At 45.9% G+C, this 104308-nt stretch overlaps 3 protein-coding genes across 4 annotated transcripts; 1 reads left to right on the forward strand and 2 right to left on the reverse strand.

Annotated features, from left to right (window-relative positions):
* Positions 1 to 28010: 28010 nt before the first annotated feature.
* Positions 28011 to 56711, forward strand: TGM6 (transglutaminase 6). 2 transcript variants are annotated; one of them, XM_055301279.1, is made up of 13 exons: positions 28011 to 29552; positions 38322 to 38495; positions 39229 to 39471; positions 40198 to 40316; positions 41601 to 41729; positions 43201 to 43378; positions 43618 to 43756; positions 45583 to 45686; positions 45764 to 46006; positions 46697 to 47038; positions 49496 to 49650; positions 49945 to 50078; positions 50920 to 51148. In XM_055301279.1, exons 1-13 carry the CDS (start codon positions 29546 to 29548, stop codon positions 51071 to 51073), a joined length of 2121 nt encoding a protein of 706 aa, XP_055157254.1. In that variant the 5' UTR covers positions 28011 to 29545; the 3' UTR covers positions 51074 to 51148. The 2 variants fall into 2 exon arrangements, with proteins under 2 accessions (XP_055157254.1, XP_055157245.1); XM_055301270.1 differs by lacking the exon at positions 49945 to 50078 and having other exon boundaries at positions 50920 to 56711.
* Positions 56712 to 67849: 11138 nt separating this feature from the next.
* On the reverse strand, positions 67850 to 76957 carry SNRPB (small nuclear ribonucleoprotein polypeptides B and B1). The gene is made up of 7 exons (XM_055307490.1): positions 76840 to 76957; positions 74261 to 74412; positions 72013 to 72124; positions 69937 to 70089; positions 69263 to 69401; positions 68810 to 68935; positions 67850 to 68130 (listed from the first exon to the last, which is right to left on the reverse strand). Exons 1-7 carry the CDS (start codon positions 76840 to 76842, stop codon positions 68120 to 68122), a joined length of 696 nt encoding a protein of 231 aa, XP_055163465.1. The 5' UTR covers positions 76843 to 76957; the 3' UTR covers positions 67850 to 68119.
* Positions 76958 to 85259: 8302 nt separating this feature from the next.
* ZNF343 (zinc finger protein 343) lies at positions 85260 to 90012 on the reverse strand. The gene is made up of 4 exons (XM_055344681.1): positions 89939 to 90012; positions 89760 to 89872; positions 89535 to 89593; positions 85260 to 85421 (listed from the first exon to the last, which is right to left on the reverse strand). The coding sequence occupies exons 1-4, from the start codon at positions 90010 to 90012 to the stop codon at positions 85260 to 85262; spliced, it is 408 nt and encodes a 135-aa protein (XP_055200656.1).
* Positions 90013 to 104308: the final 14296 nt, after the last annotated feature.

Here is a 104308-nt window from a genome sequence, read left to right on the forward strand (position 1 = left end):
GGCCTCCGCACTGCTAGCTCAGCTGGAACCTTCTCTGCCTTCACACATGCTCTGATGATTCCCCAGTCTTTGCCTCTTGAAAGCCCATCACTTTACTGTCACTTGTGCTGACGAATTTTGTTTTGGCAATTGTGCCTCGCTTTCTGAATCTAAGGGACCAGTCCAGGCTAAATGGAAGCTTCAGCCCCACATCCAGCTCAAAGTGTCTGCCGATGCTCAGCTCAGGCCTAACCTACTCTGTCTTCCATCCACCTCCCCGCTCCTACTGCTTGATCCATCAGAGCTGAAGAAAAACCATAAAGGTCTGTCCCTACTGGTTCCAAGCTGACACAGCTTGGCCACTGAGGCTGTGTGGCTGGAGTGTAAAGGCAGCCTTTCTGAGCTACAATCACATCTCCTTGATCCACCAAGCAGGGAGTGAGCTCTCTGGCCCCAGTTGGCCCTCTCCTCCTCCTTCATCTCAAGCTGCTCCAGGCTCAGCTGCCCCCTCTCCCCAATTCCGTGGGGGCAGTCAGCACCAGAACCTGTGCCCACTTGCACTCCCAATGTCAAGGAACCCTCACCAGGCCCCAGCTCTATTGTCTGGTTGCAGCAGATGTCCCCTGCAAAAACAAGGGGCTTGCTTCTCTTCTTGGAAGTTCTGCCACTCTCTTCAAGTGTTCTGGGGGCCTTGCCCGGGGACTCGGCCTGGAGATGGGATGTTCTATTCCTCCTCAAGAGATTCTGCACCAGTCCCCAATGAGGAGGGCTAGGGTGAAATTGACAGACACCAACTTCAGTTTCTGATAGAAAGGAGATCCAAAGGTGTCCATATCTTCTGTCCCTGTGAGGCCTGCCCCAGACCTTAATTCTCTCAAGCATCTCTCATCAGCAAGTATTTCTTGAGTGTATACTTTGTGCCAGGCTCTCTGCCAGGCATAGGATCAAGAGAGATTGAAAATCAGTCATGGTGTGATCCCTGCCCTTGGGTTTCCACCCTTGAGGGGGATCCTAAGGTGTGATGTTAAAAATCCATGTGGAGTTTCTAATCAACCCCAGGCACATGTGTCCTGTAAGGGTTGTATCTAATAGAAGCCCTCCATCCCACTGGGGTTCTAGAGAATTTTAGCAATGAAACAAAGGAAAGCAGGCAGAGGTCACAGCACTACATTTATTTCTGGGAGAACCAGAACAACTCCAGAAAGTTGGAGTTTGTAAGGTATTTTGACATCCAATTGTCCTCCATATACACATTAAGGATCACCTTGTCTTCTTGGAGAATTGACCCCCTTATCATTATGGAACATCCTTCTTTCATTTTTTAAGATTTTTACGTATTTATTTGAGACAGAGAGAGAGTGTGCAAGAGAGCAGGGGTGGGGGAGAAGCAGACTCCCTACTGGGCGGGGAGCCCAATGTGGGACCCAATCCCAAGACCCTGGGACCATGACCTGAGCCAAAGGCAGACATTTAACCAACTGAGCCACCCAGGCACCCTTGGAATGTCCTTCTTTACCTCCCATAACATTCCTTGGCTCTGAAATCTGTGCAGTCTGAAAATAATGTAGCTGCTCTCACTTTCTTTTGATTAGCATAGTATATCTTTCTCCATTCATTTACTTTTAATCTTTATATTTAAAGTTAATTTATTCTATACAAAATATAGTTGAGTCTTTTTTTGATCCATGATCCATTCTGACAATCTGTCTTTTAATTGGTGTATTTAGACGATTAACATCTAAAGTAACTAGACACGGTTGGATTCATATCTACCATATTTGTTACTGGTTTCCATTTCTTCTTCTGATGCTTTGCTCCTATTTTTATATCCTACTATATTTCTGCCTTTCTGTGGTTTTCCTTGATCATAGCTGTCCCTCATTTCACTTATTTATAAGCATACATACATATCTATATCTGTTATATATATATATATAACAGATATATAACAATATATTTATTATTATTTTGAATAAACGGTTATCTTTTAGATCAATTAACAATAGAAAATACAAGTTTTTATTTTACCTTCACTTTATTCCACCTCTAGTGCTTTTCCTTTCTTTATGTAAAGCTGAGTTACTTTCTGAACTATATCGTTTTTCCTCTCTCACATGAGTTTCTTTTAACACTTCTTGCAAGGCAGATCTACTGGCATCAAATTCCCTCAGTTTCTGTTTGCCTGAGAAAGTCACTATTTCTCCTCACTTTTGAAGGGTTTGAGGTTGATGGGGTTTTTAGTCTCAACACTTTAAATATTTCGCTCCATTCTCTTCTCTATTGCATGCTTTCTGAGAAGTCAGGTGTAATTTTTTTATGTTTGCTCCTATATAGAGAAGGTCGGGTTTGTTTCCCCTCTGGCTCCTTGCAGGAGTTTTTCTCTATCTTTGATCTTCTGAAGTTTGAGAATGAAATGTCTAGGTGTAGGGTGTTTGGGGGTTTTTTTGGTTTTGTTTTTTGGTATTTATCCTGCCTAGTCTTCTCTGCACTTCCTGGATCTGTGACTTGGGGGTCTGACATTAATTTGAGGAAATTCTTAGTCATTATTATTTCAAATATTTCTTCTATTCCTTTCTCTCTTTCTCCTCCTTCTAGTGTTCCCATCGCATGTATATGTTACATCATATGGAGTTGTCCCACAGTTCTTGCATACTCTGTTCTGCTTTTTTATTTCTTCCCTAGTCTTTTTTTTTTCCTCTTTGTTTTCAGTTTTGGAGGTTTCTATTAAAATATCTCAAGCTCAATGGTTGTCTCCTCAGCCATGTCCAGTCTACTAATAAGCCCATTAAATACATTAATTTCTGTTACAGTATTTCTGATCTCTTGCATTTCTTTTTTTTTTTCTTTTTCTTAGGCTTTCCATCTCTCTGCTTACATTGCCCATCTGCTCTTTCTTGCGTGTTGTCTACTTTATCCATTAGGGCTCTTAGCATATCAATCACAGTTGTTTTAAATTCTTGGTCTGATAATGCCAGCATCCTTGCTGCATCTGAGTCTGGTTTTGATGCTTTCTCTGTCTCTTCAAACTGTGTTTTTGCCTTGCAATTTTTTTGGGGAGCCAAGCATCAATGATGCACTGGATCAAATGAACTGTTGTGAATAACCTCTAGTAATGTGGTGATCAGGTGTGGGAGGGAGGAAAGCATCTTATAGTCCGATGATTAGGTATGTTTTATTTTTTTAAAGATTTTATTTATTTATTCATGAGAGACACACAGAGAGAGGCAGAGACATAGGGGGACTAGCAGACTCCCCACAGGGAACCTGATGCAGGACTCAACCCCAGGACCCCAGGATCATGACCTGAGCCAAAGGCAGATGCTCAACCGCTGAGCCACCCAGGCGTCCCTGCTTAGGGGTTTATGCTCCTGTTAAATGATGACTCTATATTCGCCTGTTAGTGCCTCCAATTTCAGCTTTGTACCTGTTAGGATAGAGTAGCAACTTTCAAGCTTTGTACTCACCAGACCAGAAGCCCATTCTAAGTATTTTATAGGTATTTGTGGATTTACTCCACCCCATGATCCTTTGAGGAAAAGACTAATATTGCCCTCATTTTACAAATGAGACAACTGATACTCAAACAGTTAATTAGGTCATGGGAGAGTTAGTAAAGGCAGCAGCTGGTCCCCAGGCAGGCCGGCTCCTGTCTAACCCCTGTGTTATGCAGTGCTGCCTACACAGATTCTAAAAAGGTACCCAGTGATAAATTTTACCACAGGTTTACAAAGAGGGAAGTATAGGATGCAGAAACTCAAGGAAGAATGTCTCTGCTGTGGCACCCAGCCCTGGAAAGGCATTCTTGGATGTCTCCTCCCAAACTACTTGCCTGCAACTGCTTAGAAACCGGCTCTGGCATTCCAATACTGAGGAGGTACCATCAGCAGGACACCTGGGAGTCCCTCTTTCCAGAAGCAGCCTCTTCATCTGCCCAGCTTCTGGCTCTCAGTCACTCCTCCTCCTGACCTTGATCATACCTGCCTGAGAAGCCAGCCTTAGGGGCACTTGGGTGGCTCAGTGGATAAGCATATGGCTTTGGCTCAGGTTGTGATCCCAGGGTCCTGGGATTAAGTCCCACATCGGGCTTTCTATGGGATTCCTGCTCCTCCCTCTGCCTAAGAAGCCAGCCTTAAACCACTGGATTCAATCAACATCTCCTGCTCAGGAGGAGGGCTTCTCTATTATGTTGTTTCTCCTCTGGGCAACCTTCAAAGAGGGGACTTTATGTACCTACCCTTGGACCAATGAGGAAGCAACAGTTTAGAGCAAGCTCTCTCCATTCTTGGCTCTCATTCTAGCCTTCATCTGCCTTTATGATCACCTACATATTTACTGCAACCATTTATCTGTCAGTGGTTGCCCATCTACAGCTTGGAAACATAGGCAAACATGCATAAAAATGATTTATTGATATCACATTAGGATATATGATACATTCAGTGACATTGCATGATAAATTAAATGTGTTTGAATTATTGCACAGCATAATTTGTTGTGCTGTGCAAAAGGGCGACAAAATTGGAGTGTTAATGTGGCGATTCCATTAATCCTGCATGCTGCCTGGTATGATCAATGCCTCTGATTTCCACTGAATAAACCCACACTTTTAGCATGCTTGAGGAGATATAATCAAGAGGTTCAATCTGGAACAAAATAAAATAATATTACTTATGTCTTCTGAGTTTATGGCCACTCTGTAGTAAATTAGCTTTCTCTCTTGTAAAATAAAAAATTTAAGACACATTTATTAAAATATTGTATACAAATATATTCACAATACAAAACTTAAATGCAAAAGCATAGGAAAATGAAAAAACAGTTCCTGTTCCCCACTCACTTCCACTTTTCCCCCCAGAAAATAGGCAGGTTTTGAGATTGCCGAGCTCTCCTCCGGAGTTTTCTGAGCCCCTGAGGGATGAGAGTAGGGTGCCTCCTACAGTTCCACTATGGGAATTGCAGGCATCTGATGGCCAGTGCTTCAGACTGAAGGACTAGCCTTTTGTTGAAATTTGAAATGCCTGTTTAAACTTTAAGAGACTGGGAACATAGTTCTACAGAGAGATTTTGATATCTTTGTGTATGACATTGGCAAACTGACTCGCCTGATCCTGGAAGATGTGACCTCCCAGGGTCACCAAGCCATTAAAAAATGCCATGGCCAAGATCTCACTGAATCACAGATGGTTAATGAGCCCCTACTATGACCAGGTTCTAGGGATTCCACACAGATGAACTGTGGTTCCTGGAAGTTTGTCATCATAGGGAGGCAGAGGCACAGGAGTGGTGTGGGGAGATAGGTAATAAAGTAAGTAATCAAATAAACACAAAATACAATGGATGAATAAAATCCAGGATATGGGTATATGTTGGGAAGGGGAGGCCCTCTGATAGGTGATATTTGGGTGGAACCCCAGTGTGGACTATGAGGGAAAGTCATGTGAAGATCTAAAGGAGTGAGTTCCAGGAACAGTAGGGCAAAGCTCTGAGGAGGGAGTATCCTTGGAACACAGAGGAAGCAACGTTCCTGCGGTAAGCAGTGGAGGGTGGGAAAAATCAGGATAAAGACGAGGTGGGGGAGTTAGAGATCCCACTGTAAGGCCCCTGTAAGGATTTTGGTTCCTACTCTGAATGAGATGAGGAGGCCAGAATGGTTTTGAGCAGAGGAATGACAAGACTTGTGTTTTTGAAGAAAGCCTCTGGCTGTTGCAGGACGTCCAGTGAGGAGGCTGTTGTAACCGTCCAGGGCAGAGGTACCGGTGCTCAGAGCAGGGTGGCAGCAATGTAGGGTGAGAAGTGGTGCAGAAGGTTGAACCCACCAGCAGTCCCAGGGGATTGGATGTGGGATATGAAGAAAGTAGGCACGAATGACATTATCTGGTAGCCCAAGCCATTCCATGACTCCAGACTTCTCCAAGCACAACTGGTTTGCTCTTCCTCCACCACGTGTGCCCTGGGAAACTAACGTGGAAGGCTCTTTACCTCCCCCTCCCAGGCTCACTCCTGCCACCATCAGGCCGCCTTTCTTGTCCAAACCCCCGAGCTGCTGTGCTGGGACCCTAGTCTAAGCTTAAGAAGCATCTTCTTCAGCAAAGGTCCCAGATGCTGAGAGCTCCATGCCAATCCTGGAAAGAAGAGCAGGGCTTGGTTAGGCACAGTGGGGGGTGGGGGACAGTCGTGGGGTGGGTGGGAGGGATTTGGCGGGGAGGGAAGAACTCTTGAGGTCCAGCTGGGAGACTGGGGTAATCAGGGAGGACTTCTCAGAGGAGCTAGCCTGGAAGGATGTTAGGACTCCCTCATGTTCAAACAGGGGACCTAGGACCCTGGCAGGGGGAGACAAGAGAAGGAAGTTGTGTTGCTAAATGTGAGAATGAGAAGGACTGGGGAAATCCCAGCCCTGACTGGCCAGAGTCAATTTCAATTTGGGGGGCAGCCCAGGGAAGGGAGCCCTGTGGCAGATTATGTTTTCCATTTTCTGAAAAGGGCCACATACTAATTAAAATTCCATATGCTCTTCCAGACTCGATCAAAAAGTGGAGTCTAATTTCCTCCCTTTCAAAGGGTTGTCCTTTGAGACTGCCTTTATGAACAGAATGCAGAAGTGATGCACTTTGACTTCTAATAAATCATAAAAGACGGCCTGGCTTTGGCCTGGCTCTCTCTTGGGGCGCTTACCTTGGGAGCCCAGCCCCTGTGCTGTGAGGCAGCCCAGGCCTTCTGTAGGTGGCCAGCTGAAAGCCTAGTGAAGTTTCCTGCCACCAGCCAGCATCAACCATCAACCGCGTGAGTAAATGAACCTTCGGGTGGCTTCAGCCCCAGACGTTGAGCTACCCCTTCTCTCTTGACTTCAAGCTGAGGCCCCAGACATCATGAAGCAGAAGTGAGCCATCCCCACCATGTCCTGTCTGAGATCCTTGCTCAGGAGAACAATTAATGGATGTTTTACACCACTGAGTTTGGGGTGTAAGTAGTGGGGTTTGCCACTAACTGGGACAAGCTCTAACACATGTCAGCCTGGCGAATTAATTTCCTAGTGTCATTTATGTCTCCCTATTATTTCCAGGGTGATCAATGTCTAAATAGGCATTATGCCCAGGCATTAAAGCTAATTTTAGCCTTTTATCTAAATATTATTTTATTTTTTTTCCCCATCGTGCTTGGCTGGTGCCCGTTTGTTGGGGAGGCAGGCACCTTCCCCACCCAGGGCAGGAACAGCCCTTGTGATTCTGTTTAAGAGCAGGGATTTCTCTCCATGATGCTCTCTCATAGTCAACGATGTGCCTGGTCCTCACAAAGGAGGAGATATGGGGGGCTGAAGGGATAAGACCCAAGGTAAGGGCTTCTCTACCCATCGGGTGCCTCCCAGGTCAGCCCCATCCCAAACACGCCACACACCAGCCATATCTGCACCTGCTCAGCCCATCACAACCACCCAAACACCCACTAGGTGTCGGGCACTGCGTTGCATACAAGAGAACATGATGGTCCATGGTCTCGTTGAGTTTACATCCTAATATGCAGCCAGACAGAACAAGTAAATGTTCTGTCTGGCTGCACAAATAAAATACTGACCATTTGTGATGAGTATGATGAGGGAGAGACACACATGTTGTCTGGGGAATAGCAGGTTGCCTTCCCCACCCCCCCTACCCCCACCAGAGCCAGGGACACTCTTTCTGAGGAGCTGCCTTTAGGCAAAGACTGGAAAGAGCTAAGCTTGGTAGCCCTGTCTGCAAGCAATGGAAATTGGCTCTGGCTGGATCAAAGAAAGGAGGAAATTGTGAAAGGACCTCAGGAACTCCCAGACCTGGGCGGAGAAGACGGAGAACCAGGCTTAGAAAGCAGCAGAAGCAAAAGGTGGCCACAGAGGCAGCATCACAGACAAAATTGCATCACAAAACCAGTACATTGAGCACATGATTGCTGATCTGATAATAAGGTAGCACTAGAACCTATTTTGGCCACCAAAACTGTCACCATCATCCCCTGGAATGCAGTCCTCATTGTCCCCACTTCTTGTCACCAGCTCTCAATTAAAAATTCCAGGTGAGAACACGTCTTGACTAAGCCTAAGTCATGTGACAGTTCAGTTCAGGATGGTCTAATGGGGGCTGAGTTGGTGACAGAGAGAGACCTGGGCTGAGGCTCAGCTCAGAGCTCTAAGGGTTTGCCTGGAATAGAGCAGAATCCCCATTCTCCAGGGAATCACAGGGATAGACACTGAGAGCCCTGGCCTGGTTATTAAGAGCCCAGGGTGATGAGGTGGGGACAGCCTGCTGCAATCTTAAGGATAACCAACAGAGGGGGCCTTAGACCGGAACCAGCCTCCAAAATTCAGCAACTAGCAAAAGACTCACTCAGGAAACCAGGTGATTTCAATGGACATTAAGACAGAATTAGCACCACAGAGAGTGCATCAAAAGCACCAGGGGAGCTTGTTAGAGTCGCACGTATTCATCCAGTATGGATTTTTAAAGACACCAGCAGAGGGGCACCTGGGTGGCTCAGTTGGTTAAGCATCTGCCTTGGGCTCAGGTCATGATCTCAGGGTCCTGGGATGGAGCCCTACTTCAGGTTCCCTGCTCCTCGGGGAGCCTGCCTCTCCATCTCCCCGCTGGTTATGTGCTCTCTCTCACTCTCTCTCTCTGTCAAATAAATAAATAAAATCTTTTTTTAAAAAGGTAATAGCAGAAAACAATGCCAGACTGCCTAAAATAAAAGAATAAAAGAAAAAATAGAATAGAGGCCATAATAAAAAATAAAGCAAAAAATAAATGAACAGAAAATGTTCGGTAGAAAGGCTGAACAAAGCAAAATATTGGTTTATTGAAAAAAATAATAAAACAAACCTCTAGCAAGCTGATGAAGAAAATTATAAAACTACATTGATATGTTTACAAAGTATAAAAATGTCATGTGTATGACAATAATGACACAAAGCATTGAGGAGAAAAAAGAGCTATCTATCCTGGAGTAAAGTTTCCAGATGCCATTTGCAGTAAGTCGGTATTAATCCAAGCAAGAATGTTTTGTTTTGTTTTGTTTTCAAGCAAGAATGTTTTAAGATACTAATTGTAACCCCCAGGCAATCACTAAGAAAATAAGTTAAAAATTATAGTGAAAGAAACAGCAAGGAAATGGCTTTTCCTGGGTGGGTGACAGCCAGTGACCCCAGGCTCCTTGACCATTGTGGCCTTGCCTTCTTCACTTCCGAGAAGCTGTCTGGAGTCAGGAAAAAGTAGCCAAAAGGAAATGATCAATGCTCTTGACTTCATATAACATTTAAAATGCTTCATGTCAAATGATAGCATGATAAACAGGCCACAGTGCCTGGGAGCAGGAGTTGAGGGCCAGAAGGAGCAGAGGAAAGAGCCCCGGGCTCCTGGCCGAGTTCAGAGGGTGGGAAATGAAGCCTTCACAGCAGATAGAGGGTTGATAAAAAGATTGGTCTTGGACATGTGTCTTTGGTGCCTGAGGGGTATCCTGGTGAAAGCTCCGGTAGACATTGGTTGTCAGTTTCTAGAATTCAGGAGACAGAGATTCAAAAAGACACCAAGCTATAATTGATCCTCAATGTCATGGGCATGGATGAGGTCACTGAAGGTGAATATTTAGAGCAGAAAAGAAGCTTAAGAATCAGTCTTCCAACCTAACTGGAGTGATCTGAAGGGTGAGGTTTTAATGGTAATGAATGAACTGCAATTGGATAGAACTTCCATTCTTTATGAAAGAACTCCTATTTTAACCTTATTTACACCTCTCTTTTACAGCTTATGGAGATAAAATTGATGAGTAAAATTGTAATAAATTGTAATATTTAAAATGTCCGCCCTGATGATTTGATATATGTACACATTCTGATAGGATCCCCTCCCACCTAGTTAATTAACACATCCATTCCCTCACAGATTAATTATTATTATTATTATTATTGGTGAGAACATTTGTATTCCACTCTTAGCAAATTTCAATTATACAATCTAGTATTATCAATTATAATCACCTTGTTGTACATTAGATCCCCAGACCCTATTCCTCTGATAGCTGAAAGTTTGTATGCTTTCACCAACCTCTCCTTGTTTCCCCCACCTGGCCCCCAGCCCCTGACAGCCACCATTTTACTGTCTCTATGAGCTCACTTTTATTTTCTAAATATGCTTCTGATTTATTTTATTTTTATTTTTAAGATTTTATTTATTCATTCCTGAGAGACACACAGAGAGAGACAGAGACACAGGCAGAGGGAGAAGCAGGCTCCCTGTGGGGAGCCCAATGTGGGAAGGCAGTCCAGGTAGGCTCATTCCTTCCCTGGATCGAACAGGAGTCACTCTGACACGACCAAGTGGACCCCGGCTCTGGCAAGAGGGACCCACCCAAATCCCATAGGCAACCAGGGCTTTCCTCCCCACCCAGAGATGCCAGGTGCTGAGTGACATCAGCAAGGGAGATCCTGCCACAATGAACACCAAGAAATTTCCAACTCCAGATGGGTTTCATTGGAGAATTCTATCAAACATTAGAGAAGAATTAACACGAAGCTTGTGTCATCTCTTACAGAAAATAGAAGAAAGAACACTTCTCAATTTTTTTTTTCTGCATGTATCTGGTTTTGGCATCAGGGTGAGATTGACCTCCAGGTTGTTTTGTGTCTTCAATATTTCATTCCTCTTTATTTCTGAGTAGAATTCCATGGTGTGGATGTTCCACTGTCTGTAAATAATTCACCCGCTGTTTAGGTGAAGGCCTGGTTTTCATTCTTGGGATTTTACAAGTATAGCTGCTATGGGTTGGTGTCAAGTTTTTGCGTGAACATAAGTTTTCATTTTTCTGGATAAATGCCAAAGAATACAGTTGTTGGGTCATATGGGAATCACATGTTTTGTTTTATAAGAAATTGCCAAACTGTTTCCAGAGTGACCATACCTTTTTACATTCCCATCAAGAATGGATGAGTCATCAAGGTTCTTCACATCTTCACCAGCATTTGGGACAAACTATTGGTACACACAACTTAGATGAACTTTGCGGGGGAATTATGCCATGTGGAAGAGAAGAAAAGCCAATCCTGGGAGATTACCTACTATGATCCTATTTACATAACATTCTCCAAGCATCAACATTATAGAAATGGAGAACATGGGATGCCTGGGTGGCTCAGTGGTTGAGCATCTACCTTGACTCAGGTCGTGATCCTGGGGTACTGGGATGGAGTCCCACAAAAGGCTCCTTTCAGAGAGCCTGCTTATTCCTCTACCTATGTCTCTGCCTCTCTCTCTGTGTCTCTTATGAATAAACAAATACAATCTTTTTTAAAAAAAGAAAAGAGAAAGAAAGAAGAAAGAAGAAAGAAAGGAAGGAAGGAAGGAAGGAAGGAAGGAAGGAAGGAAGGAAGGAAGGATGGAAGGAAGAAAAGAACTGGAGAACAGATTACTGATTTCCAGTGGTTAGAGATGGGGAGGGAGTATACAGGAGGGAGGTGAGTGTGAGTATAAAAGAGCAACATGAGGAGGGCTCCTTCTAGGGATGGAACTGCTCTGTATCTTGGTTGTGAGGGTGGATACACAAACCCACACGGATGATAAAAATTTTCATGAAACAAAACACACACCCATTGATATGAGTAAAATGAGAAATCCAAGTAAAGCACATGAACTGTATTACTGTCAGCATCTCGATTGAATTTTGTAAGATGTTACCACTGGGAGAAACTGGATAAATGGTACCTGGATCTCTCTGTCATGTCTTACAACTGCATGTGATTCTGCAATTTCCTCAGAATTAAAAGTTTCACTGAAAAGAGACATCCGGGCAAACATGTTCCAGCGCCATGGTACCATCTGTCAATAGGCAGCCCCGGACCACTTCTCATATCTAGGGATACTACACACAGCAGTGTCCAGTCCAACAAGAGGACCAATCTGGGTAACAGATCTTTTGGAAACCAATGTGGGGAAGGAGTTATATGCAGGCATGGAGCTGTTCGGTTGGGGCTGTTGCTGATCACAGGGCGTGGTCAAGATTAAAGATGGTATCACAGGTACTGGCACAAAAACAGACACATAGATCAATAGAACAGAATAGAGAATCCAAAAGTCAACCCTCAACTTTATGGTCAACTAATATTCAACAAAGCAAGAAAGACTATCCACTGGAAAAAAGACAGTCTCTTCAATAAATGGTGCTGGGAAAATTGGACATCCACATGCAGAAGAATGAAACTGGACCACTCTCTTGCACCATACACAAAGATAAACTCAAAATGGTTGAAAGATCTAAATGTGAGACAAGATTCCATCAAAATCCTAGAGGAGAACACAGGCAACACCCTTTTTGAACTTGGCCACAGCAACTTCTTGCAAGATACATCCATGAAGGCCAGGGAAACAAAAGCAAAAATGAATTATTGGGACTTCATCAAGATAAAAAGCTTCTGCACAGCAAAAGAAACAGTCAACAAAACTCAAAGACAACCTACAGAATGGGAGAAGATATTTGCAAATGACATATCAGATAAAGGGCTAGTTTCCAAGATCTATAAAGAACTTAATAAACTCAACAGCAAAGAAACAAACAATCCAATCATGAAATGGGCAAAAGACATGAACAGAAATTTCACAGAGGAAGACATAGACATGGCCAACATGCACATGAGAAAATGCTCCGCATCACTGGCCATCAGGGAAATACAAATCAAAACCACAATGAGATACCACCTCACACCAGTGAGAATGGGGAAAATTAACAAGACAGGAAACCACAAATGTCGGAGAGGATGTGGAGAAAGGGGAACCCTCCTCCACTGTTGGTGGGAATGTGAACTGGTGCAGCCACTCTGGAAAACTGTGTGGAGGTTCCTCAAAGAGTTAAAAATAGACCTGCCCTACGACCCAGCAATTGCACTGTTAGGGATTTACCCCAAAGATACGGATGCAGTGAAACGCCGGGACACCTGCACCCCGATGTTTCTAGCAGCAATGTCCACAATAGGCAAACTGTGGAAGGAGCCTCGGGGTCCATCAAAAGATGAATGGATAAAGAAGATGAATGGAATATTACTCAGCCATTAAAAACAACAAATACCCATTATTTGCTTTGACGCGGATGAACCTGAAGGGTATTATGCAGAGTGAAATAAATCAATCGGAAAAGGACAAACATTATATGGTCTCATTCATTTGGGGAATATAAAAATTAACGAAAGGGAATAAAGGGAAAGGAGAGAAAATGAGTGAAAATATCAGTGAGAGTGACAAAACATGAGAGACTCCTAACTCTGGGAAATGAACAAGGGGTAGTGGAAAGGGAGGTGGGCGGGGGGTTGGGGTGACTGGGTGACGGGCACTGAGAGGGGCACTTGGCAGGATGAGCACTGGCTGTTATGTTATATGTTGGCAAATTGAACTCCAATATAAATAAATAAATAAATAAATAAATAAATAAATAAATAAATAAATAAATAAAAGATGGTATCACAAGCTCCCTGTAGTCATGACATCTTGGCCTCCCAGAATTCGCTCCCTGGCAAGGGGCGGTAGGGGGAACACAGTGCATGACCCAGGTCTAAGGACAAATCAAATCCAATAATTCTACAAGATTTGTATGAAAAGTATCAGTTACCCACTCCCTTTCTCCTAATTGCCCCTCTCCACTGACAACTTCTTTCCCATTTCGTGGTAAACAGAATTCTAAGATGGCCACTGTGATGATTAATTTTTTTCTTTTTCTTTTTTTTTTAAGATTTTATTTATCTATTCATGAGAGACACAGAGTGGGGCAGAGACATAGGCTGAGCAGGCTCCCTGCAGAGAACCCAGTGTGGGACTCAGTCCCAGGACCCCAGGATTGTGACGCGAGCGGAAAGCAGACTGAGCCACCCAGGCGTCCCTTTTTTCTTTTTATTGTGGTATAATTGACATACCACATTTTATTGGTTTCGGGTATACAATATAATGATTTTATATTTGTATATATTGTGAAATAATCCCCGCAAGTTGTTAACATCTGTCACCAAATGTAGTTAGAAAATTTTTTTCTTGTGAAAACTTTGAAGAGTTACTCTCAGCAAGTCTCAAGTGTGCAATATGATATTATTAACTATAATCTTACCACACTGTACATTACAACCCCAGGACTGATTTATTTTTTTAACTGGAAATTTGTAACTTTTCACCCCCTTTACTCATTTCACCTACCCCCTCACACACACACACACACACACACACACACACACACACACGCCCCTGGCACCCACCAATCTGTTCTGTATCTATGAGCTTGATTGATTTTGTGTGATGGTTAATGTTATGTGTCAACTTGACTGGGCCACAGGGTGCTCGGATATTTGGTCAAACACTATTCTGAGTGTTTCTGTGAATCTTTTTGGATGAGATTAACATTTAAATTGATAGACTGAGTAAAGCAGATTGCCCTCTCTCACGTGGGTGGGACTCATTCAATCAGTCAAGGGCCTAAATAGAAAAAAAAAAAAAAAAGCTGATTCTTCTGTGAGTAAGAGGGAAGTCCTCCTGCCTTCAAGCTGGGACTCTTTATTCTACCTTTAGATTCATACTGAAACACTAGTTCTTCTTGGGTTGCCAGCCACTGACTTACAGATTAGAAAGACACCATTGGCTCTCCTGGTTCTCAATCCTTTGAATTTGAACTAGAATTACATCATCCGCTCTCCTGGGTCTCCAGCTTTTCAACTCACCTGGCTAATCTTGGAATTCGTCATCCTCCATAACTGCATGAGCCAATTCCTTGTAATAAATGTCCTTATATACATTTTATTGGCTCTCTGGAGAACCCTGACTATTACAACCACCAATAACCCTTCTCCTTATAAAAATCCTCTCCCCTTTGAGTGTGGATAGAAACTATGAGTGTGGTATTACTCCCATGATTGTGTTACATTACATGGCAAAAGGGAGACTATACTGAGAGGGCCTGGCCTAATCAGGTGAGTCTTTTGAAAGTAAATTTTCTCTGCCTGGTTGCAGAAAAGGAAGTGAGAAAGACCTGCTCTTGCTGGGCTGGAAGAAAGCAAACATCCATGCTGTAAACTGTCTGTGGGGCTACTTGGCAAGTAACTGAGGATGGCTTCTAGTAGCTGAGTGCTGTTCCCAGTTGACAGCTAGCAAGACAAAAAGGACCGCAAGCCTACATCTATAGGGTTCTACCAACAAGCTGAATGAGTCTGAAAGAGAAGCCCAAGCTTCCAATGAGAGAGCAGCCCAGGCCAACAACTTGATTTCAGCCATGTGAGACCATCAGCAGAGACTCCAGTTAAAGCAAGTGTACGCCTACAGAAATTGTGAAATTAGAGCTGTCTGGGTTTTTTGGTTTGGCTGGTTTTTCAAAAACAGAGTTTTAAAAGACCTGGGTGGGTCAGTTGGTCAAGTGGCCAACTGTTGTCTTCAGCTTGGGTTATGATCTCAGGGTCCTGGGATCAAGCCCCAGACTCCACTCAGAGAGGATTCTGCCGTGGATTTTCTCTCTCCCGCTGCCTCTGCCCCTCCCTCTCCTCATTCTCTCCTTCTCTCCTTCCCTTTCTCTCTCTGTCAAAGAAATAAATAAAATCTTTTTTAAAAAATAAGAAAAATTTAAAAATAAAAAATAAAAGGAAGTGTACTACTCCGTTTTGGGGAGTAGAATTAAATCGGAAAACAGAATGAAGGAAAACAGAATTGGAAAACAGCCAATGAAGGAGGAAGAGGTTATAACTCTACATGGTAGGTTCTCTTCATCAGGCTAGTGGGCTTCTACACACACTAACCCAGAATGACACCATACTATTAGGATTATATAGGTTTTTTTTTTAATGTGGTGAAATTCACATGACATAAAATTAACCGCTTTAAAGTGAACAACCCAGTGGCATTTAGTACATTCATAGTGTTGTGCAACCATCACCACTATAAATTTCTAAAACCTTTTCATCCTCCAAACAAGAACCCCGTATCCATGAAATGGTCACTCCCCACATCCCCTCCCCTCAGCCCTTGGCAACCAACCAATCAGTTGTGTCTTTCTGGTCTTACTTATTTTGAATATTCCATAGACAAGGAACCATACAGTGTGGGGCCCTTTGTGTCTGGCTTCTTTCACTTACTATGATGCTTTCAAGGCTCATCCATGGTATGCTAGACATTAGTACCTCATTCTCTTAATGGCTGAATAATGTGCCATTGTATGCATATCCCACAATATATTCATTCATGCATCATTTGATGCGCATTTGGGTTGTTTCCCCTTTTGGCCATTGTGAATCATGCTGCCATGAATATGGTATACATGTACTTGTTTGAAACCTGTTTCCAATTATTTTGAATATACAGCTTGGAGTAGAATTGTGGACTTATAGGGTAATTTTATGTTTAATTTTTTGAGGAGCCACCAAATATTTTTCCATACATATTGTTTTAGCTGCTATTTGTGGCAATTTATCATGTAGAATTAAAACACAACTACACCTTTCTTTTACTTGATTTTTTAAAAAGTCTACAGCCATGTCTTCAAATAACATACTCTGAATAACTTGATAGCTGCATCTTTATTTTTCAGAAATACAGCGACAACTGTCCCTTGACTTCCCACCTTGGAAAATGAGAGTCAGGTCCTCTTGATTCCCACCCCCAGCCCAACCTCCAGTACTGTCTTCCTGTCCTCCTCCTCCCAGGGTAGTTATGTCATAACTTTGGTAGGATTATTATGTGGTCCTTACATTATTATAACATCCATGTAGCTACATCATGCTTACTCTTCCTTTCCTGCACAAAATTGGTTTTCTCTGGAGTTATGATTTAAAATCTAGGCTTTATGTTTGCTTCATTTTCTACATACTTATTACTATTTCAAAAACCAAACACTCTGGTAAATGTTGAAATAGCCTCTCAAGATTTGTGGACACCTCAGCTATTCCATCCATTCTAACATTCTGGAGAAGCTTCTCAGAGCCTTCCGACCTGCTGGACCCTGGACGGGTTGCTTCTTACACCCAGTAACCAGCTGGAGTCCTGGGGTTTCCCTTCTGGATCATTCTGGAATTTGTCCCTCTTCTCCTTTGGAGCTCCTGTTTCTTATATCACCTGTCTTTTCTTCTTACCTGACTTACTCTCTCTTTTATATTGCAAGATATGCTACAGTAATTTCCCAAGAAATGGTCCTTAGAGGTAAATCTTTTGAGACTTCGCATGTCTACAAATGTCTTTATTTTACCCTCACACTTGGCTTCTAGCTTGGCTGGATCAAGAATTCTGAAGCAGAAATTATTTTCCCTCAGAATTTTCTGCATTCTAGTGTTACTGAGAAAATGGAAGCCACTTCCATTCCCAATTCTTTGTTTGTGATCTGTTGCTTTCCTCTGAGGGCTTCTGTAATTTCACAAGACCTGGTGGATGTCCTTAGTTGTCCGTTGTCCATTCTACTTGTCCTCCAGAAAGTCTTTTCTCCCTGGAAGGGCATGTCCTTGGGTTCTGAGGAATTTTCTTTAAATACTTCACTGATAATTCATATCTGTCTCCATCTATGTCTTTATGAAACTCCCGTGGCCTGGATATTGGACCTTATGGACTGGCCTTGAAATTTCCTGATCTTTTCTTTACCATGTGTACAGTGTACATACTTGCTTTTTTCTTTTCACACTACTCGTTGGACAATATCTTCAACTTTCTTTTCCAAGACTTATATATTCTAATTTTTCATTTCTGCTATCAAATTTGTGGTTTCCTAGAGCTTTTCATTTTTAACATTCCTTTTTTGTTTGTTTGTTTAATTATTCCCTGTTTCTGTTCCATGGCTACAATATCTTCTCATGGTTCTGAGGATACCAAGCGTGGTTTACTTATCTGAAATGTTTCTCCTCAAATAGACTCTTTCGTCCAAGGTTCTTATTTTAGTATGTTTATTTCTTTTCCTCTCTTTCATGAGAAGTTTTCTGCAGATGTATGGCGATTCTTGTCTGCCCAGGGTTAAGGATGGGGCCTGAAGTGCTCATAGGAGGTGCTGGGGGAGGCCTGGAGACGCCTGGGGACAGGAATGCCATGGTGCGGTGGCAGCTTGGGGCTATTTAGGTGGGAAACTCCAACCTTGCATCTTGAAGTCTTTCCTTTGGATGGTCAGCCTCCTGACAGATATTTCCTTTCGGCTGTCAGCATCATGGGTGGGAAGTTGAGAGGGAGGTGGAGGCAGGGTGCACCAGTGAGTGCCACCCCCATTGCACCTGTTTTCAGTGGTACCCCAGCTCTCAACTGTGTATGGTGTAGGCCAGCCTCTGTTGTGTTCTCTCCAAAGAATAGAATTCCAGGCTTTACTAGGCCAGGGAAGGAGAAGTCATTCAGCTCACATGGGTGAGGGGGGTGATGTACTGCTTCATAAACAGACTTTTAATCAATTCTTATTTATCACCATGAGCTCCTCTACCCCAGATTTCAATGATGGAGGTGTCTTTGGCTGTCGGTTCCAGAGCCTTAGGGGGACTCCACAGTAACTCAACATTGGTTTTCACTACTGCCTGGCTTTTTCCATTGGTGATTTCAGGTTGGGAATTGTTTTTCAGATCTGCTAGTGATTTGCACTCCTCTCCCTGCTCTCCACATTTCAAACCTTTGTTGCTATTACCTTCTCCCTGGCTCTCCGGTCCTCGTGCACATATGTGTTTCCACAGAAATTCCTTCTTGCCATTTTGGCAGCAAAGTTTCAGGAAATGCCTGAACACATTTACTCCAATGTCATTCCCTGGAAGTCCTCCTCCCATCCTCCATCCCGCCCCTCCTTGTTCTGTGAAGCTCTCAGTAAAGTTGTCGGGGAGCATTCCCAACTGACTTTCTGGAGTCACTGGTCTGAGGACCATCCAAGTGGTGCTGGCCAGGACACAGCCAAAGCCAGAAGACTCTCACCCATTGCTCATCTTTTTCTTTGTTTCATCTCCCTTGAGAGTTTGAAGAATGCTTTGGGGCGGGGGAGATTGGGAATTAGGTTGTGAGAGTATTTCTCCCAACTGGTTCCATTTGAGATTTAATTAAAAAAAAAAAAAAAAACACTCAGAATTCACAGGAAGAACATCCTTCTCCCAACAGAACTAAATTACTTTTAATTCGTTTCCTGGGAAGCTTTTGCTGGAATGGCCTCTTCCAGCTCTGAGCTAACCTATTCTCTGTTTATGTATTTCTTGGGAATAATCCATCTCTACCATGTGTTGTGATTATTTGGGGTATGTGTTTTATTTCTCTTACAAACGTTGAGTTTCTTTAAGGCTATAGACTGTCTTATTCATTTTAATCTCTCTCCCCACCCCCTGCTGTCACTTTGCCAGGAGCAGGTGTGAATAAACATTATAAATGATGGAGTGAATGAATAAATGAATCAAGGAATTCTGAACAAAATAACACTTGGTAGCAGGAGTGTGTTTAACTCCTTAATCTTCCAAGGACCCTGCCCAGATGCCCCATATAGGTGCTAATATGCATTCGATGACTGACAAGAAGATATGGGGAGTCTCCAACAGTGATAACTGGACCAGAGAAGCAGGAGCACAGCAATCTCCCAGTGTCCCTGCTGTATTCCTGCTGTGTCTATCCCAACCCAATAAATAGCACCAGCTATTTACTGAAGAAATGAAGAAACAAAAAAATTGCCCTGGGGCTGAACATCAATTCACTGCATAACCCTGCGTTGAGAATACAGGCTCCACACTTAGGCTACACAAGTTCAAGTGTGGCTCTATCGGTCTTCAAATGTGTGACCTTGAGACATATATGGATCCTTTCTGAGCCTCAGTTTTCTCTAAGAAGTGGGGACAACACCGGTAACTAATAATTCATGAGAAGCAGGTTAGAGCAGAGGCACAGAGGAAGCACAACGGTAAATGGTAACCATGACAATTTCTCAAAAAGGTGAAGAAAAGATAGCTTGTAAGCATTCTATCATGATCTAATCTTTGTGAACCCTGGCTGTGCTGGGTCCCAGAAACAACAGATTTTATCTTATTTTATTTTTTTAAAGATTTTATTTATTTATTTATTTATTTATTTATTTATTTATTTATTTATGAGAGACACACAGAGAGAGGCAGAGACACAAGGAAAGGGAGAAGCAGGCTCCCACCGGGGAGCCCGATGCAAGACTTAATCCCAAGACCCCAGAATCACGACTTGAGCCAAAGGTAAGCATTCAACCACTGAGCCGCCCAGGTGCCCTGAAATAATGGATTTTAAATGTGGGTCAGTCCAAGCAGGTCCAACCCCTACTGGATAAATGCCCAGCCTCTCAGAGCTCCTTCTCTCCCTATTTCTCTCCAGCACCGCATCTGGAGCTTATATGATGGAGTCCTCTGTTCACAGAGAGCTATCCATCTGCTCCTTGACTGGTGACAAGTGACTTATGCTCAGTCCCACATGGCCCTCTGGGAATGGCCCTGGTTCCAAGGGCTGCAGGCTTTCACATTTTTCCTTGGTGCCCTCTGACCTACCTAGATCTGTGATTTGGGGTCTGACATTAACTTGGGGAAATTCTCACTCATGATTGCTTTGGATATTTCTTCTATCTCTCTCTCTGCCTCTTTCTTGTACTCTGGCATTCCCGTTGCGCAGATGTTACTTTTTGTAGTTGTCCCACAGTTCTGGATATCCTGTTCTGGTCTGGGGGGTCTTTGTGGTTTTGCTTGTTTTTGTTTTCATTCTTTTTTTTCTTTGCTTTTCTTTTTTGGAAGTATCTATTGACATATTCTTAAGCCCACTGATTCTTTCATTAGCCATTTCCAGTCTTCTAACGAACCCACTGAAAGCATTCTTCATTTCTGTTACAGTTTCTAGCATTTGTTTTGATTCTCTTAGAATTTTCTTCTTCCTGCTTACATTACCCAAGCCAAGCATATTGTCTGTTTTTTCATTGGAGGCCTTAGCATAATAGTCATAGTTCTTTTTTTTTTTTTAAGATTTTATTTATTTATTCATGAGAGAGAGAGAGAGAGAGAGAGAGAGAGAGAGAGGCAGAGACACAGGCAGAGGGAGAAGCAGGCTCCATGCAGGGAGCCCGACGTGGGATTTGATCCCGGGTCTCCAGGATCGCGCCCTGGGCCAAAGGCAGGCACTAAACTGCTGCGCCACCCAGGGATCCCTAGTCATAGTTCTTTTAAATTCCCAGTCCAATAATTCTAACATCCCTGCTGTATCTGAGTCCAGTTCTGATGTTTTCTCTATCTCTTTAAACTGTGTTTTTGCCTTCTAGTATGTTTTGTGATTTTTCATTGAAAGCTGAACATGATGTTCTGGGTAAAATAATTCGATAAATAGACCTGTAGTGATGTGATGGTGGTGAGGTGTTGGGGAGAGGGGAGGGAAGCATTCTGTGGTTCTATGATTGGGTCACAGCTTTTTAGTGAGCCTGAGCCTCTGGGCTGTGACCATCACAAGTGTTTCTCAGCCCCTCAGCCTCCTTTGGTGGGACAGGATGGCTAGAGGGGCATGGAGTTGGGTATTTTTTTTGGCCCAAGTCAGTTAGCCTTCTACAAAACCACAGTAGAGACACACCTGGGTGGTTCAGTGTTTGAGCATCTGCCTTCAGCTCAGGCTGTGATCCCAGGGTCCTGGGATCTAGTTCCACATCGGGCTCCCCCACAGGGAGCATGCTTCTCCCTCTGCCTGTGTCTCTGCCTCTGTCTATGTGTCTCTCATGAATAAATAAATAAATAAAATCTTAAACACACACACACACACACACACACAATAGTTAGGCTAAGGTTAGTCTCGCTTAAGGGCAGGCCTTGTTAAGAAGAACAGAATGCTTTGGGCTATTTCTAAATGGTTCCTTCCCCCTGCCCCTGATTGAAGCATGGGGGAGTGTTCTCTAATCTGCACTGTGAGAATCTGGTAGGGCTCCCTACAAAGGTGTAGGGTCCCTTCTAGGATGGGGCCCCCAGAGTTTTTATCTCTCAAACTGGTCCACATTGAGCCTCCAGCAATTCATCAATAATGGACTAGGTCTTCCAATACCAAGACAAGTTCCCATGGAGGTTTCTGCTCCAGTAAATTGCCTTTCTACTTGCCTGTCTATCTCTCCAATTTGGGGGTCAGTAGCTTACCCTATGACCCGACTTCTGGGACAGATCTAAGAAGAGTTGTTGATTTTCCATTGTTTACTTGATAGAACAGCATGAGACATCCAAGCTCCCTATATGCAGGGCTGGGAACCAGAAAGCCTCCTCCACCAGCCCTTCCAGCATCTCTACTTCCCAGGGGCACATGAGAACATCTGGATTCCCACCTGTTATATATAAGAAGGTTGTTTCAGGCCCACCTTTCAAGCCCCCTCCCTGGCAACTGTTGTTTCCAACAATAACAGAAAGAGAGAGAGTGTGTGTGTGTATTAAAAGGATAAGGAGGACTCAGAATCATCAGGAGCGCTCAGCTTCTAGGAATGATACCTGGAACCTCACAACCAGCCTGGAGAGGAAACAGCAGATACTATTGAGGCTCCTGCCCTTGCCCTGCCAATACCACCTCTGGGACAGGAGCTCATCCTTGCGACATCTAAGAAAGCATAACCGCCAGAGCAGCTGGTCTCTGCCACCACTCATGCCAGCAAACACAGGATGTGCAAGGACTACACACTCTGAGCTTGAGTCTGGTGTGATCTGATGAGTGTAGGTCACAGGTCTAAATCCTAACTGCAAGGGAGGCCAGGATTTTCTGTGTTCTGCCTTTGGGTTGATACTCTTGAGGCTGGAAATTCATCATACTCAGCAAAGGCATTCAAAAGGGGCTGGGCAGTTAAATAAGATGATGCACCATGGAAAGAAAGCCATTTTTCATTTTATTATGAAATGTTTGAACAGACCTTTTACAAAGTTTTGTCAAAGAATTTTATAGTGAACACCATATGCCCACCACCTAGCTCCCACCACTAACATGTGACTTTACTTGGTTTATGACACATCTCTCCATCCAACCTTCCACCTCATTTTTGTTGCATTTCAATTGCACTATCATTAAATTTCAGACATCAGTACACTTCCCTCTAAATAGTTCACATCTATCATTGACTAGAGTTTGAAATTTGCTTGCAGTTTTTCTTTTCTTAAATGTGAAATTCACATACAATGAAAAATGCAAATTCTTTTCTTAAAGATTTTTATTTATTTTTTTAAAGATTTTATTTATTCATTCATAAGAGACACAGAGAGAGAGGCAGAGATACGGGCAGAGGGAGAAGCAGGCTCCATGCAGGTAGCTTGATGTGGGACTCGATCCCAGGACCCCGGGATCACAACCTGAGCCAAAGGCAGTCGCTCAACCACTGAATCACCCAGATGTCATAAAGACTTTTTTTTTTTAAGTCAACTCCACACCCGACTCACCCGATTTCAAGTGGGGCTTGAACTCACCACTCTGAGACCAAGAGTCACATGCTCTACAACTGAGCCAGCCCAGTGCCCCAAATATACAAATATCAAGTATACATTTGTTGAAGTTTACCAATACCTGTGTAACAAACATCCCAATCAACTATTCCAATCACCGCAGAAGGTTCCTTTATGTCCCTTCCCAGTCTATCCCTGTCCCCAACTCACCCCTAAAGGCAACCATAATTCTGATCTCCCACCACAGGTTAGTTGGCAGTAATTCTTTTTTTTTAAGCTTTTATTTATTTATTTGTGAGAGAGAGAGAGCACGCGAACAGGGGGAGGAGCAGAGGGAGAAGCAGAATTCCTGCTGAGCAGGGAGCCTGATGGGGGCTCCATCCCAGAACCCCAACATCACTACCTGAGCTGAAGGCAGACACTTAACCGACTGAGCCACCCAGGCACTCTGGCAGTAGCTACCAACACCTCCCTGTCTGTCCTCCCACCTCTCTGGAAATTCAGTTGGGAGACCTGAAGTCAGGTCAAGAAATCTTCCTGCTTCTCCTCCTCTGGTGTCCCTTCTCTTTCCTGCAATCAGCAGAGGGGGGACTTCCTTCACTTCCCAGATGGAGAGAATTTCAATGATATATCCAGAGATCTCTGGCCCTGGCTTATGGTAACCTTGAGAGTCTTATCCATTAGGCCTGACTCCTGACTGTTAGGGGAGGTTTAAAGTTTACTAAACCCTTTCTTGGCAAGGCCAAGCTTTAAAGATCATTGTCTTGTTAGGCACTAATAATCAAAGCAAGCAGAAAGCAGAACATCCGATCAGGCAACCAATGCCTGCCATCGCTCTCCACTTCAGTGGGTGGGGAGTCCCAAGGCAACATAATTTATAAGAAAAACAGCTGAAAATACTTTAAATATATTATCCTCAAAGAAGAATGAGTGAACCAATGATGAATCAAGAGGAGGATCTAAAATAGATTGATATATAAACACTGATTTAAAAAAAAAATGCCACAAGTACTGAAGCCTATGTAGGTTCCATAGAGATTTATTTACTCTCGAGTGGGTACAGAGATATATTTGTTGAATAAATTTTGGAAAGAGTGAATGAATGTGTGAGTATATGAGGGGATCATGAACATCCAACACTAAAACACAGTAAGCTGTAAAAGCTCTGCGGCTTCAGAGCCGCTTCTAGGTCCTGATGATGTTTGATAGGCAGGTAGATGAACAGGGCAACACTTGGATACAGGACGGGAGGCAGGTTACCTGTGATCTCCTGGTTTGCCCGAAGCTTCTGGCCCTCCCACAGTGGCCAACAAGGAGGTCTGCTGAAGATGGTGACCTGAATGGAGACCTGCCTTCCGGCCACGCAAACATCTCCCTCCCAGAGCCCGAACCCAGCTAGCTATGTCACCGCGGTTAATACTCTGAGGAAGAAGTGATGTAGAGATGAGTTCGGGCTTTAGAGTCTTTTATTAGTTACCCAATGACTTCCCCCAGGGTGGAGGGAGCAGTATCATCTCCCATCTCCCAGCTCAGGTTGACAGAGGCCCAGAGACGGGAGGGGACAGCCTGCTACCAGACCAGTCCAGGTCTAACTTAGCTTCGTCCTTCTGACTCATTGTCCTGTGAAGATGAATTCCCAAGACCACGTAGATGACTCCCAGCCTGAGCACACAGGGGATCGTGTGTCCAGCTGGCTGCTCGGACCTTGGGATTTGTCCACAGACAGCATCACACTTGCGGTTGCTGGAGCCATGGGACTCTGGAAATGAGTGGGCTGCCCCTGCAGAGCACAGCTGCCTTGGGATTTTTCTAGCCAACGGACTCGTCTTTACTAGAGACCACAGCCTCAGGCCCACTCTCCACTCCCACTTCCCAGAGGAAAGTATACCTGGACCAGCAGTTCTCAAACATTTCAGGTTTTAGGACCTCTTTACACTCTGAAAAAATTACTGAGGACCCCGAAGAAGGTTTGCTTCTGTGGGTTATAGCTATGGATATTTACCAATTTAGAAATTAACATTGAGAAACTCACAAAATGTTTATTCATTAGCTCATTTAAAAACTAATAAACTAAAAAAAAAAAAACTAATAAACTGGATCACCTGGGTGGTTCAGTGGTTGAGCCATCTGCCTTTGGCTCAGGGTGGTGATCCCAGGGTCTTAGGATCGAGTCCCGCATCAGGCTCCCCACAGGTTCTCCCTCTACCTGTGTTTCTGCCTCCCTCTGTGTGTCTCTCATGAATAAATAAATAAAAATCTTTTTTAAAAAAACTAATAAACCCATTGCATCTTAACACAAATAGCATATATTTAGGAAAAATAACTGTGTTTTCCAAATCAAAGAAATAAAATTAGTAAGAATAGCATTGTTTTACTTTCTTTTTTGAAGAATCTCTTTAAAGAGAAGGCTTCTTAGGAAAATGGCTATAGTCTCATATCTGCTTTTCCATTCAGTTTTTTGCAATATCACGTATCACACATTCTACCGTACACTCACAAGAGAATAAAAATGAAATTAAAAAAAAAAAAAAGAAAGAAAGAAAGCTTCCCTAGTGCTATGAAAATAGGATTGGCTCCACAGATTCCCTGAAAGAGCTTTGGTGACCCCAGACCTTCCTTCGAGAAAGACTGCTCTCAGTAGAGTTTCTCAAACTGTATTATGCATATGAATCATGTGAGGAACTGTTAAAATGTAAACTCAGGTTCAGAGGGCCTGGGAAAGTGCCCAGGAGTCTATATATCTAACCAGCTCCAGGTGATGCTGACTGCACACTCACAGATTCACAGCTCTGCCTCTGACACTTTCCAAGGCAGGGCCAGGCAGGTGCCCTGAGTCTTGGAAAAGTCATGGTGCCCTCCAATTCTTATAATTAAAACAAGAGTAAATTTGAAATTAAATAACCCCCCCAAATCCTTCTATTTCCCAAAGTTATCATTTTGATTTTTAAAATTATTTTTATTTTTAAAAAATATTTTAATTATTTATTTGACAGAGAAAGAAACTATAAGCAGGCAGAGCCACAGGCAGAGGAAGAGGGAGAAGCAGATTCCTTACCAAGCAGGGAGCCGGATGCTGGGGGGCTCAATCCCAGGACCCTGAGATCATGACCTGAGCTGAAGGCAGATGCTTAGCTGACTGAGCCACCCAGGCACCCCTTAAAAATCATTTTTAAAAATTGTTTTTGGAGCCCACTTTGCTGGGTTGAAGCCTATGAGTAATCCATTCCTCTTTATTTTTTATTTACTTATTTTTTTTTATTTTATTTTTATTTTTATTTTTTTCCATTCCTCTTTAAAGGGAAGGCCCTGCCTAGGTCTCTGCTGCTCTGCGCCACCCCCTCGGAAGCCCCCACCCCATCCTCCACTGCCCAGATAGAAGCCCCTGTTTTTCTATATTCCTCCCACCAAAGGAACAGGGGCCATTAGCATGACCCCAACTCCAAGATCTAGGGCTCAGTGAGCAGGTTAGAGGACAAAGAAGCTCTCCAGATGTCTGTCGTCAAGGAAATGGAAATGCAAGGACACCGAAACACCTCCACAAAGAGCATGACATTTCTTCATAAGGGCAAAAACCCGGGAAAAAATGGCATTCCCATCAATTCGGGGAAAGTAAGCAAAATATGTAAATTAACACTAGAAATGCCACTATGATGACTGTGCATGTGTGTATGCCGTGATCTGGAAAGGGAGCAAGATGTGAGCATGGTTCAGTGAAAAGGTTAGGCTATAAATCCACCTCCCGTACAGCGGGATGTCTGTGAATTTATTTACATATGTTTGCAGCGATATGCATAAAGTATATACTTTCTTCCTTCTCCTCGTTGCTTGGATTTTCTACTTGAGTTATGTATTATCTTTACAATCAGAAAAGCAAACAATTTGTAAAGGACGTATTTAGGGGCGCCTGGGTGGCTCAGCTGGTTAAGTGTCTGCCTTCTGCTCAGGTCCTGAGATTGAACTCCACGTCTACTCCACGTCTGGCTTCCTGCTCAGCGGGGAATCTGCTTCTCTCTCCTTCTCTCTCTGCCCCTCCCCATTGCTCTCTCTCTCTCTCTCTCTCTCATGAATAAATAAAATCTTAAAAAAAAACAACAACAACATATGTTTATTCCACAGACAGGGATTTTAATTTGTGAAGCAACACTGGGTTATCCCAAGTAGTCCCAGTCTTTGGCTCCTTCCTGATCATTTAGAATCAGAGGAGACCAGAACCAGTAGGACCTGGGCTACCATCTTATTGAGCACCAAGGCCCAGAGAAGCTTAGGGACTGGCTAGGCCAACCCAAGATGAAAGATAAAGGGGCCCCGGATGAGACAGTGATTAGTGGGGAGGAGCCTGACCCTCACAGGCAGAAAGGCAGGGCCCGGGTCTGCAAGCTGCAGGGCAGGAGGGAGGAACAACAGGGCCCGGGGCCAGCAGGCAGTAATTAAAGGCAGTGCAGGCCTACAAACAGCCCATTAAAAGTGTTTGCCCTGCATCAAACTGGCAAGCAGAACTCAACCCCTCTGCCACTTTCCACATCAAACACTTGGGGTTTTTACACACTTTCCTGCATGTTCAGGGGATCACAGGGATCACAGCACTTGCTGACCCAGCCCGTCCTTGCCCCCCCATCTCCCAGAATCTCCCCCCACCCACTCCACCTTTCCTCCCTGACCCAGCCCCACCCAGCCTCCTTGGGCCCCCAGTCATCCCCTCAAGGCACTTCCCAACAAAGAGAAACCTCTTCCCATTCCCAGGAAAATAAAAGTCCTTCTATTTAATTGACAAAGGAAGACTTCAGAAGCTTTCAGGTCCAGAATCTTGGAGCCCCGGGATCTTAGCCTTTGAGCTAGGATGATGCTTCATACTGTAGGCCAGTCCTCTTAAGTCACAGGTGGAGAGATCAGGCGTTCTGAGATGAAGAAGTCTTGCTCAACATCACGAGCACCGGTGGAGGCCAGGTCTCCAAGCTTCAGGGTGGAGCCAGCTCACAAAGTCTGGTGAATTTGCTTTGCCTTTGAACCGAAGAGCCGCTCCCCTCTTTCCTATTTACCTCCTCCCAAGAGCTTAGGTTGACATCACCCCTGGCAGTTGTGTTGACAGGGGGAGGGCCCTGCAAGAAGCCCAAGGAATCAGGCTGTCTGGTCCCAGACAGAAGCTGGGCCTCAGTTTCTCCCACAGTCTCTCCTTCCAATTTCCAGCGTAGATTTCCCACAGGCCTGAGAGGCAAAGCAGCATGCCAACCCTATCACCCCACCCCAACCCTCGGAAGTCTCAAACTGGAAAGTTCGCAGACTTTGAGGAGGCGGACAAGCTCAGGAATGGTCCAACTATAGGAGTTGAATGAGCAATTGCAAGAGGAGAGGGGTAGGTGAGTCAGGGTCCCTGGGCATCCAGACCCGTCCATGAGTTATCCCGGTTACCCCTATGGTCAATCTGTCCATATTGGAGGAGAGGCCACTATCTTCATTTTGCTGCTCCTGTGACCAGGAGATGAGCTGTTCTTCAAACCCAGGCCTACGTGGATCTGAAGTTTCTCCCTCTGATGTTCAGGGCTCCTCCCTGCAGCCGGAGCCCTCAGTGGGGCAGTGGGCCCCGTGCAGGGGGCGGAGGGTGTGGCGTGGTTGGGGGCATGGCCCAGGGGAGGACCCTAGGCCCTACTCTTGTAGGTGCCTCTGGAGCCACACAGAAGAGAGCGCCACGGCCTCGGAACCTCCTCCTCGCACCCAGGATGGGAGAAGCCGGCCCCAGACAGCCCCAGCACTGGGTCCCGGTCCCGGCTCTGCAACTTACTGCCATGTACCTTGAAGGAGCCCTCTCTGAGCCTCCATTTTCTCATCGGAGGCTGCTGGGAGGTTGAGAACGGGAGACCACAGCTCCCAGCTGCTTTCCGCTCCCCCCTCCTCTCTTCTTGCCAGGCTTGTGACCTTTCTGGGCCTAAGTTTTTCCCACAGCCCCAGCTCCCAAATCTGTGCTAGGAAAGCCTCTTGGCCGAGGCCACTCCCACGATGGACACCCTCGAGGTGCAACCCAGGGCAATTAGTGGGTGATTAGGTGTCGCTGCCAGGGTGAGAAGGGCCACGCCTCCTCTAGGATGCTGACTGTCCTGCCCAGCAGCACCCCGAGACCTGCCTCGTGAACTCGGGGCTGGCTGGCTGGCTGCTCCAACACGCCGATCAGACGGTCCGCACACCCGCGCGCAGAGGAAGCAAGGGCAGGCCTGCCCCGGCATGGCAGGTGAGTGGGCAGGGCCTGGGGCCCCGGGGCACCGGGTCCCTGAGAGGAGCTTCAGGAAAGGGGGGGGTCGGTGCAGTGGAACTTCGAGCGTGGATCCCTAGGATTGCATTGCTGCACAATCCATGCACTGTTCCCTCATGTTCCTGAGAGCGTGGAAACCCAGAGATAGAAAGAGCCATCCTGGGATGGCCCAGCAAGGCCATGGCAGGGCCCTCCCTGGCCTGGAGCCAGGCCTTCCCCACCTGCCTGGTGAGCAGAGGAAGAGATCGGGGACAGAGAGAGACCCCATGAGCTGCGTCCTCTTCAAATTCCCACCCCAAAGACTCGAGGGCAAAAGCAACTCTGTCTGAGGTCAAAATAGCCATGTGACCTTGAGAAGGAGAATTTGCTCTTGATGCCTCCATTTTCTCATCTGTATAGGGAATTATAATACAAATCATCTCACAGGCCTGCTGCGAGGAACTGATGAAAATCAAGTGTGCCAAATGCCCCACAATATCTCATGTGGGACCTCATAGGCAGCAGACACAGAAAATGCACCCCCACTGTGGCCCCAATATAGTGAAGGGCAAACTTGCCTCCACCCCAGGAACTTGTCTGCTAGCAATTACGTATTTTAAGCCTCCTCTGGCTGGGTGCTGGGGATCAGGGGTGAGCACGACAGCCCACGCAGGGGTCCTCCTCTCATAGGTCTTTAAAGGATGTTCCTAATGTTATACCACTTATTTTCTATTGTCCAGGATCATGCGACAATCACATGAGTCAACTCTTGTTTATTCTTTGACTTTCAAAAGCAGGTAGTTTAGTTTCTTTGTCATATTTGAATTTGTCCTCATTCCACCCTGGCAGTTGCTAATATTTATGGGCATCCGGGGCTCTCCTGGCTCTTGGGATGGTCTGCTCCCTCAGGGCCAGGCCTTGCCACCCCAGCTCACACCCCAGACTGCTGTTTCGAGAGCTGGTGCTGCTTCTTCCCTGTTAGCCCTGGGTCACAGGGGACTGGCTCTGCTTCCTTCAGGATCTACTTTTTCAGGGTGTACCTAGAGGCCCCTCTTCCCTACTGCTCTGATATACTATCAGTTTTAAAGTGGACAAACTTTAATTGCTGAGAAAGACCCTTCTGGGAGCAAAGTCAGGAACAGGGGGTTCCAGTGTCAGATCTGTTGCTAACCCGCTGGGTGGCCATTCCTCCCTCCGAAGCTCAGTTTCTCCACCTGTAAAATAACAGGGTGAGACCCATCACACCTAGCAAATGGAAGTGACAGGTCAAATTGAATTTCCTGGTCTGGGTCTTCCTGGCTTCTCAGGACCTCCTCCTCAGAGCAGTAGGCACCTGGCCACTGTGCAATTAGTGCATGAATGACCAAGACGTGGGATTCTGAAAGCAAAGGTGTGGCCTGTGTGCTGTTGCTCTTTCCCCCACTGTCCGTGGCAGACATCGCTAGTTGACCCCCAAACTCCCCCCCACCACAGGACCCAAATGTGGCCCCAGAATTCAACTCAGCATAGTTCTTCTAACAGTCCTAGCAGTCAATCAGTGCCAGCAAGTGAAATGAGGCCCTTTTGCCATTATGGGATTCTAATAAGTTTTCAGCTCGGAAATTCTAAGAATCAAGGGACATACTCTGTGCACAGTTGGCCCTGGCTGGGATGTTCTCACTATTGCCCACTGGGAGAGAGGCCAGCAGCTTCCAACAGGGCCAGAAAGGAAAGAGAGATTGGGCAGTGGCCCCAGGCAACTCCCCAGTTAATCATTTAGCTGTGGAGGTCAGGTGCTCGTGAAGCACACTCAGGATAGGGTCATAATGGGGCCCATTAAAAACCAATTACATGGAGTCCAGAGTCTGGGAGAGACTGCTGGTGTCAGCAGAGCCTCCTGGGCTCACCCCACTGGGTGTCATCCCTGGGGCTGGGACGGAGATCTGGGGAGGAGAGCACTGCCAGCTGTCTGGCATCACCCAAGGGCAGGAGGAGAAAAGACTGGGGGGTGAGCCAGAGCTGAGGGTGGTGGTGAAGAGCTGGGGGTGCGGCAGCCAACCTCCCCTCCAAGTAGAACTCGTTCTCAGGCTGCCTTCTGGGGCCAGCTGGTAAGCAGGTGAGCTGGAAAGGAGATGACCTTGGCCAGGAGGGGTGTGGCAGGCAGGGGCCGGTGGTGAGGGACCCTGAATGCCAGCATAGTGGCTGTGGGTCTGCTGGTTCCAGAGCAAGGAAAGTGACAGGCTGACCCTGGTGCAGCCAGTAGAGTCCCGTCTCCACATGGAAGCTCGGTTTCTCCATAGTAACGGGATGGATTGAACAGCGTGAGATGGAAAATGCTGTGAGGCTGTGGAAGCCATGCAGTGATTTAAGCAAGAGGTGAAGAAGGGAGAATAAAAAGAAAAACAATGTGTGTGGGAGCAGGGAGGCGTGGACCAAAGTGGTGGGGGAGATGTGGGGAGAGGAAGAGGCCACCCAGGTACTGACCCAGCTACCCGTGGACCCAGCACTGAGCTAAGTACCATATGCAGAGGGAGACCACTCGCCCTGGCTGAAGCTTGTTGCCCGAGAGTGTTTATTAATGGCCCTTCACTCTGGATTTCCTGGGTTAGGAGATGCTTTTTCTCCTAGCCCTGCTTAGGGTCCTTACCTCATCTTCCCGAAAAGTCTATGAGCAAAGTATTATTATTGCCACTTTTCAGAGAAGGCAATCTGAACCTCAGAGAGGTCCACTCACTTACCTGGCACTCCACAGCCAATAAGTGGAAGACGCAGGAGAACACTAATTGGCAGAACACTGGACTGGCAGCCAGCAGTCCTTGTGCCAGCACTGACAATCTGATTAACAGCACTTAATATGTGCCAGGAACTTACTGCTCTAAGTACTCCACGTGACTTGTTTCCCTTAATCGTTACAACTTGAGGAGGTGGCTACTAGCACAAATTCCCGTTTTTTCACCAGAAGACTGCGGTTCAGAGAGGTTCAGTCACTTGCCTCAGGTCACACAGCCCCAGTGATCGGTGAAGCTTGTGTTGGAACTGAAGCATGTGCCTCTGAAATCAGGTGCCCAATGCCTGTGGAAAGGAAGGCACACTTAGGGGCTTAGAGGGGGGTGGGGTGCGTGTGTTGTGGAGAGGGGCTGAGAGGAGTCCTGGGGTTATCTGAAGCACTTGATTCAGCAAACTGCCAACAACCCAACCCCGAAGAGCTCTTCTGGACTCATTTCACAGATGAGAAACAGAGGCCCAGAGAGAGGAAGCGACCTAACCCACACCCCACAGGGAGCCAGTGGCAGGTACTCCACCTAGGCCCAGGCCTGCTGCAGGAAGGAAGACAGGAAGGAAGGGCAGGTTTTGGAATGTGGCAGCCTGACAGAGGGGATTATGGGTGGGTGGGGGGCTGGGGTGTGGGCAGCTGGCAGGGCACAGGTGTTGATCCCCAGGGGCGTGCCAGGAAGCCGGGGAGTTTCCCTTTCACACCCTAGTTTCCGCCGAGGGACAAGGAGGGACATTCATTCATCCGACCAACATTCACTGAGCCTCTACTCTGCTCCAGGCCCTGAGCTGGGCTCTAACAACCCAGAGAGAATAAGACCCAGGCTTTGCCTTCTCGGGCCTCACAGTCCAGTGGAGGAGAGAGACATGTAAGCAAACAATTATGTCTGGGCTTCCCTGAGGCCTGATTAGAGACACTTATTAGTCCGGGCAGAACTGGAGCTGAGCACATGGAGGAGGTGACATCGGGTTTGTTTTGATAAGCGTTCTGGAAACCATCCCACATGCACATCTGTCTCCCGGCCTTGGACTGCCCTATAGGAAGGCTCCCATCCTCTGTGCCCGTGAACCCCCATGAGGGCTGAGGACACCAGTTAGGGCAAAACTAGGCTGTAATCTCCAGAAGAGTTGCCTTCTCCCATGGGACCCTGGCCCCACACCACCCCCAGCCCTGACAGCCCACAAATGTCAGGTCACCAGAGTGTGATGCTCACGGGTACAGATGGCTCAAGCACCAGAGCAGTGACCCCCTGGGTCAGGGCAGATGTTGCGTGGGTAGGGGTAACAGGTCAGGATTTCTCAGTGACAGCCCTCTGCAAAGCCAACAAGGACCAAAAGGAAGAGTTGTGTTTGGTGAGAGTAATGGAAAGGGAGAGCGGAGACAAATGGGGGGAAATGGGGAGAAAAAAGCCTATGGTTCAGCAGAAGGGAGCACTTTTTAACATCAGGGTGGAGAACAAGCTGCTTCTGCGGTATGCAGGCTGGAACTCTAATCCTGCATCCACCGAGAATTCAGAGGAGGGACTTTGACTCTGGCAGGAAGTAGTAAGAGAGATGGTCTTTGAGATTTAGGGATAATGATGATAATGGCTGTTGTGATTCATTCCTCCCGCTCTTGCCCCACTGTGATAAGGCCACAGATGCCCAGAAGGGAGGTGGGAGCTGGTTTGGGCTGTGACTGGAAAAGGTAAAGCCAAGGTGGGATCCTTGGGACTTGAACCCATGACCCAGAGCCCAGGGACTCTTTTTACCTCCTAACCACCCCCCTTGCAAGAATCCCTGGGGCGTGCCAGCGCTAAGATAATTATCACCCAGTAAACTTATCCCCTGCTCCTCACTCATCCCTTAAAACAAAACAAAAACAAAAAACAAACCATGCATCCTGTTCTGGCCTGTCCCCTATAGTGTGTGGCTTGACTTAGTGTCCCCGGGGAGGAAGTCCCTTTCTTCCCATCTCCGGGTCTCACTGTTTGGTCAGTAAAATGCAGCCCTGGGCTTCTTCTTTTTTTTTTTTTTTAAGATTTATTTATCCATGAGAGACACAAAGAGAGGCAGACATAGAGGCAGAGGGAGAAACAGGCACCCCCAGGGACAGCTCAGTGCAGGACTAGAACCTGGGACTCCGGGATCACACCCTGAGCTGAAGGCTGATGCTCACCCACTGAGCCACCCAAGGCATCCCCAGCACTGGGCTTCTAATGGCCGTTCCAGCTCCACTGCTGGCAGTCCCATGTACGAGGTAACTGGAGCTCCTGCCTGTGTGTGCAGACAAAACAGAGGCCACCTGAGCTCAAATTTCAGGGACTTGAGAAGGTTCCTGACCAAGGACTACTGGGGCTAAATTGGTGGCAGGCTTCCCCATCTTACTTTCAGATGTGAGAATTAGCCAGCTAGTGGGAAGTCCCTGGCACTGCAGTTACGGCTCCCACCAGACAGGACGCTGTTGGAACCAGTCCTTGCTCATCCACCTTGCTCATAAGGGCTGTAGGAGCTCCCAAGCTTCGGACTATCATGTCAGCTGTGTAAGTTCCCATTCACATGTTCGGTCATTATCCCCAAATCAGGATGCCAGGCAAGGGCTTTCAGCCTAGTCAGAGCTAGCTAGAACCAGCCTCTTCCATGACCCTCAGGCCTGGGTATGGAAACTGTAGCACCAGCTCACTTCTTCATAAGTGAACACCAGTTGGAAGGCTGTTGCCGTCTAGACAAGAAAGATGTCCATAGCTTGGCCCAGGGTAGTGATGGAAAACGAGGTGTGTGATGGGCTTGAGGAAGGATTTGGAGGTGGCCACAATTGGACTTCATGATTGGATCGGATAAGGGATGTGAGAGCAAAGGGGAAATCAAAGATTCCTTGGTTTGGACCTGAGTGCCAGGTGAGATGTCATCTACCAACACGCAGGTGAGTAGGGATTTGAAGATGGAGTGGAGAAGAAATCCAGATTTCTGCTTTGAGTGTGTTAGGCTGGATTTGCCTAGAAGACCGCCCAATGGAGATTTCAAGTAGATGGTTGAATATATTGTTTGGGCTTCAGGGAGAAATCACAGTGGAAATGTAAACTTAGTGGTATCAGCAGCAGACCTCCAACCAAGACTGCTTAGAAGCCTTGCAGTCTGACTGTGGCTGGGGCGCAATCATCATGGAGGCTTCTTCCTGCTGTATCCAGTGACTGGGCTCCTCAGACATCTCTATCTTGGTCTCTCTTCAGGTCCTCCCCAGCATGGTGGCTTCCATGTTGCTGCATTTTATCAGATAGAGAGATGATAGACCGATAGATCAATACAGAGGACAGAGAGAGAGTTTTATTAAGGAACTGGCTTACACGATTATAGAGACTGGCAAGTCCAGAATCTGTAGGGCAGGCTGGCAGGCTAGAGATTCAAGGAAGAGTTACAGTTCCACTGGGAGTCCAAAGGTAGTCTGCTGGCAGCATTGCTTCTTGCTCAGGGATGGTTGGTCTTTGTTCTACTAAGCCCTTAACTGAATAGATGAGGCCCACCCACATGAGGGAGGGTAATCTGCTTTATTTCAAGTCTACCAATTTAACTTTAATCTCATCCACAAAACACGTTCACAAAAAAACACCTGGAAAAATGTTTGACCAAATATCTGAGCACCGTGGCCCAGCCAGATTGATACATAAAATTAATCATCATGTCATGTGACAAGAGAAGGAACAAAATAGACATTTGGTGAGAGCCTGATATATGCCAAGTGCTTTCCACACATCATCTTATTCAATCTGATTATTAAAGCTGAGAGAAGGGCAGCCCGGGTGGCTCAGTGGTTTAGCACCGCCTTCACCCCAGGGTGTGATCCTGGGGACCCGGGATCAAGTCCCACGTCAGGCTCCCTGCATGGAGCCTGCTTCTCCCTCTGCCTGTGTCTCTGCCTCTCTCTTTCTCTGTGTCTCTCATGAATAAATAAATAAATAAAATTAAAAAAAAAAGCTGAGAGAAAGCCATTATTACACCCATTTTATGGACAAGAGACGTTAAATCAGGCTGAAGGATACACATAAGCACATGGCATATCTAGGATGCTGACCCACGTTTAAGCGACTCTGGGATGTGCTACTGTAGGAGCCAAGGGTGGGGAAATGAGTGATGACCTTTTGGACAGGGGAGCTGGCCTCCCAGTGGAGGTCTCAAAACCAGGCTGAGGAGCTAAGAGTCTTCCTTGAGGGAGGAGAAGCACCCCCAAGAAGTCATGGAAGCCAGGAGGTACAGTAGCTACATTTGCACTGTTAACTGGTCCATAATCGTTAGATGCTAATGAGTAATCCTGGGACCAGATCCATTCCAGCTATGGTGGAAGGTTGGGAAGAATTTGTTGTAGGACTTCTCCAGGCCTCCCAGGCTGTGTGGAGGGCTTAGACTTGGCCTTGCCCATGGGAGGAGGCAGAGGGTAAGCAGGAAAAGGGACAGAAACCTGTGGTATCAGAGTGTAGGTCCTACCTTCCCCAGAAAGATGAAAGAACATGGCACTTGCTTAGTGCCTTCTATATGCAAAATGCCACACCACTGGATTTCCTGGGGCAAGGGGGCAGTCTTCATGGATGAATCCTTCCAAGAATCCTGTGAGGTAGGTGCTATCATGGCCCCCATTTTTTAGATCAGGACCATGAGACTCAGAAAGGTGAGGTGACTTGTCTAAGGGCAAGAGAGACGATAACTGGGGTCAGACCAGGTTTGCTGGCTCTAAATCCTGTATTTGCCCCATTCCACACCCCAGTGATTTAAGAGTTGATAATTCCTGGTTTCGGCCCTTGATCACCAGAGAGGCAAGATAGCATGGAACCCTGGCACCACCCATACAAGCTGTGTGACCTTTGTAAAGTTACTTTACCTCTCTGTGCCTGAGTTTTCTCATATGTAAAATGAGGGGTAATAATAGTATTTACCTCAAGCTTAGTGACAGGATTAACTGAATTTATAAATGTAAATCACAGAAGATAATGTCTAATTCATGGTGTGTGTTAAATATATATGGATTAGGTATTCATCTTATTATCTATCATACTTGGGGGGCAGGGTGGCTTTCACATCACCTGGCACAGTCTTATCAGGCCTCTGAGTTAGGATTTACATATTGGAAAGAAGTTGAATGTTATTGTTGAAGAAGAGTCCTAAAGATTTATCCAGACACCAGAGGTGCATGTTGAAAAGTTTAGCAGGTATGAACTGACAACCCAAACTTGGAAGTGAAAAATGTGTCATGGGATGCCTGGGTGGCTCAGTCAGTTAAGTATCCAACTCTTGATTTTGGCTCAGGTCGTGATCTCAGGGTCATGAGATGGAGCCCAGCATGGGGCTCTGCACTGGGTGTAAAGCCCACTTAAGATTCTCTCTCTCTCTCTCCCTCTCCCTTTACCCCTCTCCCTCTATAAAAAGGAAGGCAGGAAGGGAGGGAGGGATGGTGGGAGGAAATTCACATTTACTGATACTACTTAAATAAAATCTAACTTTGAGTTCTGATGCCACTGAGCTTGTTGGGAAATTCTACCCCAGTTATTCCTATGGCCCCCGAATGTTTCAATTATCTATTGCCATATAACAAGCCACCCCAACACTTAGAGGCTTAAAACAACAGCTATCATTCTCTCACTCACAAACCCGCCATCTGGGCAGAGCTCAGTGGGGACAGCTTGCTTCTGCTTCATTTGGGATCGGTGGAGGCAGCATGACCAGAGGTTGGAGCATTTGCTCACAAGATGGCTCAGTCCCACGGCTGCCAAGTTGGCGCCGGCTGTCAGCTGGGCGCTCGGGGGGCTGTGGGTTGGGGGTCAGGCTAAGAGCAATGGCTCAGTATTTGCTAATTCCGTGTTCACGGACACTTTAAGGAACGTAGCTACTGCGAATAACGAATACAGGGAATAAAAAGGAATAATACAGTGGATAAAAAAGAAGCTGCAGGAGCAAATGACTGGCCGGTGGAAGCAGGTGGGAGGACAAGACAGCGCAGGGGAGAAGCATGTCAAGGGCTCCGCCTCACCTCCCTGCCCTTGCCCTACTCAGGGGTCAGAGTCACCGAGGTGGACTGGCACAGCCGGAAAAATGGTGCTGCCCACCACACCCAGGAGTACCCCGGCCCTGAGCTGGTGGTTCGCAGGGGCCAGGTGTTCACCTTGCGGCTGGAGCTGAGCAGACCCCTGGAGGACCCGGAGACCATCATCTTCACCGTGGAGACAGGTACCTGTCTCGCCAGCGCCCCGCGCTGGTCTACATCCAGAAAGATCTGTCCTGTGACCAGTGATCTGAGACCTCTTGGTCATCAACCCAGACTGGAGGGAAGCAGGTCCCAACCCCTGCAGGTGGGCGAGCTCTGACCCCCTGGAGGCTCCTGATGACACTTGCTGAGGATGGCTGGCAGGTACTGCCAGCAGGTGATGGGACAGATGCCACAGCTCTGGAATTTTCTGCCTACTAAGGAATCCTAGGGCTCTGGAAAACTGTGGAAATTCTTCAGATACCTTTGGGGCCCAAGCTTTTCTTTCCTTTTTTTTTTTTTTTTAAGATTTTATTTACTTATTCATGACAGACTCACAGAGAGAAAGAGAGGCAGAGACACAGGCAGAGGGAGAAGCAGGCTCCACTCAGGGAGCCCGACGTGGGACTCGATCCCGGGTCTCCAGGATCACGCCCTGGGCTGAAGGCGGCGCTAAACCGCTGGGCCACCAGGGCTGCCCGCTTTTCTTTCCTTGACAGACTTTGGCAGACTTTGGTTTCAGGGGTCCTGTTACTTTCTCCTAGATCCAGGAGGTGGGTGGGACATGGGGACAGTGGAGGTGGCCCCCAACAGTGTCCTGGCAATTCAGGAAGTGAACATTGCAGTGGATTCCAGGCTTGTAGCTTTTCTTTTCTTCCCTAGAGCTGGGTTTCCTAGGGGCACCTGGATCTCCCAATTCCCTCTCCTCTCTGCCAGGACCCCAGGCATCTGAGGACTGCCACACCAAAGCTGTGTTCCAGATATCGGAGCCGGATGTGGGCCAGAACTGGACAGTGGTGGAGGAGGCTCAGACGGAGAACACCATGACCGTCAGCATCACCAGCCCTCCCAACGCTGTCATTGGCCGCTACCTGATGAGGACCAGGGTCTCCTCTCGCCGAAAGCAAAATGACCGGAAGCTGGGCGAATTTGTTCTCCTTTTCAACCCGTGGTGCCCAGGTAGGAGCTGGCAAGTCCAAGGCAGAGGATTTCCTGGAAGCTGTCCTAGAGGTGGGCCCGCCCTTAGCAGGGGATCTGGGAGGCAGGCTAAGCAACAGGCAGGTGAATGCCAAAACAGCTGGGCCTAGGCAGAGGTGAGCCCTGGGCAGAGGAACCTGGTAGCAGGTGCTTCAAAGGATCCTATGCCAGCGGGCAGGGATCAGTGGTTTCCAGTATGCGGGGGCAGTCGGCAAGCATGGGGCCTTGTCGGAGGAGAGCCCCAAGCTCTTGCCATCAGCAGCCTTGGTTTAGTCCCCGTGCTGCTAAGTCGCCTCCCTCCATGAGTCCTGGTTTCCCCATCTGTGATGTGGGAGTAATAACAGGGCCTACCCCTTGGGATAATGGTGAGAAATCATAGTACTAATGCTTGTGATGTACACAGGACATGGTAAGGAGTACTGGGGTCAGTACTCTTATTAATATCTAAGAAACATGAGGCTGCTGTCGGCATCAAGCAGGGTCATCTTGCTAAAGTCCCTCAGTCTGGGGCTGGGTGGGGGTGTCCTCGCCTGGGTAATGGACTCCCCTTGGTGGAATGGGGCTTGGCCAGAAGGCAGTCCGGGAGCCCGCCAGCCCCTCTTGCCCTCCCTGTCCCAAGTTTCCAGGCACTCCCCGATGTAGCCCCTGCCCCAGGCCTGCAAGGCCAGAGAGCTCCAGCCCAAGCTGGGCCTGACAACTGCTTTTCAGAGGACGACGTGTTTCTGGACTCAGAGGAGGAGAGACAGGAGTACGTGCTGAACGACAGTGGGATCATCTTCCGAGGCGTGGAGAAACACATCCGAGCCCAGGGCTGGAACTACGGGCAGGTCTCCAGGGGCACAGGCTAGCAGGGGGAGGCAGGCTGGGGTATGCAGAAAGTCAGCGCAGGAGCCCTTGAGCCTGCTCACTTCCTCCCGGCAGGGACAAGCGAGGCCCACCCCTAGAGCAAATCCGCTCATTCACTACTCTTAGCTGTGCCGAGGCCTGCGCTGGGTCCTTGGACGGGGAGGTGCTTTGGATGCAGCGCAGTACAGAAGAATAAATAGCTTCAGAGCCCGGGGGGTGGGGGTGGGGTTGGTTCTCAGTCTTGGGCAAGCTCCTGAGTCCCAGGGAGGGCTCTTCAAAACACACAGGTGGCTGGGCCCCACCCAGAGGCACTGATTCAGGAGACTTGGGGTGCGGCCTGAGAATGTGCATTTCGGTCAAGGTGGTCCTGCTGCTGCTGGTCTGGGACCACGCTTCAGAGCCACTGGCCAGATAAATAGTTACAGTAGAACATGTGATGGCGGAGGGGACATGGGGGCATCAGAGTGGCAGAGAAGGGGGCAGAAGGAAGTCAGAAGAGTGTTAAAACCCCACCTCAGGGATTGTGGAGGCTTCATGGTCTTGGGGCTGAGTGTGGAGCTGGGCACAACGTGACGAGGCAGAGGGCAGAGCCCACAGCCACATGGTGGTGGGAGTCAGGGAGCAGAGGAGGACTGCAAGAGGACTAGGTGCTGCCTGGCCTTCAGGTGCCCTGAAAAAAAGGTTGGCTGGGCAAGTCCAGGACCCTGACTATCAGGCAGAGCAGCTGGAAGTTAGTCTGGGGTTCGGACGAGGTCCTGGAGAGTTTAGGGTCCACTTAAGGGGTAACCACTCCTCAGCACCCACCTCTTCTGACCCCATATGAAAGTGAACCCAGGGCTCCCCACACCTTCCAAAGAACCTTCAGAGACCAGAAATCTTAATTTGTATGCAAAGATCCTCCAGTTCTGAAATGTTGTCAATTCATGCAAATGTATTTGAAAAAAGTCATTTAAACAGAAGGAGTGTGCCAGCAGGAGAGATGCGGCTCCAGGGTCACCAGCTTACCACGAACTTTACCATGGGTAGTGGGGAGTCTTGGGGGTGGTTACTGAACAGGGGGGGACATGATTACGGTGGAGTTTCTGGCTACCAGTGACTCTTTGAGGGAGGGTTTCTGAGACTTGGGATGCTCTGTGGTGTTCCTGGGTGGAAGTAGGCAAATTTCCCTGCAAAACACAAGGGACCTATTGGGCAAGCATCGTGTGCGGGAGGGCCTGGAATGCGGGTGAAGCTCTGGCCTCTAAGCACAGCCTCTCTGCGGACAGTTTGAGGAGGAGATCCTGAACATCTGCCTCTCCATCCTGGACCGAAGTCCTCTTCACCAAAACGACCCAGCCACCGACGTGTCCCACCGCCACGACCCCATCTATGTAACCAGGGCAATCAGCGCCATGGTAAGGAGCCCCACCGTTCCCTGCACACAGTCTTCCTCATGGGCCCCTGAGCCAACCCCAGGATCACACCCTATGATCTTCCCAAGTCACATTTTGTTTTAATTCTCTATCACTGTCGCAAACCACAACCAAAACTCAGTGGCGCAAAACAACCACTTACTATGCTTACAGTTTTATAGATCAGGGACTTGGGCCGAGCACCATGAGAACGGCTTGTCTGCTCCAAGATGCTTTGGCTGGGGGTGTCTGAACACCTGCAGGTGGCTGCAATGGTTTCATGAGACCATATATCTGGAGCCTTGGTTCTACTGGTCAGTAGTGGTTCTTTGGTTCTCTTCCATGCTGTGTCTGCTGGAGCTGGAATGTCAAGGTGGCTTGCTTGGGATCGTTTTTGGCTCCTGCTCTGGGCTGGCTAGAACAGCTGAGGTTGGGTGGGCATGGCTCTCTCTCCATGCAGCCTTCCCACGTGGCCAGCTTGGGCTTCCCCACAGCATGGTGATCTCAGCGTAATCAGACACAGCAGCTGGCTTCTCGCTGAAACAATTGTTCCAAAACAGAAAAACTGGAAGCTTCGAGTCGCACACAGAAATCCTGGGCCTGGAAACTGGCGCAGCTTCCCTTCTCCCATAGTCATCAGTCAGAGCAGTCACGGGCCATCCCAGACTCAGGGAGGGGATACACAGGCCCAACTCGCCACCAGAGGAGGCCCGTCTTTATTCTGTTTCACACAGTAATGCTTCTTCCTCCTCAAAAGATAGCCAGAAGGCCTACTGTAAGCAGGTGCTAAGATAAGTGGGTGGATATCTGTGATTCCAGGAATGTATGAAGCTATTTTCCTCAGAGTTGATACACTTCATTCCTCGAGACCTTAGAGAAATGTTGAAAAACAGAGACTCAAAAGCTGTGACCAGTTCCAGACAGTGGAGTGTCACAGCCCTGTGGGGCTCTAAGTCAAAAGTCCTAAACTTGGGGCTCACCCACCCTTTTGCTAACCTGCTGTGTGACTTGGATGGGTCCCTCAACCCCTTTGAATCTGTCTTCTCGTATGAAAAAAAAAAAAAAGAAAGAAAGAAAATAACAAAATCTACTTTGAAATGGGTTGTTATGGTATGCACGAAGCCCTTGGAATAGGGTCTGCACACAATAAACAGTTAATAAATATTAGCTGCCTCTATAATTATACTACCAACGGCCCCCCAAATAGGTCATTTAAAAGAAGAAATGCTGTAAAATCATAGGTAGTTTCCAACAATAGGGTATCCCAATGGAAGGTAATTAAAAACAATAAATGGTACCCAAAGTAGGTATTTTAAGACAGCAGATGCCTCCAGTTTTCAGATAGTTTAAAAGTAAGAGGTGACCCTGAATGACTGGTACAAATTGTGAGATGCTTTTACAGTGGCATCGTAAGTAAGTGGTCCCGAGGAGGGAAGCCTTGCCTGGTGGTGGACCCTTGGCCTCCTCTGCCCAGGTGAACAGCAACAATGACAGGGGCGTTGTTCAAGGCCAGTGGCAGGGCAAGTACGGCGGCGGCACCAGCCCCCTGCACTGGAGCGGCAGCGTGGCCATTCTGCACAAGTGGTTCAAGGGCAGGTTCAAGCCTGTCAAATATGGCCAGTGCTGGGTCTTCGCTGGAGTCATGTGCACAGGTACCCAGGGAAATGTCCCCTGACCCCAAGCCAGCTCCATCATCTGCCTTCGTTTGCATACATGTGCACAGACCCCACCCCAAGTTTTTCCCCTATTGGTGATGGGGAAATAGGAGTCTGGTTGCTGATGAAAGAAACCAAATAGTTAAGTTCATTTGTGTGACTTTGGATCTTTTATTTTGCCCCCTTCCGCCTCCTGGGGGGTCCCTTCCGCCTCCTGGGGGGCTCCTGCTCTTCAGTCCTTAGATGCCTGGGGATCGCCACCCGAGTCGTGTCCAACTTTAACTCGGCCCATGACACGGACAGGAACCTGAGCGTGGACAAATACGTGGACTCCTTCGGGCGGACCTTGGAGGACCTGACAGAGGACAGCATGTGGTGGGTGCTAGTCCCCCGGGTCCCCAGCCTGTGTGCAGGAGGGATGGCCCCGGGACACATGACCCAGAGGCCCAGGTGGGGGGCCTGGAGATTTGGCTGCCCTGAAGCCCAGGGCGCCCTCCGTGGGACTGAGCCTTCCCCGAGATTCCCTATGCATGATCACCCCTGTGTCCTGCCTCAGCTTCTTTGTCTGCTGTCTCGGGCCATGTGTGTGTCTCAGCCCTGGCAAGACTCTTCCCACAGGCTTTACACAATTCATTTTATTTTTTAATTTTATTTATTTATTTGAGAGAGAGAGAGAGACAGTGACAGAAATAGCAAGAAAGGGGAGGAAAGGGAGAAGCAGAGCCTCTGCTGAGCAGGGAGCCCAACGCAGGGCTGGACACAGGGCTGGACACAGGGCTGGACACAGGGCTCCAAGCCAGGACCCTGGGATCATGACCCGAGCCAAGGGTAGACGCTCAACCACTGACCCACTCGGACATCGCTAAACAATTCATTTTAATGTGATTTTTTAAATAGGAAAGACACGCATGTGCGTTAATATTCAAAAGGTACCAAATGGGTTATATAGTGATGTCTCCCCCGACCGGGTTCCCGCCTCCTGTCCTCACGGAGGCAGCGCGGCCACTAGCTTCTTACACCTCTTCACAGGGAGGCTCTGCAGACTCAAGGACATACATACTCACAGTCCCTTCACTCCTCCACTTTTTACCGACTCAGTATTAGCAGCATAATGTAATGCTGTTCATCTTGCACCAAAACAAAAACAAAATATCTTGTCTTTTGATGTTGGGACCCCTGTCACCACAGAGGTTATCAGTTTACCCCCAAGTGCTTATCCAAATATTCTCCCACACAAAGACCACTGCCTCCTGGAGAGGAGTCCTGAGGTCAGCTATAAAGATGCCATGTCAGGCAAACCTGGGGTTTCTCTTTCCTGCTTCCTTGCGGTGTGACCTTGTGCAAATAATGTTGCTTTGCTAGTCTCATGTTCTCATCTTTAACACAGGAAACTTCAAGTCTGAATTCTTTACCAAGGTTTCCAGGACCTACAGAGCTCTGCATAGTTTGACCCCTCCCTAACCCCATACTGGCTGAAGCCCAGAGATACTTACAATACTTTCAGTTCCCTAAAGACACAAAGCTTTTCTTATCTCAGAGTCTTTGCACATGCTGTTCCTTCTGCCTGGAACACTATTCCCTTCACTCTTCCAATGGCTAATCCTTTCTTATTTTTTTGTAAAGATTTTATTTATTTATTCATGAGACACACAGAGAAAGAGAGGCAGAGACACAGGCAGAGAAAGAACCAGGCTCCATGCAGGGAACCTGATGTGGGACATGATCCCAGGACTCCAGGATCATGCCCTGGGCCAAAGGCAGGTACTAAACCGCTGAGCCACCCAGGGATCCCCTAATCCTTTCTTATTTAAGCCTCATCTTAGATGTCATTTTCCTAGAGCAGGTTTCCAGTAGTCACTTGCCATTCAGGTCTCTTTTTTCACAGCATTTATTGGTACTTGTATTTGTTTTCTCTATCTGCTTACCTACTTTTGCCTGTCTCCCTAACCTTCTCCTTTATTAGAATGTAAGCTGCATGAGGGCAAAATGTTCTGTCTTCTTTGTGATTGTATTTGTACCTTGAACAACACATATGTGCACACACACATACATATACCTACATATATATAGAATATATATACACACATATATATACATACCTAGAGTTTGGGGCCAGGGCCTGGCTCACAATAGGAACTTGCCATCCCATGGGCCTCTGTACTCACTGAAGGCCATCCTTCCCCATCTTCTCTCTGTGGCAGGAATTTCCACGTCTGGAATGAGAGTTGGTTCGCCCGCCGGGACCTGGGCCCCTCTTACAATGGTTGGCAGGTTCTGGACGCCACCCCCCAGGAGGAGAGTGAAGGTATGGGCTCAGCCTGGAAGACCCCGGACCCCCACTCCCCTTCACCCTTGCTGCTCACACCCATCCCTCCTGCCCAGGCATGTTCCGGTGCGGCCCAGCCTCCGTCACTGCCATCCGAGAGGGCGACGTGCACCTGGCCCACGATGGCCCCTTTGTGTTCGCGGAGGTCAACGCAGATTACATCACCTGGCTCTGGCACGAGGATGAGAGCCGGGAGCGGGTGTACTCGGACACCAAGAAGATTGGGAGTTGCATTAGCACCAAGGCCGTGGGCAGTGACTCCCGCGTGGACATCACGGGCCTCTACAAGTATCCAGAAGGTAAGGGCAATAGGGCGGCCCCCATCAGCCCCCCAAGATGTCCTGTCTGCCACAGAGGGCCCACCGCAGACCAGCCTGGGCCGGGCCCTGCCCTGTGTGTTGTGATGGTGAGGGGAGCACCCATTACCCGGCTCTAGACCATCCCTGCCATGTAGACAGTGGGAAGGGAGTGTGATTAACAACATGGATATGGAGCCATACTGCCTGGGTTCAAATCTCGAGTCTCTTCTGAGTCACTTTACTTCTCTGTGCCCCTGGTTCCTTATCTATAAAATGTGGATGATGGTAGCACCGACTTCCTAGGGGGAAAATATAGCACCTGGAACTGCGGTGCCTGGCACATAGCAAGTCTACAAAAATGTGGGCAGTCCTCATCAGATGAGTCTTCAGCCCCAGCTGGCAGAGAAGTTGCAGACCTGTATTTTTGTGCGAAATTGCCCAATATGAAGTCTTTGATGATTGATTTAAAATGTATTAAAATAGTCCCCAAACCAAACACAGTGCCTATGGCCGTGGTGTGCACCTGGCTTCTGGGCTGTCCATCGGAGCCCTTCCAGGCGTGGTGGATTGAAGTGGTGAAGGAGTGGTGGTTTTCTGTGGGGAGGAGGTGAGATGGCACAAGAGAAGCCGGGGGACGGGACGGGAGGAGCAGGAAAGGGGCACCCGCCTCACCAGGTGCGATGCCCCCAGGGTCCCGGAAGGAGAGGCAGGTGTACCGTAAGGCCGTGAGGAAGCTGTTCGGCGTGGAAGCCCCCAGGAGGAGGACCCGGGTCCGCAGGGCAGGCAGCCGTGGGCTGTGGCGCGAGGACCTCATGGAGCCTGCCACCAAGCCCAGTGTCACCGGCAAGTTCAAGATGCTGGAGCCACCCATGCTGGGCCACGACCTGAGACTGGCTCTGTGCTTAGCTAACCTCACCTCCCGGGCCCAGAGGGTCCGGGTCAACCTGAGCGGTGCCACCATCCTATACACCCGCAGACCGGTGGCCGAGATCCTGCACGAGTCCCACACGGTGCGACTGGGGCCCGAAGAAGGTAGGGGGGCCGCCGCCCAGGGGGGGCATGGAGATGGGGACTGGCCAGCCTGACCCCTCTCTACGGGGACCAAGCGGGACTTCCTAGCAAGCTGTGCTCATTCCCAGGAAAGACAGGGATGTCTCTGAGCATTTGATCAGTGCTTTGCCTCCTGTTCCCCACCTGACAGGTGAGAAAGTGGAGTTCAGAGGCGCTAACTAATGAGACTAGTAGTAAAAGTCCATGATCATCTGGTGGCAAACTTGAGTGCAGGTGAGGTGATCTCAAGCCATGTGAATATTGACTCCCCGGACAAATACCTGCTGGGAGCATTTCACAACCTATGGAATATGCCTTGTCACCTTTCTAAAATCCACCATGTTCTGCAGCCCACCTGGCTGCAGGTGTCCTGTACGAGAGGCATGGACCAGTAAGAACCAGCTACTAAGTGCTCACATGTGCCAGGCTCTGTCCTGAAAATTCTAAATGCATCTACTGCCATCCCCACAGCATTCTCTGTCCTTGCACCCTTCCCTCCTGTTTCTCTCTCTCTCTCTCTCTCTCTCTCTCCCCCACCCCCTTGCTCCCTCTCTGTCCTCACATAACATTCTGAACTCTAAGGATTCAATTAAACAAAGAAACTGTTCCTCTGAGCCCAGTTTCTGGTGAAGCTCATGTGTTTTGACGGAGGGAAAACATGTGAAGGAGATGTCACACACCTTTTCATTTTTTTTTTGCTCCCTTATTCTTCACAAAATCCAAATTGCAAAATAACGCTGCGTAGGGAAATGTTAATTAACGTGCACTTTCTCCTGGCTTTTTTTTTTTTTCATATTAAAAGTAACACACATTCCTTAAAGATTTCGAGGGCACAGAGCAAGATCACCTGTGATCCTACCACCCACCTCCAGATTATTAACATATTTTCCTTCCAGTTTTAATGCCTGTTGCTTTTTGCCAAACAGATCTGATTACACTGTGAGAACTCAGTGTTTATTGGTGTCTCTCTCAGTTCACATCACATTGTTATTCAAATATTTTTATAAGCTCTTCATCCACATCATTTTAATAGATGTGTAATCTTTAAATAAATATACAGATAGTTCTTTTTACATGTTGTGGGATTAAATTTGCTAATGTTTTATTGAGTAGCCTTAGAATTTGCATTTCTAACAAGTTCCCAGGTCATGCTGATGCCCCTGGTCCCAGGACCATGCTTTGAAACCACCAATTTCCCGCCACGCAAGGAGTAAATGATAGAACATATATAAAGTGTTTGGTGTAATTCTGACCACCTAAGGGACATAAAATTTATTGTAGGGATTGATAGCATTATTGATATTATGAGTTGGGGATAATGATACTTGCTCATGAAATTGTTGTAAGGATTGAATGAGTTCATCAATGAATGTGCTTCCAAGTGCCCAGCAGTAAAAGTTAGTAAAAGTTAGCTTTCGTAATTATTCATTGTCGCTCTTGTTGTATTAAGGATTCACCTAGTCATGACCTACTGGACTAAGGAAACCCATACAGCAATGTAGAGTTTTGACATATGGATCAGCATTTGGGCATTCAAGAAGCATCTAATATATGCAAAGCTCTAGGGGAACATAAAGTGAACCAGGTTCAAATCCTTTAAGGACTTTTTCCACAGGTTGAAAACCAATGCCCTCAGGGGCAGGAAGGAAACAGAAATAGGGGAAGAACAGCAGAGGGTGGTCAGGCCGGGAGCAAATCAGATACGTTGTACCCATTTGTACCTAAAGGAAAAATACAATGGTCCAAAAACACCCAAATATAACTGGTAGTCCGCTGTGCTCTGTGGTTACCCATGTTCAAGGGAAAGAAATACACAGGCAGGGTATCTGCGGCTGGTGAGAGCGCCAGATGTCAAGGACCACAGGAGCTCAGCAGGCAAAGGACACGAGATCACTGAGTGGGGTATCCATGAAGGCTTCCCATTTTGGGGGCTGACTCAGATGGGCCTTAATGGGGAGGGAGGATTTGGAGAAGCTGCCAAGAAGTTGGCCTTTTTACTGGATTGGAAGCTTGAGGCCGACCTTTGACTCTCCTCCCTTCGCTGCACCCGGCACACCGTGCACACCGTAGGTCCTCAATAAACAGTGAATGGATTCCTGTTAATGGTCTGAGAGATTTGCATCTGGAATGATTAGGGAAAGGTTAAGCACAATTCCAGGAGTTTTTGGAGAAACTGCCAGGTGTCATGGTAGCCGACTGGCCAGAATTTGAATCCCATCTCATCTTGGCTCCTTGATTTACTTGCTGTGTGACATTGGACCAGAAACTAACCTCTCTGAGGCTTAGGTATCTTCATCCGTGAACTGACAATAATATAATAGTGTTCATCTCACATTGGTGGCAAGGACCAAAGGAGGAATGGAGCCTTCCCTTCTTCCCCCCGATTCAGCTGAAAAAGAGTATCAGACCCCTAACTCCCACCTCTGCTTTCCCTTCCAGAGAAAAAGATTCCAATCACAATATCTTACTCGCAATATAAGGAAGACCTGACAGAGGACAAGAAGATCCTGTTGGCTGCCATGTGCTTTGTCACCAAAGGAGAGAAGCTCCTGGTGGAGAAGGACATTACTCTGGAGGACTTCATCACCATCAAGGTGAGTCCTGTCTGCCTCCTTTTCCTGGCAGGCCCCCTACACGGCTTGGGGAGAGCATCAGAGGCTGGGGGTTTTGTGCTTTTAGATCCAGCTTCGGTTCTCAAGGGCAGAGAGAAGCGGCGTGGATGCAGGGGGCTAGATATAATGATGGAGCTCAGTAGGAGGGCAGATGGATGCAAGGGGTAACCATGATTCCTGCCCACACCAGGCTCCAGCCAGTGTTCCTGCTGGGACCCATGGGTTTCTTGGGGGAGCGTGCAGGGGGACAATGACTTATGGGGATTACCCCTCCAGGTGCTGGGCCCCGCCGTGGTGGGGGTGGAGGTTGTTGTGAAAGTGACGCTGATCAACCCCCTCCTGGAGAGAGTGGAGGACTGTGTGCTGATGGTGGAGGGCAGTGGCCTTCTCCAGGGACAGCTCAGCATCGAGTAAGTGTCAGCCTGGGAGTGGGAGCCTTCCTTATAGGATGGGCCATGGAAAAGCGACCAACGGAGGGCAGTGCAGGAGACTCTGGGCCTCCAGGAACCAGCTCATGACCTAGACACACCAGCCTCCATCTATTTATTTCTTCCTTCATTGATTTAGTCATTAGTTCAGGTGTATAACTCACCCAGTCATCCCCTCACTCATTCACGTGACCCTTAATCACATGATCAGAATGACCTGTTCTCTGAGCCACTTGGTGACCTTTGGGAACACCGGGATGAACAGACAGGGCTCTGCTGGAAGAAGTGTTCTCACAGACGGGACCGTCAAATGAGGACAGTGCGATGTGTGCGGAGGGATGGATCCCTGGGGCCCAGGGAATCAGGGACAGCCCTTGAATGGGGATGGGGTGGAACAGGGAAGGGCCACAGTGGAGCTGGGCCTTACATGATGAATCGAGAAGCTTTTCAGGTATGGAGCAGGATGGAAGGCTTCCCAGTCAGAGGTCTCCATGGCTAGGGTAGTCAGGGAGGGTCTCCTAGAAGAAGAGAGATGTGATCTTGTCCTTGGGTGTGATTGGAATGGGAAGGACATCCGATGTGGGAGGAACGGTGCAGGCGGAAGCCCAGAGAGAGGAGGTGTAAGATATGGTCAGGGCACAGGCCTGGCTGGCTGGAAAGAATGAGGAGTGGTGGCAGGGAAACAGAAGCTAGAAGCATATTGACAGGGCTTGAATGTCGGTCTCAAGGTGTGACCTTGATCCCAAGGGCTCTGGAGAGGGCAGGCCAGATGCGGAAGGAGAGGGGGGCTGACGGTCTGCCTTTGTACCATCCCCTTCCCCAGCGTGCCAAGCCTGGAGCCCCAGGAGAAGGCTTCCGTCCAGTTCAGCATCACCCCGTCCAAGAGCGGCCCGAGGCAACTGCAGGTGGATCTCATCAGCCCCCACTTCCCAGACGTCAAGGGCTTTGTGGTCATCCACGTGGCCACCGCCAAGTGACTGGCCACCACAAGGGGCTGACAGTGAAGGAGATGGCCCACTTTCCCTTCTTGTCCACCTCTTTGTTTCTCTTGAGTGGGAGCCAGGAGGCCCAGGTTCCAGTTCTGCTTCTCTTCCTGCCTCACTTTGTGAATTTGGGCAAGTCCCTTCTTTTCCTGGGCCTCAGTTTCACCATCTGTGAAATTAAGTGTTAGGCTCGGCAAGCCTTAAACTTTTGGACGACGATGGATGATTTAGGGAGCCTCTTCCATGTTCATCGATCACCCTCACCACTGGGAGGCTGACAGACCAAACATCACAATCACCGAGGCCCATCCGGCTCAGCCAGCTCCTGCCCTGCCTGCTCACCATCACCCTGGCCGACCCTTGGGCTCTCCTTGCTTCTCTCTCAGCTCCTCGGTGCTCTGACCGCATCCAGACCCAAGAGTGTCCTCCCAACTCTGAAAAGGATCCCAGAAGTGTTAGGGCTGGCACCAAATCATCCCTCAATGCTCCCATTTTACACAGAGGGAAGAGACTTGCCCATAGCCACAGGGCGAGCTGGAGACAGCATTGGGGTCTGTGCATGCCATTTACACCATCTAAGTTTTACCCCAAAGTTGTGTTCTGAAAATCATCAGATTTGAACCAATGGGAGATCTTCCCTCACTGAAGACCCAGGCCCAGCATCCAAGAGTCCCCTGCTGCCTGGAAGAAGCTGAAAATAGAAGAGCCTGATTGAATGGGAAAATGAAGCCCCAGATCTGATCTCATCATGGTCGTCAGGGGTCTCCTTCCACCAGCCCAGGGTTTATTCATTTTTTGAGAATGAGAACAACAGTAACTTTGTAGAACCCACCCCCCAGCAGCTTATACTACACACAAGCACGTTCTCAGCATCAGAACAGGACAGAGGCCTCTGGAACAAGGACTGGAGTGGAGAGCACCAGGACCTGAGGATAACTGCACATGTCGGTCATGAGACTCAGCTCAGAATGTTCTAGACAGCCAAAAGAATTATAATGAACCAGAGAATTTTAAGTAATCTGCACCACAACAAAATGGTTCATCCGCGGTAGGACACTTGCTGAATGCAAACTTAAGTGGGAATAATTGACGTAGAAAGTCTTTGCTAAAAGGAGGTCAGACAAATACACCGACATGTGTGGTGGGTGATCCTTGTAACCAAGGCCCCCGTGAAGGCTTTTGTCTCACGATTCTACACAGCATGACGGCTTGGAGAACCAGAGGTGTAAAGGACCTGCTTTCCAAACCTGGGTTTGGGATGCTGATCCCGTCCATATAAGAGGGGCAGCTGGAGGTCCAGAGCAACAGCCACTTCCTCAGGGTTGAGCATCAGGAAGGAGTACTGAAAGCTGACTACAACAGAGGGGATCTCCCACTTTTTTTTTTAAAGAGTTTATTTATTCATGAGAGACAAAGACGGAAGCAGAGGGAGAAGCAGACTCCCCACAGAGCAGGGAGCCCGATGTGGGACTTGATCCCAGGACCCTGGGCTCATGACCTGAGCTGAAGGTTAAGCAGATGCTTAGCCAACTAAGCCAGCCAAGCACCCGGGATCTTAGTAAAAGGGATGCTCCTTCCAGCAAGGAGACTATCTTGGCCCCTTGCAGTGGCCCCAGACATCTCATCCTTCAAGCAAATGCCAATTGCCCACCTTCCTCAGACTTGGCTGTACCAGGTTGTGCCTCCCAGGAGGCTGACTCTGAGACAGAGCTTAGCATGCAGGACACTTAGCGAGGAATGATCTGGGGGTCAACACAGTGGAAGGGAAGCAGGATGGGCAGAGGGAGAAATAGAGCCATGATGCAGGTCCAGTGACAGCCTGGGCCCACGCCAAGGGCAGCTCTGGAGCTAGCATGGCCCATGAGATTTGTTCCAGGTTGGTCCAGGGTGTCCGGGCCTTTCTATGCCTGCATCTATCACTGATTTGCCCCAGAAGACAAGTGACGTGACTTTGAGCAAGATAGCTCTCTACAGCGGAGGTCATCCCTGAAGTTGTCTGTGGTCAGCACTCCCAGCAGTTGGGGGAACAAACCCTCCACTGAAGGAAAAGCTAGACAATGTGTCTCCACCTGCGTTCTGTTCAACCCAAGGACAGAGCAGTGACATTACAAATTCCCTGTGCTCGTGATTACCTTCCAGCTGATGGAGACAGGCACTCAATCACAACATTTTAAAAGGTACGAAAAGTAAAATGAGAAATAAGAGTAAGCAAGTAAACAAATCTGTGGATAAGCTGATTGCAGTTAGTGATGTGTGCCAAAGAGAAAATAAAACCCAATGTCACCTCTCCCAGAGTTGCAGGGGATAGGATAGCACCACTTCCCATGGTGGCATCAGAGAAAGAGTCTCTGGGGAAGTGACATCTGAGCTCAAATTTTAATAGTAACAACAAAAAAAAAAAAGATGAAAAATTAAATGAGTGTGCTTACTACATGCCAGAAACTGTTTCACGTGCTTTATATATATTAATTATTTAATCTCATAACAACTCCAAGAAGTACATACTATTATCTTCATCTTCAACTTACCTTGTGGCACAGCCATGGCTGGGCACCTTGACTCAGACAAGGCCTATGCTCTCTCCTGATATTTGGATGCAGGGAATGTTCAGAAGACATCACAGATGGTGGAGATGGTGGAGTCCCATGCAGTGCCCTAGCCAGGTCATTTCTGCTATGACATGGTCGTCGCATGTTCTAGTTACCTATCACTGTGTAACAAACCAACCCATAACTTAAAATTTAAAATAATCACAATACTTATTTTGTGAATGAATCTGCAATTTGGTCAGGGCTTGGTAGGCATAGCTCATCTCTGCTTGACTTAATGGAGCTGGGACAGTGGAAAGGCTGGGTCAGGATTGTCTGAAGGCTTATCCACTCACATACATCTCTGGTGGTGGATGCTGGCTGTTGGCCGAGCACCAAGCTGGGCTGTCAGCTGGAACACCTACCCATGGTCTCTCCACATGGTCTGGGCTTCCTTACAACATGGTGGCTGTGGTACAAGGGCAAGCATCGAGAGAGAGAGAGAGAGAGAGAGAGAGAGAGTCTCAGATAGACACCATATTGCCTTTATGTTTTAGGATTGGAAGTCATCCAGGGCCACTTCTACCACATTCTAGTCATCAAAATGGTTACAAAGTTCCTCCAAGTTTCTTTCTTTTTTTTTAAGATTGTATTTATTCATGAGAGACACAGAGAGAGAGAGGCAGAGGGAGAAGCAGGTTCCATGCAAAGGAGCCTGATATGGGACTCCATCTCGGGACTTCGGGATCACGCCCTGAGCCGAAGGCAGACACCCAACCACTGAGCCACCCAGGCATCCGGTTCCTCTAAGTTTCAAAAGGAAACAGACCCAATTCATCATAAAAAGTGGAAAGATTTTGGAAGAGCTTGTAGGACTAGAAATATTGCCATAGATACATTTGGAAATATACAATCTGCCATGCTGTTTCCTGCTGCCTGCTTCTTGACCCTCTGAAGACTCGGAATCCCATATTTCCCTATGTCTGGTCTATCTCTTACTATCCTCTCCAATTTGCATTTAATTTCTACACCATCCCCTTTGCTTAAGCCAACAAGAATCAGTTTCTTCTGCTTGCAGCCAAGGAGTCTGACTCGTGGAAATGAGCTTAGTTTGTCCCAGGAACAAAGTGAAGGCCAATGTGTCCAAAGTGTCCTGTGGTTCACTACCTTCTCCTTGATATTGGTCAGCAGTCCTAACCTTCAGTCTCTAGATGGTAACCAACAAGGGGGATTCAGAGGCCAGCACCTTGGCCCTGACTCCTCCAATAGCTTTCTGTTCATGTTATCTTTGCCAATGCTGCAGCCCTAAAGGGGTGTCTCCTCAAAAGATCCCTGGCCTCCTCTTCATTGGTGAGGTTCAGTGGTTTCTAGGACTATTTCTTAAATTATGCAGGCAAGGCAGAAAGGTGGCTGTGGTAATTAGTGGTGGTGCTTGAATCAGCCAAGGTTCTCCAGAGAAACAGAACCAATAGGAGTATATATTGGACTTGTCAGCCTCCATAATCACATGAGCCAATTCTTTAATCAACTATATCTCTATGGACTATCAATGAACAATCCAAACCAAATTACATTTACACATATAATCAGTCAAAAAAGTACAAAATACTCAGATGTCAATCTAACAAAACATACAGATTTACACACTAAAAACCAAAAAAAAACACTGATGAGAGAAATCAAAGAAGATCTAAATAAATGGAGAGACATCTCTTGGTCATGGATTGGAAGATTCCCTAAAGATAAGAAGTCAATTATCTCCCCAAATTGTTATATAGGCTTAATGCAATTCTTACCAAAATCTCATCAAGAAAATTTGATAAATTGGACTTCATCACAATTCAAAACTTTTGCATCCGCGAAAGAACCTGTTAAAACAATGAAAGACAAGCTCCATACTGGGGGAAAAAATGTTTGCAAACCACGTATCTGACAAGAACTAGAATCCAGAATATATAAAGAACTCTCAAAATCCAACAGTAAAAAACAATCTAAAAAATGGGCAAACGACATAAGCTCTTCACCAAAGAGGGTATACAGAAATAAAATAAAATAAAATAAAATAAAATAAAATAAAATAAAATAAAATAAAAAATAACATGAGGGCAGCCCAGGTGGCGCAGCGGTTTAGCACCGCCTGCAGCCGAGGGCGTGATCCTGGAGACCCTGGATCGAGTCCCACGTCAGGCTCTCTGCATGGAGCCTGCTTCTCCCTCTGCCTGTGTCTCTGCCTCTCTCTCTCTCTCTCTCTGTGTGTGTGTCTCTATGAATAAATAAATAAAATATTTAAAAAAATAACATGAAAGGCCATTCAGTATTATTAGCCATTAGGGAAATGCAAATTAAAACCACGATGAGATATCACTATATAGCAACAAAACCAGCTAACGTTAAAAACCAGTGATGATGCCAAATGCTGGCACATGCTCTCTTAACTTGCCGGAATAAATGTAAAATGTTACAGTCACTGTGGAAAATAGTTGGGCAGTTTCTTGAAAAAAGAAACAAACAAGCCACTAAGATACAAGCAACGAGTTGCACTCCTGGGCGTTTACTCCAGGAAATGAAATTCATGTGCACACAAGCACCTGTGCATGGATGTTTAGCAGCTTTATTTGTAGCAGCCTCAAACTGGAAACAGCTAATTCAACTGTGGTCCATCCATAGCATGGAATTCTACTCAGCAATAATAAGGAATGGGCTATGGATACCTGCAACTCCTGGAGGAGTCCCCATAGAATTATGCCAAGTAATAAAAGCCAGTTCCAACAGGTGACATACTATATGATTTCCTTTCTGTGACATTCTTGAAATGACAAAAATTCTAGAAACAGAGAACAGATTCGTGGTTGCCTAAGGTTAACGAAGACTGAGGATGAGAGTCAGTGTGGGTATAATGGGGCAAGGCAAGCACTTTGTGATGGAATGTTGTCTCCCTTGACTGTACCAAGGGCAGTATCCTGGTTGGGACACTGTTACTATAGTTCTGCAAGCTGTTACCTTTGGGGCAAAGTAGCTAAAAAGTACCTGGGATCTTTCTGTTGTTTCTTATGACTGCATGTGAACTATTGTTATCTCCAAATAAAAGGTTTAATTTTAAAAATAGCTGATAGGGGTGCCTGTGTTAAGCGGCAATCACAATTCAGCGTCTGCCTTTGGTTCGGGTCATGATCCTGGGGTCCTGGGATTGAGTCTCACATCGGGCTCCCTGCTCAGTGGGGAGTTTGCTTCTCCCCCTGCCCCTCACCTCACTAGTGCTCTCTCTCACACGTGCTCTCTCTCTCTCTCTCAAATACATAAAATCTTTTTAAAAAATTAACAATTGGGCAGCCCAGGTGGCTCAGCGGTTTGGCACCGCCTTCACCCCAGGGTGTGATCCTGGAGACCCAGGATCGAGTCCCACATCAGGTTCCCTGCATGGAACCTGCTTCTTCCTCTGCCAGTATCTCTGCCACCTTTCTCTCTCTCTCTCTCTCTCTCTCTCTCTCTGTCTGTCTCTCATGAATAAATAAATTTTTAAAAATCTTTAAAAAAATTAAAAATAACTGGTTTGTTTTATTGTGTAGTATATAATCCATTGTCAAGAATGTCACCCTGTGCTTAGGAAGGTGTGTTCTGTGGTTGTTGGGCAGGGTGCCCCGCAGATCTATTAGGCCAGCATATTGGTAGGAGCTGCTTTGAAGTCTTTGTCTGCTCAGAGATTATGTGTATTGACTGTTTTATTTGTTTGGTTTTCTTTTTCCTGTGGGGTAAAGGGAAGGTCATGCTTTCCTAGCTTGTGTGAGTGTGAGTGTATGAGTGTGTGTGTGTGTGTGCTGCATATTTTAAAATCTTTTACTGAAGACTAGAGATTTTACATCAGATATTGGTCCAACTCTGAATTCTGATCCCTCCCAGGAGGGGCAGCTGCTACTGCTGTTTCTTTGTGTGCTCATTTTGTTGGCCTGGATTAATTCTATGGAGTCTATTTCCCTTGCATTGTATGGCAGCTGATCTTTCTATTCAGAGTTTGGGTTTTTTTTTTAAATTCTTTTCCAGTCTGACTTCTTAGAGGTCACCCCTAGGTCAGTAGATGATTAGTCAGAGGATGGGATGAAGCACCTTGAAGGCTTCCATCCTTTGCTGATGCATCAGTGGGTGGTTTCAGGAATGCATTCAAAGTTCAGGCAATTTACAAATACCCTCCACTCATCTTTTAAGTTCTGTGTTCACAACACCTCACATTCAGCCAGGAAGGAATAGCTGGCAGGTCTTCTCTGTGGTTTCTTTTTAGGTGCTCACAGCCTTGGGTATAACCTCAGCCTTCCAGACCACCAGGAATAAGTAGGATCTTATCAAGACCCCCTCTGGCTGCCTCCTTCCCACATAGCTGTTGTTAAATTTCAGGCTGGTCTACCTGTCTGGTGCTTGCCACAACCAGTATGGAGGCCTTAGGCTAACTGTGACATTGGCCTTCCCAGGTAGTTTGCCATTGAAGTTGCTGTTGGGTTTGACATCACCCCTTGGCATGTAATATTCTGCACTTTTCTCTAATAAAGTCCAGCCCCTTCATCTGCAGAGCTTCAGTCCTCACAGCCTGCCTTGCCCTGGTAAGGACCTGGGAGTAGGGGACCAGCCCCTCTAAAAGGGAGTCTATGGTATTTTAGCCATTTTAGCCATGGACTCCCATTGGTCTTACCGAGATTTGGTAGACTTTCTTTTTTTGTTTGTGTGTTTTTGTTTGTTTGTTTGTTTGTTTGTTTGTTTGTTTGTTTTTGGTAGACTTTCTTAAATAAATGCTTCTCAATTTGTGTCTAATTTAACACATCCAAAATCAAATTCAAGTCCAAATCCAAATTTCCAATTCCTGTCACCTCCCACTGTAGATGGGAGCTCCTTCCTTATAGCCTTTTGGGTTAAAAACCTTGGAGATATTCTTTACGCCTGTTTTCCTCTCTCATCTCATGACATCCAATTGCAAATTCTGTCTTCCGCCTTCTTTTGAAGATGCCCAGAATCCATCTGCCTCTTGGCACCACCATAAAGCCCACTCGGATGCCAGCCACCACCATCTTTTGCTTAGAATATTGTGGTATCCTCCCTCCTGGTCTCTCTGCTTCTGCTCCTGCTTCCCTCTCCTCTCCTCTCTCCTCTAGGCAACCAGGGGAGCCTTCCAAATGTAAGTCACATCATGTTATTCCTGTGTTCAAATCCCCTCCATGGGCTCCCCCTCTCACTCAGAGTAAAAGTCCTCCCAGGCACCCTTTCTGGCTTCTCCTATCATTCTCTTACTTACCCACTCCTCTAGAGGCAGAAGGAGTGTATCAGTCAGGATCTACCATGCAGTAACCTGTACCGGGAGATTCTTTAATATAAAGAATTATTGAGGGGCGCCCGGGGGGGACAGAGTCAGCTAGGCAACTAACTCTTGATTTCTGCTCAGGTCATGATATCAGGGTGATGAGATCAAGCCCTGCCACAGACTCTGCACTGGGCATGGAGCCTGCTCAAGATTCTTTCTCTCCCTCTGCCCCTCCTCAACCTTTCTTTTTCTAAAAAAATAAATAAAATAAAATAAAAAATAAAAAAAAAATATTAACTATAATGAGGATGGTAGTAATCGGGCATTAGCCAATAAGAAATAAAGAGCACTCCAAAGAATTTAGAAATTTTATATTTAATGGGCCGAAAGAGCCCCAGGAAGAGCCCACAGTTGACCCCCAACAAGGTGGAGGTCACGCTGGCTGGAGAAGACATGCTAAGCCTCAAACTGGCGGAGAAGTGGCTGTGTGCGTCACGACTGCAAGTTGCTGGAAGTCGGCCAGACACAAGGGAAAGCCGTTCAAGGTTTCTCCCTGGGGGCGCTCCTACAAAACTGCCGGGAGCCTGTAGGCCATGGGGTGCACCGCGGGAGCCAGGGCTGACAAAGCCATCTTCCGTGCAGAAGCTGGTGCTGCCGAGACACCCTGCCCCCCACGCCCCGCCGGGCTGCGGGAGCTGCCCCCTCCTCCCGGGGAAGCAGTGCTCGCTGCGGAGCTGGCTGAGGCACGCAGGGGGCGGGAAAGCCAGCCCTCGCATCCTGCAGTGTCTCTCCGGCGCCCCCTACCGACAAACCGTAACATCGCGCCGCTGGCCGGAAGGCAGGATTTGGAGCTGAGATGCAACACATTGATAACTCGCACCGTGACCTTCTGGACGTTTTCTTAAAAAGAAAGAGCGCTCCCACCTCGGTGCCTTTGCAATTCGTATACCCCTACCTGGAATCCTTTGTGGTCATCCCCAACCACACCTGCCAGGCCTGCTCCCTCTCCCATCAGGCTTCTGCACAGACTGCTTTTTATCAGTAGGACCGCCTCTGACCGCCCTAACTAAATAGCGCCGCGCTCACAGCGCTTCACATCCCCCTTCCTGATTTACTCCCCTCCGTCGCATTGGTTACCATTTGACATAATTCATTTACATGCGTATTATTTACTGTCCATCTCCCCCATTCTAGAATAAAGTTCATCAAGTACAGGAATTCCATTTTGTTCATTCTTCTATCCAGCAGAGTTGAAGAGAAGAGTGCCTAGTACACAGTAGGCGTGCAATAAATACTGATGGAATGAATGAATGAACGAATGAATGATAATAGATTAGATACAGAAAGAGAAGGGGAACGCCAGCCAGAGTCTTGTCACCGAGACACTACCGCGGTCAGCATAATAGTAAGTTTCTTTGAGATTTTCCCCAAGGAAAATTCCATTTCCATTTTTATAGGAGCTTAACGTACATACAGAAATATATTCATATCAAAAGTGTGCAGCCATGGAATGAGCACTGGGTGTTATATGCAATTGAGGAATCACTGAACTCTACCTCTGAAGCTAATAATACATTATATGTTAATTAATTGAATTTAAATAAAATTTAAAAATTTTTAAGTGTGCAGCTTGCTGAATTTTCACAAACCGAATCCACTCAGGTAACCAGCACCCAGAGAAAGAAATAGAATATTACCAGGGCAGCCCCAGTGGCTCCGTGGTTTAGCGCCGCCTTCAGCCCAGGGCATGATCCTGGAGACCTGGGATTGAGTCCCACCTCTAGCTCCCTGCATGGAGCCTGCTTCTCCCTCTGCCTGTGTCTCTGCCTCTCTCTCTCTCTCTCTCTCTCTCTCTCTCTGTGCCTTTCATGAATAAATAAATAAAATCTTAAAAAAAAGAAAAAGAATATTACCAGCACCCTAGAAGCTCCCTTTGGGCCCCATCCCAGGGTAACCTAATCCTAAATTGTAGAAGCAAAGATTAATGTTTGTGCTTTATATGAATGGAATTACACATATCTGTCACTTGACATTTTATACAGAAGATTCATCTATATTGTTGTGAGTTATTCTATTGTAGATCTTTCATATTCTTTGATGTGTAATATTCCACTGCGTGAGTATACTACAATTTATCTTTCTTATCTTTCAAACAGTATACTACAATTCACCATTTTCCTATTGATGGATATTTAGGTAGTTCCCAGTTTGGGCTACTACCAAGAGAGCTGCTATATACATTCTCATATATGTCTTTTTGTGAACAGATGCCAGTATTTCTGTTGGGTATACATCTAGGAGTGGAAATGCTGTATCATAGAAAATGCATATGTTCAGCTTCACCAGCCAACCTCCCCATCCCACACCCCAGGGATATTCTCTTTCATTCATGTCAACTAACTTTCCCTGACATAACATGTGTGAAGAGCCCAGCCCTACACAAGGCCCTCAATATGAGGCATTCTGGAAATGAGTATGTTCTTTCTTTGACTCCATGCAAAGCACTGTAGCTGGTCCACTGGGATGAAACAGACAAGTAAACCATATCATCAGTAAGAGTAGCCAAATCCTGTCACTATATAGATCTTACTCCTGAAAAAAAAAAGTCTAAGGTTATATTCAAAAGAAAAAACTCACTCTTTACAAGTTAGGATTGAAAGACTCAACAACAGTAATGATGGCAAATATTTCCTACTTCCTTTGTGCTAACCTTGCAATGTATATAACGTCATCCCATCTTCAATGAGGACTGTTCTATCACCCTGTAATACAAAGCCCAACTTTATTTTTTTATGTTTGACTGTGACAGTTGCAAGCCCCTGAGAAAGCCTGTGGGCTCCCTCCCCTGGCACCTGCAGTCCCTCTCAAGGGCCCCTCACCACAACCCCACCCCCTAAGCACAACAAAATGAGCCAGTCACCTCTCTCTGTTCTCTCAAGCCATTTTCAGACCTGCTCAGGAGCCTGTCTGCTCTGCCCCAAAAGCCACTCTGTGTCAATAATAAATCTCTTTATAGCCCTTTGATGTATATGTATGGTCATCAATCCCAGCTATCCAACCAAATTTGGGGAGGGAGTCAATCCCTCCAACAGGACAACACCCGCATTTTATAGATGAAGAAAACAGAGCCTAGAAAAGTTACTTACCATCCATTCAGTCAACAACGTGTGCTGAATGCACAGAGCCATGGGAAAACAAGGTGGACAGATTTCCTGCCCTCCTTAGAGTGGGAGAAGTCAGTCAGAAAAAAAACAAACACAAATTGCTTTTGACTATATGAAAACATCACTACCCTCTCTTATAACTAAGTATTTACTAATTAAAACAAGAAGTTTAAAAAAAATAAAAAATAAAAAAACAAGAAGTTTTTTTTTAACTTGCCAAATTGAACAATATCTGACAACGTAACAATACACGGAGTTACCAAGGATAGGAAATAGGCACCTGCCTACATTGTTATAAACAGTGCAAGATCATACAGTTGGAGGCTATTTATTTGGTGTATCTATCAACATTTCAAATGTCTCCCCCTTCCTTAGTAATTCCACTTTTAGGAACTTATGCCCATATATAGAAGGATGGCGTCACAGCCAAAGAGGGGCAGCGCTTGACATTTCCGTCTCCCCTTAAATAAAGTGTATTTTATTTCCATATGGGTCTTTGTAGAAAGAACAATACAGCAAATGAAGAATTAAAATCCAACCCACAATCCCAGCACCTACGCCAGACAGGTCATACACCAGAGGCTCCCTTTCTCCTGACGGAGCCATGCTGCCTCCTGGTGGATTTTTTTGAGTACGTTCATTATTCACCATTTTTAATTTTTAAAATGTACTAAGTTTTTTAAACCAGGTAACGTACTCACGTAGTCCATAGTTTGAAAGTACTAAATGGTATACAGTGGGAATTTCCTTCTGTTCCTGTGCCCCTCGAACTAGATTCTTTTCCCTACAGGCAACCAAATTGGCCAATCCCTGTACACAGCCCTCCAGGGATAGTGTACCCATATACCTGCGTTCAGTAAATGAGAGCTTCTTTTCTACTGCCTGCCTTTGAATCATGAATCTCTCTCCTAAAAACTTACAAAATTCAAAGAAGTATTCATTATTGCCTAGTTGCAGTCATGAAAAATCAAAGATATGGATTCCCAAAATGAGAATGACCAGGTCTCACACATCCACCTGCAATCATTATTAAGACTTATGTGGGCAGCCCGGGTGGCTCAGCGGTTTAGCGCCACCTTCAGCCCAGGGCCTGATCCTGGGGACCCGGGATTGATTCCCACATCGGGCTCCCTGCGTGGAGCCTGCTTCTCCCTCTGCCTGGGTCTCTGCCTCTCTCTCTCTCTCTCTCTCTCTCTCTGTGTGTGTGTGTCTCTGATGAATAATAAAAAAAAAAGACATGTGATAACGTGGGGAAATGTCTATCACAACGTTTCCTTTAAAAACAATACACAAAGGAGAAAAGTGATAAGAATAAAAACAAATGCTCCCCCACCCAGAAATAAAAATAACACAACAATGACATATCATTTTCAGCTGCCAAACTATTTCCTTTTAATGACTGTTATCAATTCTGAGGAGCATGTTGTAAAAAGTATAGCCATGTGTTTTGGAACAGGGTAAATCAATGTAAGTTTTAATGAAGTTAATGAAAACATTGGAAATCTTTGACTCAGAAATTCCTTTTTAATGACCTAAATATAGAATGATCTTTATGCAAAAATAGGATCATTACATTATTTGTTAGTGAAAAAGCTAAATGTCCAACTACAGAGATCTGGTTAATAGTGGTAGGTACAATATTCACTTAATGAAACACTAAAGTTATTATAATGTTTGCAAAGATTTGGTGTTTGTTTTTGATGCTAAAAGAAATAGAAAGTTGAGGATATAGAAAGATCACAAAACCCAACAAGTAGGCAAATGTTCAACACTGAATGGCCAGTGTGTTGGGAATCTGAGTATTTTTTCTTTAGTCATTCTCTAATGAGCATTTATAATAATACAATATTTTTGAAAGAAACAAGCAGAATACATAAACTGTGGAAGAGTATGCATGTGTGTCTGACCAAGCAGAATTTGTATTTAAACCCACAGCAAACCTGATATCTTATTCAATCCTCACAGCTTTAGACCAATTGACCTACTGAACTAATGTCACAGAGGCTTAATATGAAAACCGGTGAAGAGCCTAGAGGGAAGTCAAAATGCGCAATCCTCCACCCAAACCTCTTTCACCACCAGGGACATAGGAATTATCTTCAAGAGAAAATAGTTGGAATGCCCAGATGTCTGACTGCAGACTTTTCCTTTTGTTCTTTCTCCTTGTTTAGTCACTGGTTCCCAAGTGCAAGTGTGCCTAGGATTTTTCTGCATGGGGCTGCATATACAGAACCATGTAGACCACACTTCAAGAGACTTTACATGGATTTTCAAGAATGGTTTTGAGCAGCCGGTATTTTTACTTTGCTAATCACTAGGCAATGCGTGACTCTACATTTTTCCTTTGTTGAAGAAAATGTTCATTATTTGTGTGATAAAATAAGAGTTCATGCCTTTCAGCTCAGGCTAAGAGTACAAAACCCTTTGAGTCACCCAGGCACCTGGGAGGCTACCTGCTTAGCAGTTTGTTGTTGCTCAGGGCATAGGTTCCTGTGACATGGTCTGAGCCAGCCATTGATCCTTCTGCCAAAAGCTGCTGCCAAACTCACCTCCCTGACATCCTTACTCCTCCACCTTTTCCTCTGCTGAGATGTCCTTCCCACGACAAAAAGCCTTAAACTCTTTCCACGAAGAAACTCTTTTCCCTTTTCTTTTTTTAATTCAGGTGAAATTCACTTAACATATAACTAACCACTTTAATCTATTAGAACTCAACTGTATTTAGTTGGATTCACCAAGTTACACAATAACCAGCCAGCTATCTCTAGTTGTAAAACTTTTTCATCACCACATATCCACTAAGTAATCCGTCTCCATTCCCCTTGGCCCCATCCACATGCCCCAGTAACTTCTAATCTGCTGTCCCTATGATCTTATCTATTCTGGACACTTCAAATAAAAGGAATCCTATAATGTGACCCTTTGTATCTGGCCTCTTTCACTTAGTGCGATGTTTTCGAGGTTCATCCAAATGGCAACATTTATCAATACTTCATTTCTTTTATGGCTGAATAATATTTTATTGAATGTACTAGCCCACAGTTTATCCATTCATCTACTGGTGGACAGCTGAGTTATTCCCACTGAGTGGCTATCATGATTAATGTACTATAAACATTCACATATAAGTTTCTGTGTAGACATAGATTTTCATTTCTCTTCGGGTATATACTTAGGAGTGGAATTGGAATGCCTGGCTGGCTCAGTGGTTGAGCATCTGCCTTGGGCTCAGGGCGTGTGATCCCAGGGTCTTAGGATCAAGTCCCACATCGGGCTCCCTGCATGGAGCTTGCCTCTCCCATGAATAAATAAAATCTAAAAAAAAAAAAAAGACTTAGGAGTGGAATTGCTGGATCATATGGTATTTCTATGTTTAACTTTTTGATGAACCGCCAAATGGTTTTCCATTCTGGCTGCACCATTTTATATTCTTGCCAGCAGCGTACGAGGGGTCCTATTTCCCCACATCTTCGCCAGCAGTTGTTATCCCCCACTCTGTGCCCTTTTTTCCATGAAAGCCATCCTAGTGGGTATGAAATGGTATCTCGTTCTGGTTTTAATTTGCATCTCTTTAATAATCAGTGATGCTGATCATATTTTTAATGTGCTTGTTATCTATTTGTAGATCTTGTTTGAAGAAATGTCTGTTCCATTCCTTTGCTTTTAAATTGAGCTTTTTGCTATTGAGTTATAAAAGTTCCTTATATAGTCTGGATATTAAATCCAAATCAGATATAGGATTTGCAAATATTTTCTCCTATTTTGTAGGTTGCTTTCACACATTCTTGATATCTTGATGCACAAGTTGTTTTGTTTTGCCTGCATTTTTGGTGTCAAATATAAGAATCCATCACCAGACCTCAGGTCAGGATTCACCTGTTTGCTTCTGGTAGGTTTATAGTTTTAGCTCTTATATTTAGATGATTGATCCATTCTGAGTTAATGAGTGACATACCGAGTAAGGTAGAGGTCCAGCTTCAGTCTTCTGCATTAGTTATCCAATGGTCCTAGCACTGTTTACTGAACGCATTTCAATAAAAAGGTTTTAGCACTTCCCAAAAAATCAGTTAGCTGTATAAACAAGGCTTTATCTCCAGATTCTCAATTCTATTCCGTTGGTCTGTATGTCTATACCACACTGCCTACTGAAACTACTTGTACTAGGTTTTGAAATCAGGAAGTGTGAAACATCCAACTTTGAATGTTTTACAAGATTGGTTTTGCTAATTGGGCCTCTAATGGCTTCTTAGGAATTTGAAGATCCACTTGTTTCTGGAAAAAAGAAAAAAGCCATTGGGGATCCTGGGTGGCTCAGCGGTTTAGCGCCTGCCTTAGGCCCAGGGCATGATCCTGGAGTCCTGGGATCGAGTCCCACATTAGGCTCCCTGCATGGAGGCTGCTTCTCCTTCTGCCTGTATCTCTGCTATTCTCTGTGTCTCTCATAGTAAATAAAATACTAAAAAAGAAAAAAAAAAGCCATTGGAATTTTGACAGAGATTACACTCAATCTATAAATTGGAGAGTATTGCCATTTTAACAATATTGTCTTCAATCCCGTAAATAGGAGTGGTCTTTCATTTAGATTTTCTCTCAAGATGTTTAGTTTCAGTGTACAAATCTTTCACCTTGGTTAAATAGATTTCTAAGTATTTTCTTTGGAATGCTACCATAATGGAAGGATTTAAATCTCCTTTCCAGATTGTTGCTGGTGTATACAAAATTGATTTGTGTGTGAACTTGGGCCCTGCAACTCTGTGGAATTTGTCAGCTCTAGTTTTCTAACGGTTTCTTTGGGATATTCTCTATATAGATTTGTCAAGGTTTACTTCTTTTCTAACTTCTGTTATCTCTAATTTTGTATACTTACCTAAATTGCTCTGGCAACAACTTCCAGTACAAGGGTGAATGGCAGTGGTTAAAGGGGACACCCGTAACTCATTCCTTTAAAGGAAAGTTTTCATTTTTATGTTGGCTGTGAATTTTCCAAATAAACCCATTTACAAAGTTCCTTTCTATTCCTAATGTGCTGTTTTTACCATGAAAAAGGGTGTCAGAATTTTGTCAAATGTTTTCTCTGCATCTGTGAAAATGATCATGTGGCTTTTTTCTTTAATGTGTTTTCATTACAGTGAACCAACCTTACATTCCTGAAGAAATTCCTACCACTTCAGTAGTACATCACTTTTTTTCCCCTTTGCATTTTGTAGGTCTTCCCCCAGACATTAGAATAGTGTCAATTTCTATTTCTGTACCCTTGAAGCTTGATGTGCTCAATACTAGAGTACTGCTCAGTAACTACTTTATTAAACACAGACTTTATGTGGAAGAAATCATGGATATCTCCAACTCAAAAGTTGTTAGGTTAAAAGAAAAAGAAAAAAGGTTAGGTTATATGCATGTGTGTGATGCTAGGAGAAAGTTATACCAAAATTGTTCCCCTCTCAACAGGATTGGTTACCATTTTTAGTATCTGCCTCCTACTTTATCATGTGAAAATGAATATAATCTCAAGTACTGCACAAAAGGCGATCAAAAGGAGTGTCTTCCAAAGATTTGCCAACTCAACCATCACCAACAGCATGAGTATTTACTTCAACAAACTGATCTTTGCCAGTTTGGTACGTGGGAATGTCTCATCCAATTTTGTTAATTCTCAGTATGAGGCTGTGCATCTCTGTGAAGGTGTATTAAAATATTTTATAAGGGAAGCAGCTAAGATTAGTGCTAACTTTTCCAGCGCTACCTTTTTTGACTCTATTAAGGACCTCATTTTCTAAAATTAAATAGACACCGAATACAATATTCTTAAGAGTTTATTATAAACTAGTTTCACAGGCTACAAGGAAGTAAAAGGACTATGTACAGCCTGACGGGAAACAGGCAGGGAGCTGAGGAGGGCCAAGATGAGTCTAGGGCCTTGGTGGGCGCATTCCCGGGGAGGGGGCCCTGAAAGGGAAACCAGACAATCCTGTGAGACTCCAAGAACAACGGCATAACAAACAAACACGTCTGTGGCAATCGGGCCCACGCCTCTGTGGAGCTACTTCCATAACTCTGTGGTCAAGGGTCAAAGAAGGCCTGAAGTAAGAGTAAGAAGTTTAGTCAGTGCCTGATCAGCAACTCAAATCCCCAGCCCCGACCGCCACCCCAGCCTCCCACACCCTGCAGGTACCAAGGGATCAGAGGGACATAACATACACACTAACTAGGGACTTCTCGGATATGTATGGATTTCTATGCTTGTAAAACCCACCAACAAAAAGCCTGAACTAGAGACAGGGATCACCCACGGTGGCTGTGGGTTATCCCAAAGGCCACTATAGCTTGGGGCAAAGAACACCAATCTGGGAGGCAGGATGCTTAGCTCTCAGGGCCCATTATCTTATCTATAAAATGAGAGGGCTAATCTATTTCAACATTTCTCAAACTGGAGTTAAACAGAAACAGAACCAAAGGCCTAAGACAATCCCAGGGCCTTTGCTGGGGACTCTCAGAATGTATTTCACAGTGCCCCCAGAACACTGCCTTCAACACTGAGAAGAGCCCTGGGTATAGGACCACTCTAATTGCTCTAAGAGGGAGGGAACGCTGATTTTAAGAAATGCCTTTTCCCTCTTTCCTTTGTGGACAAAGTTGCACTCTTCACTTCCCTTGGCTTAAGGCCTAGAAGCACAGAGGTACAGCAAAATCTAACCTTCCCTCCATTTCCCATCCCAACATGCTCTAAAGAAGTCAAGTCACTGCTGTTCGTACTTACCTCGCATGCCCGGGGGAGGGGGCCGCATCCCCGGCGGGGGCATGCCCATTGGAGTTCCTCGACCAGGAGGGATCCCCATCGGCGGGCCCATGGGAGGCCTCATGCCAGGTGGTGGGCCCATCATGCCTACAAGAGAAAAGGCCCAAGAATACAGCTCAAGTGTCTGCCTCGAAAAGGTATCAGGCAACATAACAAAGCTGTCCACCGAGTTCTGAGACAGATGGACCTTCCACCCTCCCAGTCTCTCCTAAGAAACTGGGTCTTGAACCAAAAGGTGGGGCTCCCTATGGCTCTTGTCTGGCTAGTTCCACAGTCAGTCACGCTGGATCTCAGAGTAATCCTGCTTAATTACCCAAACTCATCATCAGTTTCAGTCAATGTTATGTCTCATCATGAATCCAGCTCAGGTTATCTCCCATCAGGTAGCTGTGGTCTCCTTAAAGGGCTCCTCACCTGGAGGCGGTGCCCCCCGGCCCATGGGTGGGGGAGGACCCCCACGGCCGGGCGGGTACTGGGTCGGGGCCCCTGCAATGCTGGCAGTGGCAGCAGCTGCAGCAGCAGCCACAGTGCCTCTTCCCTGTGGGGTCATCACCTAAGAGGACACAGAAGCAGAGTCAGGCAGAATAGGGCAGTGCAACACAGCATCCCACTCTCCCTCAATTCAGTTAAGACCCAGCAGACATGCCATCCCCTAAGCTACAACCCGAGGCATCAGGCTATCTGAAACCATCTGCCAGAGAAGACCAAGTCTGAATGCTCATTCCCATCTACCAGGCCTGAGTTAAGGAGGCCCAGTCCAAATCATAGACAGCACCAGCACTGTTGGTGTAACTACTAACAGGCTGTAAGAGAGCATAGCTCATGTTGTCATGGCAACATTCTGCTCCAAAATGGGCAGCAAAAATACCTTTTATGCATCTCTTTACTTCAATAGCATCAAAATAATGTACAATGTTAAGTTTTCCTTCTCATCTGATTCTAGGACTACATATAAAGCACAATGAAATACTGACATCCTGATAGTCGGTTGGAGGTTGGTTCTTCTGGACTCTTCCCAAACTGTGGGCCCTCTCTCTCTATCCTTCATTTTAATCACAAGAAGCTGGTGCCTTCCCCCAACTCCTTACCTGCTGGGATGGCCCACCAACCCCTCGGACTGGCCCTGCAAGTCCTGCAGGAGCCTGGGGCATTGGAACACCAGCTGGAATTCCTCTGCCAGCAGCCCTGCCAATCCCTGGGCCCCCGGCAGCTCCAGCAAGTGGCACTCGGGCAATGCCAGTCTAAGAAATAAAGAAATGTGGTAAAATGCTTGGGACCTAGAGAATCAGAAGTACACTTTGGAATATCATTGCCAAGAGAGCCCCTAAGATATATGAGGCATCGAAACACCTTAAAAACACTACCCAGCCACCCATATGTGTTAATACCATTCTTCTTCCACCCAAGATTATGTGCCTAGCTGTCACCTCTACCATAGGCTAGAAGAACTTAAGAGGAAGTCTAGAGATAACACACCACAACTCAACCTATAATATTCCTATGAAAATTAAATCAACAAAGGGCCAGGACTCCATTTAAAAGGCTCCAGCAGACAAGAGCACTTGACCTGGCATCAGAGAAATGAGGTTCAATCCTAGCTGATTCTCACCTGGTGGGTGAAATTGGGCATATAATCCCACAGTCTGGGACTACCTTCTCACCGGTCTTCTTTAGTATTAATTAGTACAATGGACTTGGGTTATCATATGACCAGTCGTGGTCACGAAGACTTACAATGACCTATATAACAGTAGCAATTTCTACTGGAAACCAATCCAAGAGTTATGAATATAGACATATACTTTAACCAAAAAATATGGTAAATCCCTTGCATTTATAATTGGAAAGGCTTCAATGTATGAGTCTCAATGTATGAGAAAAGAAGGAAATGATTGGGGTAAATACTCTGTTCCTCACTTGAGAGTATTTTTAACATGACTTTTAAAAACTATACAGTAACTGGAAAACTGTTTACAGTGTTTAGTGAAAGAGCAAAACAAAGTATTACATATACATATTACACATTAAATTAAAAAAAAATACATATGTGGACAAAACTAAAATTAAGGACAATTATTCCTTTGATGAGGTCTTAAAATGAAAATGGGGAAAACCTGGTTAGACGCTCTAAAGTCTGTTTTATTTCTAAATGGAGCCTGGTGTTTATGGAACTAAGACTGCCTGGGATCAAATGCCAGCTTCACCATTTATTAGCTGTGACACTCAGGCATGTTACTAAACCTGTTTATCTATTAAGGGGGAATAATTTATCTCAAAAAACTGCTTGTAAGGAGAAACTAAAATATTGAACTGCTTGGTATACAGCAGATGCTTAATAAATGTTAACTATTATTCTCTAACTGTACATAATATATATACATTCTGTTATTTGGAGTTAGGACTTTTTCTTTTTTAATTGAGAGAGTGCTCAGGGGAAGAGAGAGAGAGAGAATCCTCAAGCAGACACCCCGCCAAGCGTGGAGCCTAATGTAGGATGGGATCCCAGAACCCAGAAATCATGACCTGAGCCAAAAATCAAGAGCTGGCAGCTCAATCAACTGAGCCACCCAAGCACCCCACAATCCAGCATTTTAAATTAATGTTCATGAGTCCTTTGGTTTCTTCATCCCCTCTTAACTGAACTCTCCCAGTTCTTTTCTAAAGAGTTATTCATTTGAGAGAGAGTGAGTGTGCAAGTAAGAGCATGTGGTTCGGGGTGGCAGAGGGAAAGAATCTCAAGCAGACTCCCCACTGAGCGTGCAGCCTGATGTGGGGCTCAATCTCACAACCTGAGCTGAAATCAAGAGTAGGATGCTTGACCAACTGAGCCTCCCAGGTGCCCCCTGGAGTTAAAGGACTGTTCAAGGTCCAGGTAGAATGCCATCACATTAAGAACTGACCAGATGGCCTTAGGTGCCTTTTCTCCTCACTGTGTACAGCAGCTGAGGGAAAAGAGGAGAGCTTTAAAGTTAGAACCCTCCAATTCTGGTTCCCCATTTCTACTTCCTACTTGTGGGGTAACCTCTTCGAGACTGCATTATATATAAAAGCAGGAGAAAAATCAGATGCCTGTGAGTAATGCAGTGAAATGCAGAGAACCTAACACAGAGTCTGGCTCACAGTAGGGCTTCCCCACCTTAAAGTGGCCCTGGAGGCAGACTTACATCTTTGGGAGGAGGTCCCTCTACCGTCATTGAGACCAGATTCTCCCCTCGAAGCAGCACCAGACCAAGGACTCGCTTCTCTTCTCTTTCTGCTTGTTTTGAGTTCTTTGGCCTGAGAATGGGTTTAGGAAAACAAATAAAAAAGCAAGCATTAGGAAAAGGGTAAAGCTCCATTCACCTGTCTAGGGGCCTCCAAGATCTGTTTTACACTGTAATCTCCCAACAAATGGTACAAAAACTTTCTCTAAGACAGCTCCTCTGGACAGTCTTCACAGGCTGAACTCACCACCCCTTTAAGTGGCTGTCTCCTACAGCAAGGGGATGCACTGACCAAGAGACAGGATAAGAGTTAAAGCCCAGCCCTGGCTCAAATGTTAGTCCGTAACTATCAGGAAGGCCTTTCCACAGTCCAACCTTCTTTGACATTACCCTACTCCCTCCCTCCAGCTTAAAGCCTGGTCAGTGTGAGGAGGCAGCCGGAACAACTCAAGTCCACTGAACCCCACTCAGCCCTTTGCACGCAACACCCTTCCACTACCAAGTCAGCCCCATAGAATGAGTCACTACAGTCCTCATCTCACCTCAGAAATAGAAACAATAAAAGAATTAACTATATAGAAATTACACCTCTGTCCTCAAAGCACAAAAACAGACATTCCCAATGTAACTACCAGAACAGGAGAACAAATTATACAGGTGACCCTTGAACAACATGGGTTTGAACTGTGTGGGGCCACTTGTATGTAGATTTTTTTTTTGATACAGTACTGCAAATATATTTTCCTTATGATTTTAATAACTTTTCTCTATCTTACTTTATTGTAAGAAGACAGTATATAAACATATAACACACAAAATATACGTTAATCTGTTTAGGTCATTGGCAAGGCCTCTGGACAACAGGAGTCTATTAGTAGTTCAGTTTGGGGCAGGGAGTCAAAAGTTATACGTGGATTTTCAACTGCATGGGGTCAGTGCCCCAACCCCTGGGTTGTTCAAGTGTCAACTGTAAATGTAAATTGAGAAATAAACTGTGCAAGATAGAGGAAGTGAAGAAAAAGCCAAAACTAATATCCTAAAAATAAAGCAAAGACAAAATGCTCTGATCTTTAAAAACTTATAGGTTTCCTTTTAATAGTTTTTATATTAAATTAACAGCAGTTTTCTGTGGGTGAACATTTCTTCCTTTTTTCCTTATCTAAATTTTCTTTTAAAATAAAAGCATGTATTGTTCTTCCATAAAAATCAAAAAACCATATAAAACAAAAAGCTACAAAAAAATATCCCACCATTCTGGGTATTTAAATCTTCATACACTTTTATGTATTTTTAAAATATGTTTTCCAATAAACATTTTTTTAATTATCAGAATAGTTTCATTAAAACAGGAGAGAACCATTTAGAATAGTTCTACGCTGACCTGCTGGCCCCTCTCTAATGTGTACCTGGCACTCAACCATCCCTACCACACTGTCTCTTGTACTTCTTGACCTCTTGCCACAAAAAGAAAACAAGAGCCCTAAAGGGAATCAAAAGGAATTCATAGCTACCGACAACATAACATGGACCACTGCACGTGGCCAAAGAGAGCTGAATGATGACAGAAGTCACATAACCTCTTTGGGCCTCAGGATGCCTTGAATGTAATATGCACAAAAAGCTAGCCCACATTTTTTAATAGGCCAGAAGCTTAAAATCTGTGAGTCTTAAGACAAGGGAATTATCCAATTACATATAGAAGGGTAGAAAATATCTCTAATTGTGTCTATAAATGCCAACAAAAATCACTGGCCCCAAACCCACACGGGAAGCTGAGCACTTACCCTGAAGAGGGTCAGAGGCTTCTTAAAGCAGTTTCAGACCAGGCTGCATTGGGAGAGCCCTTTAGGCTACAGCTTTACAAATAGGCAATGAGGCCAGAAAATCAAGCTCTCCCCCCTTACACACCTGTGGGGAGAACATGAGAGCCCTTTACCCCAGTACCCAGGGGCACACAAAGTCAGAGAAACAAAAAGCCTAGCAGCCCTCCTTACAACTTTTATTCAGCTACGACTAGAAAGCAAGGCTTGCCGGGCTAATAACGAAGGAGATTTCTTAAGAGTCCAGCGTCCCCATTTAAATCTGCCCTCTAACACAGGAGAGCAAACCAAGGAACCAGCTGGCTACATCACTACCTGTCGCTTGGTCCACCCACCCAGTCCATTTCCCTCACAATTTAAATCCCACCCCCATGCAGCCCACTTCTCACTTGATTTTCCTGAACTCATCACAGTCACAGAGAATCAAATTCATATGCTTGTCAAAAGCCTTGAAGGTGCCAATGAAGATCCGGCCGTCTTGTAGGATGCACCTCATCCTATAGTCGATGTGCTGCAGCATCTTGCTGCTCTTGCCCACAGTCTGCAAGGAGAAATCAGCAGGATGAGAGTCAAGCTCTTTTGAACCTATATATCCCTGGTCCTTCCTAAAAACCAGCTCTGGCCATCTTTTCCACATGGCTCTCTCTCTCAACAGCTTCTCAGCTCTGTCTTCCTTTCCCGGGGAATTCTCCCACACCCAGTATTCAGCCCAGACCTCTGCCCACAACTCTCTTACTCTCCCTTAAAATCAGTCTTTTTCATATCACAATTGCCTGTGTGTCTGCTGTGTCAGTTTCAGGGGTGAGGAGTAAGGTACCTCCAAACTAATCCAATCCCCCCATACCAGATTAGCCATCTGCCACTATGCAGGTTACAGGTGTGTGACTCCAGTGCTGCAGAACACCCACAGCCCAGTTAAAGGACCGAGTAAAACAGCTGGAATGATTGGCAATAAGGATCCAATCAGCAAGAATCTATTATCAGAAAGGAGCCTATGAGCTTGGAGGCAAGGCGAATGGAATCCCTAAATGAAAAATGTTAATGTGCCTCCAAAACTGTCTTTGGGAGGGAAACTTTCTGGTGGCCAGGGTGCTCATCAGTTTGAACACATAATGGTCTTTAAACTTCTTTATCAATCCAACAACCTTTTCTGCTTTGTAGCCTGGCTTCCAAGGTAGCTTCAGTAAAAGACAGACTAAATAGACCTCACAACGCAAACTGCCAGGTGCCTTTGGCAGTTATACCTCTCTAGAAATAACCTGGCATTTGATTTGTGTATCAGCCTTCCAAGCGTCGTCTTCTTGCCAGTTACTGTGCTTGCTGTTCATCTCTGTAAGCTTGGACAAGAAGAGGTTTTTCAACCCACCAATGTGTGGATCAGAACCTTGCCTAGAGACACAAGTTATGTGGCTCACTCTCCCTCAAATGACTGTGTTAACCAGCTACAAGCTGGTTAACCTAAGAGTCCAGTGTCCCCATTTAAATCTGCCCTCTAGATTCTAGCCACACAGATCTGAAGCCTTATGGCAACATTTACTGGTCTGTCCACCTTATAATAGCTAAGTCTTCCTGGACGTTCACTGCGTACCAGGCACTGTGACAAGCACTAAATATCTTTTATTTTTTTAAACATTTTATTTATCTATTCATGAGAGATACAGAAAGGCAGAGACACAGGCAGAGGGAGAAGCAGGCTCCATGCAGGGAGCCTGATGTGGGACTAAATCTCGGGTCTCCAGGATCACACCTTGGGCCCAAGGCAGATGTTTAACTACTGAGCCACCCAGCAGTCTCTAAATATCTCATTTAATTCTAAAAACCAGGCTAATTATTATCCCTATTTTACAGATGAAGCCACTGAGGTCAGGAGAGGTTAAGTAGCTTGCCCTGTCTCACAGCCAGGAAGCTGGTTTGGAACCTAGACAGACTGAATCCAGTGCCTACTCTTCCAAACCAATCCTACAAACAATCCCCGGCTTTCGGTTCACCCAACACGCAACAGCCACAGAGCAGAGCGCTCTTTCTAAACACAACTGCGCCCTGGTCATTTTGCTGGCTACATCCTTCCACGGCATCCCTCATCACCAACGGGATCAGGCAGCATGGAAAGCCTTTAGTAGCCAGGTTCCTGCCAATTCCTCCCATCTCTTCTTCCATCCCTTCCCCGTCGACCCCTGCAGGAACTCTCAACAGTGCGGCCCTTCACGCCCTGCTCTTGGAGTCCTCCCAACCTACAATACTCCCTTCCATCGAGACTGGGGAGACTCCTGTAACAACCTGTTAGGACTCTGCTCAGGAACCATCTACTCCAGGAAAACGTTCTTATCCCGCCCCCCCCCCCGTTACTTTCACGCAGTGCCTAATTACCACTCTGGATCATATTACCTGTGTCCGCAACTAGAAAGCCAACGGAGTGAAGCAGCCCCAGTGCCTGAGAAGCCAGACACGCTCACACACAGACCTGCCCCACAAAGGAGTTGTTGAGCCCTTCCTCCATTTTCGGTTTCCCTCCCATTCCCTCCTCCCATCTACTAGACCCAAGCACACTCTCTAGTTTCGGCCACAAGTCCTCCCCCCTTTCCGCAAGTCCCCCTCAGACCCTCACCCCGTTTCACGAGTCCTCCTGAGGCTCTACTGTCTGCTCCGAAACCCCAAACGCGCATTTATTGCGCAAAAGTTTACTTCGTGCCTGCGGGATCCCAAGCACCGTGGCTACAGCGGCGTGGACACCCGCGGGCCCATGCTCGCCACCACCTAGCGACCCCGGCCTCGTCCCTCGGTCCCAGCCCTCCCTTCCCCCAACCCGTCCAAAGGCCACGGTCCGAGTCTCCCCCGCCCAGACGCGGCGGCTGCGGCCCGGGCCTTCGCCGCCAGGAGCGGCCAACCCACGACCTCCTCCCGACCGGCCGCGGTCCCCACTCCACGACAGACTCGGAAGTTCCCGCGCCGCCGGCCTGCCCGTCCTCACCATGGTGGCGGTTCTGATGGCTCCGATTCCCGCCGGATTGCCCTCAGCAGAGGCCTAGACGCCCGCCACTACACCTCTTCCCGCCGCCGCTACCGGAAGTGCGGCCGCGGATAAAATGGGGTCGGGTAAAAACTACTTCCGGCCCGGCGTCGGCTCTGGAGTTCCGGCCAAAACGCCGACCTGGGAGCCTAGAGCCCCGCGGGAGTTTGGGGCGGGGCTGACGTCAAACAACCTTTCCCGGGATGTTTGTTTGGTCGCCTCCCTAGCTTCAGTCCGTCCCCGAGCTGCCCGCCCCGCCCCTCCCCATTACCTCTGGGTCTCCAGGTCCCACCGCTCTTCCCGGCCTGTCCTTTTCTGAGAACTTGCTGGACGAGCTCCTGCCTTAGCACCTTTGCAATCCTAGTCGCCCAGGTACCTGCACGACTCCTGCCCGAACATCCTTCAGGACTTCAGCTCAAGTGACATTTTCTCACTGAGGCCTTCCCTGGCCATCCTTATTTAAACTGCAGCCTTCGGGGATCCCTGGGTGGCGCAGCGGTTTGGCGCCTGCCTTTGGCCCAGGGCCTGATCCTGGAGACCAGGGATCGAATCCCACATCAGGCTCCTGGTGCATGGAGCCTGCTTCTCCCTCTGCCTGTGTCTCTGCCTCTCTCTCTCTCTCTCTGTGTGACTATCATAAATAAATAAAAATTTAAAAAAAATTAAAAAAAATAAAAATAAACTGCAGCCTTCCCACCCTTACCTGCTTTATCTTCCTCCTTAATGGTGATCCCTAATATACCGTGTTTCTGTTGTTATTCCTCCCCATTAGGATGGAAATTCTGAGGGTATAGATTTTCCTTTGTGTATTTTTCGTTACCGCAATGCCTAGAACACTGCTTAGCTCAAAACATATTTCCATGAACAAATGAGTCAATCAACCAATCCCATCCAGTCCTATGACTTGTGAATACTACCTAAATGCTCAGGAATTTCATTCAGATTTATTCCTCTAACCCTGGACGCTTTATTTAACTCGTGGCCAAAAACTCCAGCCACCTGCTTGACCTGGAGGTCTAATATACTAAATATAACATGGTGAGGGACGCCTGGGTGACTGAATGGTTGAGCATCTGCCTTTGGCTTAGGTCATGATCCTGGGATCTTGGGATCGAGTCCCGCATCACGATCCCCGCAGGGAGCCTGCTTCTCCCTCTGCCTATGTCTCTGCCTCTCTCTCTCTCTCTCTCTCATAAATAAAATCTTTTTTTTTTTTTTTTTTTTTAAGATTTGCATGGGCCAGAGCTGGTCTACAGTCATCAGGCAAGCCACAGCTGGGAGCAGGGTCACCCAGGGACTTGGATGTGCATGGGGAGCCAGGGTGACATTGACACAAAGCATATACTGCATAGTGTCTGCACCTGAAGGGCTGCAGCAAACAGATATATCATGCATACCGGGAGAAAATAAAAACAGCATAGCATGGTATTATATTCCATTTCCACCGGGGAAAAGATTATGTTAGGAATCTCATTGCTGACAAACAAGGGCAGGTGTACAGCTAGGTTGTCTTCGAAGGATGATGGGGGGTGTCACTAGCAAGGTTGGACCCCAGGGATGAAGGGCTGAGGGGGCATGGTATCAGGGCTGTGTTTAGGGGTCTTTAGACCTATGAATTGACACAGGGAATAGCTAAGAAGCCTAAAGCAGTAATTTGGGGGCTAGAGAACAGTTGGGGGACAGTTAAAGGACCTGACCCTGGAATCTGGAAGACTGCAGTGTAAGTGTGGTTAAAGGGTCCCTGGATCCAGAGGACATGAACAGACCACTGAGGAACAGCAGTACTTCCAGAGGGTAGAGAATGATTCAACAGAGACCCGAAGAGACGGAAGGAAGGAAGGAAGGAAGGAAGGAAGGAAGGAAGGAAGGAAGGAAGGAAGGAAGGGAGGAAGGAATGCAGGGAGGGAGGGAGGACCCACCCTGGGAAAAGAGCTTTCCCAGAAGTCAAAGGGAGCTAGATAGGAGAGGTGATAGCCCTCCAGTGCCCAGAGACTTGGGAAGGCCCTCCCCTCAGTTGGCATGTCTCCAGAACCTAGGTCATCCTGCCCATGCAGAGACTCAGTCAGATTCCCCTGTAAACCTATTAGATTGATTTGGGACTTCTTGTTTCTCAAGGGTTGGATTCACGTGGGAAATCCAGGCTGGGATTTGAATTCCTTTCCAGACAGGGGAGAGACTGAGGTGCATAGCCTGAGCTGATCAAAGAGGATTTTACTGGAACAAAAGACCAAGAGAAATGAGGAAAGAATTGATGTATGAAAATTAAACAACTAGACCATTCCTAGATTACTTAAGTAAAGCCTTCTATGTTTTTACTCCATCTTATTACAAAAAGGGGAAAACCCATGTCTCCATCGGCCACACTCTCCACACAAGGAAGGCTTATTCCCCAAATGTGTCCAGTCATATATGCCGAGGGCTGCCCCCCCGCCAACGACCCCCTCCTCCAGCCTTTGCACCACTTCCCACCTAAGTGCGTCTTTCTTGGGCAGTGAGGCTTGACTTAGGGCTACTGAGTGGCCCACATTCTGCACAGATGGGAAAACCCATCTTCCCTCTCCTCAAGACTTCTGAAAGCCCCTCAGAGGTGAATGAGGTAGTGGTCTACAGCCGGCAAGTCCTCTGTCCCCTGAGGTCTGTCACGAAGAGACAGAAGGCTAGGAGCACTTGGGTGGCTCAGTGGTTGAGCATCTGCCTTTGGCTCAGGTTGTGATCCTGGGGTCCTGGGATCAAGTCCCACATCAGGTTCCCCACGGGGAGCCTGCTTCTCCCTCTGCCTGTGTCTCTGCCTCTCTCCGTGTGTCTCTCATGAGTAAATAAATAAAATCTTAAAAAGAGAGAGAGAGAGAACAGGCTAAAACTCCACCCACGAGCCCTCCCTGAGCATGTCATCTGATACAAGATGAGGTTTCACATCTGCTCCCAGCCTCCCTCCTGGCCCTTGGAAACTTCTCCCAAGAAAGCTATTTCCTGATGGATACTGAGGTGTGCCTTTCCTAAGCCCTGGCCTATCCTCCCCGTACATGCAGAGCTTCTGTTCTGTATACTCTGGGCTTTGTTGAGGGGTAACTTCTGGCCAAAGTCCTGTTCACACTCCCTGCACACTTAAGGTGTCTCAAGATGGATTCCCCAGAGAGACAACAAAATGGAGGGGAGTGGTTTCTCAGAGAATGAGGGCAGAAGCAGACCTGCAATGTGTGGCCAAGAAGTCATTCTGTTTGATGGGGACCTCTGGATCTCTGGTGACCCTGTGGAGGTGTCCCAGCTGAGTCAGGCATGGAGGTGTTGTCTCCCTATATCAATTGGCCACAAGCCAGAGCTACCAGTGGGGAGGGTGCAGTTCCCTGTGGCTTCAAGCAAGTCCCAGCAAGGAACTCCTCTGCGCAGCCCCAGGAACAGTAATGTGGAGCAGCAGGGGTGCTGGCCCGAAGAGGTTATCTGGGCAGAGCTCCCCAGGGTGTCCACATACAGATTATCCTTACCCTATGTGACAAAGGCTGACCAAATCTCGTCTCCACTCCCTATAAGCACACAGCTCCTCCCTGAGCACGCCTCCTTATCCTGTCTGCCTGCCTGCCTCTTCTTTTGCTGAGATCCACCAGCACTCCCCGAACACATGACGCTGCTTCCCAAGATGGCCACAGGATGTTGGGTGAATGTGGATTTACTGCTAAAGCCTCCCCTGCAGCCCCTGCACACACTTCCCACCTAAGTGCATCCTTCTCGGGTGGTGAGGCTTGACTTGGGGCTACCAAGTGGCCCACATTCCGCACAGATAAGGCTCCTCTCCTGAATGTTCCTGAAGCCTGGTGAGGACCAGCATGTCTCTGAAGCTCTTCTCACACTCCATGCACAGATAGGGACTACTGCTCACCTGGCACTTGGGTCCCAGTCTGATAGATTGCCAAAGTCTTGCCCAAGATCTCTGCCCAAAGAAGCCTTCTCACCTTACTGCATCCCCTGGGTTCTGATAAGATTTGATTTACAGCTAAAGCCTCGCCCACACTCCCTGAAAATATGCTTCTTGCCTGAGTACATCTTCTGGTGAATGAGGAGGAGTCATTTTTGGCTAAAGCCTTGGCCACACTCACTGCACGAGGAAGGCTTCTCTCCCAAGTGTGTCCAGTCGTGTATGCTGAGACCTGGCATACTACAAAAGCCTTGGTCACACTCCCCACAAACATAAGACTTCTCCCCTGACTGCATCCTCTGGTGTTTTCTGAGGGTTGACTTATCACTAAAACCTTGTCCACATTCCAGGAACACATAGGGTTTCTTCCCTGAATGTGCCCTCTGATGTCTGATGAAGGATGACTTCTCACTGAAGCCTCGGCCACACTCACCGCACATATAAGGCTTCTCCATTGAGTGTGTCCAATGGCATCTGATGTGGGTCAACTTAACTTTAAAGCCTCGCCCATACTCCCTGCAATCATAGGGTTTCCCTTATAAGTGGGTCCTCTACCTTGTATTTAAGTATGATTTCAGGCTACAATCTGGTTCACAGTCCATACTGCTGACTGCTCCAGATTTTGAGGCTTCTTTCGCTCCTCAGTCTGTTTGCACGAGGTTTCACCTTTGAGCTGAGGTGGGCTCTATTTCTACCACCATTTATGCCTTCTCTAGTTCTTGCTGACTTCCCGGGGGCAGGCTAAGGAATATACCTAAGGTCTCTGTCTCCTCTGTCCTCGCACACAAGGGTTGGGAGCCACCTTCCCTCTGTTGACCTTCTGTATTTCCACTCCAGCAGTTCTGAGCAAGATACTGCTGCTCCTGATGCCAGGGGCCAGAGTCTGCTGGATGGAACTGATTCTCTACATATAAGCCCAGAAAGATCTAGTGCACATGTTGGCTTAGGAATTGCTGACAGGAGAAGGCCAGAAGGCAGGAGGCAAATTCTGGGTAGATTTCTGGCTTTGGTTGTGCTGGAGAGAGACAGTTTTCAGTTAGAGAAGCCCTACGTAGGGCCGCCGGGCAGCTCTGTCTTGTCCTAGGACAGAGCGTCTTATGCCACATCTGTAATTAATAATACATATACAACACAATTTGTTCCTCACCAATAATTCCTTTATATTCATTTCTGCACATTCCATTTTCTATTGCACTCCACAAAATCCATAACAAAACACGTGAGACAGGAACCTTTCAAGTAAGCACTGTGTGCTGTAAACAGCTTCAGTTACCTTCACCTTCCCTTTCTACTAAATAATCTAAGCCATCGATACTGACATCAACACGTAACTGTCCATTACTCAGTTCTACTTGGACCTAACCGTCTCTGTGACCTATATGAAATCACCTTCATGACTTTTCTTATTACAAAACAAGACTGATCCACGTAAAAAGCCACTTGGTCTGAAGAGCTTCCAAATGTAGGAAATGGTGTATGAATCAGTGGTTACAGAGATTATATATGAAATAAATTGTGGGGGCACCTGAGTGCTCAGTCCATTAAGCATCCACCTTTGGCTTAGGTCATGATCTCAGGATCCTGGGATGTTAGGCTCCCTGCTCAGTGGGGAGGCTGCCTCTCCCTCTGCCCCTCTCCCCACCTTCTCCTATTGTGCTCTCTGCTCTCTCTCATGCTGACTCACTCTCAAATAAATAAATAAATAAAATATTTTTTAAAAAGAAATAAATCTGAATTTCAGGTTTCCCATCCACACACAAATACTTACTAGAAGTTTCTAAGTGCTAGGTTCTCTATTAAGCTCTGTAGATTCACTATTAGACAAGAAAAACATGGCCCATGATTTCAGGATTCCAGCACCTTATGTCCAAACCAATCCCATCACAAGCACATCAGACTTAGCTATGGGATTTGCTTTGGCCAATGATGACTGAAAAGCTAGTGCCACTTCCAAACAAGTTTTAAGAGGTACTATGTGGGTGCCTGGGTGGCTAAGTTGTCTAAGTGGCTGACTTTAGCTCAGGTCATGATCTCAGGGTAGTGGGATCAAGCCCTGCATCAGGCTCTGAACTTAACAGGGAGCCTGCTTCTCCCTCTTCCTCTCCCCCTGCCTGTCCCCTGGCTTGTGCTCATTCAATCTCTCTCTCAAATAAATAAATAAAATCTTTAAAATAAAGAAAAGATTCACTATGTGATCCCATCATTGCTCTTTTCCCCTCTTTCTTAACAACCTCATGACTCAGATGAGTCTGTTCTTTTTGTCTGAATTCCAGAACCAACAGAGCTGAACTACATCTGAACTTAGACAAAAGGCAATATAAGTGAGAAAGGAACATTTGCTATGACAAGCCACCAAAGTTTGAGGGGGTTTGTTATCACAGAATTATCTAGTCTAAGCTAACTCAAAAATTCCCCCTAGGAAAGCTTTAAAGATTATTTCAGTGGAAATTGGCCCACTTATTTCTAGCTGTAGAGAAGAAGAGACATCATAACATGAGTATGTAAAGAATTAGAGAAAAAAAGAAAAGCTTATTTTGGAAGAAAAACACTATGATCTCAATTTTTGACAAGTCTAAGAATAAACTTGCGCTGTCTTATAACCTAATAGAAATATAAAGGTAAAGCACAGGTGACAGAGAAAAAGGGTTTATCGTAATATGTGATGGGCAAAATCATTAAAGTTCACAAATTCCTTAAGGATATGAATAGAGACACAGAAAAACAACAACAACAAAAAAGTATGTGACACTAGTCCTCTGGATCAGCCTAAGAAAAGAGAAAGAAATAAGAGAAAAGCCCAAAAGAGCCCATGAGAGACTGGAGAACTGTAGAATATTATGTGTTGAGCAAAATAAAGGAATCGAGGCTTCCAGTATCGAGAATAATCTGAACTAGGTCATTTTAACATTTTCCTTTGAACCCATTAAACGTACGAACAGAGAAGAAGAGAATAATAGGACAAGAGAAAACTAAAAATAAAAACAAAATCTAGTTAGGCTGACCAGCTAAGGCTAAATCAAAATCCACAGAACCAGACCAAAATGGATGAACCCAAAATTGATGGAATCAGATCAAAACACAAGGGACAAGATGGAAATGGAAGAAAATGTGATTAATTCATATCGGGGAAATAGCTATGCCATTTGAAGGAAAATGCTGAAGAAATTTCTGCCTGGAACTAGTGTGTGTCTCCAAAAATGTGACTCCTCTCTACATGTTTTATCTAGATAAAATATCTAGAACGGCACGATCTAATGTGGTAGCCATGAGTCACACGGGTTTACTGAGCACTTGAAAGGTGGCTAGTCTGAATTAAGATGTGCTCTCACTAGAAAATACACACCAGATTTTGAAGGCTTAGTACCAAAAAAATCTAACTTTTCTATATTGATTACATGTTGAAATGGTAAGATTTTTTACATACTGGGTTAAAGAAAATGTTATTAAAATTAATTTCACCCATTTGTTTTTGCTTTTTAGAATGCAGTTACTAGGAAATTTAAAATAGCCCACCTGACTCATAGATTTCTACTGGGCAGCACTAAGCTAGAACAAGCAGTGGGACAACTCAACTCACAAGCTAAACCTGGCTGTCTCCTTCTGTATAGTCCACAACCAAGAATTTTTAAATAGTTGAGAAAAAAAGTCAAAAGAATAATCATATTTCATGATACATAACAATTATATGGAATTCAAAATTCAGGTTCACAAATCAAGTCTTATCGGAACATAGCCCCACTCATTCGCTTACATGTTGTCTGTGGCAGTTACAGAGAGACCATATAGCCCACAAGCCTAAATTTATGTGGCCCTTTATAGAAAAAGCTGGCCACCTCTTGATCCAGAGTAATGTCCTAATTGAAAGTGTTTACCAATCCAGGTTTAAACAACCAATGTAAGTTTTTTTAAGTAAATGAAAAAAAAATATGATTTACGAAACCCAAAAGCCATACAAACTCTGACATGTAACTGTGCCTTTTGCAGCAGAAGACACGTTCACTACTCTCTCCATTGCCAACCGTCCCCCTCTCTCCCACCTCACTGGCCACCTTACAGTTCTTTATGCCCGACAGGCACATCCCTTCTGGAACATTTTAGCACAACAAGTCCCTGCACCAGAAATGCTCTTAACACAGACACCCAGAGTTCCAACTCCCTTAGCACATTCTATCTTTGGTCACATGGTCCCTTCTCATTGATTTCAAATCCCCAGTTGAAAAATTTAGTCAGGCACCACTCACACTCAATACTCCCTTATCCTGCTCTATTCTATCCTGATGTTATACTCTGTAGCGTTTATCACTTTCTAACATACCGTGTTATGAGATCCCTGCATCTAAAGCTTTTGGTTTGTCGTCTGTCACCACATACTAGAAAGTAAGCCCTAATGGGCAGGGGTTACTATTTTATTACTAATGTGTTCTAAAGTGTCTAAAATGTTTTCTGGCACAAGTAGATAGCCAATACAACTCTACTGAATTAATGAAGGAAATAACACATCCTTACCCAACGAGAGCAGATTCCTGTAATTCTCTAGCAACACTTCTTTGTAGAGGTTCCTCTGTTCAGAGCTTAGTCCCTTCCATTCTGCATCCGTGAAGACCACAGCCACATCCCGGAGTGTAACCGGTACCTATAAACAAGCAGTAGGTTAATAGACAGCAAACCACCATCCATTTTCCCAGTGTGAGGAGTCGATCCTTTCTGATGGCCCTGGAGAGCCTGGATATGTGAGAAGTTGACCTAGTTCTTTTCAGAGTACACAGTTCTCTGTATCAAGTTCTTTGGGCCCCTATAGGCTTTGTGTTAAAATCTAAGGGGCACACAGCTGACACATAAAAACACATTCCTGGCCCTTGGGATTTCGCTGGCAAAAAGATCTGTGAATCAATCTGCAAGCCCCAAGCAATGCTCAGGAAAGTGACCTTGAGGATTCATTTTATTTATTTTAAACTCTGAGATGGAAGAGGAGAGGATGGGCTGGAGAAGGAGAGCACAGGTACATGGGGGCTTGTGCTGGGCATCAGGGGATGGTGAGGAGTTAGAGGAAAAAAAATGGAACAATCTTCAACTGCAAAGAAAGATGGGGTCAGTGATGTGCATCTGTAAGGGAGGCAGGTTACTAAAATCTGTCTCTGTAGGGACACCTGGGCTCAGCGATTGAGCATCTGCGTTTGGCTCAGGGCGTAATCCCGGTCCTGGGATCGAGTCCCACATCAGGCTCCATGTGAGGAGCCTGTTTCTCTCTCTACCTGTGTCTCTGCCTCTCTGTGTATCTCTCATGAATGAATAAATAAATGAATCGTTTAAAAAAATAAAATCTCTCTTCCCTGCCCTAATGCTAAAAATAAAGCCCCTAATGCTTCACTTGTCACATAGCGAAGTATGTCATGTGTACAAAACAGTTGGCAGGGGAATGGCAGTAATGCTCAAGGGAAGGGGCATTTACAGATAATTTAATCTTCTTTTAAAACCTGACACTTTATCAAGGTATAATTTAAAATTCACTGCTTTAGAAGATTCACCCATTTTAAGTACAGGCATTCCTTGTGCAAATCTCAGTTGCCATAGTTTAGTTAAATAACACCAAACCCCTACCAAAATGGTTCAAATGTCGGTTACTGTGGCATATTAACTGCAAGTAATGGCCTCAAGCAGACTCTGAGGCCAGCTCTCCAGTCGGCCAATCACTATGTAAATGACAGGTGCACATCATGGCCAGTAACCAATTATGTCACTTCTTTTGAAGTCTACCTCCACACACTGCAGTCCTTTTACTATGAGTAAGGCCACTGTCTATGTATGGGCCTATTTCTGGACTCTTCTGCTCCACCGGCCCACCTGTCTATCCTTATACCAATACCCCTGTCTTAATGACCCTGGCATCATGAGAGATCCTGATAGCTGATAATGCAATTTTCCAACTTTGTTCTTCAAGAATACCTTGCCTATTGGGGGGCATATAAAAACATATAAAACATATAGAAAACAAACCATGAAGAAAAATGAAGCACAAATACTACCACAAATGAATCCCAGGCACAATGTTGAACAAACACAAAAGGGTACAGACTATGTGATGACATTCATTAAAAAACAACAACAACAACAAAAGAAAGCAAAAAGTAGGAAAGGAATCTGTGATGTTAGAAGGCAGGAGAGGACTATCCTCTGGGGAGTATCGTCTGGAAGACTAGAAGGCTTAGAGGAGTGTAATGCTCACGAGTGGCAGTGTTCTGCGCCTTGATCTGGGCACTGGTTACATGGCTGTGTTCACTTCCTGAGAGTCTGGGTACATTTCTGAACTGCATACTTTGTTATATGTCTATTACAACTCAATCAAATATAAAACAAACAAGAACATGTTAACCTGGTCGGGTTAAAGTGCTTCTTTTCCTCAGAAAACTGCTAATGATCTACAATCACAGTGGTGCACAATAAGGACACTTCTTAGCTTACATACCTGATCTTCAGAATTTGCGGCAGCAGGTGAAAGTGCCAAAAAAAAAAAAAGTGATGTGATCCACATACTTTTAATACTCTGTGAACTAAGTGCTCACAATTTAGATTTTTTTAAAAGATTTTATTTATTTATTCACGAGAGACACAGGAAGAGAGAGGCAGAGACATAGACAGAGGGAGAAGCAGGCTCCCTGCAGGAGCCTGATTCAGGACTTGGTGATCCTGGACCCCAGGATCACAACCTGAGTCAAAGGCAGATGCTCTACCACTGAGCAACCCAGGTGCCCCTAGATTTTTTTTTTAACAAGGAATTTAATAGGTATTTAACTTGAAAATACTGGAGACACATTTGATGATAATGCTTTTCACACCAAACGCTCCAGGCATAGGGTCTGATGGTGATAGCGACCCTTGAGGACCACACACAGCATATTACCCCTGACCACAGATATTACAGACGGAAGCAGGCATAAAAGGAATGAAAGGTTCGCAATGTGCATCCCTCCTGAAACTCAGAACAGTACAAAGACTCTACAATTCTAATTCTCTGATTCCTATGAAGTTACTTCTTATAACCTAAGCAGTGGTGCTTTGTGATCACACATTTACCTGGGCTCCTTCAACTGCAAGTGTACTTTAACTGTCATCACTAGGGCAACTGGCCTTTCTACTGGGTATTTTAATTTCCTGAAAAAGAGAAAGCATATAGCCTGTTGGTCTCATGGAACTGCAGCTTCCCCTTAACTGTTCACCACCAAAATCCCCATTGTTTTCAGCAGCACTGCTGAGACTTCAACCTCCTATGCTAGTTTCAAATAAAGCCAGTCACCTGAGGGAGCACACTGCTGGTTCAGTTCTTAGACCTGCCTCTCCCCCAGGGGAGGACGTTGGCGCCTCTTGGCAATTCTTGGGAGCTGGAGCAAGGAACAAGATCAGCTCTCAGTAACACTCCTGCTTGAAAAGAGGGCCACTAAACAGCATGTTTTTTTTTTCTCAGCTTGCCCCTCCTGGCTCAGGATCCTTGCCCTATGAGCAAACTGGAGAAAAGGCAACAGGTCTCTCGTGATTCGTATGATTTTACTCATATGTGGAATTTACGAAACAAAACAGATGAACATGGGGTGGGGGAAAGAAAAGAGAAACAAACCATGAGAGATTCTTAACTATATGGGGCACCTGGTGGCTCAGTCCATTAAGCAGCTGTCTTTGGCTCAGATCGTGATTCCAGGGTCCTGGGATGGAGCCCTGCTCTCTCTCAAATAAATATATAAATTAAATCTTTAAAAAAAGAAAGACTTGGGATGCCTGAATTGCTCAACGGTTAAGCTCTGCTTTTGGCTCAGGGTGTGATCCTGGAGTTCAGGAATCGAGTCCCACATTGGGCTCCCTGAGAGGAGTCTGCTTCTCCCTCTGCCTGTGTCTCTGCTTCTCTCTGTATCTCTCATGAATAAATAATTAAAATCTTTAAAAGAGAGAGAGAGAGAGAGACTCTTTATAGAGAACAGACTAAGGACTGATGGAGGAGAATGGGTGGGGGATGGGCTAAATGGGTGATGGGCATTAAGCAGGGTACTTGTATATAACTGATGAATCACTGAATTCTACTACTGGAACCAATATTGCACTGTATGATAACTAACTAGAATTTAGATAACCATTTTTTAAAAATTCAGCAATACAAAAGTAAAAAGATGTCCAGTGTGCAGTTTCCTTAGGGCAGATATGGAGTAAAACTTAAAAGTACACTTAAAATTTTAATGATCTGTTTTTCAAAAATACCACTTACATTGAAATGCTTCCTGGACTCTTAATATATACTCTTGGGTATATTGTGCAACAAAGAAAAACACACAAATGACTAAGACAGTCTCTGACACACAGGCATGAGCCAATGCCTTTCCTCTTTCCAAGAAATGAAACATTCGGCTCAGGTCGTGATCCCGAGATCCTGGGATTGGGTCCCACATCAGGCTTCTCGCAGGGAGCCTGCTTCTCCCTCTGCCTATGTCTCTGCCTCTCTCTCTGTCTCTCATGAATAAATAAATAAATGGAATCAGGGAGAAAGAAAGAAAAAGAAAGAAAGAAAGAAAGAAAGAAAGAAAGAAAGAAAGAAAGAAAGAAAGAAAGAAAGAAAGAAAGAAAGAAAGAAAGAAAGAAAGAAAGAAAGAAAGAAAGAAAGAAAGAAAGAAAGAAAGGAAGAAAGAAAAAGAGAATATGCATTCATTCTCTAGGAAGTAAGCCAGCATTTCAGGGGAAAAAAAAAAAAAAAACTAACCCGACTCACCAGCATTTGGGGCTTGCCTTCCTTTTCTTGGAGCCCGTCAGTAGCTGGAGAAGGCAAACCTGGGGGAAGAAACAGCAGCTCTGAGGGGTCGGCGCCTATGACGCCCCCAGAGCAGCTCCTCTCGGCCGGAGGGGCAGGAAGGAGCCCCGGGCACTGAACCATCCTCCCCAAACCCCAGCTCGCTGTCCCCCACCCCGGTGCCTCTGCAGGCCCACCAGCTCTCACCTTCCACTGTGTGATTTTGAGTCCGTTCCTTCATGGTCTCTGTGTCTCCCCTGTCTTTCAGAGGCAACACCCGTCCCCTGGCCCTGCTCTCAGTGGGCAGAAGGGTCAGGCAACGTCATGGCCCCAGAGTCAGCCTGGCATCTGCCGTGAAATTCTGCCCAAGGGCCAGTGGAAGTTACCTCATCTCCAGATCAACTTGTGCTGCCTGTGCTGCCTGGGCTGACTTCTCGGTGTCTGACTTGTAAAAGCCCATCCTGCTTCCATGAAGCCAGGACCTGAGCTACGGAGATGCCATTCGACAATGCTGTGAGCTTGACTGTGGGCCCAGAGCCCGGGCCTCCTCCACAGGGGCCCTGTCCTCTCATACCTCCTCATTCGACGTGGCGCCTCAGGCTCCACGGCTTCCTCGGACTTCGCTCCTTCATCCCTTTCCAGCCTGAATACCCTCAAGTCTGGCCCCTGCCACTCTTCCTTATCTGTCAAAATGCACAATTCCAGGGCACCTGGGTGGCTCCATGGTTGAGCGTCTGCCTTTGGCTCAAGGGTGTGATCCGGGGGTCCTGGGATCGAGTCCCACATCAGGCTCCCCACTGGGAGCCTGCTGCTCCCTTTGCCTATGTCTCTGCCTCTCTCTCTGTGTATCTCTCATGAATAAAGAAATAAAATCTTAAAAAAGAGAGAAAGAAAACCAGTAGTCAATTCTACTTATAAAACTAGATGCAAAAGTCCTAAATAAAACATTAGGAAACCAAATCTAGCTGTACATTAAAGAAATAGTAAAACATCATCACCAAGTAGACTTTATCCCAGGAATGGACAAGACAGTTTAATATCAGAAAACCTACCACGAGAGGACAACTTCCAGTTGTCTTTTAGTAAACTGATTAGGTGTGTGAGTGTTTGGATATATATGTGTGTGGATACATGTGTATAAATCTAAGGTAAAATATTTCTACCTGAGAATCTCCTTGTTAACATGTGACCCAACTGTTCACATTTTTGCTGTACGGGCGTCATCACATCTATCCATCCACACAGGTGGGTACACGGACATTCAGTGTAGCAAACCCTTCAGGTTTTCTGCATGCATGTAGATTGTCATAAGAAAATATAGGAAAGACAGGATCTAAGGGACTTAAATATTTACAAAATATATAAATGAGTGTAAAAAACCAACTTCAATCTGGATATTGTTATTTCCCAGAGAAATCAATTTAATTATCTTATTTTCACTGTCTCATCTTCCCAATGGTGAATAAATATCTCTCTTACTCCATTACAAGAGACCTCAGGAATGAGAATCTATGGCTATACAGAAAGTATAATTCATATTATACATCTGCAGAAAACAAAAATTATCAGCACAATGTGTCACAAAATTCCACATCTCAACAGTACCTCATGGACAGGATCTTCTGGCAGTGCACTGATTGTAACAGGTGTCTCAGACACGGCAAGTTATACAATTTATATACAGTACATTCAGATTCATTTCACTGTCCTTTTCTGTTTGCCAAGTCCACTGTGACAAATCTATTTCCTTATAAAAATACAAACATTTGGAGGTACCTGAGTGGCTCAGTCAGTTAAGCATCTAACTCTTGGTTTCAACTCAAGTCATGATCTCAGGGTCCTAGGATGGAGCCCCATGTCAGGTTCCCTGCTCAGTGGGAAGTCTACTTCTCTCCCCCCACCCCTCTCCCTGCTGGTGCTCTCTTGCTTTCTCTCTCAAATAAATAAATAAAATCTTTTAAAAAATAAATAAAAGACACTTTGAAAAAAATCATAATTAGGGGGGCACCTGAGTGGCCCAATCTGTTAAGCATCTGTCTTTAGCTCAGATCATGATCCTGGGGTCCTGGGATCAAGCCCCAGGTTGGGCTCCCTGCTCAGTGGGGAGCCTGCTTCTCCCTCTCCCTCTGACTCTCCCCCCTGCTCATGCTCTCTTTCTCTCCCTCTCAAATAAATAAATAAAGTCTTTTTTAAAAATCATAATTACGTTTTTTTAAGATAAAAAAGCTAAACCATAAGGTTTAGAGATGCATATTTAGGTGACTGGCCTTAGTGAAACTGAGGGAAAGGTTACTTTTGGAAGGGAGGGACAAAGTTGTGATCAGAATGACACAGATGGAGGGACATCTAAGGGGAGACCAACAAAGTTCTCCTTTTTGACCTGGGTGTTCACTTCCTTCTCATTCTACATAGCTCTTTTGTGTGGCTCTGTTTCCTGTGTTGTATTTTATCATAAAAGGGAAAATATATAATGGCACAAAAAATAAAACTGTGGTGTTAGGGCAGGAACAGACAGTAAATGGAAGAGAATAGAGTCCATGCATATTTGGGGTTTTAGCGTATGGTAGATACAGCATCTCAATAGAGCCAGGAAAGGATGGCCTCTTCATAAAGGATTGAGGCAAGCTGCTATCTGATTGGAAATGAGATTCTTAGCTCACATCTTACATAAAAATAAATTCCAAGCAGTTTAAGAGTTAAAGATTAGAAACAAAAAAATATAAACATTTTAGAAACATATAGAAGAATATATAGAGGACTGTGGGGAAAGACAGATCTCCAAAAAAGAAAAAAAAATACTGTAAAATCCAGAACCCATTAAGGAAGAAGTGGATAAGCCTTACTACATATTGATTAAAGACTGCAGTTTAACCAAAGACATCTTTAGGAAAGGTGGGGTGGCAGAAACATGTATGTGTGTGTTTAATCTTTGTCTTTTCATAAAAACAAAATACTGGAAGGATACATAGAAAATTAGTAAAACTGATGATCTACGGGAAATAAACCTGTCTTTATTTACATTCACATTTATTTATATCAATGTGTCCTAGGATGCAAAATATCAAAACAAAACCTTAAGTAAATGAATTTAAATTTAGCAAAGTGGCAGGATATAAAGAGTCAACATGCAAACATTAACTGTGCTTATAAATATTGGTAGAAACAACTGGAAACTTACATTTATTTAATTTTTTTAAGATTTTTAAAATTTATCTGAGAGAGTGGAGGGAACAGCAAAGGGAAAGTGAGAGAAAATTTATTTATTTGAGAGAGAGAGAGTGTGTGTGCGCACATGAGTGGAGGGAACAGCAGAAGGAAAGTGAGAAAATCTCAAGCAGACTTTGGGCTAAGCGTGGAACCTGATGCCGAGCTCAATCTTACACCCCCAGGGATCATGACCTGAGCCAAAATCAAGAGTCAGATAAGCTTAACCAACTAAGCCATCCAGGTGCCCCTAGAAACTTACATTTAAAAAAGCATTTCCAAAAGCATCAAGAACACAGATGTATAGGAATAAACTTATAGAGAAAAGGTGCTGGGGGAAGAATGGTGGCAACCTGGTCTGGAGTAATATTCTCTGTAAAGGCCCCTGACCTTAAATCTGCCCTGGGATCCTAGAGAAATAAACAAGGCCTCTGCGTCTCAAATGGGAGACTGCAGGACACAAGATGTCAGAAAAAGCAAAGGAACTTCGCCCGTGGTTTGGAGCTCAGAAAGCACTGTAGGAATGCACAAGGTCAGTGGTCCACACCCAAAAGTGGGCTCCAGGAGTCCAGAAGTCTTCTCTTTCTCCCCCCACTCCTCTCTGGGCAAGCAGGTATACAAGCAGGTGGTGAGGATGAAAGAAGTACTGTGAGCTTCAGGACTATCTTCTGGCCCCCAGATACCAGGCTAGAAATCCCCAAGTTTAAAGGAGGGGTGCTCCCCTTCCTTTGAAGGAAAAAGAAAAAGAAAAAGAAAGCCTCAGATCCCTCAAAGAAGAATGTAGACAGCTTCTAACGGACAAAATCAGTTGTGGGCATCAGAGTACAACCTACCCTGACATGTTCCTATTAAATAGGGAATTGAGGGACACCTGGGTGGTTCAGAGGCTGAGCATCTGTGTTTGGCTCATGGCATGATTCTGGAGTCCTGGGATTGAGTCCCACGTCAGGCTCCCTGCATGGAACCTGCTTCTCCCTCTGCCTGTGTCTCTGCCTCTCTCTGTGTGTCTCTCATGGATAAATAAATAAAATCTAAAAAAAAATTAAATAGAGAATTGATCCTTTTTAATGCCTCTGGGCTTCAAGTTGTAATATTATTAGGAACAGTTAACATTTACTAAACTTTTACTGTATGCCAGACACAATTCCAGGCACTGTACAAATTTTTTTTATTTTTTTAAATTTATTTATGATTGGCACACAATGAGAGAGAGAGAGGCAGAGACACAGGCAGAGGGAGAAGCAGGCTCCATGCACCGGGAGCCCGACGTGGGATTCGATCCCGGGTCTCCAGGATCGCACCCTGGGCCAAAGGCAGTCGCTAAACCGCTGCGCCACCCAGGGATCCCTGCACAAATTTTACCTCTTGAAGACCCCATAGGCTAGGACTTATGATAAACTGAGGCAGTTATAAATCTTGCTCAAGCTGACAAAGCTAGAAAGTTCCTAGATTTGAACTCTAGTTGTACAGTGCCAAGCCATTTGGAACAGTGGTAATGTCAGTAGTGGTCAAATCCTGTAACAACTAAGTGTATCCACACATAGCATTGAGGGGATGTATATGGAACAAGATTGGCTGCCAATTAATAAATGTTGAATATAGGGGCTCCTGCGTGGCTCAGTGGTTGATCTTGGCTCAGGTCATGATCCCAGGGTCCTGGAACTCTAGTCCTGCATTGGGCTCCCCACAGGGAGCCTGTTTCTCCCTCTGCCTAGGTCTCTGCCTCTCTCTCTGTGTCTCTCATGAATAAACAAAATCTTTTAAAATAAATAAATAAATATTGAATATATGATAGGTCCATAGGGATTCATTGTACTATTCTACTGGTAGGCTTACAATTTGTCCCTACCAAAAAACTAAAACTAAAAGTAAAGCCCTGATTCCTGGACCCAATCAGATGCCAGAAATTATTCCGAGAGTCAGCAAAGTCAAAGTCAAAGGTCCCCGCCCTACTGAACTCCACTAAGTCCCAGGCCAGAGGTTTGACCCACAACACACAAGGGAAAATCAGAAAAGGGGGAATAAGCCAAACTGGCCACTCACATGACAACCAAACTCCAGATCTTTGCCACAAAGCAAAATGCCAAGACAAACCTGAGACAACAGGTCCCAGAGAAGCAGACCTACTCCCACTCAAAATAACTGCTTAGATGCAAGCCCCCACTAGTTCAGTCCACCATCACTGTAGGATGTTTGTCCCAGGCCAAAACTTCTCCTACCTCCCCAAAGCCCCCAAGGACTCCAAACACTGACCCCCAAACCAAGTATATTTCAAACACAGCAAGCTCATCTCCACCCACCCAACCCCAACAAATCAATGCGTGTTGGATGCTCCACACACTCCAAATGATGGGCCCCAAAGAGTAAGTCCCACCAAAAGCAACCAACCCAAAACCTGACATTCACAATCAGTCCTGGGTTTCCACAACCAGGCGTAGTTGCAGGACCCAAGTAAATACCCCCTGAGCCAAATGTGGAGGCCGAGAAAAATTAAGGCCATCCCACCTAAAGTTTAGCATTAGCACAAGTACAGCCATCTTAGGCCCCTGTGAATAAGAGCTGAACTTTATGGGGAAAACTGCAGAATGTCCTCAGTGCCCTCGGCAGAAAATCCCATATCAGAAAGACAACAGAGCCCACCCCGGTAGAAAGTCCCATATTAGGAATATGAATAATAGTGAAAGGGAATATAAGGGAAGGGAGAAGAAATGTGTGGGAAATATCAGAAAGGGAGACAGAACATAAAGACTCCTAACTCTGGGAAACGAACTAGGGGTGGTGGAGGGGGAGGAGGGCGGGGGGTGGGGGTGAATGGGTGACGGGCACTGAGGGGGGCACTTGACAGGATGAGCACTGGGTGTTATTCTGTATGTTGGTAAATTGAACACCAACAAAAATTAATTTATAAAAAAAAATAAAGTCCCATATTAGAATGAGAACAGAGCTCAATGCCCTTAAGCCCCATATCAGAATGTAAACAGAACTTGAGAAATTCCTCCACTCCTTCTGAAAATCCCCTAGACCAGCCTATAAAAAACCCAGCTGTAACCCACTTCGGGGTCCAAGTCCCTGTTCCGCTGTGTCGGGTACACTTGGACCCAAGCTCGAGCTCGCTAATAAAGCCTCGTGCGCTTGCATCGGTGTCGGCTCCTTGGTGGTTTCTCAGATCCGCAATCTTGGACACAACACCAAACACGAGGGCTCCACGGAACAGCGGGGGGCGTTTGTTATCTGACCCTGGCTGAACTCAGCCCCACACTCAAACCCCGCGGATGCACACTGGAGCTGTCCCCATTCGGGAGCTGTATGGCCCAGGATATGTCCACGCCCTTCAAAAATAAAAGTTATGCAGGCTCAAGTCACTCGGCCTAGCCAGGGAAGGGAGTTCAGCGCAGCACCCCCCAGCTCAGGGATGCAGGGCCGGCTGAGCGTCACCCTGTTCCCTCGCCCGAATGCGCGCCCCCTCCTCCCAACAGGTGACCCCTACCCCCCACTCCACTCGCCGGCCTGAGCCGCGGCACTCCCCACCTGCCGCACTCTAGCTGGGTCCCTGACCCCAGGCCGGCCCTCTGCCGACCCTTCTAGCCCCCCTGGAAAGACCCCGAGGGGCCGAGAACCGGAGGAAGACTCGCTCCTCGCCGCGGCCGGGATGCGCCCAGTCCGCCACTGGCCCCGGCGGGTCCTCGCCAGAACTACACTTCCCAGAATCCCCGCGGGCGCCGCTTCCCGCTGCGGCCAAGGCGGCCGCTCCTCGCTCGCGGGTCTCATTTACTAGGACGATGACTTTGGCGATGACAGCCTCCCCGTAAAACAAGTCGTGGTTTCCGTGTAAAATCACAGCTCCCTCTGCGGGTTCTCCGGAAAGACTACACTCCCCAGAAGCCTCTGCGGCAGCTCCCTGCACAACTTCGGGATCCAGATCCTCCCTGGGAGGCTGGGGTCTGGCGTCCCAAAGCATTTGTGGTTTGGCTTCTGGCCTGAGTTTTTGCATTTCAGCTTTGTTTGCTTTCCTCCCGTGACAGAGCTAAATTTCCATAGGCCTAGGCTCTATGATATACACACAGCCCTCTGTGTGTGCCATGTGTGCAACAAATGGTACAGCCAGTTTGGAAGACAGCTTGCCAGTTACAAAACTAAACATACTCTCACCAAGTGATGCAGCAGTTGTGGTCCTTGGTGATGTGATGTGGTCCAGGAGGGAATTGTCTAGAAAGATTTCTTGAGAGGTCTTCGGTGAAAAAAGGTGCTTTTATGGATAGCGCAGGGACAGGACCTTGGGCAGAAAGAGCTGCACTGTGAAATTGTGAGGAGTGATTGATTATATACCTTAAGTTGGGGGGAGGGTGGTATTAGAGATAAAGTAAGTCTCTAAGGAGATTTTCTCTCTCTCTTTTTTTAATCTTTATTTATTCACGAGAGACAGAGAGAGAGAGGCAGAGGGAGAAGCAGGCTCCTTGCGGGGCACCTGATACAGGAGTTGATCCCAGGACCCCAGGATCACAACCTGAGCCAAAGGCAGTTGTGCCAACTGCTGAGGCTCAACCGCTGAGCCACCCAGGTGCCCCTCCAAGGAGATTTTCATATGTTAAAGAGGCTTACAGAATCCTGGAGGTCTGGATTTAGTCAAGCCAAGGTTGCTTTTTGCCTCTAGCAAAGCATTAACATTAAAGCAGCTGTGAATTCCTTGAGAAATACCGTACTCTACCTGTCTCAGGTATTTATCAATGGGCTGCAAGTTGTAATGAAATTTAATTTTATCTACATTTCTTTTGCCTTTGTTCTCCTCATCAGTTATGACACTGATAGAAATGAGTTCAGAATCACATATTGCTTTTAATGTTTTCAAATGTAGTCAAAAGCACTCAAAAGATTTCTTAATGTGACATGGAAGAACTACAATGAACCAAAGCAAGATTTGTATTAACAACTCCAAAATCACATACTGTTTTTAAAAATCCTTTCTGAGAGTAAAAGTGAACTAAGAATCTAAGGGTATCTGTGAAATCAGCTCAGAATCCCTTATTATTCTCCAAAGAACATTCAAAAGTATTCCAAAACACAAAAGTATTCAAAAGCACTGAATTTTTTCTTGTTAAAATCACTACTGCTAACTATATAACTAGATAAAGAGGGATAACCTCAGATATGTGTATCTTCTGGAGCTTCTTTTACAGTCTCTATTCTAAAAATAGCTAATTATCTAGTTCTGGATTATCTTGTTATCTCTACTAGTATTACAAGTACAAGAGAGAATACAAAAAAAAGAGAGAGAATACAAGTTCTCACTAGTTATATTATCAAGGAATGAATTATACTTAAGAGGAATTTTTGATTCAGAGGTTCTGGGCTGAACCTTTGGCCTTGACTTTGACCATGGACATGGACATCAACTTTAGATTTGTGAGGGTCAATAAGAGAGTGAGAAATAGGGTCAGGGTGGTAGGATCAGGAGTGAACATTTCTCAGTCAGGAAGTCTATATAGGTCATGATGTGGATCAGTAAGGATCAGTGTCAGGGTCAGTGATTGTCAGGGGGCAAGGGAGTCAGACTTAGGGTGATTTGAGGATCAAGGTCAGAGTCAGAATGAGGGCAAGTATAGAAGTGTGAAGGTGATGGCGTGAGGATGTGGGTCAGGGTGAGAGTGAAGTTGAGAGTTACAAGGAGGATCAGGGCTGGTGTTTGGGAAAGAGTCAGATTGAGTGTTTGGTTCAGGTCAGAATCAAGATGAGATGAAGGTCAGGGTCATGGAGAGGTTAAGAGTATGGTTTAGGGTAAAGGTTATCAAGATGAGGCCCGTGGTCACTCTTAGAGTCAGGCAATGTTTGACTTAAGATAGGGTAGATCACAAGGAGGGTCAGTGTCAGAGTGAGAACAGCAGCAGAGTGTGAGGGTCAGCATGAGAGTGAGGTCAAGGTCAGTGTCAGGATAAATACCTGTTTGAGGAACAAGCTTAAAATGAGGATGAGTGAGAGGGGGAGGGGAGTGTCTGGTTTAGAGTCAAGGACAAAGCCAAGATGAAGCTGAGGGTCAGGGCGAAAATGAGTGTGACAGTGAAAGTCAAGTGTGATTCAAGTGTGAGGTAAACCTCAGTTTCAGATGAGAGTCAGGATGGGGATCATAGTGATGATGTTTAGTCAAAGTGTTAGGGTAAAGTTGAATATGAGATTCAGGGTCAGGATGAATATGGTAGTGAGACTGAGCTTGAGGGTATCATTCATGGTCAGTGTCAGTGCCATGGTGAAGGTCATAGGGTGACAGAGTGATGTCAGGGTCAAAGTGAGAGTCAGGTTTAGTGTGCAAGTCAGGGTCAGGGTCAGGGTCTGGGTCTAAACATGCTCTAACCCACAATAAGACATTGCATTTGAAATGTTCCTGGACCTGAACCTGGACCTTAATTGAAAGTGTGGTTTTCTGCCTGTTTTCACTTATTCTGATGATTTTCATATGGATTGTATCTCAGTCACCATAGGAAGTTACCCTAGATATGAATGAACTCAAGTTCAGGAAGGGGGATGTAGCCTCTGGGGCAACGGGTAACCGCTAAAGTCAAAAGCGAGACTCAGACTCTGTAGGGGGAAGTGTGGATCTAGCCAGCAGGGCATACGGTAGGGACTTTGCTTCTGTTTGGAAAAGTATGGTCTTAACCTCTGATGTGGGAAGTAGAATCTTTGCTCTTCAAATAGGAGATGGGGACTTAGCTTCTGGAGCTGAAATCTAGACGCAGTGGGGGTGGGGGTGGGGAGCAGGGACATAGGTCCTGGTGGTCTCACTCAAAACTACTTCTGTCTGGGGAAAAGAGGGGCCTTTATGCCAGACCTGAAAAGGTCCCCCTAAAGAGTAAGAGAAGCAGGAAATTTTGAGATGAATGTGCTTCTGAGCTTGCATGCACACGTAAAGTTTACAAAGCACTTATGATGCTTATGAGATTTGTTTGAAATGAATGAGTGGTTTTGAGCTTGATTTCCCATAAACTCTTAGATACACTCCAAGTTACTCTATGAATGTCCTTTCGAGAATGCTTGAGTGGGGCTTGTGTTACATATGAATTATCTTTAAGAGGCAATAAGAAGTTTCATTTGAAATGAATGAGTGGTTTGGAACTTGATTTCACCAAAAGTGCTTAGTATTGACTCTATTTACTCTAATTTCTCCTAACAAGGTAGATTAAGGAATAATGACATCTTCTCTAATACTGCTTAGATTTATCTAAATTGGTTTTAACTCATTTTTATTTGCTTTCACCATTAGAAATTTCCTTAGAGGGGAATGTCTGATTCTTAGCTTGTTTACAGACATGTTGCTCATTTGTACACATAGTTTAGTTTCAGGTTATTTTCACTAACTCAACATATTACTTTTGATTTACTTTACATATGAAGGTGTGATTGACACTCTTTTTACTTAACCTACTTAATTGGCACTAAGAACTTTTAAGGGGACAGTGTGTTTCTGAGCTTATTTGCACATAAAGAAATTTCCACATAGCACTTTAAAGCTCATACCTTTTATCGCAAATGTGTGCTTTCGAGCTTGATTTCACAGAGATGCAATTTGTTCTAATTTCCCATAGGAAGTTAGGTTTAGGAATACTACTTATATTTATTTTAATTTGCTCTAACTTGCAATGAGATATTTAGTTTCAGATGTGTCTTTCTGAGCTAATTTGTTAATTTGGGGATCCCTGGGTGGCTCAGTGGTTTAGCGCCTGCCTTTGGCCCAGGGTGTGATCCTGGAGTCCTGGGATCCAGTCCTGCATCAGGCTCCTGGCATGGAGCCTGCTTTTCCCTCTGCCTGTGTCTCTGCCTCTCTATGTCTATCATGAATAAATAAATAAAATCTTTAAAATAATAATAATAATAATAATAATAATAATAATTTGTTAATTTGCCTTTCTGAGCTAATGCGCTATAACCCTGACAAGAAATCAACATAGCTTAGTCTTCAGTTTAACATTAACTGCTTAATTACATTTATATTTGCCTTAACTAATAAGTCACTAATAGGAAGTGACTTTTACCACAAAACCAAAATGTAGTTCTGCCTCTCTGCAGCAGACTTCCAACTTCCTAGTGAAAGCCTGTTCTGTGTCCTATGTCACAACCAAAGCTATAGTAAGATGTTGGTTTTATTTTATTTATTTTTTTAAGTAGGCTCCACTCCCAGCGTGGAGCCCAACATGGATCTTGAACTTACTTCCTTGAAACCAAGAGTCAGACACTTAACCACAATGAACCATACAGGTGCCCCTAGAAAGATGGTTTTTGTCATCCACATAATTTGTTACTGTTTTGGGTTCTTTTGTTTTCTTATGAATTGTAAGGAAAATACATTTGGGAAACTGGATTTCTTTGGGAATACCTATTAACCTAGCCCAGAAATCATCAGCTGAAATAAATAATCATTGACTACAGAGCCAACATTAATTTCAATCTCTACTAATGTCAATTATCCTCTTGAGAAATTCTTTTTTTTAAGATTTTATTTATTTATTCATGAGAGACACAGAGAGAAGCAGAAACATAGGCAGAGGGAGAAACAGGCTCCCTGCCGGGAGCCGATGCAGGTCTCAATCCCAGGACCCCAGAATCACGACCTGAGCCAAAGGCAGACACTCAACCCCTGAGCCACCAGGTGTCCCATCTTGAGAAATTCTAATGTTAAGAATAAAAAATAGGGATGCCTGGCTGTGACTAAAGATAAAGAGCATGCAACTCTTTATCTCAGGGTCATGAGTTTGAGCCCCATGTTGGGTATAGAGATTGATGTGGGAAACAAAGGCAGAAGAGAAATTATGAAATTTCCTTACTCCCTACCACCCATTGACAAGTCCTTAAAACAGGCAGAGTGACCTTCCTTTAGGGACTCTACTGCCTCCATGTTGATACTTTGCTAAAGGCAAAAGGCACTGTAGTCCAATTTCCAGGATCCTCTAAGTCTACTTTAACATATAAAAATTCCTTTAGGGCAGCCCGGGTGGCTCAGCGGTTTAGCGCAGCCTTCAGCCCAGGGTGTGATCCTGGAGACCCAGGATAGAGTCCCATCTCGGGCTTCCAGCATGGAGCCTGCTCCCTGCTCTGCCTGTGTCTCTGCCTCTCTCTCTCTCCTCTCTGTGTATTCTCATGAATAAATAAATACAATCTTTTAAAAAAATAAAAATTCCTTTAGAAAAAAAAATTCCTTTAGAAATTTCCTTTATCTCTAAACCACCCAAGACACGTGTTGGCAATCATCCCCCAAGCATATGGCCCACAGATATATATTGGAAGGGTCTCATATGACTCAAGTTTTATTAGGTGGTAATAAGTGGCCTTTCCCAACAACAGCTAGCCCTCTCAAGGTCCTGGAAACCTTGCTTCCAAAATTCTTTAGAGAGTTATGGTATCCCTAACCCTCGCCCATATTGAAAGTATATAATGGGTCATTCCTCATGACCCCTGGGCAGCTCTTTCCGCCCATAGTCCTATCCCCAGGCTTTAATAAAACCACCTTTTTGCACCAAAGACATCTCAATAATTCTTTCCTGGCTGTTGGCTTCAAACTCTAATGTCTTTCCTACATCAGAGATTACTTAATAAAAACTTTAAAATAAATAAAAATAGAAAAATAAAAATATATTAAGTAAAAAATGCTTTTGAGATCAAAGATCTGAGCCTCTTTTGAATCATACTGCTTAGATTCATCTCAAGTTGCTCTGACAAGAAAGGCTGACCTTGGCAAAGAATTGTGTGATTTTGAGATTTTTCACGTGTGTCGGTTAGGATCTGTATGACACGCGGTGCTGCGGCTCGCCCAGTCTCCCCTGGCCTCGCGGAGGCCGGCTCTGCTCCTGGCTCCAGGGTCTGTCCCCCTGCGCGCTGGGCGGCCCAACCCTCTGCTCGGCTCAATCGTCGCGGCCTGGCTTGGGCGACAGGGGGCGCCCGATGGACCAGCCAGGACTCAGGCTGGCAAAGAGCTCCCCGCCCATTTCTCTGGTCTGGGCGGCCGGGTGGGCGGGAGGCCCCAGGTATCCCGCTTCCCTAACTGCCCGCCAGCGCTCCCCTCCCCCACCTGGTCTTTCCCTGGCCCGAGGTTAAGGCGGGGAGGCTGGGGGTCTTATGGGGCATGGAGGAGCGCGGGGGCCTTTTAGGGGGGACCTTCCTTACAGCTGGCCCTGGAGGCCAGTTTCCAGAACACTGTCCGTTCAGAAGTTGAGTCCCTCGCTCCAAGTCTACCTGAATCCTCCCCGACCACTCCTGGTGCTTAGTCTCCCCTCTCCCTCCAGGGGCTAAGACCCCACTGTTTCCTCAAGAGTCCCTAATTGTTCACCCCAGGAGCTGAATCTGGATTTTATTTTATTTATTTATTCATGAGAGATACAGAGAAAGGCAGAGACACAGGCAGATCCAGAAGCAGGCTCCCCACGGGGAGCCCCATGGGAGATTCCATCCCAGGACCCAGGGATCGCAACCCGAGCCAAAGGAAGACGCTCAACCATGGAGCCACCCAGGCGCCCCCTGAATCCAGAATTTTTGACTCAAGGTCAAAATCCCAACCTTCGGCTCCAGAGACTAAGACCAAGGACCTAGAGACAATAAAAAACAAACATCAGAAAAATGGGGACTTACACAAGCACTTACCCAAGTGAGGAAGAGAGAGAAATAATGTCCCTGACAAACATGCATGCATCTCAAGTGAAGTCTCCCTGGGTCATTTCCAGCTTTCTTTGCCATCGTCCATGTTTACCAGGAGCATTTTAACCACTGGTCTAATGGCTTTCTAAGGACCTTAAAAGGGGGAATTTCCTGCCCACTGTAAGGACATTTTCTCCGCCCGGAACTGTGCATAATTACCCTGACCTTCTAGTTTATCGGATGAGCCCTGTCTCCCTAGGAAGAGGGGGCTCTGGAAACAAAGTGGCAGAAGAAAACATCTGCGGGATGGGATTCCCATGGCGGAAGTGGCCAAGGATCTTCAGGCTGTTAAAAAGTCCTGATTTAAGGTTTCCTGCTCTGAGCTCTGCTATACCCTCAACCGGTGATCAGCAGGCTGTGGATGAAGAGGATGGCACACCACAGCCTGGGCTTAGTGCTGCTCTGTGGAATGGAGTAGAAACTGCTCCCCCACAGAGCCCAATAAACTGGAGGGAACGCAGCAGGGGCCAGAGAGAGATGGGGCAGTAATAGGGTGAGTTTGACCCTTCTGCCACTGTGGCCACACCTCTGTGAAACGGTTATAGGCCATAATGGGCTTTGAGGCAGGTGCACAGAGGAACAGAGGAAGAAGAGCTGGTCTCTGGGGCCCTCCATGCACAAGTCCACGCACTGCAGCTGTGAGCCAAGTGGTGGTGAGCAGGCGCTCCAGAGACCCCTCTGAACTCCTCAGGACTTCCAGGTGTTCTGTTTATAGCCATGCTGTCTCCCTCTATGCCCAAAGGACCCTTGCAGGAGTTGTAGCAGAATCACCTCTACCCAACAGATGAAGAAAAGGAGGGTATAGAAATCTTCAGTATCTTGCTTATGATCTCCACATAGTGGAGGGCTGAAGAAGGATCTGTCACTGTCTGTAAATGGGG

Source organism: Nyctereutes procyonoides, unplaced genomic scaffold, assembly GCF_905146905.1.
Source record: "Nyctereutes procyonoides isolate TBG_1078 unplaced genomic scaffold, NYPRO_anot_genome, whole genome shotgun sequence".
In the NCBI taxonomy this organism is placed as follows: Eukaryota; Metazoa; Chordata; class Mammalia; order Carnivora; family Canidae; genus Nyctereutes; species Nyctereutes procyonoides.

Excerpts from the sequence above, each read along its gene's own strand:
- SNRPB (XM_055307490.1), bottom strand. Across the intron at positions 69,402-69,936 it reads TTGGTGGGCCATCCCAGCAG|GTGATGACCCCACAGGGAAG; the intron begins GTAAGGAGTTGG and ends GTGTCCTCTTAG. Across the intron at positions 68,936-69,262 it reads CCGGGGGGCACCGCCTCCAG|GCATGATGGGCCCACCACCT; the intron begins GTGAGGAGCCCT and ends TTTCTCTTGTAG.
- TGM6 (XM_055301270.1), top strand. Across the intron at positions 38,496-39,228 it reads CATCTTCACCGTGGAGACAG|GACCCCAGGCATCTGAGGAC; the intron begins GTACCTGTCTCG and ends CCTCTCTGCCAG. Across the intron at positions 43,379-43,617 it reads CGCTGGAGTCATGTGCACAG|TCCTTAGATGCCTGGGGATC; the intron begins GTACCCAGGGAA and ends CCTGCTCTTCAG.
- ZNF343 (XM_055344681.1), bottom strand. The coding sequence starts at position 90,012 with ATGGGCTTTTACAAGTCAGACACCGAGAAGTCAGCCCAGGCAGCACAG. Across the intron at positions 89,873-89,938 it reads CAAGTTGATCTGGAGATGAG|TTGCCTGACCCTTCTGCCCA; the intron begins GTAACTTCCACT and ends GGGGCCATGACG. Across the intron at positions 85,422-89,534 it reads AAGGCAAGCCCCAAATGCTG|GTACCGGTTACACTCCGGGA; the intron begins GTGAGTCGGGTT and ends GCTTGTTTATAG.